This window comes from Dipteris shenzhenensis, chromosome 1, assembly GCF_047967505.1.
Source record: "Dipteris shenzhenensis isolate YYH24624 ecotype China chromosome 1, Dip_SZ_1.0, whole genome shotgun sequence".
NCBI lineage: Eukaryota > Viridiplantae > Streptophyta > Polypodiopsida > Gleicheniales > Dipteridaceae > Dipteris > Dipteris shenzhenensis.
This window is the reverse complement of record NC_141596.1, coordinates 39,654,064-39,798,242: the sequence shown is the minus strand read 5'-3', so window position 1 is coordinate 39,798,242 and position 144,179 is coordinate 39,654,064. Positions and strand designations below refer to the sequence as shown.

The 144,179-nt window shown below is 40.7% G+C and overlaps 3 protein-coding genes across 10 annotated transcripts; all 3 read right to left on the bottom strand.

Annotated features, from left to right (window-relative positions):
* Positions 1–26,454: 26,454 nt before the first annotated feature.
* Positions 26,455–57,138, bottom strand: LOC147905821 (uncharacterized). Of its 8 annotated transcripts, none has more exons than XR_015541012.1 (10): positions 56,782–57,138; positions 55,015–56,172; positions 52,367–52,448; positions 51,171–51,228; positions 28,561–28,655; positions 28,281–28,376; positions 28,094–28,164; positions 27,627–27,760; positions 27,350–27,421; positions 26,455–26,741 (listed from the first exon to the last, which is right to left on the bottom strand). XR_015541012.1 is itself a non-coding variant. In XM_087374910.1 (10 exons), the coding sequence occupies exons 3-9, from the start codon at positions 56,166–56,168 to the stop codon at positions 27,634–27,636; spliced, it is 1,683 nt and encodes a 560-aa protein (XP_087231036.1). In that variant the 5' UTR covers positions 56,169–56,172; positions 56,523–56,620; positions 56,782–57,138; the 3' UTR covers positions 26,455–27,421; positions 27,627–27,633. The 8 variants fall into 8 exon arrangements, 6 of the variants coding, with proteins under 6 accessions (XP_087231036.1, XP_087231045.1, XP_087231010.1 ...); XR_015541013.1 differs by having other exon boundaries at positions 27,354–27,421; XM_087374910.1 differs by adding an exon at positions 56,523–56,620 and having other exon boundaries at positions 26,455–27,421.
* Positions 57,139–92,955: 35,817 nt separating this feature from the next.
* LOC147905820 (putative DNA primase large subunit) lies at positions 92,956–99,024 on the bottom strand. The gene is made up of 19 exons (XM_087381866.1): positions 98,817–99,024; positions 98,403–98,464; positions 98,147–98,250; positions 97,962–98,043; positions 97,764–97,823; positions 96,407–96,464; positions 96,253–96,272; positions 95,999–96,082; positions 95,747–95,811; positions 95,162–95,210; positions 94,982–95,029; positions 94,773–94,862; positions 94,460–94,519; positions 94,282–94,341; positions 94,080–94,154; positions 93,874–93,959; positions 93,670–93,763; positions 93,454–93,561; positions 92,956–93,279 (listed from the first exon to the last, which is right to left on the bottom strand). The coding sequence occupies exons 1-19, from the start codon at positions 98,998–99,000 to the stop codon at positions 93,223–93,225; spliced, it is 1,446 nt and encodes a 481-aa protein (XP_087237992.1). The 5' UTR covers positions 99,001–99,024; the 3' UTR covers positions 92,956–93,222.
* Positions 99,025–107,384: 8,360 nt separating this feature from the next.
* Positions 107,385–110,031, bottom strand: LOC147905819 (uncharacterized). Its single transcript, XM_087374858.1, has one exon. It carries the CDS (start codon positions 109,978–109,980, stop codon positions 108,004–108,006), a length of 1,977 nt encoding a protein of 658 aa, XP_087230984.1. The 5' UTR covers positions 109,981–110,031; the 3' UTR covers positions 107,385–108,003.
* Positions 110,032–144,179: the final 34,148 nt, after the last annotated feature.

The window sequence follows — 144,179 nt, the reverse complement described above, 5'->3', positions numbered from 1 at the left end:
GGAGCTCTGTTCCAGCACAATCCCATTTCAAGACTCAGTATGACAACATTTTGGGAAGCTCATCAACCTAAGCTTCACACTCAGCATCAGCTCCTGAGGCGACGAAGCCCAACAAACAATGCCTCGCCACCGAAGACCAACAGTGCATAGCTATGTAGTCTCACCATATCCATGCTCTTGGCTCTGACAACAGCAATAGCCTCATAGCATGCCTTCAATGTTGGCCATCGCCTCCCAGCATCACGGGCAAGGTGGCCTCCAAGCGGCCTTCTCTGCAACAGCATCTACAACTCCCGCGTCGACCACTAGATCTTCAGCACATCCTCACCACATCGTCATCTGTTGAGAGCTTGCATTTCCTTGTGTTTTCTGATAGGACACGTGGTAGATAAGCCACTCAACCACATGACCTTAGATTAGCTTGTGGTTGGGTTAAGCTGCTTGCGTTAGTTTAATCATGGTGATTTGTGTAACCTTGGGTTAACCAAGCTAGGTTAAAAGGTCACCATAGTGCCACCTAAGCACACAGTACCCTGCTAAGCACTGGTTTCTAAGTAGCATGTGACTCTCTGTGCCACCTCATCATGCCCCCTCTTCTCCACAAAATCTTCAACAAGGCATAACTCTCAATCCAGAAAGAATTTGCACACGCTCCAAAAAGGAAAAATAAATAGTATTTTGAGCTTTACGTGCTTGTCAACTCAGACTTTCTGTATGCAATTAGACACTGCCAAATTTGAAAGTATCATCAATTGGTAAGACCTTTGCAATGGCAATCTGCACCCCAACTGTTGAGAAGCTCACTGGGGAAGGATTTCACACATGGTCTACACAAATGAGATATCTCCTAATGCACCAAAAGCTTTGGAAGACTGTAAAAGAAGACATACCCACTACACAAAATGATGCTTGGAAGGAAAAAGATAAAGCAGCACTATCACTCATTGGTTTGCACGTGGGTCCAAACATAATTCATCATATAGACTCTAAGGATCATGCCAAGGATGCATGGGATGAGTTGAACACAGTGTTTGGTGCAAAAGCCAAAAACCAAAAAATCCATCTTAAGATTGAATTCTATGGTATGCACATGGGCTTCAATGAATCCATGGCACAATTTGTCAACAAAATCAAAAGCATTATGACTCAACTAGAGGGCATAAATGCAAAGATAGGAGAGAAAGATGCACTTGCAATTCTCCTTAAAAGCATGCTTGCAGAGTATCATGCATTGACAACCACTTTGAAGAATTTTCCAGATCCAAAGTTTGAGGAATGTGTATCCTCTCTTCTTGAAAAAGAAAGAGAGTTGAAGGCATCAACATCGACATCGCCATCTACACGCAACAGCTATAATGAAGAACAAGCACTATTCAGTAAAACATCAACGAAGTGCTACCATTGCGGAAGGATGGGTCACTATCAAAGTGACTACAGATTGAAGAACAAAACCAAAGTGTCACCATTGCAAGAAGCTGGGACACAAGGAAGAAGATTGCAGATTGAAGAACCAGCAGGTCAACTACGTGGAATCCTCATCAAGCCATGAGCCAAAAGGTGACATCAATGGAACAACCTTGCTTATATGTTTGTAATCAAACCTGACCACCTGAGAGTAGCTATGAAAGCACCCAGGGGAGGTATTAACATGTAAACCACACTTGACCACCTTAAGTAGCAATGCATGCACTAAGGGGAGGTAATGGAATGTAACTCACATCTAACCACCTTGCAGTAGCCAAAGTATCATGGCACCAAGGGGAGGTGTTGAGATATGGTGCCATGAGCACATATATTAAAGGGCTAAGGTATGGTATAGGAAAGAATTAAAGTAGCCACCCTAGGATGTGGACTACAAGATGTGGAGATGTGGATTGAGGATATCCACAAGGAGAGATGTGGATGAGAGGATCCCACATGGTTTGACTATTCTAAAGGCTCTCTCTATATAAGAAGCCTATCATGTATTGTTGAGCATACATATACATTGCAATAGATTGAGTGTTTGCTACCCTATGTCTCTCTCATGGTGCTTTGATCCTCTTGATCCCTCACTTTCACACCATTGGCATGTATAGGGGGTGGATTCGGCGATCGACGTGGGCACTATGGTAGTACTGCCAAAATTGCTCCATTTTGAGGAAGGGTGTGTGGTCTCAGTGGTGACTCATGTGTCGTGGGGATGTTGAAGAGATGCCGATGTAGCCTCCACTCCAAGCTACTCCTCATGAGAGTAATGCAAGGCACGAGCCACCATCTGCAAGTGTCACTCAAGCGGCCTCCAGATTGTTGCAATGTGTTTCCACAAGAGAAATAGGGAATGGGGAGAGGGGAGAAGAGAGGGGATAAGGGAGGGAGAAGGATAAGGAGAAGGGAAGAGGAGAGTGAAGGGGGATGGAGTGGCAAACACAAGGGCACTACAATGGAAACAAGGGAACACCCAAAACACTCTCTTGGAAGAGAAGAGGGAGCTTGTATTCAAACTTGTGCAAAACAATGAAGACCAAAGTCAACCATTTGGCCTTTTATACAAGTCACCTTTTGGAGGGAGGGCCAACACTTTTCCTTTAAGCACTCTCCTTATCTTTATAATAAAAGGCTCTTGGGCCCGTAGGGTGCCAAGGCATATTGCTATTCTTTCCATCTCTCCCTACTAGTGGAAATAGCACTGTGTTAACCATATTAGAGCACTTGGGACAAACCTGGAATTAGGAGGTGTTCCAAACTGATTCTCAAATAGCGCTTGTGTTAGCCTCGCGCCTCCAAGGCTTAGGCTATTTGGGGCTCAAATCCCCTAAGCGCCCTCAAGCCTTAAGCCATTTGTGGTTCAAACCCCATTTATTAGGCTCAAAACCTAGAGTAGCGAGGCTTAACTTCTACAAGACACCACTTAACCACAGCTTGTAGCTGGAACATACAATTGTGGCAACTAGAACATACCACCTGTGCACATTGCCTGCATGCTTTGGCCATGGGGTATTTGGGGCTCAAACTCCTTGAGCTTGTGCTGTACTCCTGAAGTAGATCAGAATGTGCATGTTTCATGCAATCGTTGGCCTTGAGGTGTTAGCTGGAACCTACAATCTGTGCATTTTGCCTAGAATCTTTGGCCTTGGCATATTTGGGGATCAAACTCCTTGAGTTTGTGCTATACTCCTTCCAGGGCTTTTTTTGTTGAAGTAAATCATGAAGCCTAATCACCTCTAATCACTAATTACCCTACATTCGCTATACTCTGTGGATGTTAACAAAGGGAATGCACTAGTGAGGCCGTAGAATGGCATCTGCATCAGTCTGTGGGACTGGAGCATCACGAGCAAGGTTTATCCTCCTCTTGTGTGCTTTGGATGTGCGCATCGCCAGTCGTCGAAAGACTGGGTGATGAATTGTGTGAGGCACCACACCTCTAACATTTCATAGAGGTAGAGGTGGGAGCCCTTGAGTTGGCACTTCCAATGGACCTACATAAGTGCACTATCTAGCAGCTCTTGGAATGACTGCAAGTTAGGGCACCATTGGACATTTTGGGGTGGGGAGGGGGGAGGAGCTTGCGAAGCCTCGTCATCTTCAATGTGCATGGGTTTTGCATCCGCCATTGTGCCTGTTGGCATTGTGTCATTGGCCATCTAGACAAAATTGGTTGCTTTGAGCAACGTGTTGAGAGCTTCTTCAGGGAGGTCGCGATCGGCGGAGCCATAGAGGAGATGGACGGGGAGGTCCCATGCTGTGTGGTGGTGGTGTTAGAGGCATTGGAAGAATATTCGTGTAGTGTTGTGCAAGGAAGGGGAGGTTGGGTGGCTTGCTAGGTGGGTTGGGAGGGATCCAAAGGAGGTGGTTTTGGGATTTTGGTAGGTGGGGCCATAGAATTAAATATTGCAATGGCTTCTTGGCCTTCCTCCTCAGCTAGTTCCTCAGGATATGCTACATGTATTATTTCAAAATTGCTCACCGAGGACTCAAGTGAGTCTTGGAGAGCTTTTAGCACCCAGTTGAAAAGGATTATAATGCCGAGGGAGTCGTAGGTGGTGAACTAGTATGCCGCAAGATACCCTTGAGAATGTATTGTGGAGACTCGGCCATAGGTATACATCGAATTTATCTCGGCTTGTAGACTTTTGGGAGTGTGGACCCACGGGCTGAGTTCCTCGAGCTTTGTGATTTGCATCACATCATCGTCCGTGAGATAATTAGTGGACTCCGTGAGATGATGCGGCACCAGGCTTAGAAATTTAGTACAATGGGATGGGCGGTGAGAGTTTAGAGATCAGAGGGGCAGAGAAGAGAGAAAATAGAGGGCTGAAGCTCTTAGGAAAAATAGGACATGGTGAGAATGGGGCGGCAATGATTGGGGTTATGGTGGCAGAGGATTGTTGGAGGGTGTTAAGAGGGAGTGGGGCTGTGAGATCTAGGTGGAATATAAGGTTTTGTGCATGGAGTGCATCGAAGTGCATTTGGAGTGTATGGGGGATAGTGTGTGGTGTGAGTGTGTAAGTGCCGAGTTGTGTGGAGACCTCCCTTTACATTTTGAACTATTGTTGCTCTCAGTCTTCCAACCCTGAGTCTTTTGGTTGACTGAGGATGCATTATCATTCATTCTACTCTTGAAGGGACACCATCAGTGCCTATTCTTGTGTCAAGAGATCCTATAGTGTTTGGATCTGGCACTTGTAGTTGTCCTGAGTCATGACGTGTTGGGCCTCTACCTGTGCCTTTTGCTCTAATGTTGTTCTAAGAAGGCCGGATTCCACTTTGTCGGCTTGGTCCATGAGTGTTTGTACCAAGGATTTTCTTGTAGAGAGCTCATCCTTGAGCTTTGTGATTGCCAACTTGAGCTCTTTAGGCTTTGTTCTCCTCTACTCTATTTATGGCCATTTGCCCTGGGGCTTGGGTGGTAACCATCATTGTGTGGCTATCGTGCACGGAGAGATGTGCCTGGAGAAGAGTTGTTGAGAGCTTGAGTCCTATTATTGCCTCCTTTGCAAAATTGTTTGTGCCCCTATGGTAGCTACGCCATTGGTTCAAATAAGTTTTACTCCATCTAGTCGACACGTGAGAGCTGCTCGGTTGACATATGGCTATAGCCACTTGGTGCCTAATAGTGGGCCATGCTGCAAAACTATAGAGCCTCTGCGAGGCTTGCCCATGGAGAGGATGAAGGATGTGGTCTCTTGAGGATGGGCCATTGCTAAGGTCGAGACCTAGGGCATAGCAGGAGTTGCTAGTGTGGATTTGGCTGTTGTGGGTGGAGGCCAATGATGATCGTTTCTTGTCACCTAGGAGGTCTTCAATTAAGATGGGCTCCTGTTGAACCCTTTTTCCCTTGTTTAGGGGATCCACTTGTTGGAGTTGTAGTTGATGACCTAGGAATTCTTGCATCCGTCGATCCTTGTATTGCACAAGCAACTACTGGCTTGGGGCCGGTTGCACCAAGAGCTGGCCAGAGTGGCATTGGGCTCTATTCTTGCTCGCCTTCTTCTAGATCTGTCTACTATGCCAATCCCATGGTAGACTTTTCATTCAGCCCTCAATAAGCAGATGCTACTGTAGCATGTGGTAGAGAATCCAATGGAGAGCATTGGGTTGCCAATGACCTCCTTTTGTATTTTGAGGTGATCCCTCATTTGGTTGCTGAAATAATCTACCCAATTCATAACCTGGGGTCTGCCAACCACAATAAGATGTTAAGCATGATGGACTGATGGTGATCCGTGTGCTTTACTTACATCAGCCACCACCACTGCAGGGCCCTTGCCGGTCTTTCCACCTCTGGCTTGATAATTTCGGTGAAGTGGATGCACCCTTTGCTTTTCTTATGGTCATAGTGGCAGACTTTGATGAGGGCCTCTGCCTTCTTCTTTGTTGCATACTTGTCCGCTGCTGCTATTGACGACCGATAGATCGAGGGCGGCTCATACCATGTCTTGATTGAGGTGGTAGTAGTGGGGAGTGCCCGTTGCATCTCATAGGACGCCCACATTGGTATTCAAGTTGTAAGCCTAAAGGAACTCCCCCAATAGCCTCATGTCCAAGTGGCATGGAAGGTGGTCTACGATTCTGCTCTGCTGGCCTGCAATTGTTAGTGCTTCTTGCATTGTTGGCTCCCTTAGTGTCACATAGGTTGTTACTGTGTGGTAGTGGAGGTGCAATCATCACCCTCATAGGCAAAACAAGAGTGAATGGTGCATGCATCTAATTCTTGGAGCTAGGCTTCCTCGAGTGGTGAGGGCATTTGGGAGCGCACGACTTTGTATTCTCCTTTTGTGGGAGTCGAGGTGCACTTTCTTGACCTTGAGGGGGGCGTGCATGCTGCTACTATCGAGCCCTCCTAGGTGGCCTATCATGTAGACATTTCCTCCTCCCCTTGCAAATCTTCGATGGGGAATCCAAAGGGCATGCGGATTGTTGCCGAGGGCATGCTTTGAGAATCGAAGGGGCCGGTGGCCTGTGGAATAGGAGGTCGAGGGTGGAGTCCCTAGCTCCATTTCAAATTCAAATAATTTGTTTTTCGGATCCATGGGGAAGAATGAGGGTAATTGAGTGACGAGAGAATCGATGGAAGAGGAAGAGTTGGACATAAACTGACTGTGTTGGGTGGCTGTGTGGAAGAGGGCAAGGGGCTATGAGAATTTTGATAAAATTTTTGAAAAGTCTGGGGGAAACTGCTATGGCAATGACCCAGCGGGATAGGGCCTCTAAGACTTTATATAGATTTTTGTATCCCCACGGTCGATGGGATCTTCAAATGGCAATGGTCAGCAGCAGATTACGTGGATGGCGACGGTCGACGGAATACGCTGATGGCCGTGATCGATGTGATATGTGGATGGCATCGGTCGATAGAATCTCTAGATGGCGATGGTCAATGGAATATGGTGATAGCCCTAATCGGTGTGATATGTGGATGGTGACGATCATCAAAATCTTTGGATGGCAACAGTCAATGGAATACAGTGATGGCCACGATCGGCTTGATATGTGGATGGCAATGGTCGGCAGGATACATTGACGAGCGATGATCGCCAGAATCTCTGAATAGCGATGATTGGTAGGATACATGGATAGTGATGGTCGGCGAGATCTCTGGATGGCAACGGTCAGTAAGATACATGGACGGTGATGGTGCGTAGGATCTCTGGATGCAACGGTCAGTGAGATACTATCTAAGAACGGAGAGGGAAAGAGGGGGAAAAGTGGGAAGGAGTGGGAAGGTGGGAGAGAGAAGGGAATGGGTGGGGTGTACCGATGAGCAGTGGGATTAATTGTGAGGTCAGCGTGCAAGATTGCAAAAAAATGCAAAAGGGACATACTGACCCTAATCACCTAGTGTTGATCGTGGATGTGTGCATGTATGTGTACAGCAGTGACTTGTGGGCTGAGGGTGCATTTGGTGACATGCTTACTGTAGTGACTCACCTAGACTTGGACTTGACAATCATGAGGAATGCGGTTAGATGGATGCCATGCTACCGCCGCATAGCGTGTTAAAGGCCATGTAGAGCACATTCTAATACATAATGTATTTTAAAAATAATGCCGTGTGTCGTAATTGTAAACATTAAGCATTGAAAAGGTGCTTGCAAAAATGTCCAACTTGTGTCTTACCTCGTATGCCAAAGGTACATTGGCATTATGATTAGTTGTCTCATAGAATGGTCCTTTGTCACAAGAGAAGTGGGTTCTTGTGTGACCACCTTCAGCATAGACATTTGCTCTCGTGAGTCGAAAGGCACCGTTGGAGATTGAATGATCGCAACTACCCTTGAGGGTTCACCTTTGGATTTGGAGGGAGGCTCTTGTGTAACATCCTGCATTGTAGGGGTCGGTTCTTGTGTTGCTCCTTTGCTGCCTTGGGCGATTTTCATGTTGAGTTGGACGATTCGTGGCAATAGAGCACGTTCAAGATTCTGGGGTTGGAATGTTGCGGTCGGTTCGTCGGTAGGTTAGTATGGCATTGACTTCCTATGTATGATCATGAATTCACTAGTTAGGATTGCTATTGTTTCATTGAGGAAATGAGTTCCTCGATCGTTGCTACTGACTTAGTCTAAGACATCTGAACCCGGTGATAATTTGTTCATATAACAATTTGGTGGTGGATCTCGCATCTGCCTTCACAGTGGCTCTCCCTTCTACCCACTTGGTGAAGTAATCTGTGGGCCAAGATGATGTATCTGGCCCCGGTACCTTTAGCTCCTAGACTTATGGGTCCAATAAAATCGATGCCCCATTTCTTGAAAGGTTGATCGGTTAAGATTTCAATTAAGGGCATCATCTCCACCTTGTGTGGGATTTGGACATGCTCGCAAGGGTCGCACCGCTTTATGAATTTGACTACATCTCAGAAGAGAGTCGGCCACCAAAGGCCAGCTTGGAGCACCTTATGTGTTGTAACCTCAGTGAAAAAGTAACCTCCTGCAATTCTTGAGTGGGCTTCCTCGAGCACATCCATGTATTCATGCTCACACACACATCTTCATGAGATGCCATCCTTGCCCATGCGGTATAGTTAGCCTGCAATTAGCTGATACAGTGATGTCTCCTTAATGAGTTTGCGGGCTCTATCTTTCTTGAGAGCTTGGCCAAGGGGTAGGCCATTGGCCAGGTAGTGACCAATCTCAGCGGCCCATTCAGGTATGATGTCGATGAAGAAGAGGGGAGCATCAGGGAGGTCATCTTTAACTCCTAATGGGGCTTTGCACTTTGGGATTCTCGACAAGTGGTCAGCTAGGACATGGGTTTTTCCCTTATGCACAGCAACTGTGAAGTTGAATTCCAAGAGGATTAGCATCCACCTGGTGATGCGTCCTATCATGCATGGCTTGTTGACCAAGTATAACAATGCTTGGTGGTCCACAAAGAAGACAAACTTGTTAGCTAACAAGTAGTGCCTGAACTTCTTGAGTGCATAGACCATGGCCAGACCTTCCCTCTCAATTGTTATGTAGTTAGCCTCGGCCTCATTTAGTTGGGGGCTCACAAAGTACACCAGGTAGTCCAAGTTATGCTCCCCTGGTTTAGCTAGCACACATACTCGATAGCAAAGTTAGAAGCATCGATATGGACATAGAATATTAGATTCGAGTCAGGTACTCTCAACACTGGTGCGGTGGCTAGGGCTAGTTTGAGGGTTTTGAAGTATTTTTGGCATTCCTCAATCCACTCAAAGGATACTAGTAGTTTGTATAATGGGCGGGCTATGTTGGCATAGAACAAGATGAACCCTCTATAGTAGCCCATGTGACTAGTAAATCATTGGACTCCCTTGGCATTAGTGGGGGGTGGTAGTTCCAAGATGAGTTTGATTTGTTGTGGTCCATTGAGATTCCATTCTAGGACACTATGTGGCCAAGAGTTACACCATGTTTGACCCAAAATTGGCACTTAAGAGGGTTCAGGATATGTGGTATAGGTGGCACTTCAAGTCTAAGGTATTTCAAGTGATCATCCCACGTTGAGTTCATGCATATGTCATCCAAGAAGACTTCCACAAAATCTCTTAGGTACTCCTTGAATACCGTGATCACCATCTGTTGGAAGGTGGCAGGTGCATTGGTCAACCTGAATATCATTACTCTAGCTGCATACACACCACCGATTGCAAAGGCTGTTTTATGTTGATCCTGGGGAAATTCCATCTAGGAAGCTATAGGCTTCCTTTCTCGCTACCCTTTCTAAGACATGTTCTGTGAATGGCAAGGGGTAGTGGTCACTTCTAGTGGTAGTGTTACTTTTTTCAAATCCACGCATACTCTAATTTTTCCATTTTTCTTCAGGACTATCATGATGGGTGACACCCAGTCCATATGCTCAATCTCATAGATGAATCTGGCATCTATGAGTTTCTAGATTTCCTCCCTCACTATGAGTGCATACTTGGGATTCGTAGGGTAGGAATGTTGGCATACCAGCTTTTGTCTAGCATGGGGATCATGTGCTGCACTACGTCAGCAAACACCTTTCATATCGGTGTATCTCTAGGCCATGTAATCCTTGTATTATCATAGGAGAGCTATCAAAGCACTCTCCTCATTGGGGGTGAGATTGTCAGCAAAATGAATATAGGTTGGGGGTCCTCCCCTTCCGAAGCTAGGTTTACGTCCTTGATCGGGGCTGGCTCATCATATCCTTGGGAGCACCCATCTTCTCGAGGTCTCTTGGCCCATTGGTATAAGATCTTGCGATCCTCAATCGTGTGGGGCTTGTAGTGGGCTAGTACCTATCATAGATCTTCCTTTTCTTCAACCTCCTCATCTATTTCTACAAGAGAAGTGGCCCTTTTGGCCTTAGCTGAGCTTTTGGATAAAGGGAGTTTAGAACATGAAGGGGGCTCTTTCATTGCACTTATAGAGCCAATGGGGGAGGTTATTAAGATAACCCTGGCTCCCTAATTGGAAGAGAACTCATGGTGAGCAATCGTAGCACCTACGTATGATAGCCAGTGGAGATCTGATTTGACCCGTATTGTTCCTTTATTCACATCTTGGGGTTTGAGCATGTTAAACATTCTAAGGGGGAGACCATCGGGGTCAGACCCTCGATCTCAGGGGTAGTGATCCGGAACCCTATTCTCTTTAGGACATCAATGTTGGCTAAGATGTGCATCCAATTCTGAGAGAATTTCAGCTCGGGAAGAAATGCATACCAGAATTCATCAGACTCCTTTTCATCCTCTTCCTTTTCATAGGGTTGGAATAGCTTCAAGGATGTGGTCCGGGCGGTTGTGTCGAATTTCGCAACAGCAAAAAGGTGTCCTAACAATGGGTGGGCCTTGTAGGTGTGCAAGTCCACTCGCATGATTTGTTCCTCATTCTACAAATAGATGTTATCAGTACACTAGTCATGTATGAGCCTTGGACATTCATAAGAAGGGTCTGCCTAGGATAGCCTCATATCCCAACTAATGGGTGAAGTCCATGACTACAAACCTAACAGGGCACAAGAATCTGAATACTTTAATGTTAATTCCGGTAAGGACTCCCAAGGGTTCTGTAGTTCCACCATCGGCCAACTTCACTACCAGATGGGTTTGCTCGAGTGTAGGTTTTCCTCACTTTACCCAGCATTCCTTGGTACAGACACTCCCCATCTAGGATGGCATCAACCTTTTGGTACTGATAGATTATGGGGATAGTGGCATTCATGTCATCACCCTCGAAATATCTGAAATTCAAAACAAAAAATACAAGCCTTTTAGACATAGGCTTAAAAGATTAACCTATGCTCAAAATAAATTAACCTATGTATAAACAAACTCAATTAGCCTCCATGGGCCAAAACAAATGTGAGGAATAACTTGAGCCCTTATATCAACTATCTTTAGTAAATGATTAATTATCTTGATTCAACAAATTTCTTCCATTTTTTTGTTTGTGTGACTTGTAACCCGCATGCTTCTATATGCTTGTGTGGTAACTTTGGAGTTTCTAAAATGTATATGTTTCCCCACAAGGCTTGAGCATTGTACTATTAGCATACAAAAGGAAAATAAAAATTATGCATTCTCAAGGAAGGTGTGGTTTTTTAAAAAACTATCATCAAATGGTCACTTTTGTGATCAGCTACACCACCAAACTAGTTAGAAAATAGTAGAAAATATGTTTTGGAAATGTAAACAATTTAAAAGATGGCAAAAATTGCAAGTACGATCTCCAAGTTGGAGCTGCATCTAGTTCTCCTAAATTTTATGTAGACCTTCCAATGACACTTTGTTTGTGCACCTTCATGGTGACACGATACATTTTTGTGGCCTTTAACCTTGTGCTCTACTTGTAACATCTGAACTTTATTGCCAACACTGCATCCGCATGCACTACAATAGGTAGTGCATCATAATAATTGCTTTTTCACAAAGGGACTTTTTATAATATATTCCAAACACCATTTCATCTCTGATGTTAAACAGATTTCCCCCATTGATCCTTCACTTTGCTCTAAGAGTACTTGCAAAATGGTCACCCATCTCACACATGTTATCTAGCTAGACCTTTATCCTAATCTAGGATTATATTATTATCCTAATCTAGGTCTGTTGCATTTTGTCCCATTAAATATATTATCCTAGTCTAGGTCTATTGTAGTTTTTCCATTGATGGGCTCTAGCTTGTGCAAGGTCTTGTTGAGAGTTGTGGTGCCATGAGCACATGTAGAGCAAAGGTATGAGTAAAGGGCAAGCTACCACATGGCATGGAGGAGATATCCCACATGTGAGCAAGCATATGGATGTGAATACCCTCACCTATAAAAGGGAGGTTCATTTTTATATCAATCAAGCACTTTGCACTATCTCAAGATTCTCTTTATGAGTCCAAGCTAATCTATCTTGGAACCTAATTGACTTGAGGTACATGTCATGAGCACTCTCTTCATCATGTTTGCACTTAGGTTGCATCCTCCTTAGATTAGTGTTGTATTAGGATGTTTTCTTAGTGACTAGGAGAGCTTGATCCCCCGATTTGACATGGTATCAAAGCTTAGGTCTAGTTCTCCTAGGTTAGTTTTAGATTGAGGTTGAGTGTTCTCTTTTAGTGTTCATTCTTTCATTCTCCCGTTGAAAGATTTCCGCTCTTTTCCATTTGCACTATCTCAAGATTCTCTTTATGAGTCCAAGCTAATCTATCTTGGAACCTAATTGACTTGAGGTACATGTCATGAGCACTCTCTTCATCATTTTTGCACTTAGGTTGCATCCTCCTTAGATTAGTGTTGTATTAGGATGTTTTCTTAGTGACTAGGAGAGCTTGATCCCCCGATTTGACAAGGTCCACACACCTACACCAGATAAATTAGTGTACTTATCCTATGTTTCATGCATGCAAAATGAGAAAAATCAAGATAAACCTCTAGATAGGGTTTGTGTAAGGTCTTTTGGATTGAAACCCAAGAAGCAATGTGTTGAGTGAGTTCCTTTGATGGTCTAGCAACTCTGTGCATCAAACCTATCAACATTGCCTGCTTTTACTTCCATGAAGATCCTTTGCTTCACATCATCTCATATCTTTCAAGTCAACAATTCCATAACCTCGTATGCAGTCTAAAGCTTTCCACCATTTGCATCCATTTGCTCGATGGTTGATGCATGCTTTATCACTGCACTGGCATTGTCATGTTCTCCCTTGCCATGACTATTACCAAAAAAGTTCCACATTGTTCCAATGCCAATCAAAGAGCCAATCAAAGAGCAATACATAGCACAACCACAAGATAAAAAGTATATTATACAACACTTTAAACATGCAACTGTGGGGGTTAAAGGTCACTGTGCCTTTACCTCGGTTATGTACAATACTCAAACACATATATAAATGAATGAAAAAGAAGATTAGGGTGGTTCTGTACCCACCAAAACTTGTGTGGCTCTCTATTTCTCTCTCTCCCTCTTTCATTCTTGCTTCCGTTGAGAGCACTCTCAACTGGTATCAGAGCCCGTGTGATCTAGCTGAGCATGCGTGAATGCTTGAGCTCAGTAGCTCTGTGGGAGGAAGGAGAAGCTCTATGGGAAGCTTTGTGGGTGACTTTACTTGCATCCGAGTGTATAGAGACCTTGGAGGAACCTTTGGAAAAGTCACTTTGGTATTGCAAAGTGGTTTTGAGAGCCTGCTAAGTGTTTTCAAAGAAAAAGTCGTGTTTTGATCTTTTCCCTATTCTGTTCGATGACAGAGACTCCGTATTGACTTGTAGAGGCAACTATTGCTTGCTTTTGGTGTCCACTTCACTTCAGAATCTTGGAAACACCTTCATCCTTGAATCTGGGATCATTTCATTGGATTTCTGACTCACTGTGTCAGTTTTTGCGTTTTTCTGCCCAGGTGTTGGAACTCAAGTTTGCAACAACCATTTGCAGATCTGTCAGTTCCGGTGGACTCAAGAGGTCCTAAAACTTCTATGTTGCTCATCATTCGCACTCCGATGGAGTTTACAAACAGCTCTGTTTCCAAAAACATTTTTCAGCCCGTGTGTTGGACCCAGTGATTGAGACCATGGTTTCCAAAACCGTCTGTCCCATTGCGTTCGAGACGCTCGAAAACCCCTACCTATCAGTTCTTGCACGATTCGGTGGAGTATTTTTAGAGTTATAGATCTCTGTGTATTCGATTTCGTCTCTCTGTTATGCATTTTTCATTCTAAGGTTTTGAAACCTTAGATTTATGCCACATGGCAGTGGATAAGTATTGACTCCCATTTCTCACTCATCGGTAGGGATTTTGGAGTTCCGGCAGAAGAGAGATATTTGCAAATTTTCTTGCTGAGTCCGATTATCAATGGTGCCCATGTTTTGAGGCATCTTAGGTCCTATTTTTAGTAGCGGTCATTACCGTGAGACCATGATTTGTTGAGCATACCTTATGCAGATCACTCTAGTTGCAGTTTGAGCAGTGTGCGCTCATTCGTGGTGTGCATTGGGTTACAGTGGATGATTTATAGGCCATCTGGATGCATTGCGGTCCTTATTGGATGCGCTGATAGGCCCAAATTGCCTTGTGGGATGCTATTTTTATGGACGCTTTGCACATGGATGCTATTTTATGCTGAGGGACAACTTTGACACATTGCAGGTGATGCACTGATAGTGCTATGCTCTCTTGGATGAGATATTATTGATGCATATGCCAGTGGACGGTGTTTATGCTTGAGTCATTTGGCACTTATTGGCATTTTGGATTACCATTGCAGTTGGCATTTTCTTTTGGGCCAGATTTGCTCATATGGATGCATAGTACATGCACATGAGTCAGCTGCATCTTTTGATGCTTTGAGCTTTGAGCTTTGGTGATATTTCACTCTATTGTGGCATATACATTTGGGTGCACCTGGTATTTGGTGTGATTCTCTCTTATAGGCACTAGCATTTGGGATTTTGCTTTATTTGCATTATGGCATCCTCTTCCATGTCTACAAGGGAGTTTTTCAGCATTAAATAGTTTGATGGGACAAACTTTTCTTTGTGGAAAGAACAAATAAGGGATGTGCTTATTCAAAAGAAGCAGATTAAACCCTTGGCAGGGATCGAAGCTAAGCCTGCAAATATGTCTAAGGATGATTGGAATGAGTTGGATGCATTAGCAAAATCTACTATTAGACTTCATCTTGCAGAGTCAGTTTATTTCACAGTAGTAAATGAGCAGACTGTGGAAGAAACTGTGTGCCACTTATGAAAAGGAAACTGCCTCTAATAAAGTTTACCTCATGAAGAGTTTGTTTGAGCTACAGATGAAGGAAGGGGTCTCCATTGCTTCTCACTTGAATGAATTCAATATTATTTTCAGCCAAATTCAGGCTCAGAAGATGAATTTTAATGCAGAGAATAAGGCAATATTTCTCTTATGTTCATTGCCATCCTCATGGGATACCTTCCGTACAGCTATCAATAACTCTGCACCTGGTGGAGTACTGAAATTTGATGATGTTGTGGGTAGCTTGTTGGCCGAGGAGATTAGATGCAAGTCTATGGACGGCAACAAGCAAGATGTAGCCTTAAATGTGCAAAGGGGCAGATCACAGTTCAGGGGGAAGTCCCAAGAAAGAGGGAAGTCTTGTAGTAAATCTAGGGCATGGAACATTGAGTGTTACCACTGTGGCAAGAAGGGCCATATGCAAAAGGATTGCTACAAGCTGAAAAGAGAGAAAAAGGATAAGAAAAAGAATGCAAATTGGGGTGCAAATCAAAAGGAAGAGAGTCCAAGGGAGAACAAAGGAAAAGTGAAGATCGAGGAGATCAATGCAGTCACACATGATAGTGACAATGACGTTCTCTTCATGTCTAGTTTATCTGCAGAGTTGCTTACCACTTCAGATGATGCATGTTCCCAAGATTGGATTTTGGATTCTGGTGCTTCATTCCATGTTACTCCCCATAGGGAATGGTTCTCCACTTATGACAGTGGAAAGACAGGTTGTGTGCATCTTGGAAATGACTATGCATGTGACATAGTCGGAGCAGGTGTGACATAAAGTTTTCTTTTGCAAATGGGTCTGCATTTATCTTGAAACATGTGAGACATGTGCCTAAGTTGACCAAGAGTCTTATTTTAGTGGGTCAGCTAGATGATGCTGGTTTTCACACCACTTTTGGCTTTCAGAGTTGGAAATTTCAGAAGGGCTCTATGCTTTTGGCCAGGGGTGACAAGTGTGGGACTTTTTATCCCTTACATGTATCAGGGGTATTTGATCATGTTGTTGCAATAACCGAGCAGCCAAGCACTTCTTTGTGGCATTGCAGGTTGGGGCACATGAGCCAGAATGGAATGAAACTCTTATGCCGTTTGGGTTATGTACTGCATTTGAGTTTCTCTGATTTTGAATTTTGTGAGCACTGTCTCTATGGGAAGCAGACTAAATCAGCCCATAAAAGAAGGGGAAAGAAAGAGTTTGAAAAGCTTGATTTGGTGCATTCAGACGTATGTGGTCCCATGCCTACACGGTCATTAGGCGCGGTTGAATACTATGTGACATTCATTGATGATGCAACTAGGAAAGTGTGGGCTTATGCTATAGCTCGGAAGAGTGATGTGTTCCAGGTATTTCAGAAATGGCTGGCCTTGGTTGAGAATCAGTCAGGTAGAATGCTTAAATGCCTACGGACTGACAATGGTGGAGAGTATCTCTCTCATGACTTTCAGCATTTCTGTGATACACGTGGGATTAAGAGGGAGCTCACATCCCCTCGTACTCCAGAGCAAAATCCAGTTGTAGAAAAGATGAATCATATCATTCAAGAAAGGTTGCAATGCATGCTTTCCAATGCAAGTCTTTCTGGTGTTTTTTGGGCTGAGGCAATGAAGACTGCAGTGCATGTGATCAATAGATCACCTAGTAAGAGTTTGGATGGTGGTATTCTTGAAGAGGCATGGAGTGGCAAGAAGCCCTCTTACTCTCATTTGCATATATTTGGGTGTGAGGCATATGCACATGTGCCAAAAGAGCTTCGAAAGAAGCTAGATCCTAAGTCTAGGAAATGCATCTTTCTGGGTTATGGTGAAAGTGGAGAGATGGGCTATCGTCTCTGGGATCCAGAAGTAAAGAAGATCATACACAGCCATGATGTAGTCTTCAATGAGAAGAAGATGCATAAGACACCCATGAGGGATGTGGAAATGAGGAGAATCACTTTCCAAGATGTGAATCCACCTGCATATGTTGATAGACAGCAAGCTGTCCATGCACCAAATGTGCAAGAAATGGTACCACCAAGTACTCCCACAGGTATACAATCAAGGGTAGATGATGGATCATCTATTGGTGGAAATGATGAGCCAAATGTGGCTGATATGCAGGTGGGACAGCAAGCTTAAATGCCCTTGAGAAGATCATCTAGAGTGTCTAGACTGCCTGATAGGTTTGTTCCAGGGGTAGACTATGTGATGCTTACTGATTGCGGGGAGCCTTCTTGCTACAAAGAGGCTATGATGCGCGAGGATCAACGCAAGTGGGAGTATGCTATGCAATCAGAGATGAGTTCACTTATGAAGAATAAGACTTGGTACTTGGTTTCTTTGCCACATGGAAAGAAAGCATTGGCATGTAAATGGGTCTACAAGATGAAGGTCACAGGTGATGATGTGCCTAGGTACAAGGCCCGTTTGGTCGCTAAAGGGTTCAAGCAAGAGAAGGGTGTGGACTTTGATGAGATATTCTCTCCAGTTGTGAAGATGACCACACTTAGATGCATGCTTAGACTAGTGGCAGCAGAAGATATGGAGCTTATGCAGATGGATGTCAAGACAGCTCTCTTGCATGGGGATTTGCATGAGGAAATTTACATGGTGCAGTCGGAAGGCTTTGAAGAAAAGGGAAAAGAGCATTTAGTTTGCAATTTGAAGAAGAGTCTCTATGGTCTTATGCAAGCGCCTAGAGAATGGTATCAGAAGTTTGATGCTTTCATTCAGTCCCAAGGTCTTAGAAGGAGTGAAATTGATCACTGCCTCTACACTAAAAGGGCTAAGGATAATAGCCTGATAATCCTGGCACTATATGTGGATGATATGCTATTGGCTAGCAAAAATACTTATGAGCTAGATGCATTAAAGGCCAAGTTGCATGAGCCCCTTGATATGAAGGATTTGGGACTTGCAGGTCATATTCTTGGTATGCGCATCACGCATGATCGGAGTAGGAAACTCCTTTGGCTTTCACAGAAGGAGTATGTTACAAAAGTATTGCAGCATTTCAATATGGAGGGGGGGAAGGCAGTGAGTACTCCATTGCCTCCATATGTGAAAATGAGTCATACAGATAGTCCCAAATCAGATGAGGAGAGGGCCATGATGGCCAAGGTTCCTTATGCATCAGCGGTTGGGAGTCTTATGTATGCTATGATAGCTACTAGACCAGACATTGCATTTGCAATGGGAGTTGTTAGCCGGTATATGGCTAATCCAGGAAAGAGGCATTGGGAGGCAGTTAAGTGCATCATGAGGTACATGAAGGGTACCAAAGAGATGTGCATCTGCTTTGGTAGAGGAGACATGCGTGTACTTGGGTACACAGATTCAGACTATGCAGGGCATGTGGATAGTAGGAGATCCACTTCTGGTTATGTGTTCACCTTTGCAGGTGGTGCAGTGTTGTGGATGTCTCGCGCACAGAAGTGTGTTGCTTTGTCTACCACAGAGGTTGAGTATGTTGCAGCCACATAGGGTTGCGAGGAGGCTATATGGCTTGATCAGCTAGTGGGAGATTTGGGGATTCATACAAGTGTACCGACATTGCATAGTGATTCCATGAGTGCTATTCAGCTAGCACGCACGGAATCCGGTCTTTCATGCAAAGACCAAACACATTGAGGTCAGGTACCATTTCATCAGGGAGGTACTTGAGGACAAGCGCATAGAGCTTGTCAAGGTTCATACAGATGATAACCCTGCAGATATGCTGACGAAGAGTCTACCTAGTCAGCAGTTTGAGTATTATCGTGTATTGATGGGCATTGGATAGTATGCTCACTGGTTGTTCTCCCTTAAAGGCACATTGTCCTTTATGTGGGAGGTTGTGGGGGTTAAAGGTCACTGTGCCTTTACCGCGGTTATGTACAATACTCAAACACATATATAAATGAATGAAAAAGAAGATTAGGGTGGTTCTGCACCCACCAAAACTTGTGTGGCTCTCTATTTCTCTCTCTCCCTCTTCCGTTCTTGCTTCCGTTGAGAGCACTCTCAACAACATCTTCACAATGGTATATAAATAATAAGGGAGCAACACATGCCTTACTTTGCAATGAAGTAAAATGGGTGTGTTGCCTTGAGCTGAGATGCCTCCCCATTTGACCAAAAGCAACATCTTTGACGATTTAGGCTTTTAGACACTAGCCATTGGTAGTGAAGCTTAAAGCAATGCTACATGAATAGTGTTTCACGTTGTTTGTCATTCAAAATACAAAAGATGGATTGCTTTTTTGTGCCTCCCATCTCCCAACAATAGAAAAAATGAATCGTGATGGTACATTCATAAATGCATCCATTGGACTTCATTCTACACTTTGAATGCATTTGTGAAGTCAATAAGTGAAACCACCGCATCATTTGGAAAATTTTCAATGCAATCTTTAAATTGAGAGTGCTACACTTGCAAATAGCATAGGTACAATTTAGAAGATGCGACAACTTATAGTAGAGAATATGCAGGAGGTAGAAGAGCACATGAAGGAGATTTTGTGGGGTACCACAAGCTCAAATACAAAAATGGAGGGGGGAAATTTTAGACCAAAGAAAAGGAAGAGAAATGAGGGGGATATGATTGAGGTCATAGCAAGAGTATTCTAGAGAGTATCTCATCCAAAGAGGTCCATATGGTATTGAGGAGAGGAGATAGTTGCAAGTGGGAGGGGTCTTGGGGAGGGTCAAGCATGGGTTAAGGGGGAAAGGAGATGGGTTGGGCATTCCCTTATGTAAGAGGAGAAACAAATGGGAACTCTCTTCATGAATTCCTATGTGCCACCTCAACATGGCATTAGCCCTTAGAAAGAAGTTCTCCCATTGGTCCACTTCAAATCACTCTTTAATACCTCAAGACTAGTAAACACTAATTTTTGGCATTTTTGAGACTTCAAATCTCCCCTAATAAAATGTGTGGTCTGAGCCATGATGAAGCAATGTGCCAAAGATGTCAAAGATTAAGCCTATAAAAAGGTGATGATAATAACATATTAGGAATAGCCAAAAGGGTTTACAAGGCTGATGTTTGTGTGCACAAATCAATGCCGAAAAATTGGCAACAATTTGAATTTAAGAGGATGGAATGTGGAGTGCAAAATAAGTGTCCAACTATCATGAATCCAAAAGAGAGATCACTTTATCAAGTGTATCAATAATGTGATCAACCACCTAGTACCAAAGTATGGAGATGGTATGCCAAACGTATGAATGTGAACACTGATGATAGATCTAAGGGGAATGATTTTGCTAGGAACTAATCAAGTGTTTCATGTAATGGTTCACTTGCATTTGTGGAGTTGGATCTCCTCTAAGGTTGTGCTAGTCTATAACTATATTACACATCACTACCAAAAATGTAGAAAAAGATTTTATCTTTGTGCTTTTTATGTGCTGGTTTGAAGAGGCTACAATGCATCAGGAGGTGGTGCATTATTTGAGACTTCTCAAAACTATAGGAGATATTCAATTGACAACATGTTTGATATGGTTTACAAAGTGTGCAATGTTGCATTAGAATTACACGTTCACATTCAACGGCATGCTCCATAAGTTTTTAAATTTTGTGGGCAACTAGAAACATTACACGAAATTGGCTCCACATTTATGGAAGTACTACATGATGGTGGTCTTTAAATATTTATTTTTGGTGAATCTTGATTCACCCTAGAATGGATTTAATAGGAAATATTAAATGAATATATGTGTAATGCTCTTTGAATAATCCCAATATTATTTGTTATTTTACATTGCTTCCTTTTTCATGCACTTCCTTGCAATGGGGTTCTTAGAACATCTCAAAGATGTCAGCATTTCATAATCCACAACAGCAAACCTGCTAGTATGCCATTATGACTTTTCTTCTTTTAACATCTTACACCTCATGACACTTACTCTACTTGAGGGTCATTAGGAAGTTGTTAACATCCACGGAGTACAATCGCGGAATGCAGGGTAATTAGTGACTAGAAGTGATTAGGCTTCATGATTTACTTCAACGATTGCAGCCATGGAAGGAGTTCAGTACAAGCTCAGGGAGTTTAAGCCCCAAATACCCCAAAGTCAAAGATTACATGCTACGGGCACAAGTTGCAGGTTCTAGATCATAAGTTGCAGGTTCCAACTCACAACTTGCAGGTTCCATCTCACAAGTTATAGATTCCAGCTGCAAGCTGTGGTTAAGTGTCTCACGGGAGTTAAGCCTCGCCACTCCAAGTTTTGAGCCTCGTACAGGGGGTTTGAAACCCAAATAGATTAGGACTTGGAGGCATGAGGCTAACACAAGCACTATTTGGGAGCCGGTTAGGAACACCTCATAATGCCAAGCTTGTGGGTACTTGTGCATCTTCATGAAATTATGTGCATGCATTAATTTGACTTCATCATAAAACATACTAATAGTATGATACTGTATTTTTGCAAGCAATACATACACTCTATCGTGCTTTTACCCAAAAGATATATTTTGAAGTATATACCCTATCATGCTTTTACCCAAAAGATATATTTTAAAGAATGGGTATTTGCTTCTTTCATTTTGACATGATAGTGTATAAAAACCTGCGTATCACTTGAACCTTTTTCCATGTGCATACCATGGCTCAATGGAAAATGTGATAATTTTTTTATAATTTTTTAAATTTATAAAACTCAAAACTCATTTTTTGTGTTTTTCTGAAGACGCTAGGAATCCATGAACTTTCCTAAAATGACACTTTTTAGTTGTATGAAAAACAATATTTCATTTAGTTCTTGTTTTTGTGAAATAGTTCTCCTTTCATTTGCAATAGTGTTCAAGGCAACTAATGTCCCCATGCTAAGGAATGATATGAAAGGGAATGTTTCATCTAGTTATTGTTTTTGTGCAATAGTTCTCACTTCATCCACAATAGTGTTCAAGACGAAACTAATGCTAAAATGTCCCCATGCTAAGGAATGATATGCTAAAGTGGTGGTGATAACTAAATCCAAGTTTGATGCACTGTGGCATAACTAAATTGATGCTGAAATATCTTAAGGGCGATACCTTTAAGAGATGAACGGGCCTCATACTAAGGACTACTTGATGAAAAGGTGGAGTTTGGTCCACGCAAACATGTAATGGTCGTGCATCACTAAAAAAATCAAACTCTACTGATCCAATGTTACACAAAGGTGATCATTTTTTTGCTAGGTACTTCAAATGGGGACGAAATAAACAAAGAAATAATCAGCTCAACAAGCTGCACAATGCTATGACATTTTTGAAACTCAAATGATGATAGTGCATCTCGTTATATGATCATATCATTGAAACTAACTCATTGGAGTGAGCTTGGATCAAATTTCACCAATACTATTTGCATAGATGAGCAAGCTAATTGAACACAAGTGAATGTGATGAAAAGAAGTGCATGATTAATCTGCATATACACAATGCAAATGGCACATAATAAAAGAGATATAACTCCACTACTACCATAAGTATGTGACGATGAAATAAAAATGTAAGAACCCATAGATTATCTTGTTCTTGTTACTGATAGTCCATCCTTCATGATTCCTCTTAATATCTCTCATTAGAAAAATATACTCCACTTCATTATTACTTGCCAATATTTAGCAATCACAACAATCTTTCTACTCTAGCAAACCTATGCTAATCAACCCATAGAAATAGGTGTCAGTGTGCCCAAAACAATGATATTGGAGATTTAGTGCAAACATGCCATTAAAGACTTCACATCATACTTCTTGTGTTCCACAATACAAGTCATATCTAGCATTTTCTTTTCATCTAATCAATAAAGATGCTACTTAACAACCTTCAGCCTTCAATTTAGAATGCATGCCACATACTAATGATGTTGTAAGCGTGAAGGTAGCTTTGCTATTTCCCAAAGTACTCTCTTATATGTACAAGGTTATTCTAGCTCATCGATGGCCATTATATGACAAAATGTAGGATATTAGCATATCATTTTCACTATTTAGAGATTATTTGGTATACACTTCGCTAGCTCGAGTTTATGCTTTTAGTTTAAGATGCACTATAATATGATATAATAATCTTGACAGCAACTTGTAAATGTACAATTTGATGAAAAGTTGGTTCATGTCCCATTACAAAGTAGGACCATAGTCATTTCATCCATTATTTAGATCTTATTGAATAGACAATTGCATAACTTGTGCTTGAACTTTTTTTTAAATAGTAGTTGATTTATTATTCTAAAAATGTAAGAGAATATTTTACATGTTCTTTAGAAGATGAAAAAATCAATAACCTACACAATGTCCTTAATAAACAAGGTTAATTATTACAAATCATTCATAAGGCCTTCCCTAGATTCAAAATAGCAATGAAGATGTGCAATGCAAAAAAGAGGACGGAGATGATGAATTGAAAGCTCATGTGTGTGAGAGAGAGAGAGAGAGAGAGATAGATAGATAGATAGATAGATAGTTTTTTAACGTCGTAGGAACAATCCCAAGGAGCCAGTTCTGACTCATCCGACGTCGACCACGGGGATCGAACACACACACCCAACGGCATGAGCCAGAGCCTCAACCACCAAGACCCACGTGGGTTTTATTAAACTTGGTGGGGAGAGCGAGAGAGAGAGAGGGAGGGGGGCGGGGAGGGCAAGGAGGGGCCTAAAAATAAGGGGATCTTAAAATCATTTCAATTTTTTTTAAATTAAAAATGGCTATTTTCACTCAGTTGTAAATCGCCTTCACTTAGTCCTTCCTTTGGGCAGGCCAAAAATTATTTCAGATTTTTTGAAAATTGTAAATGGCTATTTTCGCTTTGTTGTGAATCGCCTTCATTTAGTCCTTCCTTTGGGCAAGCCAAAAAAGAGTTGTTAGCTAACCTATTCATTACTATGTGTCGAAAAGTTGTTGATTTATCTCATCTCAAAAGTTTAAAGTATCTAGAAATTACTACATAGCCTTTGGAAGACCATACAAAGTAATTACATAAGGGAGGAGAACAACTTCCACAATCAAAATACCATATTTAGCATTCTAAAACATATCGCTAGTTCAAATTAAATTGTTCCAAATATCATAATATTGTTCTCCGATTCCTTCTTTCAACCCTAAAATTTTATAAGGGTGATATATGTAAGGGGATTTAACGTTTGATTTAAAAATCTCTGCCACCAAGTCTTGGTCCTACTACCACAAAGTCATTCACTTGGTTTAGTGAATTTCAATTTGCTGCAGTATTCTCCTTCTCAAAACCACAAACAAAACACAATTGAGTGGTCAATGATAGTGTTATCTTTCCTTTCTTGGGGCCACAAACCTTGGAAGGGCGGGGGCTCTCGGATATACATTAAAATTTAAAAATAATATTTATGAAAGTCACTTTCTTTAGTTAGCATTTCAACCGATGACTTTTTTTAAAAATTTGGGTGCAAAAGTGGTCATAGATTCTATATCATCAAACCAATACAAAACTCCACATTTTCTTGGTATGAATACAATGCGCTTCTAAACTCGAAACTGTCCAACAAGACTTCAGGGATAAAAGATGTCTTTAATTATTCTTGCACCTGTGCAATAACCCCTAGAATAAAATATTCACGTGGCTGAAAACCAGGGTTTAATCCTCGTGAAACTAGAACTGAGCAACCATATGCTGAAATAGAAGTTAAAGTTTAACCAGATCGCATTAAAAGTCTCTTTCAAAATTTCCTTCACCCTTAAAAGGGCAGCTACACTTGTAAGAACGGAAATGACACACGTACAACACACCATGAATACTTGTGCTCAATACTTATCAAAGTATTTGAGAGCTCAAGTCAACTGAAATGATTCCAAATTACTTAACAGGAATTTACAAAACTACTTCAAAATTCTTAGTAGTGGTTTCATAGCTCAATTTGCATGCGCATAGATCCTAGAGTAAGCATCCTTCTTCAATCACTTCTTTGAACATATTTCAAAGTAGCAAATCAAATGCAAATCTCTCTTAATATACATGACCAGGTAGATCATGGGTGGAGCAAATGTGCATGAACAAAAGCAAATGCCCACAAAAAGCAAATACCCCAATTCATATTAGGTAGTGTTGGAAGGTCAATTTGGAAACAGAACTATTTCGGAGTCTAAAATAACAGTTTCGTAGCTCAGTTTCAAGGCGCACTGATCCTAAAATAAGCACACTTATATCGCTTCTTTGATCAAATTAGCAATTCAAAAGCAAATGCCATCCATCTTAATTATACATGACCAAATAGATCATGGGTGGAGCAAATGTGCATGAACAAAAGCAAATGCGCAGCTTTCATAGAGATCATCAATTCCAACACGCATAGCAGCAGCAGGTAGAGCCTGCAATGAACATAAGCCCTCACACATGCAAATCCAGCCCAGCCACACCTAAATGAGCACACATTTATTCCAACCTTAGTTTCTGTGAGGTCCCTGGAGGTCATAAGCAGAAGTGAGATTGGTATTGTTTCTGTCTCATCTTCATTTCACCCAGAAGCTTGCTCTACAAGCCACTATCAGCAACCCTTAAATGCATATGGCAGTACATGTACAGCAGTTGCTGCTTGTACACAGAGACTGCTTCAAATCTCTTATTTTAAAGGTGTAAAAGCTGGCTTGATACCGTTCCATCAAATCAGACTGAGATGTAAATAATTCATAATATTCTAAGAATCACTGATAATACAACAGCCACAATATAAACAGACTTTCAAATAAACCCTGCTTTTGCTTCAAAATTCCCTTTTGATCCTATAGGTCATACTCAACCATAAACAATAAGAAACACTGCTACTTCTGTTCATTTTTCTTTTTCATGATATCATTGAAAGTGAACTTTGACCTACACACCATTTGAAACCTGTACAGCCGCACTTGCAGCACTGCACTTCACGGCTTAGAAACTCAAAATAGAAACCTCACTCCAAGGAGTATTCTTGTCTTATAAAGTTTCCACTTTCTAATTAAACGCTTGGTACAAGGTCAAGAAAGATAAGAGTTGTTTGACCCCTTCTTTGCCTATCATGCAGCTTAACATAACAACACACCAACACAAGAACCAATGTCAGATACAACTGCCACACTTCATACGAATGAAGAGTTGTTTGGCCCCTTCTATGCCTATCATGCAGCTTAACATAACAACACAAGAACCCATGTCCGATACAACTGCCACACTTCATACAAATGACCCTTTAAAGTCTGCATCATTCAAGCCTTCTTCACATAGAATGAGCACATTAATCCTTCCCTGAAACCAAAACATCCTTTAAAACTGGACAAACTCTCCTGGGTGCAATTATCAAAAGGACCAAAAAGAAGCCACTGAGAAAACGCATGTTTCTTTTAAGTACAGTTAGTCAAAAGCTTGGAGGACAAGATTGACGTGACCTGTCTTAAATCACTTGGCTGTTTCCCCACTCATGGACCAAAGCCTTCCACATTTCACCAAAATAAGGGAAGACTCGGATACGGATTCCAAGCTTGTAAGCAACTTCCACAGAAAAGGAAAGGGCAAGGGAGACAACCAAAATTAGCCAGTATCATGAACTTGTGCGAAAGAACCACGCGACACTAAGAGCTATAATACATATTGATTGTGCAGTCCACATCCTGCATCACCATCAAAACTGAGATATTAGATGCAGATAAAATTGAGCTTCCCTACTCATCTTGTATGACTTAAACACTGTACCCTATGCAGCATTCATAGATTCTCTATAGAGAAACATCTGGTCATCTCTTAACCAGGTTATCATCATATTCTTCAATCTCTAACTTCCTCCAATGATATGGTAACTTTCATTAAATAGAATCCATGTATTAAATTGCGAAGTTAGTCAGGTAGTGCATAATGTTGAGATTGCATGACACTCAGCCATAGTCCTAAATGCACGTGAAGGGTCATATCACTGGCAATGAATGGACAGCAAGTCAGGTAGCACATAACACTCAGCCTAAGTCCTAATGTGCGTGAAGGGTCCTATCAGTGGCAATGAACAGACAGCAAATCAAAACAGACTTCAAATTACTTCAATCTGTCAGATTTTTCAATAGAACACAAACAGTAGCTCAATTTTAAACGATGGTGCTAAATTAATTTAACTATTGTTCCACCTTATTGGGATTTCACATCCAAAATCTCAACTCCTGTATCTTGCAAGAATTCCCATATTTGCACGCCCTCTACCATTGCAAGAAAGAATCTGAACTAGAAATACCTGCCTTTTTCTTGCAAAAACTATTCAATTTCAAGGGTCCAGCACAATCCATGAGTCCCCTGCATTAGCGCACTGCAAAAAATTCCAGAGGTATACAAATTATATGAGATGTCAAAGGTCGAATTTTCTTAAATAATGATACACCTCTCTTTGAGGATCTATTAAAGATCCTTGACACCCCTGGGGCAAGACTACAAAAGATTATCCAAGAAAAGTATGTGTATTAATACTATATTGATGCCTCCAAAAAGTATAACTCTAATTATGATAGCCTTACCCACACATTATAGCCAACTCGGTCCTGTTACTTTAGGTTGAAGCTCATTGGAAGATGGTTGTTCTCCCATTTTCATTAGGGAGCGATATTGTAGCTTGACACTCTCCCCGTTATCCAAAGTTCTAACAACATACCTTCGATAAACAGCATTTCACAAAAGAAGTCAGTTTTGTGGTCTAAATCTTATGCCTATGGAGCACAAAAGAAGAGCACTAATTTCCAATGAATCACGTGCTTCGAAAAGCATCAGTGATTTGACATCTTAATCATCAATTTTCCCTAAAGCGATTTAAAAAACTGCTTTGATACGGCACCAGAGCAACTTGTTTAGCAGAAGCAAGCTAAATTATGTGAAAACGATGTGAAAACTCTTAATGCCCCAAATTTGAAGTGTGACTAAGTGCAAACCTTATGAGCAATCTTTTGCAATGTTAAATAGGCATAATTCTCTAATGCATCAGGCTTACCATCCATTCAGACATTGAGTAGTTATAACAGCATTCCGCCCCACAAATCTCTCTGGAGTTCGCTTATTTCCCTGCATGCAACGAGGATTCAAGCCCTATCTTCACCACACAAAGGTCATATGCAGGCTAACAAGAGTAATTTGACTGTAAAAAAATATTTAACCAAGAGTAACAAAAAGGGTTAGACCTTTATTAAGACTCTGTCATTAACTTTATATGGGAACTGAACACCTCTGTATCTTGAAACATCCAACGAGGTAAACTCACTGGAATGGTGTCTATCCTGCACAGAATCACAAGAACTTTCACCCTACAAACACAAATTCTCTGCCAAATAGATATATGCAACCCATTAGTGCATTCAAAAAACACTCTTAACAACTCACTCACACATACCCACGAGTAGTAAATTTCACTTAGAATTATTTAACTGCTGAAGGGCACCTAAAAAACAAAGGCTCTCTTACCTGATCTGGCCGCTCTCTCCTCCTCTTCAGTGACTTTGAACTGTCTTTCCAGTTGTCCTCTTCTCGCCTGAACACTTGTACAACTGATCGCAAAGCTGCCAATCAACCAAAATATATACCTTCATAAGAATGGAACATATCCAATCTTACAGACTAGATTTGTTTCTGCAAGGAACAAGAAAAGAAGGGGGAAGAGACTCGGTGGGGGGGGACATGAAACAAAGCAAAGAGAGAGGAAAAATAAAAAACACTTGGTAAGCAAAACTGTGCTTATGTTGTCATCAGTTACCAAGCATAGGAATGGAGGGCTGTTATGAAGAGAAGGTAGCAGGGCTTCTAAAACATATGACATGCCTCTAGCTTGCTTCTAAGACCTGCTGTGAACATGCTTTGTTGCATTGACAAGATGCTGTGCATGTTTACAGAAAGTGCTTCAGCGCTTTATACATCATGTCAATTCCCCAAACAGTCTCTCCACCAAACAAAACCAGGGTACATTTCCCAACTGCGTTCACTCAAAGGAAAGTCAAGAATCCGAGAAAAAGGGGAGACAAGCAGGACTTACATGATCATTTGTTTCAGAGTCTAGTCAAGAGCAACTTCAAAAGATGCACAATGAGAGCTTACATTCTTCACCCTAATAAGGAAAGGTGGTATTGTTATTCTAAACCGGAACTGTATCATGGCCATGCTTACTACATGCACACCTTCTGAAAAACTTTCTATTACCTGACCTATTAGCGGATGATTTTGACAGCATGAGGCATTTGTCCTTCTCCACAAGAAAATCTAACCACCTAGCAATTATTGTCATTTGAAGCATGAGTGCAAGCAAAGCAAGGAGAAGATATATATCTAGATGAATCCAGGAACATGCCCTCACTCATCCTCTAAAAATACAATAGCAGGGACTAGCTACTATGACATTCCCACTGACATCATCTGTGCCCAACAGTCATTTGCTTCTTTACTGCTTTCCTACCTCTTTAATGTTGTTGATCGCAATAAGGCACATGGAGATTTACCGATCATGGCACTGACCAAGCACTTGTATCGTACTGATTGATTGCTACCGTTGAGCAAGGTAGGGGCGAAGCATGAAAGCGCATAGCGCCTTACCCCACCTTCTCGAGAAGGAAGGTGCTTGGGAGAAAGCACTTACCCTTCCCTTGCTTCCTCGGTATCTATTCCCATTCAAAATTCAGAACAGGTCGTTCAAAACGCCCAGCAAGAGAGGGCATGAGGTACCAAATGATGATCTTCATGAAGTATGAATTCTTCAAAAAGAACCCACAATTTCAGCATCTCTTCCTACAGAGAAATCTACCAAACAGGTATTTCCCCCAAGAAAGCATTCTTCTAGCCCCTCACCAACTTCTTCAACAAGATCATCCAGGAGAAGCCATAAATCCCAGCATAGAGGGAGAAGTATGATACCGAGAACTAGATCTTCAAGCCCCAAGCACGGGAGGCAGAATGACTTCCAGCAACGGTTCAAGTTCAACCTCATCCTCTTCCTCCAACTCTTCAAGCAGTAGGCATCGAGGCAGAGTAAGAAGCCCTCCAGGGCCAAGGAATTCAAGGGGAGAGGTAAAACTGGCCGTTTTGTAACTTATGATGCGGCATATGGCAGACAGAGAAGGCTACGCAGCTTATATGTCAGTTTGACAGATACGGAAAATTTATCAAGAATCATCCAAACCCCGGATGGTGAGTCCCCACCTTATAGGTACACCTATCACTTGGGGGACTGCCAAGCTGGTAGATGGGCCTGCTCTCAAGTCGTGGAAGAAGTTTAAAAAGTATTTCTATCAACAGTTTCTCCCAAACCAATTTGTAAAATTAAGGCCATATTGCATGGGATGGCCTTCACATGAAGTGAGGGAGGACGCAGGGTTTTCAATCAAAGATTTTGGGATGCATACTCACAGGTAACCCCGTTCAAAAAGATTTCAGCTAAGGCACAGCTTCGGAAGCTTCAAAAGTATCGAGCAAGATTGCCGCCAAATGTTAAGCCTTTTTAAATACAATGCCTCATGCAGAGATTCAGGCCTCATGCATTCAGCTTCAGTTGCATTTATGATGAATGTGAAGGATTCATCTTCGTTTCAAAAGGAGAAGGAAGATGTCCTAAAAAAGACCAAGTATATATCAAAAAGGAAGGATTTCCAGCCACTTCAATTTGAAAAGGTTGGATTGATGAGGGGCACCGAGAGAAGAGCTTTCCCTTCTTTCACTGTACAGTTAGAAATGCCCGGAGGTTTCAGCTCAGCAATAGAGATCGGAGGCCCTCCAGAGCGCCACATTGGGATAGTTTTCAGATTTCCGCAGTTGTGCGGAAGAACTTTTGGCGTAAGCTCTAGAAATCCCTCAGGAATAGAAAGATCACCCTTTTTATTTTGGCTTTCTATTCATGGAGGGATTGCAGTGAACCTGTGTAGATCCAGGTTCGGGGCTGACCCTACTTGTCCTCGTTGTCACATGGCAATTGAGTCAGTACAACATTGCCTTGGGGAGTGCATACAGGCGAGGACGATCTGGAAAGGTGTTGCTAGGATTTTCAGCATCTTTCATACAGCACCTTTCTATATGACCTGGGGTTCACTCGCTTGGTTATCTCTTACTGGCCCACGTGTGTTTGTGGAGAGACATGATCCAGATCCCCCTTCTAGCTTTCATTGTACGGCGACATTCAATGGAGTCTTGTTCCCTCCAGGATGTTCCCCTCACTCCTTTCAGAGCTGCTCATGCCTCAGTAGACACGTCTTGGGAGATTTTGGCTAGCATTGCAACTTGGCATATTTGGAGAGCCAGGTGTACAGAGGCGATGGAGGGTATCCAGGTTCACCCTTCCCAGACTATGGCCAATAAAGAACCAAGGCAGAGGCTGAAAATGCCATCTCAACCCTGAAGAAACTCAGAGAAGAAAGGAGATCCCCTCCAAACTCTGAAAAAAGTAACTCTCCTGGCAGTGGTTGCTCTGGAGGATCCCTGCATGCTCGCTCAAATGGCCATCAGAGAGTGTACTGTGTTAGTCCAAATACTAGCTCACTTTGAGCTGTTTTTTCCTCGTGCATTGCATGATGTACTCCCGCATTTGAGCTTGCTCTCACGGTTTTCATTCATACTTAATGAAGTAATTTTCTTGACCAAAAAAAAAGAATGGGTTTCAACCTCACAAGCCAAGGGGAAAACCACAATCAAGACCAAAACCAAAGGCCCTATAAGGGGCTTTACGCTAAGCAGATTGAGACTTTTGGAAGGAAGGGAGATGTTTTTGATGTGGAAAAAAAGGACATGTGGCTGCCCAATGCCTCGAAAATTCTTTGGGACTGAGTGAGCAAAAAAGATCTCAAAAACCGCCCAAGGCTATGGCAGGAGGTATCCCCGATGTTTTGGGGAAAGTGGCCAAGAGGCCAGAGAAGTTTGCCCCTCTGTGGGGCGAATTGCATGATCATAACGTGTTGATCCTTTTTGACCCAAGAGCTATGAATAATTTCATTTTCGAAGAGTTAGCCTTGCAAGTGGAATCAAAACCAAGGAGCCTTGGATGCGGATCAAATGTTCCATGGAAATTTTGTTCTTGTCACTCCTATCATTGCAGGATTATGTTGACCAGGAGGACTTTTTCATCTCACCCTAGAAGCCTCATGATGTGGTGCTTGGTATTATTCCCTGGTTTCATAAGGAGGTGAAGCTTTTGATGCCTCAAAGAGAGCTATGAAAATCTTCAGCATATTGACATCAAGAGCAACACAGAGCAACACAGAGCAGATATCAAGAGCAACACAGGCTGGGAAGTGATACAATCTTCAGCATATTGACATCAAGAGCAGATATCATTAGATTCGCATACATACACGGGACATTCTCGGGGGAGAAAAAGGATCGCAAGAAAGAGGTTGTGGATACCTGGCTGCATAAATGGCAGGTCCACTTCAATTTTCACCCCTACCCACAAGACAAGCGCATCCAGTTAGCGGTTGGATATCTAGCCGAGAAGGCTCTACTCTGGTGGAAGGAATTGTGGCCTCAGCCATCCACCTGGGCAGACTTCAAAGACGCCTTTAGAACTGAGTTTCTAAAAAAGGAAGATGATTATGACATCGTGGCCAAGTTTAAGGCCTTGGATATGACCAAACAGAGCCTCCCTTTTGAGACCTATATCCAAAAATTCCGTGACCTTCAAACCCACGCTACAAAGATGGATCATGTGACCCTTTTGGGTTTCTTTGTGGCCCGCTTGCTCGATTCCTATAGGTTGCAGGTAAAGAACAATAAGAGCTCAACCCTGAAGGAGGCCATACATTTAGCGCGCATTTATGATGATACGATGGCCTCCACCAAGAAGTTGACTACACCCGAAACCTAGGGGAAGAACAAGAGAAAGTTCTTCAATGCAGCTACTAGCACTCGAGATGTGAGATCTTCTAATCTTCCTTCTCAGAAGAATTATAAATCCACCAAGAATAGCAAGGAGCACTTCCTCCGTTCGCTTCGGCTTCAAAAGGAAGGGCAATGCTTCATTTGTGAGGAGCAAGGGCATACTCCGGTTGATTGTCCGAAGAGGCCCGAAGCCTCACAAGGACCTACACCAAAGATCAAAGGACAACCAACGAAGTCAAAGACAGTCGCTCTGACTACTTTGACAAGTATATGTGTCAATGTTCTCACCAAGCCTCATTCTAGTGATTGTTCTTTTACTAATTCACTGTTCCCATGATCTCTACCAGGCTTATGGTGAGATCCAGGGGACCCGGATTCACATTCTTTTTTACCCAAGTAGTTCTCACAACTTTGTTAACCACAAACTTGTGCAGAAGCTACAACTAATTACAACGCCTAGTGATCACACCTACGAGGAGCAGCTTCCAAAAGCAAAGAAGTTTAGGGATCGCAAGGTGGATCGACTTTCCGTCCGGATTCAAGCCTATGATGATATTTTGGAGTGCTATGTTTTGCACTTGGATCATGTAGACTTATTGTTGGGCATTGAATGGTTTAAAACACATCATGTCCAATTTGATTGGGAAGCTCATACCCTTTCTCTTTTGTACGGGGTCACCCAACTTTTGATACAGTGTGATGAATACATCCCTCCGAGGGACCTCTTGTAAATGCGATTGAAGTTCGAAATATATTACAAACAACTTTGTGTGATGTATTTCAATGTGTTTTAATTCCATTTTCTTCATTTGTTGTATCTGCGTCTGATGCAAATGATTAAGTGTCGTTAAACATATTGAATTAAAGAAGTTGTTGAATGATTTTAGTGAAGTAGTACCCGAACAACTGCCGGTAGGCTTGCCTCCAGACGGGCAGTAGACCATCCCATAGATTTAGTCCCTGGTTCTCAGCCTATAAGTATACCACCTTATAGGATGAGCCCGTTAGAGGAGGACGAATTAGCTCAGCAACTTCAAGAATACTTGAAGTTGGGGTATATACGACCAAGCAGATCACCCTAGGGTGCTCCCGTTCTTCTGAGGAAGAAGAAGGATGGAACTTGAAGAATGTGTGCGGATTATAAATGATTGAATAAAATCACGGTTAAGAATAAGTATCCTCTCCCTCGTGCTAATGACTTAATAGACAGATTAGCTAGAGCGAGGCATTTCACTAAGATTGACTTACAGACAAACAACCATCAGACTTAGATTGAATAAAATCACGGTTAAGAATAAGTATCCTCTCCCTCGTGCTAATGACTTAATAGACAGATAAGCTAGAGCGAGGCATTTCACTAAGATTGACTTATGGACAGGCAACCATCAGATTCGTATTTATGTAAAACATATTGAAAGGACAACCTTTTGGACTAGGAATGGTCATTACGAGTTTCTTGTATTACCTTTTGGATTGACCAATGCTCCCGTGACTTTCCAACAGATAATGAATGACTTCTTCTGAGTTCTTGAGCAAGTTTGATGTTGTGTTCTTGGATGATATCTCAGTTTACAGCAAGACTCAAGAGGATCATATTGCTCATCTTAGGATTGTCTTAATTCTATTAAGACAGAATAAGCTGTATGCTAAGGTTAGTAAATGTGATTTCTTCATGAAACATATCATTTACTTAGGACACAAGATTATGTAGGCCATTCTCTGGTGGTTCTAGTGATGCCCTATAGGCCATGGTATGTGCCTTGTAGGCATAAATAAAGACACTTATAGTGTTAGTGTCTTTTAGGCCACATAGGACACTTAGTCCTATGTGACACCTAGGACACTTAGTCCTAGGTCTAGGTACTTGTACCTTGTACTCCTTTGTTTTTTATTATCTAATCCAAGTTTAACGTGACGGTAAGGCTTGTTCTTCGTTTTGCTATCTATACTCTCTCTCTCTCTCAATCGATCCTACAGTGGTATCAGAACCACGTTCGACTCGTCTTCTACCCCCGGATTTGCATATGCTCCCTATACCTTTATCCGTATAGTCCGTACGACTGTACGGACGTCCGTACAGATCCTGCCTCAGAATCCGTACGTTCTCCACCCGTGGCTTCCGTACTCACTTGCGTCGTACAATCTACATTAGACGTCCGTACATTGGACACTCGCCGTACGGAACATCCCGTACCTGCTCCGTACTGTCGTCGTGCACCTTCCGTGCTCACAGCCTGCTCCGTACCTACATCATCGTACAGTCGTACTTGCTTCATCGTATAACCGTACATATTCGAATATGCATCGCCATACATCGCACACCGTATAGTCGTACTCCGTACAGTTTGGTACCTGCATTTGGTACACCATACAGCTACGTACTTGAGCAGTTGTACAGATCCGTACCTACACTACGTATCTGTTCGTACAAGGTACTGTACTGCTCTCCGTACATGTATTCCGTACAATCAACATACATGTCCGTACTGTATTTCCGTACACTGTACTACATAGTACATGCATCCGTACAACCGTACATTGGATTTCGTGCTGATATCCGTATGATTCCGTACATCAATTCAATACCCGCACTGTACGTTGTACTTGCATTATACTTGCTCCGGGATTTGGTGCACTTTTGCAGACAATTTGTGGACAGCACTCCTAATTTTGCAGTTGCAAGCCTTGAGGCTATTTTCTTTGGGATTTGGTTTGCAATTTCTTGTTTGTTTGCAGTACATTGGGTCAGATTGCAGGACATTGAGTCACTTTTGCAGGACATTGAGTCACTTTTGCAGGACATTGGCTCAGATTACAATACATTGTCTCACGTTTGCAAAATCTCAGGAAAATTTGGGGCTTTTCTACATTTGCCCTCTTTTTGGCCTATTTGCCCTCATTAAATTTGGGGTTTTTGCCATATTTGCTGTTTTTGCAATGAACATTGCCTGCCACAGTCACATTTGGATCAGATTCGCATTTGCCCTTTGATTTGGGTTGAAAAATTGCAGATATTTGCTGTCATTTTTAGACAACCAGCTTTTTGCAGTGATAGCCTTGAGGCTTTTGGGTTTTCAAGTCTTTTTCAAGGTATCACATTTGCTACGGCTGGGAACAATCAAGATTTACTTGGAGTTCTTCGTGAAGATGATAAGTTGGATGGCACCAACTATCCGATGTGGTCTTATCTCATGAAACATATTCTTGTTGCAAAGCATTTGTGGAATATTGTTTCTGGGGCTGGTCTGAGGCCAGCCAATGCTACAGTGGTTGCCTCTACTGCTGGTCCTTCTGCAGGGGGTACTACTCCTGATGCCTCTTCCTCTAGCACACCTGTTGCTGCTCTTCCAACTCAAGAACAGTCAAGATGGGATGCAAGAGATGCAAATGCACATTCATGCATTGCTTTATCATGCAAGAGAATCATTATTCCACACATCCGGTCTTGTAGGACAGCAAAGGATGCTTGGGATATCTCTATTAGATTTGCAATGAAGCTCGTGTTGCATATTTGAGAAGGCAATTACAAGAAGTCAGTATGAATGAAGGTGAGTCTATGGATGCATACCTGACAAAGGTCAAGGACCTCATGGAACAGCTTGCCAACATTGATGCGGTGGTGCCAAATTCACAGCTTGTCAGTACCACATTGAATGGACTGCCAGATACATACCAAGGGTTTGCTACAACCCTTCGATTAGTGGCCATGGGTAATCCAGACCACTATTCTTTTGATCAGCTAGTGACTTTGCTTTTGCAGGAAGAGCAAAGTAGAGCTAATAGACAAGCCATTATTCCTGATCATGCATTTGCTTCACAGCTGACATGAAGAGGCAAGGCTTCCAAGCCTATGGGCAAGCCAAAATCTGCACACAGCAGCTGCAATTCCTCCCATGCATCTAAAAATACAGCAGATAAGTCAAAGAAGAAAAGATGCAACTATTGTCGCAAGCCTGGACATGACATTTCAGAATGCAGAAAGCGCATTGCTTCGGAGAAAAAGAAAGCAGGATTGACAATTACTGCCTCACATGCTATTGAATCCCATGAGCCAGAAGATGCTTCACATGCACATGCTCTTCAGGATGATTGGGCATGGGCTGTCCATTGCTCATTTGATCCCTCCAAAGCTGATGCATTCTAGCTGATGCACCTCGAGGGGGGACTGTCACGTGTGCTAATAATGCTTCATATGCTGTTAAAGGAATTGGAGATGTGCAGCCCACATCCATTTCAAGCCATCCTGTTACTCTGACAAATGTTCTTTTTGTGCCTAGAATTGAAGTCAACTTGATTTCAATTTCAGCAATTGCCACTTCAGGTTTCAGAGTTATTTTTGATGGCTATAGATGCCTAGTTTATGATCTTCGTGATCACAATGCCATAGTTCTCACTAGCACTTTGCAAAAGGGGCTTTATCACCTTGATCATCACTCAACTGCACTTTCTATTGAAGCATTTGCAATTTCAGATTCACAGCTTGCTCAAACTCATCTTTGGCATGAGAGAATGGGCCATCTCAATTATAGAGCTCTTGCAAAGATACATTCACAGCAGATGGCAAATGATGTACCTCAGACTCACACAGTTTCCAAACATGTGTGTGAGGGTTGTCTTTTGGGTAAGATGCATCGATTTCCTTTTCAAAAAAATTGCCCAAAACTCTCACAAGGAAATTGCAGCTAGTACACAGTGATGTCTGTGGCCCAATGAGGACAAATGCCATTGGGGGATATAAGTATTTCATGACTCTCATTGATGATTTCACAAGATATTGCTGGGTATATCCTTTAAAAGCCAAATCTGAAGTTTTCTTATGCTTTTAGAGATGGCTGAATATGGTTGAGAATGAATCAGGATGCAAGCGTGTCACCCTCAACACAGACAGGGGGGGAGAGTATATGTCAAAGGAGTTTGATGCATTTCTATCTTCACACGGCATTATTCACTCATGCACTACTCCTTACACTCCTCAGCAGAATCCTGTTTCTGAAAGGAAAAACAGGTCCACAATGGAGATGGCCAGATGCATGCTTGAGGCCAAGTCTTTGCCCAATAAATTTTGGCTTGATGCAGTAATGTGTGCCAACTATGTGCTGAATAGATCACCTACACGGGCATTGAAGACTGTTACACCTTATGAAGCATGGAAAGGCAAGAAGCCTTCACTTTCACACATAAGAGTTTTTGGGTCTCTTGCATATGTTCATGTACCATCTCAACTGAGACATAAGCTTGATGACAAGACAATCAAATGCATATTTATTGGTTACAGCCAGGAGAGCAGAGGGTATCGGTTATATCAACCAAATACTGGGAAGATTATTGTCAGTAGAGATGTAATCTTTGCTAACATTCAGCTTCTCCTCTTGTGGACTGCAAGGCAAAGCCAGATGTTGACATGTTTGATGCCTTTGAATCTTGGTTACCTCTGCCATCATCAGAAGAGGATTTTGACCAGCAACATGAGCCTCCTGCAGGCCCTCCACTAAGCAATAATCAGCCACAACCTCATGCTGATTTGCAAGTGATTTGCAAGTTCCTCTTCCGGCACAAAATGATCCCACTATTCATGATGCAGTCATTGAAGAAAGAGCTGTCAATAGACAGCAAAGGCAAGTTCCCAGATGGCTTCTTGATACATTGAGGGACAGCAAACAAGATCAGCCTTTTGCCAACATGGTCACTTTCTTGAGTTTGCACTCCTTCCTACAGCTTGCAATGAAGAGCCTCTATGCCATAAAGATGCTTTTGACAGCAAAGAGTGGATGGATGCAATGAGAGCTCAGTTACAATCTATTGCCAAAAATGACACATGGGAATTAGTAGATCTCCCTCCCGGCAAGCATGCCATTGGAACGCGGTGGGTCTACAAATTAAAAGGGAAATCTGATGGCAGCATAGATCGATACAAAGCCCGTCTTGTTGCAAAAGGGTATGCCCAACAACAAGGCATTGACATTGAGGATACATTCGCTCCCACATCCAGGATTACTACCATTAGATGTGTCATTGCCATTGCAGTCCATCATCATTGGCAAGTGCACCAGCTTGACATCAAAACTGATTTTCTTCATGGGGATCTGCAGGAGAGTGTCTATGTCACACAACCTCCTGGCTTTGAGGTTGTTAATTCTGAAAATAAGGTATGCCGTCTTAGAAAAGCCCTTTATGGTTTGAAGCAGGCACCCAAGGCATGGTATGCCAAAATTCATGCACACTTACTATCCCTTGGTTTTCAGAATAGTCCCACAGAACCCACTCTTTATGTCCGTGGGAGAGGATCTGATTTTTTAGTGCTGATTTTATATGTGGATGATATGCTCATCACGGGCCCAGATACTCAACAAATTGCAGCTTTCAAGGCTGATTTGCAGCAGATTTTTGACATGTCAGACATGGGACGGCTCCATTATTATTTGGGCATTCAGTTTGCTCATGTTGAGGGGGGTATCATGATGTCTCGGTCCAAGTATATTGGACAGCTCCTTGATCATTTTCAGTTTAAGGATTGCAAGCCAATCTCTACTCCAGTGGACCCTAGCTTCAAATTATCAGCTCATGATGGAAGCCCACCATGCGATATCACTCTTTATCAGCAAGTTGTTGGATGCCTTATTTATTTATGTCACACCAGACCTGACTTGCAGTATGCAATATCTCAGCTCAGAAGATTCATGCACATGCCCAGTTCACAGCATTGGCAAGCAGTGAAGAGAGTCTTCAAATATCTCAGAGGCACTCAGGATTTAGCCCTCTTCTATGGTGATCAGGGTTCACTTACCAATGCATGCTTACACGGATAGTGACTGGGCAGGATGTTCTGACACCAGAGTGTCACATACTGGCAATTGTTTTTTGCTTGGCAATTCATGTATCTCTTGGCTCAGCAAGAAGCAACCAACAGTTGCCACGTCTAGCTGTGAGGCTGAGTACAGGGCAGCTTTCACCACTACAGTAGAGTGTGTTTGGCTTTGACAGTTACTTACAGATCTTGGTATTCGCCAGACATCCTCCACTATTGTCTACACTGACAGCCAGAGTGCTTTGGCCATTGCGCGTAACCCAGTGTTTCATGCACGTACAAAGCATATTGAAGTTCACTATCATTATGTTCGGGAGCGGTTGTCAGCAGGAGACATAGAGTTGTCCTATCTTCCCACAGAGGACAACATAGCAGATATGTTTACAAAGGCACTTCCTCATACCAAGTTCGAAGTCTTTCGACAGGCTTTACCTTTGTTTTTGATTATCTAATCCAAGTTTAACGTGACGGCTAAGGCTTGTGCTTCGTTTTGCTATCTGTACTCTCTCTCTCTCTCAATCGATCCTACAAATTACTCGTGAGGGTGTTAGCATTGATGAAGACCATATTCAAAAGATTTTGACTTGGCCTATACCTCAGAGAGTGAAACAATTTCGTTCTTTCCTAGGATTTACTGTCTTTTTAAGAAAATCAATTCGTGATTATTCTAAAATCAAGGCCCCCTTAACCAACGTATTGAAGGGTCGTGGCCGTAGGCCTACACAACCTATTACTTGGAATGAAGAGTTGAACAAGGCTTTCGATACTTTGAAAATTGGTATCAAGAGTGCACATGTTCTAGCATTGCTCAATCCTACCTAGCCTTATGTATTGGAGGCCGATGCAAGTGACTATGCCATCGGGGTAGCATTATTCCAAGAGGACCAACCTGTAGCTTTTGAGAGAGAAAAGCTCGATAATACTCAATATCGTTGGCCTACCATGGAAAAGGAACTTTATACAGTTGTTTATGCTCTCAAGGTTCGGAGGCATTACCTGTATGGTTCTAGATTTGTCGTGTTGACTAATCATCGATCAATCCGATATGTATATTGAGGGGATGATTTGAGGGGCAAGAAGGCTCGATGGGCTGAGTTGATGCAGGATATTGATTTTGAGATTCAGTATAGGAAAGGCTCTTTCAACAGTGTTACTGATGCCCTAAGTCGGATTAAGATGGTGAATGCTTTGTCATTTACTGAGATATCCTCTTACCTATTTCAATCCTTGAGAGGGCTTTGTGCAACTGATAGTCATTTCAATCATTATTGGCAGAAGGTCCAGGATAGTACCGATATGATTGATCAGGACTCAGGGATTGTGCCACCTATGGTTCAAGCGACGGGAGGTCAGTGTGGATGATTCGGAATGGCTTACTGTTTTGAAATGAAAAAATTTATGTACCAGATGTGTCGGATCTGAGTCTTCGGGAGTGTCATGATGCACCTAGTGCGGGACATCCTAGAGTATACAAGACTCTGTCTCTCGTGAAACATAGTTTTTGGCCTAAGATGAGAGAATTTGTTCATGACTATTTTGTAGGTTGCCATACTTGTCAAGTGACCAAAGCAGAACGACTTAGAAGTGCAGGGTTACTACAACCTTTGGACATTCCTCGTAATAAGTGGGAAGCATAGATTTTTTCCATACATTACCATACACATACGTCATACGAGTATGGAAGTATGATTGGAGTATGGTTCAGCCCCTAGGGTTGAAACATACGTGACCCTAATTTTACTCAAAAACATTTAGAAAGATATACATTGTACACATTACATTGACATAGACCTACAAACTTTCTCCGGAGACCAGAGTCATTTGGAATTTGGATTCTGATACATAGTGTCAATGATAGATCAATACTACACCAAACATCATATACCTAGATGAATCCAGGAACATTCCCAAACTCATCCTCTAAAAACACAACATAGTGCAGTTTCAATCTCATGATAGTCACTCACAAGGTTCCATCATGCATAGCAGGGACTAGCTACTATGACATCCCCACTGACGTCATCAGCGCCCAACAGTGGGTGTAGACCATAGTATAAAAATATGCTCTCACACATACAAATCCACACACCCACACATACTTGAGCATCCATTCATACAAAGTCTTCGTACTAAGTTTCTGTCGGCACTCCGGAGATGAAGGGCAGACTCAGCCATGATGAAGGCTAGCACTAAAGGAGAAGGCTAATCAAAAGGTAGTCCAAAATCTCTTCATTCAAGCTACAACTGCTTGTGAAGTCTAAACATTTTCATTTTAGTCTACACCAAACATCATGATCAAAGGTAGTAGGTAGTAGAAACTTGGAAGTAGGTACTACACCAAAACATCAAAGGTAGTCTGATGGTCAGCCGAAAGTTGTGAACCAACTTCTAGAGGATATGCTTCGAGCATATGTTTCCAAGAGGCATCACCATGGGAAGACTACTTACCCATGGTTGAATTTGCTTATAACAGAGCAAAGCATTCTAGTACTGGTTATGCTTATCTATGGGCTTCAACCTAAATCTCCAATAATGGTCGGATTAAAGGGAATCAAGAATGATGCTACAAAAACATTCTTGCAAGATATGCAAGAGATGTTGCAGTTTGCCAAGGAGTCTATTAGAAGTGCCCAAGACAGGGACAGATTCTATGCTAATAGACATAGTTCACCTAGAGAGTTTTATATTGGAACGATGGTATACTTGTTCTCAGTACTGGACACGTAAGGGAGTTATCCCCCAGATACTATGGTCCATTCAAGGTTATCCGAAGAATTGGCCAAGTTCATGCATATGAACAAGATTTGCCTCCTCATGCAAGGATTCATCCAGTCTTCCATGTCAGTAGACTGAAAGAAGTGTTGGGTGCTGAGGATCGCGTAGTTACTCCACTTAATTTAACCTTTATACCACACGAGCCTGAGAGTATTCTTGGCTTTCATGAACGTCAAGTTAGAAATAGGATAGCTCTTCCTTGCTAGTCTGGATCCTGGATCGCGTTACGGACACGCACCTGCTTTCTAGCGTAGGCCGGATTCCTAGCGCAATCCTAAGGCCCTATGGACGCCTTCTAGTGGTATGGGACGCCAAGAGGTTGTGGACTGGTTGGATGTAGATGTTCGTGCACCCAACCCAACCTATGGCTCGGGGGGATGCCTGGACCCATGAGCATCATGGTTGGATGGTGAGCATGCCTGCGCCGTTCTTTGTGGTTCTATGATCGTTGGTTTGAGCTTGTGTGCAGGTAAGAGCGATCGTGGTCATGTCACATTTGAAGCTTCTTCTCAACAAATTTCTTAATTTGGAGGCTTGTGCTTGGTGTTTGATGCCATTTCGAGCTTGCTGCTGCCATCCGAAGACCTCTCCTTGAGCCCGTTGCCTCTCATTTGCTGTCCCTTTGCCTCGCGCTGCGAGATTCTCTCCATTGGATCCTTCTCAACTCATTTCGAAGTGCTCTCCTCCTCGTGGGAGCACATTTTCTTTCTGTAATTCTCATTTCCAGCCAGCTCATTGCCATTTGCTGTCCATTTCACCTCTCCTCCAAGGGTGACTATCAGTGGCACATTTGGAGCATTTTCTCTGCTGCATTTTTAGGCTACATCATTGGGTAATCCTCTATTGCATTGGTTCCTTCTAATTTCTGCAAAACAGTCCTTTCTTTGCTCCATTGGCATTGTGGAAAGGCCTCATGTTGCCTTTTGCGAATCCTTTTGCAGCAGGTACACCTTGAGACAACCATGCATTTGCAGTGAAAAAACTTTGAAGCTTGAGCATAAATTTGCCTTTTGGTTTTAAGAGGTTGCCCTCCTCTCATTTGCATTGTCAGTTGGTGCTTTTGCCTTAAATTTCAGCACTATCGCTCGCAGTAAGGAGGATTTGTTTGGGATCCTTGGGGCTGAGGACAAGCTTGATGGCACAAATTACCCCATGTGGGCCTATATGATGGGGCATGTTTTGGTAGCCAAGAATCTGTGGAATATTGTTTCAGGCACTGAGGTCAGGCCTACTCGACCTGTTGATTTTGGTAATGCCTCTGGTACATCTGGTACTGCCTCGGGCTCATCTGGTGATGGGTCTAATGCTACTTCTGGCGCAACTGCATCTTCCACTACGAGTACTTTGCCTCCTACTCAGGAGCGAATTCGGTGGGATGGATATCAAGCATGGGATCAGGCTTCAGCTTGCATCTTTATATCATTTGCGGAATGAGGCGAGGGTTGCCTATCTCCGCAAGCAGTTGAAGGCCTTGAAGCTTGAAGAGAGTGTAAATAGAAATGGTTGCTCTGTTACTACAGGAGGAACAAGCCGTGCAAATAGAAATGCTTCTATGGCTAGTGATCAAGCATAAGGGCGAAGGCAAGGTTTCAGTTGGTAAGCCCCCTCATACACATGCTGGTCACTCCCACGATGCCTCTTCTTCTAGAGAGAAGAAGAAGAAAAAGAGATGCAACTATTGCAAGAAACGTGGGCATGATATCTCAGAATGCAAGGAGAGAATTGAATCTGAAAAGAAGAGAAACAGTCTAATCTTGCAGTATCTGGTTCTCCTAGTCCAGATGATCGACATAAGTCAGCTAATTTTGCACATGACCAGCATTGGGCTTTTCTTGTTACTTGTCAGTATAATCCTGATGTTCATGATGCCTCCACGACAGTTTTTGATGTTTCTAATGCATGGTTCTTTGATAGTAATGCTAGCAAACACATCACTTCCTGCCGAAAATTATTCAGCTCACTTGAGCATGCATCCAAGGGGGGGACAGTTACATGTGCAAATAATGCATCATATACAATGAAACGCATTGGGCAAGTTGCCATTACTTCTCTTTCTGGTGATCTAGTCACTCTAGACAATGTGATGTATGTTCCAAGCATACGCAAGAACCTCATCCCTATTTCAGCCATAGCTACTTGTGGCTATCACATTCTGTTCGGTGTGCAGTCTATGATGCTACACATGCCTTTACCAAGGTAATGACTGGCACATTGACTAGAGGGCTCTACAGACTTGATGCCTATGACAGATGCTTGGATAATGCTAGGCTTGCAAATACAGATGCCTATGCTGTTGATACTTTTACCATGGCAGATACTCATTTGTAGCATGAGAGGTTTGGACACCTCAACTTTGGGGCTCTGGTGAAGTTACATAAGCATGGTATGGTTGTTGATCTTCCTAAAATGCATATGCCTTCAAAGCATGTCTGTGAAGCTTGCTTGCTTGGTAAGATGCACCATGGTCCGTTCTGCATTTCCCACGGATGAGAGAGTTGGTGCATCTTGCAAGCTGTATTTGATTCATAGTGATGTTTGTGGACCCATGCAGGTTGCAACTCTTGGGGAATTTTGTTATTTTGTCACATTCATTGATGACTTCACCAGATATACTTGGATTTTTGCCTTGAAATCTAAATCTTAGTTTTTGCATGCTTTAGACATTTCATTGCCTTGGTAGAGAAGTAAAAGAGGGCTCAAAATTACCCACATTAATACAGACAAGGGAGGTGATATATGTCAAAGGAATTTGCTGATTTTTTGGCCTCACGTGGCATACATCATCAATGCCTTGTGTCTTACACTCCTCAACAGGAATCCTGTGGCTGAGACAAAGAATAGATCAGTCATGGAGATGGCTAGGTGTATGTTGAAAGGCAAGCACTTGCCCAACAAGTTGTGGTTGGATGCTGTTATGTGTGCAAATTACATTTTGAGCGCATGTCCACAAGGACATTGAAGACCATCACACCTTATGAGGCTTGGAAAGGTCATAAGCCCGGGATTTCTTACATGAGGACTTTTGGATGATTGGCATATGCACATGTGCCTTCTCAAACACGCACAAAGTTGGATGATAAAGCTGTCAAATGCATTTTTATTGGGTATAGCTCAAAGAGCAAGGGCTACAAGCTCTACCAGCCCCGCACGGGCAAGGTTTTTGTCAGTAGGGATGTTGTGTTCAATGAATCTTCCTCTATGCCTTTGCTGGACTGTCAAAAACAGCCCATTGTTGATGTCCTAGATCTCTTTGACAGCTTGATGCCATTGTTTTTGTCAGACTCTCATGATAATGTCACATCTGAGGTTGCTCATCCTTCTATTGGTCATTTGCAGCCACATGTGGCATGTGAAATTCAGCATGATCTATAGCCTGATATGCCTTAGCTTGATCAGGATATTGTGCACAGGGATCTTGACCAAGAGAGAGCTGAAATACAGGAGCCCAAAAAGGTCCCCCATTGGCTCCTTGACACTCTAAAAGACAGCAAACAAGATGCTCCTATTGTTGGAGATATCATAGCCAAAGAGTGTGATGATGTCATGTGTTAGTGTGAAGTACTACGTGATCTAGTACTAGTCTACATGAGCGAGTCTTGTGTGAGTGCCACGTGTCATCATGGGACTTATCCCATATGCACTAGGTGCTAGTGTGTGAGTAAGTAGCCTATATAAGGCTTGTACTTCACTTGCCTTGTTATACTTGATGAATGAATGAAAGCCTTTGTCATGTCTTCATTTGAGCATCATTTCCTCACACCCTAACCCTCTCTCTCTCTCTCTCTCTCTCTCTCTCCACCATGTTTCTAACATGGTATCAGAGCAGGTTAGCCCTGCCATAGCTGCCCTGCCACGTCATCATCTCAGCCCTAACCATAACCCTAACTCTGCTCAAGCTCTTTTCCCTCTTGCAGCCGCCTCAGTTCAGCCTCTTTCCTTCTGCAGCCGCCTCATCTCTTCTTCATTTTGCCTCCTTCCCTTGCAGCCCTTTGCACTCCTACCTACCCACCTAGAATCTCCATAGCCACCTCTTCTTGCAGCCCTTTTCGCATCCATTTCTGCCCGTCTAACCTCTCCACAGCCTTGCTGGTCAGCTTGTTTTCAAGAGGCGTGTGCACACGTGCTGCTGGTTGGCATCTCCTTCAAGTGGCGCTTGTATACGTGCTGATTCGGAGCATTTCCATTCCCATTTTTAGGGTTTCCAGGCCGCTGCAACAGAGCTGTCCATCTACACGCATTGGTTGCAGACTTTCGGGCCTTTTGGAGGCATTTTCGACCAGTTTTGGAGCTGTTGCTTGCATTTTCGAGTGGCCCTAGGGTTGCTGCTGCAGAACCGCCTACACCAGAAGCATTTTTGGGACTGCTTCTAGCTTCCAGCATATCTACATCAGCCATTTTTCACTGTGGTGACCTACTGCAGCACTTCGGAGCTGCCTTGCTGAGCCGCCTTGCAAGTTTTCAGACCTGCTTTCGCATTTGGAGCACCTACAGCTACCGCCTTGCACATTTCAGACCTGCGTGTGCATTTTGGAGTAGCCCATGCTCTCCCTTCCTCCTCCCCCAGTTTTCTCTCATTCACTATCCCTAACTTCGGAAAGTCTCGGAAACTAGACGGGACCAACTACCCGATCTGGAAGGTGAAAATCCGGAGCCATTTAGTGGCTCGGAAGTTGTGGAAGCTGACAACGGGAGTGGAGACGAAGCCGGAGGACATGGTGGATAGGCAAGGAAAGATACTCATGGCAGTAAACAAAGAGGAGCTCGAAGCAGACTCTGTGCTTCCAAATATCCACATGGCCAAGACGTCAATAGAGGCGTGGGTCACTCTGAAGGATCTATACGAGACGGACAACACCTCCCGGATTTTGCTTCTTCAACATCAACTCTACAATCTTGATATGGAAGAAGGAGATATGGTACATAGCCACTTGACGAAGGTCAAGGTGGTGAGGGATCAACTGGCAACAGTTGGTCAAAAAGACAGACTCATGTCATTTGGCCTTGATGGTACTGAGGAGGCTACCTCGGAGTTTCAAGAGCTTTGTTACGACCGTGACAGCAGAACAAAGGACCAAACCTCTGAGGTTGGAGGAGTTGGGTCCATTACTGCTACAGAAGGAAGCTCGAGAGAAGCTCTACAACGACGGCAAAGACCACAATGCGCTGCTGGCGGAGGATTACGCTAACGGTGGCAAGTCCAAGAAAGACGACTCTGATGACAAGGAGACTTCTAAGAGGAAGCAGAAGAAGAAGTGCTTCTGCTGTGATACGCCAGGACATTTTGTAAAGGACTACAGAAAGAAAAAGGCGGATCGGAAAAACAAAAGGAAGGAGTCCGACACAAATTCAAAGGAAGAGGCCAAAGCAAATGTGGTAATCGAAGAGTTGTTCTTGGTGACATCACCGAGTGTTACTGAGGTCAAATATGTTGACCAAGAAATCACAGTGAGGATGTCTGACATAGAGATGTGGATCGACGAGGAGTCAGATGCCTTTGTGAAGGTGAAAGACAGCATGGAGCCCTTGGTACCTTCCAGGTGTGTGGCTGTCGACACTGACACGAGGGTGGATTCCATGGAGGGCCCTGGGGTCTCATGGTCAAATGGATGTTGTACTTCAAAAGGGGACAGTACAGAATTACACATGCTTTTGGTAGGTGCCTCGATGAGGTGCAAGGTTTGCTTTCAGAGGAAACACACAGGTATGTACTTGATATTCTGCATTTGAGCCTTTATAGCATGCTGTGGAGAGACTCTGCTCTTCATTTGTCTCAGGTGATACAAGATTGGAAGGAATGGGCCTTCTTCGAAGGCAGAAGGGGAAGTATTGGTGCTTCTTAAAATCTCAAACGAAGATTGTTAGAAGGTGCTGGACAAAGAGTACTGAAGCCAGAAGAATACCTGCTTGAGAACTCAACGAGAGTTCATGGTCCAGGTTATCTGGAAATGTTCATTGGTTGCAGACCTTACCAAAGGAAGGACGGGTTGAAACAGACCCTCAGAGCATGGTGCCTGGAAAACTCCAGGTTGTTCACTCATTATGAGGGGGACAACTAGAAGATCGTGACGGCTGGACTGCTCGATTTCAAAGGCAGGAACGTGACTAAAGATGGTGGTGCCAGGAGGTGCTACCAAAGATGGACCTGTGTACCAGGACGGTGTGCGGAAGCGGAACCGGACCTACTGGAGTAAGAGCCACTGGATGAAAAGCTAGGAAAAGATTTCGACATCAAAAAGTTTTAGAGGACTACGACCCGGGAGTCACTAGAGCATCATCATCGACGTGTTGGCATTGGGCGACCTGGAAATATTGGGGCTGCCACATGGGCAGCACATGAGCTGCCATGTGGGCAGCTGTCAAGGCAAAGGGCAGTCCATGGACCTGCAATTGGAGGTGCAAAATGGCGACCTGTTTGGGGGGGCTTGTGCACAAGGGTATTGCCTGCAGCAGGTCCGCAGCAGGGCGCAGACCTGTACGGCTGCAGTACGACTGCATGGCGGGGGTCTATGGGCAGGCATAAGGCCTGCAAACAGGCCTGCAATAGGCACAGGAATGGGCAAAGGCAGCAGTCCAAAAGGGGCTGCCAAAGGCCCTTATATAGGGCTGGTTGGACCAGCCAACCAGGTCGGCCAGCAAGCAGACAGGTCGGCCAGTCTGGTTGGCCAGGATGAGGCTGGCTGGTCGGTCCGATCAAGGGGGCCTTGAGCCCTATAAAAGGAGGGCTTCCATGCCCTCATTCATCATCACTTGGAGCAGCCCTCAACCAGCAGATAGGAGCAGCAGCAGGACCTACCTTGGGCCTACATTCAGGAGGTGAAGGTGACCCAGAACAAGCTGCAGACTAAGCTAGAGGTGCTGCCCACCTAGGCTGGCTTCCGGACAGTAAGGTGGAAGGGATCTAGACAGAGAGTCTACATATGCTCGAGGTGGAGCATGGGGCTCAGAGATCTAAAAGTGCTTGGCATCTAGTAGAATGGACGGACGGAAATATAAAGAGTTGCTTCTATATTTGTCCCTGAGCATTGTCTATTTACTGGCTTGCACATCTATGCACATAAGTTAAGAAGTTTGTGATTCCACACCCCACACAAACACTATGTGAGCTCCTGGGCATTACTATCAGTCTTCCGCGCTCCTGGGCATTACTATCAGTCTTCCGCTGTGCGTACCCTCTGTTGGGTCATTTCTAACAGTTCAAAGTAAGGGGGGATGACGAGTGATGGTTTGCCCTTGCTGGTTACAAGTTTACTGAGAAGTCACTATCACACAGGAGGTGTTGGATAGTTGGACTTGCTCTTTGCAGTATTGCGGTGGAGGGGGAATCAGTCTACTATTTGTGTGTTGGGTCTCACACTCTTTGCTCTGAAGGGGGATGTTGGAGATATCATAGCCAAAGAGTGGTGATGTGGTGTGTTAGTGAGAAGTACTAGGTGATCTAGTACTAGTCTATGTGAGTGAGTCTTGTGTGAGTGCCATGTGTCATCATGGGACTTATCCCATAGGCACTAGGTGCTAGTGTGTGAGTGAGTAGCCTATATAAGGCTTGTTACTTCACTTGTCTTGTTATACTTGATGAATGAATGAAAGCCTTTGTCATGTCTTCATTTGAGCATCATTTCCTCACACCCTAACCTTCTCTATGTGTGTGTGTGTGTATCTAGATGAATCCAAGAACATGCCCAAACTCATCCTCTAAAAGCACAACACAATGTGCACTTTCAATTTCATGATAGTCACTCACAAGGTTGAAACCATAAATCCATCACACATTGCAGGGACTATCTACTATGACATCCCCACCAACATCATCAGCGCGAGGTGTCTTGCTTCATGCACACAACTGAGTAAAGTAACGCTCTCTTTCAATGTCCAATGTGGCTAACTCCTCCCATGGCCTTTAAGGCCTTTCCTAAAAGGACTTGCTTATGGCTGACAACTTCACTTGACACAAATTTCAAGAGAAATCCAAGATAGCTTCAAGCCTGATGAGCAAAAATTCAACTGAGGAAGATAGTAGGGTGTACAACATACACAAATCTCAAGCACACTATTCAATCCTCTATGGCAACCTGAAATGTGATACATGACAAAATAGTGAGACCTTGTGAGTGACTATCATGAGATTGAAACTGCACTATGTTGTGTTTTTAGAGGATGAGTTTGGGAATGTTCCTGGATTCATCTCGGTATACACAACACTAAGATAGGCTAATTGTACTCCAACGTTATTTTTATGTTCTGCCCTGTGAGCTATGTGCACAATTTTGAAGAGTAACAAATTGCTCAGTGGAGTAAGGTAACAATCACAAGCACACATTTATACATGAGTCCGGTGAACTATGTAAATCCTCTGTAATCACTATTTGCACCATTGAAGCAAATCATATAGAGTAAGGGATTGTTGAAGTAAAGAAATGTACCCATCACAAATTGAAGTGTTTCATCCAGGACACTAGACACTTGGTTTCAACTCCAGTAAGGGGCCCAATTAAGTTTTTATTTTACACAATAATAAGCATAAAGCGCAAAAGCTTTTGCAACTTTAGGTTATAATCCGCTGTTAACATAGCAGTTCTATATTTCTTTAACACAAAGAAGCTTTAATAAATTTCAATGTCTATAGCAAAATAGCACTTTATCTTACCGTAATTTGGAGTCATATCCTCCCTCTTGGCTGCTACTCCACACGATATGCATGCATTCTGTTAAAAAGATCACATTCATTATCTGACACTCATCAGAAAGTGAAGTCGGCGCTTCTTGTGAACAAGCGTGATGTGACTCTTTGCTACTCCACACGATATGCATGCATTCTGTTTAAAAAAATCACATTCATTATCTGACACTCATCAGAAAGTGAAGTCGGCGCTTCTTGAACAAGCGTAATGTGACTCTTCAAAAGTCCAAACTCCAATAAGATATATTCAAAACAATATGATGTTGATGAAACACCAGTAAGAGCATCAATAGAGGAGTGTAAACATGTCACTCCAAATTATGCAGAGAACACTGCCAAGATCTGTCAAACTTGAGAATTACTTTTGAAATTTCATAATTCTGTATTTAATCAGCTTAACGAATGCATTGCAAAGTTGAAAGCAGGGCCCCAAAAGACCTCAAGTAGCTGAATTTTTAGATTGCTTTCTAGGAGTAAAAAAGCTCACCACTATCATCAGGAGACACTTTGATATTACCAAATTAGCTCTCATTTTTCTCTAATTTCCATAAGAAACACATGTGCACATGCACATTCGAGCATGCAAACAAATCAGCTGGAAAAGTCTAAGCATACTACTCTTACACCTCTAATCACGGTGCATTAAAATCGCATATCTCACCACAGTAAAATTGCAAATACCACAAACAAAGGAGACGCCAAAATGTACTTTATCCAAAAGCTTGTATCCAAAAACTAGAAAGGACAATATCCTATATCGGGCGTCAAAACTCAAGATAAAATACATGCCATCCTGAAAGCCATGAAAGTCCATTCACAAGGCTTCAAACTGAAATAATTACATGGCATGACATCCCTATTCATGTGATCAACACGACCGTGCCAATTGTACCCACGACAATGTGCCCTTCACTTATCAGAAACGTATCAAATACGAATATTCAGTTTTCTATCATTTTGCAAGAGTTTCAAGGGCAGAGTCAGCAAAGATTGACATTAAGAAAAGAGAGCAGAGTCAGCAAAGATTAACATTAAGAAAAGAGAGCAAAGCTATTTAAATATAGACCATTTGTCCTTTCTCTCATTCAATTACAACCATACTTCAGTATGCTCAAAACTTAATGAATATGCTTGGCTGGGCAAAAGACAGGAATATCACTTACAGTTGCAAGAACTCGTTGGAGACCATCACTTCCAAAAGAGTGCCCACATGAAAGTATGGTGGCATCGTCCATTAAAGCACCCCTGACAACAATAAAATCCAATGGCTCAGGCCAGATGATGGGAGCATAAATCAGTAAAATCCTGATATTACAGTGGCCACAAGGCCAATATTCGTACTCAGAAAGAGGCATGCTCGAAAAAGTCCTATTATACATACTTTCAAACATAACTGAACAAACTGGAAAGCAACAATGTAATCGTCATCCTAGCTAGTTAGCGTACAAGCTATGAATTCCTTGTACCACACACTACAAATACTGATACAGATCACATGTTATCTTCAATATTTCTCATTTACAGTAGACTAAAAATACTTGATACCAATCACTTGTCGCCATTTAGTATGTGTGATTTATTACCAGTTTGAATGAAATACGAAAATTCACAAAGACAAAACTTGAAAGAAGAAGAGAGAAGCTCTTCTAATACTATCCTAGGCCAATACGCAGACCACTCGTCACCACTAAAATTTCCATGATACAAAGTTAGCTGGTGAGGACTAGCACAGCCACTTGAATAGTCCAATCAGAGAGTCAATGCCAGGACAAGAAATACAAATTCACTAATGCTGATAGATGTAACAGGTGACATCGAAAGAGTGTGAGTATACCAATGTTACCACATATATTATTTTAACTTCCACTACACTTCATCCACCATGTCTTAGATCATTCAAATCCTACCGTACCTTTTCCTCCAGGAAGACAAAAAATTCACCCTTCTCTATACATTAAAAATATAAACCAATATCCCTTCGCTAACGTACTTATAGTTTCAAAGGCAGTCACAGTTTCTAAACTGTCTGAAAGGGATATAATTAACAGTCATGTCTGCAGAGAAGTATGTTCATTGTTAGCATTCCATGCATGATGGGAAAATTGAAATCCACAAGCCCAACCTCTATTTTCCCAGCCTATGTCAGCATAGAAGAGCACACAAAGTCTCTTATATGTATATACGTTCAGAAGATAAGACCAATTCCAAAATTTTCTTAATTCTACCATAGAGAGGTAGCAATGGCAATCTAAAAGTCTCCAATTCTCTAAGTCAATGGCTGGGGAATGGCATGTCAGTGTTAGAAGTTCTTACGGCTTCATTCCCAGCTTCAGAGTCGGCTTCAGATTAAACTGTGTATGCAGTTTAGTATCAAACCTGGCACGCATGACAATGCAAAGGCATTCCTCAGTTTAGTGCTGACTTCAGCTTAAACTGTCTGTATGCAGTAATACACAGTTATTTGGTGCAGCCAATAAGAGCTAATTTTCTGTAAGGTACGGATTTATTGTATGGTAATTACAGCTTATTTATGCCGTTTGGTATAGTATTTCATTCACGTTCTTAGCAAAGCACTCAACGACAACAAGTGCACTCTTTACTTCGGAAAGAAGGCACTAGGGGTGCACTTTTGGTATTTTCTTTAGGAAATTATTTTGCTTTGACTCACAACTGGGTTCTCTTACCAAGAACTTTTGGTTCGCACAAGAACATCTTGAGGGACGATTAGTTCAGGAGATGAGGGAAGGCCATGGACTACCCTTACAAAAAGTAGCAAGGCTTCTTCTGCATCTCTTGCTCTTACAGATGAGCAAAAAAAATTTGGCAGGGGGGAATACACACAAGCTTTTTCCTTCAGTCATAATTGCAATCAAAGCATTTGGTCGCAAGGCAAAACCAAGCCTCAAGTTTACGGGTCAGTTGGGCAAGGCACATAAAAAGAGGGCAAATCCTTTTTTTTGGTCTGCTTGAATAGTCTGCCCTACGCAAAAGATAAGTACAAAAGAGAACACAAAACCTATACCACATGGTGCTAGATGTGAGGCCACAAAGTGATGCGCAACTCCTACTCACTCCTGCTGCTGCATGCCTCTCAAGCGCGGTCTTCAGTGACTTAGGGAGGAGCCACAAAACGCCCATGTACCTGCCAAAAGCTGCCTCTAAATGCCTGGGAATGCACTCTGAAGGGATCAAAAGTTGTTTATCTGCCTGTAGGCCTAGTAGCTCTTTCCTCTGGCTGACTGGCCTGCTCTACAGATCCTCCTACTGTCATTTGCCGACCATCAGGGCAACGAGGTGCTGGACGACCTGGATCTAGTGGCTGCTGACTGACCCTGCCTACCTGGCTCACCAGGGCAGGGAGTGAGGCCTATATAACCCCTTTGCCTGGCAATTTCTTACTGGGCCATCTGCTGGAAATAATCCCAGACGTCTATATACTGCCCATGTAGCAGCCTGTTCATCCCTCATCATTCAGCTAGCCACACACCACATAAGTTCCATATGGGCCAACTATGCAACGAATTGTATACTGGCACTACAGACCTGGCATATTATCAAGATATGCCTTAGGTGTGGGTTAATACCTCAGATTTGAAATATACAATGGTGCACTCAATAGACACATAGGTGAGGCCGGAGAGTCTTACAAAACACGTCACAGAAGGTAGAGTTATAGAATTCATAGAGACATGCACGTATGCTGTCATGACAAACAAAACAGTGTTCTTCAGCATCTTGATCAGTTGCAACAATTAATATGTATACTATGGACAAGTTTCGAATATAGGTATTAAAGAGTGTCAGAAATTACGTAAGGGGGTCAGTCAAGGCAGACCGAAGAGCCATTTCCATTGTATCATGGATTTTCCTGTGGCTGTATGCAACAATCTGATTCCCTGGGTCCTTCTGAGAAATTGCCGCAGAAGTTTGTATAAGGGCTGTGTAATAATTTTCCGCTTCTGATGTTACTGCTCCAACTGGTACTGCTTCATGTGGTGATGAGTTGTGAGCAGCTCTGCCTTGTTCCAGAAGGAAATTTTGTCGCTCCTTCACATATGTATCCCTCGAGTCTTTTACAGTGCCGTCTCTGTAGTAAGCAGATGGGGTACTGAGCCCACTGGCCGCTACCATCGTCCCATTTTGAGTTGAATTACCTTCTGCATGGCCTAGCATAGGTCCTACACATGGTGAAGAAGGAAAAGAATTCAGGAAAGGGATAGTTGATGAAGGGGATAAAAACATTCCCGGTGATGGGACCGATGATGTAGAAGATTGTGATACTCTTTCCCTGTCAAACTTTGGTTTCAGAAGAGCTTCAGAAGTCTGCAAACCTGCCAAAGACTCACGCCTGCCCTCCGTCGAGCCAATTTGCGCATGAGCAAGACCTTCGTAGCCTTTTTGTCCACGATCCACCATCCTAGCATCTGCACTATCGTCAGCTTCCCCATCAATATTTCCATCGTCTTCATCATCTTCCTCTGAACCTTCACTCTGGGATCCACTACTGGCTCCACCTCTTTCTTCCAAATCTCTGTAGTCTGCTTCAGCTGCCATCCCTCCAGTTCTCTCACTTCCTACCCAGTCTGACACTCTTGCAGACGTGTTTACCAAGTTGCTTACATGAGAACCTCCATTACCAATCCTTTGCCCCTCCCCATCAACCGATGATTCTTCTCTTTCAACTGAGCTCAATATCCCACTAGTCCCACTATTGAAATCTCTCTCTGATCTTTGCATAAAATGTTCCCTCTCAGCACCAAATGACTTGTTGTCTCCGATGCCTGGGGTTGCCTCAGATCTGAATTTTCTGGCAGAATCACCTCTGCAGGGGCCCCCTGGAGAACCACCGTGATATGCACGGGACAGATGCTCTTGATGCATCAATCTGGCTGACAGAGCGTTGAAACCAACATCTATTCTTTGTGACGAAACTCCTCCCAGCATATTCGAATCTTCAGCTCCCATACCTCTGTCTTATGGGAAATGATAACAAAGTACTATCAGAATCAACACCTCTCTCTCTCTCTCTCTCTCTCTAGAAAAGATTCTATTGAATTCGCTGTAAAAGTGAAATGTAAGGCAGATTGGGCATCGCATGCATGAATCTTTGATTGGGTACACATAAGCCCGTGTTCGTAATAACTCAATCTTTCAAAAAAAACCGCTCTATCACTGTTGGCGAACATGAAACGATAGAAGAAGCTGAAGCTGAGCTGACGTGACATGTGACGATGCACGTTGAAACGAAACCCCGGCAACGATCAAAAACAGATGCCAAACACCGTTTCGACGCTGCAAAAGCGCTCCTGAAAGCCCTACCTCCAATCCGCGCCCTGTGTGAGCGCGGGACACAAAACCCACAACTTGTGCTTCGAAAACGTGCTAGGCGCCAGCAAGCAGCAACACCCAATTTCCCCCTAGCAAGCGATCGCGCAGATTTTGGGTTCAGCAGGAACCCATGACGGAAGACTAGAACAAAGCCAAGATGCAAGACTAGGGATCAAATGAAGGCAGAGAAACAAGCACAACAGGGAAAAGGGCTTTGGATTCCAGCGCTCGCCAAGGGAAGGATGCATACCTGGGGGGTCTAGACATAGCGAGCTCGAACCCCTGCTGCTGCTCTGCTAATAAGTCTCACTCACTGGTTTGAACTTTGCTTAAGTGCTGTGTTTCTGTATACAGTAGAAAGTAATGATGATACAACAACGGTAGAATAAGCAGACAGCATCGAAAGCACAAAAGGAAGAAGAAGAAGTTCCCAAGCTCAAGTTACCTCAGATCGCACCATTACTTTGAACTCCTTTCTTTGTTCCTCCCTTGATGTTTGCAGCAAGCAAATGAATTAATTTAGCAGGCAGAGGCAGATGAATTAATTTGGGCTCTCAAAATTAAAATCTCTGAGAGCAATTGCCTCCTCGTACCATTCGCCCTTTCACACCCTTTTCTTTACTCTTTTCTTCTATGCAAAGTTTCCATCATGTCACATCTTTCACTTTCCCAACTACACTCTAGTCAGCATTCATTTTCTTCTAGGTTTCAGGTGGTATAGCATTCTGCGTCCACATCCCCCTTCAAATCCTCAAGGTGCTCGTGAGTCGTGTGTCATCTAGTAAACTCCCATGACTACCTTTAGGCCAGCCAACCTTGCACCCCCGCCCGCCTTACCTTTCCTTGGGCACTTCGGATCACATGAGTAAGCAAGCACATGGGTGGTAATAAGCAAGTGTGCAAGTTTTTTTTTCTCTCTCCAGTAGTACGCTTAGTATAATTTAAAGATCACTCTTATGACATTTCCTTTTTTTAAGTAAAATCAAAAGGTCAAGGGCTCGTGTGCTCTTTAAAGAGATTAGTTATTGATGTGATCTCTTTCTCTCTCTCTCTCTCTCTCTCTCTCTCTCACACACACATATAAAAGTATGATGACCTTTGACACTAGTGAGTTCTCTTTGTATGTGTTCAACTTGTCGACCATTTTAGCATTTTCACGTGGTGCAAAGGCAAAATATAACTCTACTTTTATTGCACTTGCATCTACAAGGTCATTCTTAGAGCTCAATTACTCTTTTTATGAACTACCTTGGCCATCCAAACAAGACCCAAGTCTCCATGAGACATATGCATTTTACTAAGTACCTTGGCCATCCAAAGAAGATAGTGCACATTCTTGAAGGCTAGGGCTGACAGACATTACCATTCTTGTGGTACATGTGTGTGTGCATTCCCCATTTCCAAAAACTGCCTTGAAAGAATTGCAAATGAAAAAGGAAGGAGGTTTTCGAATTCTAACTTTAGTAGGGATTCCCCACTCATGACGCACATGTGTCACGGGTAATAAAAATCTCTCACACAATAATGTTTGCATATTTTATACTCTAAGTACCTCACCAAAGCGTGAAATGCCCCTTCCTAATTACACAAAGGGACATATCATGGTTAGGTAATATACTATCCAAACCCTTCCTATTCTGGAGTCCCTTTCTGACTTGGTTATGCCCACAATCTACACTACTTGCATCGTTCCTATTTTGTTTTGGTACTTGGCTAGAAATGCGAATGGATGAATATAAACAGTGATGCATGATCTGCCTTAGCTTCCTTGTATTGGCAATGTTTTCTTTTTAAGCTCAAGTGGTGCTTCATTTGCATGTGTTTTTCGTAGTGATTCAATACAAGTTTCTCGTGGAGTACCTTCATTAGTTCTGATGCTCTAGATCTCAAAATACTTGCTTGCTAATTAAATGATCTGTAGCATAACATGATATTATCCTAGTATAATCAATGGGTTTTTGTGATTCTCCTTCTAAATAACCAAGGTATGCTTTATGTTTCATGCCCTACATAACACCAACTAATAGTGAGTATGCTTTATGATCCATGTCCCTATATTTTGCATTTTTTGCTATTGAATTCGTTGTACAGACTTTTCTCTTATAACATGTCTTAGCTAACATATAGCAATGTGATGACCTCTTTTTCCTCTCGCCTTCACTCGAGTATAACAATAACTGATAACATAGGACGGTATGTTCTTGTGTGCTCAAATTTCGGTATAATCTTTGAATAAATATTCCTCTTAGAAGATCATTTTCATCGCATATACAGTGCCATGCAACATTTTGTGAGATATTGTGGACTTGTAATCTTTCTTTTTTGTTTTAGTTGGTAAAGCAATCAACCAAAAATGAAATCATGGTACTTTCTCTTCTCTACACGTGTCGATTCTCTTTTTTAGGAAGCAATAATTTTTAAATAGGTCTTTTCATAAACATTTAGTTACTCTATTGAATGGTCATAAAGCTCAATATCATAAATATTTGGCTTGATTTTTGACTTTCCCTTTTCTATACTTCTATGTCTTACAAATTAGTAATTTATAAAGCTCAACATGATAAATATTCGGCCTAACTTTTTTATTTCATTTTTCTATACTTCTGTGTCCTACAAAATAATAGTTCATAAAGCTCAACATGATAAATATTTGGCTCGAATTTTGGCTTTCACTTTTTTATAATTCTGTGCCCTGCCAAAAAATAGTGGATTCTTGCAAAAGATTATTTTAAAGACCTTTTCTTTTAAAAATTAGTGGTGGTAGACTAACCTTGGTAATTTGATCTCAATTAGTATGGTAGTATGCTGATCTGGTCAATACCAGGCACTAGGAATGATATTAGTTTACTTATATTTCGGGTTAACTATATAAATCATTTTTTACCACATGCTTTTACAGAGTAAACATATTTCTAATTTATTTGATTCAAGATTGATCAAACTTACACTCATGTACTTATTTAGGGAAACTCTCCATGAATGGAATATGATCATACTTACCTTCCAAGTTTGAGAAAGGCCTATGACATGAGAATATACCTTGGTAAAACTAATAATTCCTAAACCATGCTTATATGACTCCTTTTTAAAGTTTCCTTAAATCTATAACTTAAATGATAGAATATTATAGGCAGTACATGTAAATGCTACACTTCCTACAAGTCATTAATTTTTTAATAAAAAGGTTATGCCTTTTGCACCATGTATATACTTTTGAGTATATCCTGCATGATCGTGAATAGCTGTCTGGATATTTCAATGTGGCTAGAATGACAGTGGTACATGAAACAAAAATGGCATCATTTATGTTTGTGTACTACATTAGATTCCTAAGAATTACTCACACCCTGCCCATGACTGTGTGCCAGGTAAAGCTCCTCTTAACTGTTGATCAATCTAGATACCAAAAATTCTTCTTTCTATACTACCTATAGTGTATTTATTCTGACTTAAAGGTTCCTTTCAACACAGCACCAACAAATACTTGTTTATGTAGAACAACATGCTTCACACATGGGTGTTCCTCCCTCCCTCCCTACCTCTCTCTCTCTCTCTCTCTCTCTCTCTCTCTCTCTCTCTCTCTCTCTCTCACACACACACACACACACACATACACTTACTATTCTCCTTTTTCTTTTACATCCACTTAATTTCTTAATTCTCCCTTTTCCTATTTTTTCTAATCCTTTTTCCTTTATCTCACAAACACTCCCTAATTTTTCGTATTTTCTCCTAATTTTTTTTCAATTTCTTTCTTAAAGCTCTAAATTTTTCTCTCACCCTCCCCCTCGCGCATCTTTAAACAATTTTCTCCTATTTTCTTCCCTATTTTTTCCTCTTCCTTCCCCATAATTTCCCCTAATTTCACTTGATTCCCCCCAATTATTTTTATTAACTTTTTAAAACTAACTTTTTAAATCCTTTATCCTTTTTTTCAAATTCTCTCTAGGCCCCTTTTTTAACACCTTTAAAGTCTACATTGAGCTGTTTAAGTCTATGTTTAAGCCACTATTTTATTGTGACCCTGATGTTTATGACACCTGTCTTCCCAATTAAAGTTAAGCTGGTTCTTACCATGTTTTCTTGTTGGATGGTGGCAGGTATGTAGACTCTCCTCTTTCAATAAAAGAGATGCTTATCAAAACTTCACCAAGCTCCAATTTTTTTTCACCAAAACATTATTGTCATTTCTTATCAAAGCTCTTATATACTTTTTATGCAATTTTGTAGGTGCTTTACCTACATACTCAAACTCTTACTTAAGTCTATAATGTTCTCTTTCTATCCTTTATCCTAACTATTTTGCCTTTTCACTATGCAAAAGGGGTTGTTGTCTTGTCTTCCACACACATGTCCTTTCCCCTGCAACTCTGGACGATTGCACATAGTACACTTAAGTCATTAAGGCCTTTTTTGGCTTCTTGACTCCCTTCTGTAACTTGTGTCTTGTTTTCCTTTCAGAAATTTTCATGGGATGTTTCACTCCAATCAAAAGCTCTCAACAACCCTCTTTCGGCTCCTTCTCCCTCATCCCATCATCTTTGGATGGTTGCACTTATTACATTTAAGTCATCGTGGTGTTTCCTTTTGACTCACTTTATTGCTCGCGGAGCAATTTTCTCTTTCTTTTGGTTTTTTCTTCTTTCTAAGCAGTCTTCCACCCCAAACAATTCCCGTATTAACCCAATCCATCCATGTTATGACTATCATATAAACTCTTTTTTCCCCTAGTTACTTGCAAAACCAACAACTCCCGTTGCTCCAAAATCGCATGTCTCACTCAAGCATGTCTCTTACTCTTTCGGTGCTCAACAAGGCTATTGTAGGATGCTTCTTGCTACTGCAACTAGCCATAGGACTACCCAATGAGAAAGTATACCCACTAGTGGATTGTCCATCCATAATGTTGCTATCCGAATCTACATGGGTGTATCCATACGTGCACATGCTTCCTCCTTTTGCATAAAATATCCCATAGCTTGTAGTAGCCTTCACATACTATAAAATCTATATAAGGACATCAAGATGAATCCTACATGGCTATTGCATAAACTAACTTATCACACCAACAACATAACTCAAATCTAATTGAATAATGGTTATGTATATGAGACTCCCCACCATGTTCTAATGCATAGTCACATCCTAGACATATCTCCTATCATCAAACATCTTGACATTCTAGTCAAGTGGTGTATCTACTGGCTTGCATGCCATCATGCCATACTTCTACATTTCAAGGGTTTGTACCATCTATATCCCTATAGGTGTGTCAATGACCTCAATGCCTAAGGAGTACCTGAGATCTCCTAGGTCCTTCATGTCAAAATCCGTGTGCATAGTCTCTACTTATTGTGATGGTCCATCATCCTACTGGGAAGACTAGCATGCTGAATTTCAGCCCTCATCCTGTCCCTCATATGCATCCTCAACCGTAATCAGTTTGGGTTGATACCAAGACTCATGCTCGCTAAAGTGAGCATCCTGACTAATGCAAGTTTTGCCTCATATGTAGGTCATAGCACCTGTATCCTTTCTTTTCCACAAGATAGCTAAGAAAAACACGTTCATTGCCCTTAGCTCTATCTTTCTGTTCACTTTATTGAGTACATGCACATAACATAAATAGCCAAACACTTTACTGAGTACATCCATCTTTCTGCTCACTTTATTGAGTACGCACATAACATATATAGCCAAACACTTTCATGTAAGCCATTCATTGGCGTAATCCCATAAACTTCTCATATGGTGATATCTCATGTGTAACTCTCCTGGATATCCTATTCATGATGTCAAAATCCGTATGCATAGTCTCTACTTAGTAGCTCAACAACATGTACATTTAATTCATCATTGCAAGAGCAATTTTAGCAATGATCCTATTCTTCCTCTCCACCACTCTCTTTTACCTACATGTAGCTTGTCTCTATATTCCTTGCTTACACAAGCATGCATCAAACTCTCCTAAGAGATATCTGTGTGCAGACACTTTATGTAACACTCAAGTTCCTTCTCAACCATCATTTTGTACTTGCAAAATTCTTCAAACGCCTTACTTTCAACCTTCAAAAAATATAACCAAGTTATAGAGCTATAAAATGCGATATATTATTGTGAGCTTGACAGTCTCACATTCTTGCATGGTCCCCAAATATTTGAACGAAGGATATTGACTAATTCTCCAACTCATTGTAAATGGGAGGAGGGATTGCTTCCCAAACTGACATGCCTCACATACATGCTCAAAGTTCAAGTGAGCACATTAGGGTAGCCCACGCACACTCTCTCTCAACTACATAGATTCAACCCTTGCAAATTAGCATGACCAATTCTATTATGCCACAGTTCTACTACAGCATCATACCCATGTCCTTTCTTAACATACATGCCTTGCTACACATATGGCTTTCTAGCATCCAAGGTAAAGAACCTTCCTTTCTCACATCACTTGCATGTAATCTCCCTTGTTGGCCATTATGGAATTACTGGACAAAGCACCCAAAACTATTGAAGCAAACTTGAAATCTTTGTTCAGCCATTTGTAAGGTTGATGCAAGGTTCTTTGAGATATTAGGCACAGATAATACATCACCTAACACATTTTGCATGCCATCCTTATCTAGTGGAGTCATAGTCCCTATGTGAGTAATCGTATGCATGGTGTCATCTCTAGTAGCCACAAACTCATATGTTTGCATATCATCTTGCAGTCAAACCATTCCCTGTGATATGTGATGTGGTTTGTAACTCTCAAGTCAAATAACTAGTCATCAATTTGTCATCCTTCCAAGTCAAGAAACTAGTTATCAATATGCTATGGCTTTGTCATACTTCCAAGTACATGCTTCATGACAAAAAGATGATTGCTATACCTGCTTTCAAATTTGTTCCCTTTATATCCTAAACCATCTTCATGCCCACATAGACACCATCAACCTCCACTACTTCTAAATTTTCTTGAGATGCCAATCTTGCTTGAAGTGTCTATATTTTACACAAAAGTGGCATACTCCATCATGCTTCATAGTCCCTATGTGGCCTCTTTCATGGGATTGTGCTCTCCCCTTTCCGCTATGCATGTAGTCACCTCCTCTTGGCACAAAATTACCTATACACACATGGTATCCGCGGGCATAGGCCTCATGTCCATGGCCTTTATTACAGCCACCATGACCTCTATAGCCTCCACATTTATTCTGATTTCGATAAAATACTTGATCTTTATGGGATTCACTACTAGATGCACCTAAGCCTAGCAATATTTCCTTAGTCATACACAGCTCCACTAGTTCTTCAAAATCAAGCATAGTCACTCACACAAAGTGCATTCCTTGTAAACTTTCACTTGCTTCGATGGATCCTCCTTAGGCAACTTAGGATACATATCCTCATGTGTGATTAATTCCCAATAACCTTTTCCCATGATGAAATTCTCCATTGTATAGGACCAAACACTAAATTTGTCTTTTGTAAGCTTTTCACTGTCTGCTGTGACAATCTGCGTGACCTGTGATCTCTCACCCATAATGCTATATCCAGCTAAATGCATAAATTGACCAAACAACAATATGCCACCACAATGTCTATGTCATGCGACACAAGTATCACACCATAGGCATGCACATCCAACCAAAAATGCAATTTTAGCAATAGCTTCAAGGCATTAAAATGCTTTCATTGATTTCCATTGCATAGAAACAATCAATTGCACTTTGGGTCAACTTTCTTTATGAGATATGACGTGTTTTAGTAACTTGCATCCATGGTTCTAAACCTATATTTCTATCATACATTAGCGTATTGCACATCACCATGACCTTAATGATTTGCCAAAACTTGATTAAATGCATTATAAGTGCTTCTAATGTGCTCATACCTGATCATTTTGCACTCTTCAAGCATGCAACCTCAAATCTAGACAGAAAATTCAATCTTTGTAATCTGTAATTTCTTTTGGTTTGCACTCTAATTTGGAGAATGAATTTTTTAATAACGTCATAGAGCTTGAAGTCATCTTTCCAAAACTTCAACCTATTTTTTATTTCAAACAAAAGTTATGGCCAAAATAATGCATGCCTATTTAGTTATCTATTTGTGATCGTGGTGTGAAGACACCCTTGTGTAAAATAGAGGGTGACAAGATAAGGCATGAGAAATACTAGAGGATCATTGTATTTGATTAAAGAAATGAGAAATGAAGAGGCTTGTAAAGAAGGGGTCCATGGTTGAAGGTATACATGTTTTGCCTATAACTCTACACACCACACACATACTAATAACATTCCAAAAAAAGGTTATGTATATAAGCTTATATCCCACATATTCAAATAGAAGTGCAGATCTATGCTAGGTCCTTCCCTCTCCCTCCATCCTATCCTTTCCCACTTTAACACTCTTCTCAACATAGTGTTAGAGCTTACGATCCTCTCTATTATGTCTTTCTCCCTTGCGTAGTTCAAGAAGTATTGTTGGAGATGACGACCTCCACATCATTCTATTTTAATAGTGTGTGTAAACTAGAGAGTGATCAAGAGGCAGGGGATAAGAGATGAAGACCCTAATTCTAAAACTAAGGGGTTCCATGTATATAACAGCATTTCTCTTCACCTTTCAGTAAAGATCTACACTCTAGGGTCATGTAGCAAACTCTCTTCCTCTCTCCTCTCTACATTTTACATGATGTAAGTGCCTCTCATTTTAGAAGAGACATTGTGTGCTGCTTCCATCGAAGAATTTGAGCACTCCATGTCTTCTAATTTGAATTTTGTTGAAAGTTGAAAGGTGTAGACTTTATGATAGTGTTGCTTTGCAATGGTGTAGTCCATTTTGTATTTGCTTATATTTTCTATCATCCAATGAGGTGTTCTACTCTTGAATCTAACATCTTATGTTTTGATTCTTAATAACCAGGGTTTGAAGTGCATGTAAATCTTGCATCCTAATTCGTGAACCTTAACTAGATCCACATGACTTTATGAATTATCATGTACATGTGAGGAAATAAACTCATTATAAGACCATTTCCTTAAACAAGTGTTTGCAATCATGATCACACATATGTTCTTGCTATATGCATGTGGGTAGGGTATGATTTACAAGTGAAAATGGCAATGCTTCCATGTACATATTATTAATTGAAGCACATGAATTACCCTTTTTGTGAAGAGAGATCTCACGAATGAAATTGAATTGAAAATGGTTAAAAGAAAAACTCACAAATTGTATGCAACCATAATAATTGATGATGGCACATGATATGGGACCTAATAGAGAACCCCACCCCAAGGAGACTTTACTAGGTTGCCAAGGATACATTTCCTTCAAGCCCTTGATCAATGGATCAAGGCACTACTTGACTTCCTTAAACATTTCCCGGATCAAGGCACTACTTGACATCCTTAAACATGTGTCCTTATCATCCCAAGATCTTGAAAATGCTATCCCATAAGTGATCTCCATGCTTCTTACAAACAAAATAGATAAAGAAAATAATGAAGCTCTAGAATGTTTCTAACATCATCTAGTATTCAATATTGAAGTAAGAAAAGCTTCAACATGCAAAACATAAAAACAATGCGTAAAATTCAAGCAAACACCAATTTCTTTAGGTGAATCTCTATATTAAGAGCTATTATCCATCAACCAACCAACCTGATCATAGGGAAACAATGCAAGTTCACCTTAGGAATTGAGAAAAAAATCAAAGAAGAGATGTCTAGCATCATCCATGTAGTATTTTTGTGAAAAAAAGGCATGGAGAGAAGAAGGAAAGAGGGCGCCTACAAGAGAACGTTAGAGGAGCACGATGATGTAGGAGGACCATGGAATAAATGCATGGAGGAGAAGATCCTAATAGAGACTATTTTAGTGGTGCCCACTAGTATATGTGCCTCACATAGAACTAGTACTTCCTTCCTAGTTTTGGTAGGAGCCCATCAGTTTGGAGCACAATTTTGGTCCAAAGATGGGGGACGACATGGTTTTTCACATGTGGTTTAATAACCCATGGTTTTGTGAAACCATTAGGGGAGAAATTAGTGAGGGATTTGAGGTGTAGCAATTAGAGGGCTCTTTTCAAAGGTGCAATGCCATGTTGAGATGGAGGGTGGGTAGTCGTGCAGATAGCCCATATTTGTTGTTCTTACACTAGGGACAACCCAAACCATCCTCAGCCCCCTTAACCCATTCTTGAACCTCCCATGTGCATCTGCCCTAGATCAGACTTTTGTGGGACCTTTCGGGTGAGCTTCTCTTCTCATTTGGTCTATTACATGCATGCCTCCTCTTTCTTTGTGCCTCTATTCAATTGTTTTCTCCCTCCACTTTTCAAAATTCTGATTGTAGTACCTGGCAACTATTCAGCCTCCTACTACACTGTCCCCTCTTGCTTTGCCCCTTCATTCTCTTTCCCCTCTTACTCTACCCTCTCTTACTCTGGCCTAACTATTTCTCCCTCCATTTTTTGATTTTGTGGCTATAGCACCCTATAGCACCTTTTGTAGCTACCTTGCTATCCCCTCTAGCTCTGGGTTGCACACTCTATACCCATCCTCTCTCTACCTTTGTATGTGTCTCTCCCTCTCATCTACCTCTATTGGAGCTACTCTCTCTCTCTCTCTCTCTCTCTCTCTCTCTCTCTCTCTCTCTCTCTCTCTCTCTCTCTCTCTCTCTCTCTCTATCTATCTCTCTCCCCCCAAGATCCACCCTATTCACTGACCTTGTATTAGAGGTCCGTTATTGCTATTGTGACCTCTATTACTACCTTCTCTCTATTACAAGCTCTCCATTTCCGTGCAAGCATGGCGAGGAACAATACTACATGACCATGCAATATGGTGACTTGTTTTATGTTCCACAACACCCAAAATGCATTGGATGAGTGGATCACTTGCACCTACATTTGGAATGACTAGATAGTCACATGAAAGGATCTTCATATAAGCATCCCTATAGATAAGGAAGAGGAGATTCTTTGGGTGCTTAATAAGACTTTAGATCTCTAGGCACATATATGGTATTCAAGTGAGTTAAAAGAACTCATCAAGTACATGTAGGACTACAGTAGGTTTTTTGCATATCCACTTGATGAGTTTGCAAAAGGATGGAATCCAATAGATTATGAGGAAACCAAGTTTGTGAATTGCCTATGTTGTTTGTGCTAATCTTATGAATGATGGATGTAGATACCAATGTCCTCAAGGATAATCGCATATTCTCTACTATAAGTTGTCGCATCTTCTAAATTGTACCTATGCTATTTGCAAATGCAGCACTCTCAATTTAAAGATTGCATTGAAAACTTTCCAAATGATGCGGTGGTTTCACTTATTGACTTTGCAAATGCATTCAAAGTGTAGAATGAAGTCCAATGGATGCATTTATGAATGTACCATCACGATTCATTTTTTCTATTGTTGGGAGATGGGAGGCACAAAAAAGCAATCCATCTTTTGTATTTTGAATGACAAACAACATGAAACACTATTCATGTAGCATTGCTTTAAGCTTCACTACCAATGGCTAGTGTCTAAAAGCCTAAATCTTAAAAGATGCCTAAGTGTAAACACGATGAAGAGAGTGCTCATGACATGTACCTCAAGTCAATTAGGTTCCAAGATAGATTAGCTTGGACTCATGAAGAGAATCTTGAGATAGTGCAAAGTGCTTGATTGATATTAAAATGAACCTCCCTTTTATAGGTGAGGGTACTTACATCCATATGCTTGCTCACATATGGGATATCTCCTCCATGCCATGTGGCAGCTTGCCCTTTACTCATACCTTTGCTCTACATGTGCTCATGGCACCACAACTCTCAACACCTCCCCTTGGTGCCATGATCCTTTGGCTACTGCAAGGTGGTCAGATGTGAGTTACAAGATCAAATCCTCCCCTGGGTGCTTTCATAGCTACTCTCAGGTGGTCAGGTTTGATTACAAAATATAGGCAAGGTTGGCAAGGTTTTTGTTTCTCAATACATTCCATTGATGTCATGTTTTGGCTCATGGCTTGATGATGATGCTGTGTAGTTGACCTGCTGGTTCTTCATCTTCTTCCTTGTGTAGCTTCATGCATGATGCTTTGTTCTTCCATGTGCCTTGATGCTTTATGTGTGGATGCCATGCTTCGAGCTATGGTCATCTCATGCACTTGTGCTTTTGGCATGCTTATGACAATGATGTGTGCATTCATGCTTTGATTTGTCATTTGTTGCAAAGGTCTTACCATTAGCTTTGTTTTGCTTCAATGGCAGTGTCTAATTGCTAACAATGATTTTGATCTAATAGGCCATAGAGCTCGAAAAGATGATCACTTTCTCTTTTTGGAGCATGTCCAAATTCTTCCTGGATTGGAAGTTACGCCTTGTTGAAGTTTTTGTGAAGAAGAGGGGGCTTGATGATGTGGCATAGGGATTCATATGCTGCTTGCAAACTGTGCTTGGCAAGGGGTTACTATGCTGAGGTGGTGCTGCTGTGACATGTGGCAGTCTTCTTAAGAAAACTTAACTATGGTCCAATCACTCAACCTAACCCTACTAACTTAACCATGGTTAGGATGTTCTTGACCATTGACTAAGGTTTAGTGTTATCTGCCACGTGTCTTTTTTATTTGCTATCACATGTACCAAGGTTACACCTTAGAAAACAAGGAAATGCAAGCTCTCTGTAGACGGTGAGGACGCGGTGAAGATCTCGTGGTCGGCGCGAGAGCATAGATGCTATTGCAGGCGCACGATGAGGAGGCTCGCAACTCGAGGCAGCATATGGATTTTGAGGAAGCTACCTTTCGTTTGGGCTACAACCACAGAGCCAGGAGTCGGGAGGGCCACAGAGGTGTAGATGAGGGCTGGAGAGCAGCTTTGGTGATGGAGTGTAGTTATGGCTCGTTGGAGCTATTGGCTGTCATAGTCCATGAGTGACCCAAGTTGGTGTCATTGCTTATTCTGTCGGTTGAAGGAGACATTTGTGCATCGTGCTATTCGTGACCTTTGTTGGAGCATCATGCTCCTGAGCATAACCTTTGTTGGAGCATTGTGGGCGCTGCTGCAGGTCGTGGACCTTGGAGTCGAGAGGCTTGGCTGTGTGTCTTTGTACTATTGTAGTTCATCAGCGCTAGGTAGACGCTATTGTGAGAAGCTGCTGGAGCTTGGAGGAGATGCGTTGCTATGAGCTAGGAGGCATTTCAATTCGCTATAGGATGCTGAAGCCTGGCCTTGTATAGTGTGTTGCTACTTGCTTCTGTGTCACGACCGCCAAGCTATTGCTACTACTGGAGAGCCATTTACATGAATGATTCCTCTGTAGATTCTACCTTAGTTGACTGGTGTGAAGCCTTAGGAGCTCTTGCTATAGGTATAGGAGTCACAGGAAACCTCACAAATCTCTCTTTCTCTCAAAACCAGTAGAGCTTCGGGCTCTCTCTCTGAAACAATAGGATCTCTCCCTATCTATCTCTCACAAGGACACACATGCAGATTCTCTCTTACTCACGGAATTTTCTAAGAACCTCCAAAGATATCTCTCTCTCACAAACTCAATTAATCATGAACGGAATGAACAAATGGAAAAGACTGGAAATCTTTCAATGGGAAAATGAAAGAATGAACACTAAAAGAGAACACTCAACCTCAATCTTAAACTAATCTAGGAGAACTAGACCTAAGCTCTGATACCATGTAAAATGGGGGGATCGAGCTCTCCTAGTCACTGAGAAAACATCCTAATACAACACTAATCTAAGGAGGATGCAACCTAAGTGCAAACATGATGAAGAGAGTGCTCATGACATGTACCTCAAGTCAATTAGGTTCCAAGATAGATTAGCTTGGACTCATAAAGAGAATCTTGAGATAGTGCAAAGTGCTTGATTGATATTAAAATGAACCTCCCTTTTATAGGTGAGGGTACTTACATCCATATGCTTGCTCACATGTGGGATATCTCCTCCATGCCATGTGGCAGCTTGCCCTTTACTTGCCCTCTTTACTCATACCTTTGCTCTACATGTGCTCATGGAACCACAACTCTCAATAAGACCTTGCACAGGCTAGAGCCCATCAATGGAAAAACTGCAATAGACCTAGACTAGGATAATATATTTAATGGGACAAAATGCAACAGACCTAGATTAGGATAATAACATAATCCTAGATTAGGATAAAGGTCTAGCTAGATAACATGTGTGAGATGGGTGACCATTTTGCAGTACTCTTAGAGCAAAGTGAAGGATCAGTGGGGAAAATCGGTTTAACATCAGAGATGAAATGGTGTTTGGAATATATTATGAAAAGTCCCTCTGGGAAAAAGCAATTATTATGATGCACTACCTACTGTTGTGCATGCTGATGTAGTGTTGGCAATAAAGTTCAGATGTTACAAGTAGAGCACAAGGTTAAAGGTCGCAAAAGTGTATCGTGTCACCATGAAGGTGCACAAACAAAGTGTCATTGGAAGGTCTGCATAAAATTCAGGAGAACTAGATGCAGCTCCAACTTGGAGATCATGCTTCCAATTTTTGCCATCTTTTAAATTGTTTACATTTCCAAAACATATTTTCTACTATTTTCTAACAACTAGGCATAGATCATGCTATTATTTTGAATTGTTAACACTAGTTTGGTGGTGTAGCTGATCACAAAAGTGACCATTTGATGATAGTTTTTTAAAAAACCACACCTTCCTTGAGAATTCATAATTTTTATTTTCCTTTTGTATGCTAATAGTACAATGCTCAAGCTTTGTGGGGAAATATATACATTTTAGAAACTCCAAAGTTACCACACAAGCATATAGAAGCATGGGGGGTACAAGTCACACAAACAAAACAATGGAAGAAATTTGTTGAATCAAGATAATTAATCATTTACTAAAGATAGTTGATATAAGGGCTCAAGTTATTCCTCTTTATTGACCTTGAAGATGTGGGGTAAATTCCCTCCCTTGCTGGCAATCTTTTTCTAGCATCGTTTCCAAGCCACCATTATATCAGACTCATAAACTTGCTTGTCCATTGCATTGCACTTGGTGTCGATGAAGTAAAGCTTTCCTTCTTTGTGTATCTTCTTGGGACGTTCAATCTTCATCACGGATAAGAGGGTCTTACCACTTGTCATTGCAACAAGGGAAGTGTCTACTCTTGTACAACGGTAGCGTCTAGAGTTAGTTTTAATTTTGAGGCCATTGCTCAGCAGCTTAAGGTTAAGCATTTAGTACCTTCCCCATTTTGGATCTGCATGGTAGATCAATGCCCGACTAAATTCAAAGGTATGCTTCAAGATGTTGTAATTACTATTGATGGATTTCATTATACCATTAGTCTATTGGTTATGTCTATGGAAGAAAATTCCTATCCTATTTTCTTGGGATGACCATGGCTTAAAATCACCAAAGTCATGCATGATTAGAAATCTAACATAATAACCATAAGGATGGGGGACACTAAAGTTTAAATATCCACCAATCCAAGCAACGTCCCAAGTAGCTATTGACCAAAAGACTTGGAGATCAAAGATTAGTTCCCATGAGATGTGGAATCACGGCTGATGGAATTGCAAATATTGTCTATTTATGAAATTGATGTGTTCCAAGTTGCCATTGATCTCATGGATCAAAGGCACAATGATGTTGCATATGTCATCTCTCTCACCCATCCGCACAAGGATATCTTCTATGTCTTCCATAGGTGGAGGGGGATTTGCTAGTTTAATCCAGCCTTTGAAACTCTCCAAGAGGTTGGGACAATTTCGTAATAGGATTCCAATGGGAATTGACATAGGGCAACTTAGAATGCTAGAGAGTGCAGCTCCTTCAGTTGGAGTGGTAGTACATTATATTGTGGATTTTGTTGTTGGAACAGAGGCTCGAGTACAGTATCAATACTCGGTGGGGTCAAGTCAGGGATTGGATCTTGTGCTTGCTTCTCAGCCTCAAATTGAGCTTGTTCCTTTTGTACCCATTGCTGAAGTGCCTGAAATTGAGCCTTCTCCACTTTCGCATTAGGGTATGGAGCTTCTTTTATTTGAGGCTCGGGAGCTGATGTGGATGAGCTTGGCTACTCATTGTCGCTTTCTTTGGAAGAGGTCTCCTTGATTGAATTGGAATATTAGGGTCCTTGGTGGCCTCTTTTTGCTAGCGTGTAATTACATTCATAGGTTGTGATATTATGCTTGTCGGCCCTAGACTTTGATGGTCCACCCTAATAATGCTGATTGGGACATCAGGCTTAGCCTCAGTTTGTTGTGGGATGTTATTTTTCATGGGACAATCCATACAGGCATGGCCAATGCCACAATCTCTGCAGAGTGGTTGGAAAGTAGCGGGGCTACTAGCACTCTGCGATCTGGTGATTCTCTCCACAACGGTAGCGCTTGATTGGTGCTCGATATGTGTTGGGTCAAACTTGATTCACATAGACTGGTATTAAACCTTCTGTGCCTTCCACATAGTACACTGGGCACTCAGCTTCATACTCGAATGGCAAATCCACTTCCTCGGCTTGAAGTCGTTGTATTGGAATTGCCGGAGGAGCTGGATTTGGAGCTCTTGGATATGGTCGTGGATTTGTATTCCTGAGAATTTCACAAGTGGCAGTGTCCCAATAGCAATGCCAAGACCACTAAGAGAATCTGAAGTTCAAGAAACCGATAGCATTGGAGAAACTCCAATCTATGAGGGACCGGCAAAAACATGCACAATAAACCTTGCCCTTGAAGGGAAGGAAGAAAAATTGGTTTTCATTGGGAAACAGCTTTGACAAGAAGATGAAACCAAAATCAAAGCACTTCTAATGGAATACTGTGACTACCTAGCATGGTCATACAAAGAGATGAAAGGAATTTCACCAGACGTGGCTGTACACATGATACCTATAAGGGAAGGTGCTCACCCTAAGGTATGTGGACCTTATCGCACAAATCCTAAGTATGGCACCATGGTAACTCCTAGATGTCGGATTCATCTATGAGATAGAGCACACTGATTGGGTTTCACCCATCATGGTAGATGACATGAACCCGGTGATGTGGCGAATGATGTGGTGGCAGACTGTGCTGACATGGCACCTGTGATTGGACTACTGACATGGCAGGCGAGTAGCTAAAGGATCAAGAGCGGCTAGAGGTTGAGAAGATTGGGGAGCAAGAGTGCACATGTTGCATGTCTAGCACAAGGCATCTAATTGGGTAATCCTTAATAAAATGCCCTCTTCTATAGCAAAAAGGGACATTGATTTGGAAACCACTCATTGTATGTGACCTTGTGTTGAACCTAGAATCCATCACCTAGGAAATAAGTAATCACAATGGGAAGAGATTGTGGCAATCGTCAAGTGAAGTAAGCCTAACCCTAGTGATAGCTATACTAGTAAGTAGTGGCTGGGCAGCCTCACACACTTGCCATTGTAGGAATAACTATGCCTGCAATGTTGTCTATATGCTCCACCACCTGCAACACAAACGGATATCATTTAGTAATCCAAGGAAGAGCATCAAAAAGTAATCTACCTTGGGTTACGTGCGGAGGTAACAAAGTGTTTCATCTAAGGCCACATATGAATGTTTCTATCCTTTGATACTATTGCGGTAAGCTCATGAGTACTCTCTGTGCTTGCTCAATGGTTTGTAACCCAAATGAGAAATAACCAAGAATAACAACATAAAAACTATGACAATGACACCCAATGCTACCATGTTGGTGTACAACCAATCTTGGAGATGTTGATCTCTACCTAGCAGGAAATACATAAGGTGACTCAATATAAAGTCCTCCTCTGCTATACCTATCAACTGTATTATGTTTTGAGGGAATGTAAAAAGGACATTGATCCCCTCAAGTTAATTGATGGGAGGTGCATGAATGTCAGTCTCAACTTACATTATCCTCAAGGTGAGACAAAAGAAAGAGAGGATGGGATGCAAAGCCATAAACACAGTTCTCACAAAAGTCCAAATCAACCTGCTTCAAACCTAGCAATAGCTTTCTTGAGTGAAGAATCTAAATCCCCTTCTCACTCATGTGTCCAAGCCTATGATGCCATAGAGTTGTATCTACTCCTATAGAAGCTAAAGCAATAGAACAATAAGCATTATTGGTACATACATACAACATACGTACCTTGGGTCCTTTTGCTTTACCATTGACCCTTTAGTGACCTTCCACAAATCTCGTACAAAATTTGTGGTTGTGTAGCCTTAATCATCCAATTGTCCTACTGAAATTAAGTGTCTTCCTAAATCAAGAACATGCCTTACCTCTTTCAACAACCATCGGTTTCCATTTTGCAATTTTATCACAGCACCTTGCCCTTTCCAATAACCTTCAATGCTTCATTATTACCTAAATAAACTTCTCCAAAATCACCTTGAACATAGTCTTGAAAATATTTCCTATGAGGTGTAGCATGAAATGAAGCCCTTGAGTCCACAACCCATGCATCAATGATATTGTCCAATGAAAAAATTAAGGCATCTTGTAACACAGTACTTGCTACATTTTCTTCTTTCATATTCTCTTGTTATCCGTCTTCCTTTTTCTTTGCAACTAACATATGTCCTTTCTTCCCACAATGCCAGCACTCCAAGTTCCCTTTGGATTTGGATCTACTTCTTCTTGACTTGTTGCGATCTCGTGGGCTCTTTCCTCTCTCCCTTTGTCTTTACCTATTCTCAAGAGTCAAAGAATTACCTGATGTTTCACCTATTCTTTTTGTCACATTTCCTTGCTAAGGAGAACACCTACAACATCATCAAACTTTAAAGTGTCTGACCTAGGAGCAAAGTTACAACCATGATCAAGCCATCCCAACTTTTTGGCAATGAGCATAAAATGAGGAGAGCTTGAACCTCATCATCAAAGTTTACTCCTATAGACCTTAGTTGGCTTGTATTTGTATTGAACTGATTCAAATGATTAACTACAGACCCACCTTATGACATCTTTAGATTGATGAGATGCTTCATAAGAAATACCTTGTTTAGAAGCTGATGTTTTTTCATACAATGTATCTAGTGTGGTCATCAAGTCCTTTGTTGTCTTCTATTCAAGAACATTGAAATCCATTAACACTACCAAACATAGTCATATCATTCCTAGCACCTTGCTATCGAGGTATGGTTATTGTGAGAAGAATCCTCCCTTTTCCAGAGTAATCCTTAAAAGGTCAGATTTGACTCTAAAAGAGCCTTTTATAAACTCACATAATTGGCTTGTCATTTCCTTACGGCATAATGCTTCTTGTATTCCTCTTCTAGCATTAGCTAGACTTAGGCTTAACTCTAATCTGAGCTGTATGGCTCTCACATGAGCTTAATATCAAAGCATGGGTGTAATGACCATACCACACCATAGTGTGTGATTTATATACTTAGTGATGATTAGAGAGTTTATTTTTACTTTCATGTTTCCTTGGAGGCTAATGTGGCTATCCCTTACTAGTGCTTAGTTAAATCTTGGCTTAGTAGCTATTCTAAGATTTATAGCTCTCTCTATGAGCATAATAGAGCTCCATTAAGGGTCTAATAGTATAAATTCTACTCTTTATAGGTTCTTTCTTGGCTCAAGAATTTTGTATAGTAGGCCTTCATAGGTTTGTGCTAGATTTAGTCACATACAACATCCATTGGATTTTCTTTGTGTGACTAATAATCATAGATTTGTGCTTGCTTTAGTCACATATGACATCCATTAGATTTTCTTTGTGTGACTAATAATCATAAGTTCTTGGGATCATTAAATACCAAGGTCATTCATCAAATCCTCATGCCAACACATTGTACTAATAATTATTGCAGATACCTATTCTAGCAATGGCTAGGGTTTCATAAGTTATGACTATAGGGTTCAAGGTAAAATTAAAATGCTTCAAAATATCAAGCATTTGCACATTACTATATTTCTTCTAGCCATGACATAAATCTCATGGTGTACGAATAAATTCTGATTTATTCAAAACTATAATGTCTCTCCCACAAATTCAAGCATTAAAGATGATGATGATTTTTAAGATAAAAAATACGTCATTTTTCATATATCGTGCCCATGACAGCATCTTTATTTAATAGAAATTATCTTGAATTTTTTGCTATATTACCTTGTAAATATTTCTTTTTCTATGTCTATCTATGTGAATTTGATGCATTTCATGATTTTCCATGAAGAAATGTAGACTTTATAGGGGTAGATGAAGAAATCTAACCATAGTGCAAAGGATAAAGTTCATAAGGATGGAAACTTCTATTTGAAGACACCAAAGTATTCCATGGCACAAATTTGGCCATTTAGAGGGTGTCCAAAACTTGCCATGGCACAAATTTAGCCATTTGGACGCCCTCTAAATGGCCAAATTCATGCCATGGTAGGTTTTGGTGTCTTCAAATAGAATGCCATCTCGATGAACTTGTCTTCTATATTGCAGTCGAATTCCCTCTAAGTTTGTCAAAAATGATCATTAGGGTGGCCAAGTTAGCCAAGAGAATTTTAGATGAAAAATAGAGAAAGAAAGATGATAAATTGACAAGTTGTTTGACAAGAGGTCCTATTCCCTTGCCATATTCCTACCTTTCCTTTGTCTCCTTCTCCAATAGCCTTCCTATGCTTTAGCTTGCACTCAACACTTTTGCTCCTAGACCATTCTAGGCCTTGGTTGTCTGTCTATTCCAGTGTGTCCATTTTGCTTAGAAGACAACATGACTATCTTCTAGTCCTACTTGCCCTATTAGTGTGAGCATTCCAAGGTTTTTCATTTTCACCTTTGATTGCTACACATTGTCTAACAAACATCCTCAACTTTCTTTGGGAGCTCGCTTTTGGTGCGACCTATTGTTGGGGTCTCTATAGAGCCATTTTGTGTCAAAGATAGCCTTAAAGCACTAGCCTTAAAGCTTAGTTTTTCATGATATTTCATCCGTGTCAATTGTAGCATGTGCAGCTAGCTAGGTCTCTCATTTATTTGCTAGTTTTTTGCAAATATGTTCATTTGCTTTAGTTCTTAAGTTTGAGGTAGCATAGGTGCACACTTTGGGGTAGTAGATTATGCTTCAGGTTGATGCTACACATTTGTTTCAGGGAAGCACTTGTTCTTCTCAATATGCTTTTAAAGATGACATTTTCTAAGGATACCTATGCATGAGGTAGATCACAATTGATCTTATCAAGTTAATGGCAATTGTGGTTATCACAACCAAGTAGGACTGGGGTGACATATATCACATCATCTTCTAGGAAAATCAGCAAGGAACTAAGAAAATGACTCTTGAATACATCGATTGGGGAGAGGAATGTGAGCAGGGAAAAAGTAACGGGAAAGAGAAGAAAAACTCAGACCTATATGTCACAATACCTGCAAGAGAGGCTATGGATTGCAATTGAGATGCCAATTCAAAAGCATACAAGATGCTCCTTGCACCAGATACTAGCAGGCCTCCAACAAGACAAACAAACTATTCACATAGCAAATCCAAAAGAAGAAATGCTCGTATTTATGTCTTTCACCTCTTAGGGAAACTCTAACCCTAAACATTTAATTTAGGGAGTACTTGGGTTCACATCAATGTTCACAGAAAACATTTCTCTCATCAAAATAGATTTTAAAGCCAGAGCATAATTGAATTGCCCGAAACTTTGTAGACTTTATAAAATTGAGAAAATAGTTTTTGTAGGTAAAAATAAAAATGTTCTAGGTTTGTATATAGTTTGTAGGTTTTTCTATCAATACTAGTTCACACCACCTGCCCGGCCCTAGAGGAGGAAATAGAATTGGAGGATGGCTGCCAGGTGTGGTCATTCACACCACCCGACAATCATCAGGCTACTACATTACATCACCAATGTGTGATTAGTGTGGCAGGTGGAGGAGATGGATGAGCCAATCATGTAGTAGTTAGAGCAGCTAGCCATGGAGGAGTGGACAGCCTTCATGGGATGGACACAAATCTTTTGTATCAATGTTTGGGCCCATCTCTCCTATTGGACCAACTAGGATGGTAGCCCTTTACACTACCTTTTTGTGAGTGGTGTGAATGTAGCCTAAGAAGAGCTAGTCCCCATGCAACAAATATCTAGGGACCTCGAATGATAATCAACATGCATCGAATTCAGTTGCAATAGTGTATTTGTAGGCCCTATGGAGGGGTTGAACAACCTTGCAGGATACACGAATCATGAATGGCAAGAAAAGTCATAGGCGGAGGATGATGGAGTATGTGAGAAGGTTGCACAATTCATAGGTGGCAAGCAAATTGATAGGTCAAGGAAGATAGATTTAGTAGCTAGAGGCTAATCTTGGCCACCCTTAGAGAGTCGTTGTTGATCTTCGGTGCAGTGGCTCTAGAAATCTCACATCTGGTTCTCAATGGGTTGCATGGGGACTGGTTATCTAGTGAAGATAGTCAGAAGAGTTGGAGAGTATCGGTCTATGGGGACCAGCTCGAACAAAATTTTTGCCAAGTTTTTCAAAGGGAGTTCACACAAAAAGGAGCTTTCTATGACCAAATTTTGTGGAAAAAAAAAAAAAGGTTACTAGCAAAAAAATTACCTTGCTCACTAGGCTAGAGAAGCTCACCACTAACATCAAGAATTCAGCCAAAGTTAGATGCAGTAATAGGATGCTCGCAATTTTGTCCTCACTTAGCCAATGGTGAAGGTTGTTTACACCAAAACATTTCTAGACAGCAGCTTCATAATCACAGAAGAAGATGTATTCTGGCGCCTCAATTTCCTTTGTATCTCTGGGGCGACACAAGATTGCTCTCTTAGGAGGGAATCTACCTCTTTTGGTATGTCCATTTCTAGCTCCCATTTTAGGAAGATTTATGGAGCGTGATTCAGTGCTTGAAAAAAATTAACTTATTGTATTTTGCACCTGTTAAAGTCTATAAAAATTGATAGAAGTTGTGAGAGAAAGGTAATTATTGAGGGTTAAATGTTTGTGCAAGCTTGATTTTAAGGTTTATTGAAAGGTTAGACTTTAAAATACCAACAAGTTTATAGAAATATCTTTAAAATAACGGAGAGTATTGGGTTATGGCTTCATAAATTAATGATTAAAAAATATTAATGTTAAGGCTATATAAAACCTATTACAATTTGCTGCAACTTTTGTTGTGCAATGTGGATCGTGGATGTGCATTGAAGCTAAGATCACCCGACACGATTGCTCTTAGGGTCTAGTTAGTAGGGATAATATTTGACTTCTAACAGTGAGTCATCTTCTCAAAGTTCTTGTGACCTCCCTGCCATCCTCTTTGAGAATCTTGAACTTTGTGGAGGTGAACTCGAGCCTTCAGGTTAATGTCAAACTGAACAGTGTAGAGTCCAAACTTCAGAGTCCATATGCATAGCTTTAGCCTTCCACATCTATCACGGCCAAAACACATCATTATAGCTTCACATTCCAACTTCTAAGGTATGTACTTACTACTCAATCATCCCTTTCGATGCAAGCAATCGGTGTGATGAATCAACTTTTCTAAGCCGAGATGCTGTGTATTGTGGAATCAATATCTGAAAGTTCAATAGCAGCTGTCAGCATTTCTCTTGACAAACTCTTGTAATGAATGAATGAAACACTTGAGTCTCTATTATCTAGATTTATAAGATTCAAGATACTATTAGAGTTTCAATCCACAATAGAGATACTCAATGTGAATACAAAGTCATCCTTTCTTGTTGGCCCTATTTGTCTATAAATGATCAAACTTCATGCCTTTCAAGGTCCCTGCCATGGCCGTAGGATCATCTAGGTGATGAACGGATGTGTCGATGAATGAGAAGGTAGCAGTTTGTTTAGAAACTTGAGTTACTAATGTGGCATTTTTTATACAATTCTTTCTCTTGCACATTGCATTTGTAGACTGGGATCAATTGTGACATATTTCCAAACAAGATCATCTTTTGTTCTAAAAATGGTTGTAAAATTATTTTTGTAAGTTTTGCATAATTTTCTGATGCTTGTGTTCAATATTTGCATGTCATGATTGAGGTTTCATCAATTGTGATTATTTTTGTGTTTGTAATTCTAGGTATCACTCGCTTGCTACTGTTATTGCTCAAAATATATTGGGCCCCTTTGGTAAAGCAAATTGATGATGGATAGTAGTTGCTAATACACTAAGCCTCAATGTGGCGGATCCTTCTATTGCTACTAGAAAAATGGATTTTCCTTGTTTTACATAATTATTGTTAATGATAGTGTAAATTGCAATATCCACATAGGGCATAGGGGTAAACCCTAACCCTAACCCTAAGGGGTTCACATGTATATCTTCATGTTCATTGTTAATACACTTAGTGTACAGGTAGCTATATCGTGTGCACTCCTCTCTCGCTCCCTCTCTCACTTCCGCTATCATGGTATCAGAGCTGGTGGTGTTCCCACTCCCTTCATGAGTGTCAAGCCCTCCTTTTGATGTGTGACATCTTCCATTGAGAGAGATTTTCGTCGGAGAGAGTCAAGCCCTTGCTTCCATCAAGGCGACAAGCCCTCCATTTGAGGCATCTTCTTCTCTTGTAGTGTTTAGCTTGTAGAGCTCCTCTTGCCCCTTCGATTTGCTTTAGAAAGCTCAAGAATCCGCTTCTTGGGGCTTGAGATATCTCATCTTGAGTGATATGTGGTTCACTTCATGATTTTGTTCATTTTAGAGAGATTGCTAAGGTTCTCTTGGGAGAAAGATTAAGGTTTGTTGTTTCTCTAGGGCAATTGGCCTGAGCTGGCTGTAGTACATTAGAGTGGAATTCTGAGATGAAGATGAAAGAAGGGAAGGAGCACCCATGACTTGTGCTAAGGCAGAGCTTCGACCACTCTATTTAAGCTTCAAAGCCCACGGGAATGCAGCTAACCTCCATTCTTGAGCTTCTCCAATTCAAAGACTCCATGCTTCAATGAGTCCTTCCATGCCTCCAAACATGCTTCTCGGCTCCTTCTACTCCATAACAAACTGCAACGACTATCCTTAGGCAAGCGGCTACTACAATAGTGATGCTCCTACCATGGGCTCCTTCTGCGACTCAATGCTAACCAGTAGCCGACTCCTCATGTCAATCCCTCGACTCTAGCAAGGCAAACTTGGGCTGCTCCAACAACACTACGAGCACCACCTCCAAAGCATTAGTTTAGTGGCACAATGACCTCCACAAATCGATGAGCCTCACACAGCAAGCTTCTCCAACAAAAGCATGACCCGTCTTAGTAAAGGTTGCGACCCAGCAGCAAATGACTTTTGCCCACAGTCAACCTTGGAACGCTAAGAGATCTAGGCGCCCACGATGCAACGAACCTTCAATGGGCCAAATAGTCTCCTCCACTGACTCCATGGAAGCTACGACATGCTTCAATGGCTCCTCGAGCACATCCATGGCCAGAGCCTTCAAGTCCTCTACCACGGGCAGCGGCTCCACGACCAGCCAAGACAAATGACGCTCACGCAACATGACGGCTCCAACGAGGAGCTCTCTTGCAAAGAGACTCTCCTCTTCATAATGTCTCCCACAACCTATAGTATGGCAGCTCCATGATCGGTAAAAGCTCCATGCTCCCTGGCTCAAGCTTCAAGCCTGCCCACAGACAGACGTTGGTCCGTCAATGGAATCAAAGACGATTCCGTCAGAATCTTAGTGATACCACCTCCCTTATCTATCTGCCATGTGGTAGATAGGCCTAATCCCATGGATAGGTCAAGTTGACCTAGGTTTAGAGAGTGGTCAAGGGTTGGCCATGTGGCAAACCCCACACATTATTCGGGTTACTTAACCACTGTTACTCTAACTGGACCCCCACTTGCCACATCATCAAAGCTGCCACCTCACTTGTAGCCCAGTCATCAGTGCACAATCACATAGGTGCCATATCAGTAGGCAGTGCCAACTCACTGTGCAACCTCAGCATCAGTGCTCAATAGGCACAGTCCCCTCCATAGGCACACAGTGCATTACTACATGTGACCTCCACAAGCCACATCATCATTTTTGGACCCCCTCCTTGGATCAAACTTTGGCCATCCTTCCAGTAACTCCTCAGTGCGAGGCACTCACATCTTTTGTCGCATGCAAAGATACATGCCATAGCGCACTCAGCTCCTCATGTGATACCATTCCAGCATCCATCACTAATGCTTTCACCTCTTACATAGAGCATACCTTGGGCTCAGTTCCCTTTAGCAGTACAGATCAGCACATCAGTCTTTAGGACATCTCAACATTGGCTCAGTCATGCCACATTGCACCACCCTTGGATCCAGTGATCACCACCTCTTTCGATCATCAGATCATTCCTCAGCACGAGGATACCTACGCATCAGTGCAATCCTACCCCAATGCAGTGGACATCTTTAGGTCCACCAGCCATAGCGCAACCTGGGGAGACTCAGTGTTTCATCATGTACTTATGGCTGTCGTATACAGTCTTACATGATGCAGATTAGTGGTTGGATCCACGACTTCAGATCGGTCCCTTATTCATCAGCATTCGGCACCACATATGCCTCAGGGACATCTTATGCATTCACAGTTGTACTTTAGGCTTCTAGGCCTTTATACTGTTAGCTCCTTCTTGATGAGTCTTTGATAAATGCTACAACTTGTGCCAATGGTTGTTTAGCTATGCACACACAAGAGAACCTTCAACTCATGACAATTGAGCATACAGGTTTGACAGGTTTCCATACCTTGTTAGTTCTATGGGCCTCTTATTCAACAGAGTAGTGTATCATACCTGCACCTTCGGCCCCATATTTTTAGCCCTTGGATCACTCTGTCCACATCGACTATGCGGTCTTCTTTGACCCTGCATCATTCGACAAAGATCACAGTTCTACTGTAGCATACCTTTACCATTGCTATCACTTCTTTTGGGTTGGTGACACCCTCGTATGTCACAACCTACCGGATCATATCACCATAGCTACATCAACTAGCCTCACATCCGGATGCCTCTTCCTCAGAGCAGCTACATAGTCCATAGTGACTTATAACATGTTCAGCCTTGACATGTTTAGCACACAGCCATACACACAGTTCTCCATGCAGTCATCTTTTGATCGACCAGTCTTTGATCCAGGTGGACTTTACTTCTGCATATTTTCTTCCTCTTCCTTTCGACCTATCTTTTGGGTTTTATTCTTAAAGGCGAAGGATGGCCCACAACTTAAGAGGGGGAAATCCACACCTTGTATAGGACCACATAAGTTGTACTCATTGTACATGCTTTCGCAATGTAGTCGTGTGCTCACATACGCACATACTACTCTGATTTCTTTTAGTTTTCTTTTCTAGTTTTGGATGCTATCTATCATATGCACCAAACGAAATCCACAAATAGGTCTTGTACATGCACCCTCTACTTACCCCCAATGCAATTTAAGAGGGGGTGTTAAAGATAGTGTAAATTGCACTATCCACATAGGGCACAGGGGAAAACCCTAACCCTAAGGGGTTCACATGTATATCTTCATGTTCATTATCAATACACTTAGTGTACAAGTATCTATATCATGTGCACTCCTCTCTCTCTCCCTCTCTTACTTTCGCTATCAATTATAAGTGATGTAATTGATCTTAAAAAATGATCTATTACCCTTGTTATAAACTTCTTGCTGTTGGTGAAATGATAAAGTAGCAATTTTAAGTCCTTGAAATTTTCCCATCATTTGAAGAATTTTAATTCGAGTAATTTAGGTGCTAGGCATGCTGGAAATCTTCATCGGGTTTGTTGATTCCATGCAAGCATTCTCAAGTACATCTAAGGGGCTCTTTTGGAGAATCTTATCTATTAGCTGGTGTCAATTTTGATCAACTAGCATGTGCACCTTGCAATAATGATCAATATTGAGAGGTATTACGTCTTCTTTTAGTTGATGTACAAGCCCTCAAATTCCAAGAAGTAAGAATTTGAATGGCAATCATTTTCAATTATAACGATTCTAGATTATCTAGTCTGAGAAGCCTTTTTTTGTTGGGTTCAATTTCACATGTTGCATGGGCTAAGTTTTCATAACATACTTTAAAAGATAGTATGATAGGTCTATGTCAATTATTTTTAGAATATCCATATGTGCTTGCCATAAGAGTAATATCTCAGCATGATATGAAACTATGACACAATGGTTAAGAGATGGGTGAAAGTAGATACATATCTGCATGAGAGGATATAAGGTAGGCTTAGTCTAAAAAAGGATAGGAGATTAAAATTTGTATTTGCATTTGTGCAGAGTGCTCGAGTCAAATAGATTGCACAATGGCCTATATGTGTAGATTTGTTTTCACTTTACCATACAGTGAAGCTTCTTTCATAATGAATACTCATGCGTTCTACCAAATCATTCATTTGTGAGATGTATGCATCAATCTCATTTATATGATTTCAAGGTCTTGACCGTCGATCCATAACACTATTGTGTATCAAGTGAAAATTGCTGTGATTACCCACTTTTAATTTTCCCATGAAGTAATACAAAATCTTGCCTAAATTTTAAAATTTGTACCTATCTATGAAAAAAGATAGCAATTTTATGAAAAATATTTTCATGAGATTATTTTACACATCCTCATATTAAAAATACCATGCTTTTATACATTAGATCTTTAAAAAGAAATAAATAATTTTAAAATCTTTTATGATTTCAAGACCATGAATTTTGATAAAATGTAATGTGAGATGCATATTTGTTAGCTATAAATTAATATTTATGATTGTAAGTACATGGTAGTTCTTTACTTGAGAATGTTTTTTTTCATGGAATTCATGACCTACTATACAAGCTAGGAAAAACACTTCAATGAATATAGAAGGTTGGCAGCTAAGGTAAGAGCCAATATATAGATAGTTTCAAAGTGAGGCACTCAATGTCCCTACATTGACATTCATTATATTTATAGCTCATTACTTTCATCTATTTTCCCTCATCAAAGTAAGCTTCTATAGGTGGAAATATCATGTATTTGCATTGATCACATACTCCTTTTTGTTTCAATTATGAATATCATGAGAAAAACCAAATTTATTTTTTAAAACAAAAAAAAATAAAAATTATATATACACGTGTTGGCATGTCGTATACTCACTGACATTTTCATTTTGAAATAAAGGTTATAAATTAAAATGTTATATCATGAACTCTATAAAATTAATAACTTAACCTTCACTCAATTACATGTATTAATTTTGAGTTCTAAACGTTGATATATCAAACCAAGTTACACTTTTTAAATAAGAAACCTCCTACTTAAGCAACTATTAATTTGCAAAAATGAATATAACAACATGATATGAAAGTACAAAGATATCAATGGATAAAAGTTCTTCTATTTTATTAATTTCAAAATTTAGAAGTATAGATTAAAATAAATTAAAGTTGACTCACTTCATATATTAATAATAAACACTCAAATTCTGTATTATTAGGAATAAATTAAAAAAATCAAGTATTATTAAAAATTAATTATAATGACACATGAAAGAAAGAAAGGGGAACACATATTGTTCAAATGTATATAAAGTGAACACATCAGAGATAAGAGCATATGCAACTCTAAATATTTAGAAGTTACTAACCTTCAGAAAGCTTATCTTCATTTTAGGGGGGGACTAGCTACTTTGTGGCACTATGGACTCTTCCAGCTCTACAAACTTTGATTCCTCATCTTTATAAGTAGGCTAGGGCTCTCCAGAAGCTAGTTATATCTAATCATTATATGAGTTGAGCTTCACTCCCACCTCCTCACTAGCATCTGGTAGGCCATCGATAACATATACCTGATGTAGGATGATTGCATAGGATCTTTTTCAAATGTCGATCTTTCTATAAAGCGTAGATTGTGATTGTCTCCATCCTAGCAAAAAATCATCGACCCAATCATCCTCAAGAGTGAAAAGATCCAACAACTCATTGATAAGACGATGTGGCATTCGATATGAAAATTATTAATTTATTATTACTTTTTCCATATCAAATGAAGCTTCTATGTCACTATGCTGGAAAATTTAAAACATTATTAACATTTCTTCTATTACAATGCATAACTATTTTGGCCTTCTCCACTAACAATAAAAACTTGACACGCATAAATATTTTGGCCTTCTCTACTAACATTATTTACATTTCTTCTATTATAATGCATAACTATTTTGGCCTTCTCCACTAACAATAAGTACTTGACATGCATCATCGTCTTTACCTATAACAAATTAATAAAAATAAAGATTAGAATATATCTAAAGGTGTCAATACAACATCCAACATACATTTAAGATGAGAGGAAAAGTTACTATTAACTTACCATATCATGCTTTCCAATGCATGGCTGTGGTCCATCAACACTCTCATCATAGAAGCAGCTTAGGCAATGGAGTGAAACATTACAAATGTTTAATCAAGTGCCAGGTTGTGTGCTTTGAAGGTAGACACCATGGTATCTTTTTTATAACCTATGGAAATATAATTAACGCTCCCTTTCAATCTAAAGTTGTAAGGAATACCAAATCTTGATAGCTTATAATCTTTTGGGGGATATTGGCAGGGAAATCCCTCATATCACAGTAATAAATATCATAGTAGTTCACCCTAAGAGGATTTGAGATAGGGTAAATCTCTTATCATCACTATGTGTAATCTATAGCCCCTCTCTTCTCTCCTTCTCTAGCCTAATACTCTCAATATGAGCTTAAATTTTTCAGGGAACTCTAGGGTGGTTGATTTTGCTCTTGTTTCTTGCATAAAAAATAATACACATATTAGAATAGATTTATTTTAAATTTTTATAATGTTCTCAAACACAAAATTTGATAATACACTTAAAATATTTTGAATGCAATGAAAGATGGCTTCAAAGACTAATATGCACCAGAAATGGGATACTCTACAACAATATGATCCCATGTCTATACATTGAGCATAACCATCATTTGTTCTTGCATTCTCATCTTTGTTTTATGGTTGTAAAGAAAAGAACACATAGAACTACTTCTATACATCTTATACATTTAAAAAAAATGTACACAAAATATAAATTATTTAATAGTGAGGGAACAAGACTTACTCTTCAAAAGACTGGGACATCTCTTCCAAGCTCAGTTCTCTTGCTTTAACCCAAGACAAGGTAGAGAGTATGAACTTTTCATCCTTAATCCCTTACTTAGACCTCCAAAAAGTGATCCATCTCATCGGACAATGTCTTCAAGGCCACATCTAATTTTTTTCTCGTCCCTTTCAAAAGGATGTTTGAATTATCATGTGCCTTGAGTTGTTTTCAACGCTTGACTTCACCTCTTTCCCAAATTGAAAAATTTTCCTCTCAAAGATCCTAGATTGGTCTTGATCTAAATGCAAGCTAGAAGAATTGATCATACCTTCTTAAGGTAATTGAGCTCTTAGTTTCATAAAAAACCAATCTAGTCTCTCTACAAAACTAGATCCTAAATGCCAATGTAACTTCATCTCAATACTCCTAAATATTCTTTTTGAAAAAATATAATCTTTTGAATAGTGGACATTCCTTGCTGGCAATTGTTCTCATTAGTATGATCCTAGGCTAAGATCCTAGGCTAAGAGGGTAGCTTCTTCTTTTGTGAGGCCTTCATAAATCTTACATGGAGCTATCTTGAAGTGCACAAAGTCAAGATACTTTCTGCACAGTTGCCTTCTTGCCTCTACACTATGACATCCTCCTATGAAAACATAATCGTAGGAGTTCTTCTTTGTAATATCAAAGATGCCCTGTGACATCGTCCTATGACAAAATAGTCATAGGAGTTGGTCTTTGCAATATCAAACTCCCCTTATCTAGGCAAATAGATGGATCAACCATAACCAGAACTGGGACCACATTAGCAAAGGGATTGATTTTCAAATTGACCCTCAAATTGGAACATGCGAGCAATGTGGATCCCTCACTTTTAGGGGTCTCATCCGAGGAGCTAAATCAATAAGGGACCTATGAAGTCTTTTCACTTACAGCTCAAATAAGTGCTCAAAAGTTTTGACATCCACAAGCTTTTTAAGGTGAATCTTGTCTCTCAAAACATTTTGCTAAGAGATCACCATCTCAAAGGTCGATAAAATACCTAGAGTCTCAACATCCACACCCTCAAGGTCACTTGAAGAAGGGGAGGAGCCAGCTTCCACATGCGGTACTTATTTCTTTGAGCCCTCCATGCTTTCCTCTAGTGTCCCCTTCATTGAGCCATCTCCGCTACCAAGCTTTCTCATCTCTTTGCAATCTTAGGATATTTTTGAACTTCTGATTCCTTCGAGACATCCTATAGATATAACTAGTCATAAACTTGGCAATAAATTTAAATTAGTACTAATGGACTTCTATATCTCTACCTTGAGGTTTAAAGGCTTTATCATGTCAAAATCACAATTTACATATATAATAATGATCTAATTTTTAGGAGAATTTGGCTTGGACACAGAGAAATAATAGAGGAAGCATCATCCTCATTGTATGTTAAAGCTCTCAATGTACCACAACACTTGAAATTTCCCTCCTTAGCTATCAAAATGGATCCCCTTACCAAATAAAACAAGATATTCTTGTCTACATACTCTAGGGGTACCATCTATTCCCGGGCTATTATTGTGTTGGAAGACACTGTACTTGGTATCCCTCTTAGTTGGTTTGAAGAAAAGAAACCTTCATCTCCAAAAGAATTCTAAGGATCTTGTCAATGAGCCTAGTAAATGTCCAACCCCAAATCATAAGACTAGATCCTCTATGAAGTGAGAATATTATACTTTTGTTGGTCTTCTATTTTTTGAATGACACGAAATGTAAAAATAATTTTATCTACAGTCTCCTCTTATTGTTTTCTAATACTTACTCATGTATTGAGATTTGTGTGTACGTCATTGTTACTTATAGGTGATACTCAAAATGTCATGCCTTGAAAGAAGTTACTTATATTTGGTATGAACAACATCTTGGTGAAGACGTGGTGGAAGAATACTCCTAAAATGACACAAGGGGGTGACATTCACAAATTGGGCTACCATATTAACTCTTTTTAGCCTAGTTTGATGGTATTCTTGAAAGCTTTATGGACCAGCTTTGAGGTAACTATGTGTAGTACCATGACCTTCAAGAATGAAGAGCCCTAAGTTCAAACTTTCATAGGATGAATGGCATATAATGAAGGAATCCACCATATACATGAACAGAGGACATGTGTTAGCTAAATCCCTTCAAGTCATCTCCTTCTATGGCATTGAATTTGATCCCATGCATTAGTGTTGATGAATGACACACCTGTAAAAGGCAATACCGAATCTAATTGGGACTTGCACACTCCTTTTCCTATGAAGGAGGTCCGAATGATGAGGAGTTGTCAATTCACTTGCTTCCATACTTGATAAATTTAGTAGACTTTAGAGAGAAACCATTCTTGTGCTTACTTTAATGTACCCATATAAAGGCCATGCCATCAAATCATTAGTATCTAATTGTGTTGAGGATCCATTAAAATTTTTCCTTGAAGACTTTTCTGCAAACTACACTAAAATGGATGATGTCAATTCTATCATTATCTTTGTAAGTGCAGATAGAGCTTGCAAACTAGGAGGCTATCTAGCAAAAGGATTATAGAGCTACTAGATGACATGTTACAACAAGTGCTTTCATAAAGCCTTATGCTAAATAATATTCACCGCTCTTTTTTCCTTGAAGGAATCTTGTAAATAGCTTGGCTATATGATTCCAATTGGGGCATGGGGTTCCTCAACTAGGACCTACTCTATCGCTAAGATCCTAAGAGAAGGCAATAGAGGATTAATGAAACCTCTTTGTTGTCCACCGAATACAAGAACCTTCTTACTTGACTTTGATGGGAACTCTGCTCTTCTTAGGTGGCTTAGGGGTGATTTTAGGAGATGACAAAAGAGGATCAGTCTTAGAAGCACTCCCCTTCTTATGCAATTTCGAGCTTTATAGGCTTGCATACACAAAATAGTGATCATTTAGTATAGGAAAAAGGAATCCATTTGTATTTAAAAAACCCTCAAATTCCATTTGTAAAAGGTAAGATAAACAACAAAGAACATAACAAAAAGGCTTTTCCTAGCTATAAGAAAATGTCTTTTTACACAATAATATTTTAAAAATTGGGGAGAAAAAGGAAAAATTCATTAAGGAAAAATAAAAAATTTGGACATGAAATTACCCCACAGACAAATCCGATCCCCTGGATCATATTTTTGTTGATGTCAACATAAATCCAAATAGGAGGAATGATTTTTTAAGAAAGGACGAGCAACCATCAAGTTTGCTAGAGATTTATAGCAAATCCAACCCCTAGGATTTGATTTCCAAGAGGCTTCGAGGAAATTTGATCCCAAGGTTTGGATTCACATGAAGTCTCTTGCAAATATGATCCCTAAGAAAATGATCCATGGAAATTTGAACCTAGGGGTTAAGTTTTCATGAAGTGACTGGATTAGTGTGTAACCTTAAACTAATCCGATCCCAACGATTAAATTATCTTGACACTACACAAAAATTTGATCCTTATGATTGAATTTGCATCTAGTATAAGGCTCTACCTACACAATATATTAGGTTTGCTATGGGGTGATCAAATGACCAATCTAGGCAATTAAAATTGGAGATTGTCTTATTATTTTTTCTCAATTTTTGATGTTGAAAAATGGTTTTAATGAATTTACATTAACAATCAAACCATGTAAATCCTTATTTGGGGACCGAGAATAGGCTACCCTAGCAAACTATTATAAATGTATGGACTATGCCTTATTGTGAAAAGAGCCTTTTGTGCTTATTAGCATGGACTTTGATAACAACTATGACAGTGTCCAATGGTGTATTTTGTTGGGTTTTTCAATGGAATGGTATTTTAGGATTTTGAGAATGCTGAGAGCTTAGCTTAGTAATGTTTTGGTGCATGAATATATATTGGATTGACATAATGAAACTGCAATGGACTCATATGTGTTATACATGTTTGAAGAGTATCCGCCTTGGGAGCATACACTCCCAAGAAGAGTTACTATTCAACCTAAATCCATACATGCACATGTTTGGATGTTGATTTTAAATGTCCTATGTGTAAAATTCACGTAATTTAACTACATTGGACTTGTTTTTGTGCGCTAAGTTACACATTTGGAGAAGATCAACCTCTTTAAGATCGGTTATCTAAATATCTTGTGTTGTGAAAACAAGGGTGTGTTCAATCATTTATGTCACCCTTTAGGTGTATCCTAAAAGAGAGACCTTGATGGATTTCAAACAAAATTGAAAAACATTTGGCGCACTAAGCAACATAACACCACCTCCTTTTTTAAGCACACACTTGACGCTATACTATATATATGAAAATTCGACAATCTCATGTATGCTATATTGTAAATATGCATTCTTTGGCAATTTGATATAGTTTCGTAGTCTAACATATGGGAATTATCTTGAATTTCATTTAGATTGATTTATAACCAAAAAAAAACAAGATCCACCCCATCTTTGATGTTTAGGACCATAGTTATGTTATGCAAATGGCTCGCATACTTGTTTTCTTTAGAGTTGCCATGGGTGTATGTAGATAACAACAAAAGAATCAAATTGCTAAAGGACTCAAATTGACTGAAAGACATCGATAAGGCATTGATGGATGAGACAATGTCTTCCTCAATGATGATCCAAGAAATGGTAGTTGGACTTGATGAGCCAAGGTTTGGAATTGGAGGCATCTTTTATGGAAATCACAAATCGTGTGGATAATAGGAAGAATCCAATCATAGCAAATGGGACATCAAAGGTTTACATCAAGAGGTTTATGTCAAGCATTGTGTGTTGTAGTAAAACATAGGATTGGTGCACATGCAACCCTCAAAGCATGGCTACTTGCACCATAGCATTCTCAAATGAGATCCATGATTTAAATGTTAATGATGATCTAAGGCGAAGGTGGTGTTGTGGGTGGCAAATGATGGCTATGCACTCAAAATCATAAGCTTGACTCAAGAAAACAATCATGGTTCAATAAGGTAGATATGAAGACAAGCTAGAAACAACAAGCCACAAAACGAATCTCACAAGGCCTAACCAAAACGCAAAAAATTAAGCTCACTTAAAAATTGGAACCAAGCATGGAGGGCCCTTCGGGAGGCGGAGAGGATCCCGGAGCGGGTCCGACGAAAACGGAGGGCCCTTCGGGAGGGCGGGGAGGATCCCTGATCGGGTCCGACGGAAGCAAGGGGCCCTTCCTCTAAAGCTAGCCCGCAGCCTAAGGAAGAGGGCCGGGCTGCTGGCCCCTCTTCTTCCTTTGGAGAAGCGGGACCTTTTCCTGAAGAGAAATTGGTGGAAGAGGGAAAAGACATGTATAAATACACTAGAAAAGGCACCATGAGCGGTTTTTGAAAGCTAAAAAATGGTAGGAAAAGTTCAAAAAAAAAAAAGGCTATGGAAAAAACAAATTAGAACCATTTATGCCCAAATGGGAGGCTAAGTCCAAGAATGAAACTTGCAACTTAATCTAAGATGTACCTCATACAACCTTCCTTGCAAAAATGGGAAGCAAGGTTGATGGGATAGGCAGCTGCGGTAACATATCTGTTCCATGTTGCCTCCATACGACTGTACATTGGTCTGGAGGGAACCATTGATCCTCACGTTGGATGTAGATATAAGATTTGAATATAGTGGCCTCCATATTGCATCAGAATGGACTTCGGAAAGAGCCTTCAACCTCCTTAAACTTGTTTGGAAGTGACTGGAGGATTTGAGGAACCACCCGCCGCTGGAGTGGCCTACTCAAGCGTTCCCCACAGGCAAGCAATGGTAAACTCCAGTCAGAAGGATGGGAAAAGGCCAATGATATGAGATCTATTTAAAATGAGCATGCAGGGCCTATATACGCAAGTTCTAACATCACTTCTACTTCTGCCAATCTTGGTCCTGATCTAATGAGAAAGCCAGTATACCTTAGCTTGCTTAACCTTTTGACTCTGTTCAAAGTACTGGTTTGGGTGATTGATGCCTACATCAGGAGGACACCCATGTACAGCCTCAAATGTGAGGGCACACGCCAGCTGTAATAAGAGTTTCCTTCAAGAATGAGCATCGTACACAATCACTTCCAAATAACACATCAATACTTGAAATTAACCAATTAGTAGGAGGCAGCCATACGATGATACCTGATAGTGGCGGTTGCGAACTTTGTCCATGATGTCATCTGACGTCCTTCCACCAATTCGTAAGCTTCCAAGAGCTGCCCTTAAGTTTTCTTCACTGTCATAAGAGAAAGTAAAGTGAATTTTAATCCGTTGCCTCCCATGAAACAATCTCTCTGAATGAGCTCTCATTTTGGCGTTCAGACAGAGACCAGTTGAAAGAAAGACCTGAAGTGGCGGTAAGGGCAACCATGATGATCTCCAACTCCAGGAGTTGATAAAATTATTTTGTTACAGGAAAATGGTGTATAATCCTGCAGCATAAAATTAAGTCACCTCCAGCTTTGAAAAAAGAACACCTTTTCATTCAAGTACACTACGACCTCCTTTTTAATTTAAGCATACTTTGCCTTAGCTGGGACGGAAAAACTTACAGTTCGTTTGCCCTCTTTGCCATAATTGTGCCTTACATTGTAGGCATACTCTTTGTCAAATCTTTCTACACCCACCTATTTAAGAATATGCCCATTCAGACCAATCGGATGAAAATAGCCGAAAATAGTTGAAACCTTGACATGCAAGCAAGCTATTGAAGATAATGATTAAGTTTAGGTTAGAAATATTGCAGGCGTCAACCTTCTGTGCAAATTCCGACCGCCAGAAGGCCAAGGCATCATCCAACTTCAATCCAACACCCTAGAATTGAAAGGATAAAGCCCATCATTTCCTTACCATAGAGAGCATTTATTCCCATGCTTGGCGAGCAGAAATCACTAATAAGAGGTAAAGCAAAGAAGGTTGAAAAGAAGATTGCCTTAAGGAACAGCCCCAGTTGCTGTCTGCCTCCATGCTTTATATGATGTTCTTCTCTCAACTACATTAGAAAAGGTCCTTTCAGTAAGCATTAAAAAAACACATTTGATTTTGGCTGGTCAAAAACAGAACTAAGACTGAAATAGAGTGTGCGCGACCCAAAGAGCTACATAGGTAAGGAGCCCAGAACCTTAAACGCTGAATGTAAGCTATCACCAGGAAAGGGAAGGCCAAGAAGTTGTGTTGAGTTCACAGCCACAAGAAACATATTACCAGCTACAAGGTATGAAGGGATATGCTCTTGCTCCACTTGCCTTATAGAATAAATGCCGCATGCAGAGGGGAAAGGATTCTTTAGCAAGGCTGTCTATATCCTGAAGTGCAACTTCTGTTTTTGACTTCGCCTAATTAAAACCAGACAACTTTTTAATATGATGAATATACAGCCTGGAATAAAACATGATAACTGTACATAAAGCCAATTAAGATTGCCAGTAAACTTTGAAAGTTACATGCAGACAACCTGAGAATAATCAGGTCCTAAGTACCGTGAGCTCAGTGCCTCCACAATCTATCAAGATCAGCCAAGCACACCGGTGTTACATTATTTAAGGGATGCAAATTCCTTTGGATGTAGATAACTGAATTTACAGCTACTGAAGAGATTAGTAAACTTGAAGAGCCACAGCATGCAGCAGCAAACCGGAGTCAAACGGTCTTTCTCTTCATCAGCAATCATGGCCATCCACTTCCTGCAAGTGGCAGAGCATTGCCAGTAAGAAATTTTTACTCAAGGTCCTCGGAATTTTGGCTAATCTGTTACCTTCCAATCCTGCTTCTAACAGACAACACTGCCATCTCCCATAATCGGAACATCCCATGCCACAAAGTAAGAAACTAAAATGACTAATAAATGTTTAGAGAACGCGCACTCACCTTCCCTGTAAGTTTTTGTAGTCTGATTCAAGTTCTCTTCAGAGAAGCCTTCCAAAAGGCAGTTCATTGTCATGCAACGCTACTAGGTTTTCCATAAAATAAATGGTGTTTCTAACAAGTTTACTACCAAAGGCTCCACACAGTTTTTTATAAAATAACACCAACAACCCAACCCTACATAAGGTTCACTGATACCATGCTAAGTTTGTTAGGTTATCGGCAACAAAAAGAAGAGCATTCTATTTAGTAGTACTTCGTGCAATATCATACGTTTCATTTGAGTGTGCACGAAATACTCAGATCTTAATTACACAATAAGCATAGATAAATTGAAAAGGGAGCAAGGGCTTACCGATTCGTCAAAACAAGGGCTTTAGAGAGTTTACTGCGAAATTGACCTACAACCAGAGAGGCCAACTGGAAACATAAAGACATAAAGGTTGACCATTGCATTAGAGACCTTGTTCTGCAATGATTTTCAGTAATTGCAGTACATTTGTTCTATTCAAAAGCATATTGTCAATTCTTGTTGAAGTTGTTTGTAGAAAGGGAAACAGGAGATCTCGAGGTCTTTATTAGGAGTCCAGTCTGGATAAACTTATACCTGGCTACTGGGAACATATGCCTGACCCTTCTGAATGAAAACTCTGCGACTCGCCACAAGCTCAGGAACCTCTTCAAAAGGAACCTACAAGATACACAGAATCAACCAAGAATCTAAATATGAACCCCAAAAGCTCTGAAATTTTTCAAACAGTTTTATGGATTAGTGTCACCTAAAAGACCTTGATGTATGTATGGGAAGATAAAAGTAATTGATGAGATAGCAGTCCTAATGTGTAGTTATAAGGAAACCACCTTATAGAAAATGCTGTCGACTGCAACAACAAGTGCAAAGACATGTCAGTCAAGATCAAAAGCTCTTTTTGGAGATCTTTTTGTAAATAACAATAAATTGTTCCAAGTTCCATAATGTCGTAACCGTGAATTGCAAATGCAAAGTCAAACTCACCATTTGGTAACGGTTGATTTAATGATCTTGCGACTTGCCCAAGCTTGTCTTTCACTGACTGTCCTGACCAGAATGACATTCTTTGTCAGCTTAAATCATATCATGAGAGCACATTGCAGTCAAATCAAGTTAACATTTATTGTCAAAGTCATTTGCAGTCATCTCATAAGAACCAGCGATGAGCTGCTCTGTATCTTTTGTGCATTCACAAATTGGCACAAAAGGAGACATGGCACTCTCCTTTGCAACAAGAATAACTTAAATAGGAATCATATGCAGAGGAAGGAATGCATCAGCGAGAATTACAGTTGCAAGTTAATTTAGCTAAGACAAGAGTGTAACACAATCAAACTACTCCAAACGAAATGGTATAGAAAAGACACTCATGGCTGACTTCCACTCCACCATAACATGCTGTCCTGCATCAACCCGTTTTCTATTGTACAAGACTTCCTCATTACCCAACCACCCAGCTTGGATCACCCCATCTAGAAAAATGGGACACGTTATGGCCTAGCTTTTAACAGTATTGCCTGCATCCCAAAGAACAGGCAACACCTCCTCACAAGAAGGCCTCACTATAGCCTATGCCTATGAGCACTGTTTAAACACGTATCAGTATGTCCATCCTGTACCTCCCTGAGTGGGCAGCAAATCCTCCAAACGATCTCATAACCATTTCTGGGCCTTCTTCAACTTCAGTCCAGTAGTGACCTTTAAATGCTCAAGCACGACTATCCCCTGGTCCTACTTCAAGCCTAAGAGAATAAAGCATCTCATAGTAGATGTTCATTGTGCTTAGACCTAGTACACAACAGGTTTATAGCAGCTGCATGCCCAGAACTTAAGGTAGTTGCATGCTACATTGTGGGTTAGAACCCCTGCCGAGGGAGCCCAACTGCTTGCCTGAATGAAGAAAACCATGGCAGAAATGAATGCTAGCACGAGGTAGGCGTCGTATGAAGGTGTAACATGACGTCTAGACATTACCATGATGCTCTTACGTCTCTCATGTTTGATGCTACCTTACTCAGCTGAAGCAGATGCACTACTCAATCTAATGTTATTTGGACTAGGAAGAGCTTCGTGGTAACCAATATTCGTTTCTTGCACCCAGCCCTGACTGCTTACTCACTTTGTTCATTGCTGCAGCTTGCAGCCTCCTAGTGGGAGGGGCTGCACAGCTCCCTGGCTCCTCATCATTGGTAGGGACAGTTCTCGGAGGGTGGAGCATGAAAAAACCACGTTTCACATACATTATACTAAAATATATGTCAGGAAGCAATCACAAGTTAAGGACAACCCATGAAATGACTTTTCTCCACTTCATGAATGGTATGAGAGCATAACCAAATACCTCAAACTCTGAGATGCTAATTGCTTTATACGGAAGCTTGCAATGATCCATGAAGTTTCTCTGTAATTTCAACCATGGAAAACCCGTTGATGTTCAGAAAACGCAGATCTCTCAATTTGGTATAGACAATATAGACACTGGCAACTAAAAGCCCTCACAAGGATGCTGGTTTATAACCTTTCAAACTTGAATGAATACCTGAGCTTCTGAACTTTCACTGCGGAATCGATGTCGGAAAAGTGACGATTCCATCCCCAAAAACCACTTCCTTAGATCATCACTGCAAGGAGGTTGATGGCTTAGCATAACATGTTAGTATCGTAATGCCAAGCGACCATCTACATACAAATTTCTCAATTAGCCCAGCATTGCATAAAAGCAACCTGCGGCAGTACACCAGCCTGAGCACAAAGTGGGAAATAACGTCTTTGTCATTTGAATCAGCTGCATTGGGTGTGCGCATATACTTTCTCCACAAATCATTGACCTACTCGCACGGATTTTGTCAGTAAATGCTGTTTTATGTAGTTCAAATTAATTCAAATCCAAATAGAATAGAGCCTTGAAAGAAAATATCTCATTAAAGTTGTCGCGAGATTTCTCGAAGAAGGAAAATAAAGAATATCTACAAAACCATACCAGGACATCTAATTCTTCTCCTCTTTTACCGCGCGACAATGCTTCTTCAAGGCCTTTGAGGACTGCAGAGCATAACCTTGAATTGAGAGGGGCTGGATACGGAACAGCAATACACCTTATGCGGATATGCAGCTGCGTATATTTCCTGAAGACTAATAAATGCAGACGCAAAGAGCTCTGGATAACCCAATCTTATTTTTGGGAAGAGTTAGACAACAATCGGAACCGGGGGTTTCGGAAATTAAAAGAGGCCGAAGCGTCAAATTTCGTTGGCAGATCAGAGGTCAAGGAAAGAGAAGAAGATGCTTGTCGGACGTCTTATCTCTCTCTCTCTCTCTCTCTCTCTCTCTCTCTCTCTCTGTCGTGGGCACGAGTGCGCGAAAACGAAGGGTATAAACGAGATGGAAGGCGTACCTCGTAAACGATCCAAGGCGAATTGCTCGAAATCCTCGAGGGAGACTTCGATGCTAGGAGCTGTTTGGTAGAAGGAAAGCCGCGAAGACGAAGCGAGATCTGCAGCTCCGCCTGCTGCTGCTGCTGCTGAGGCGAGGCCTCCACCCAAGGAAGCACGCCTATTCGAGGCAACGCGGAAATCCATGGCTGTGATGGAGCTTCAGATCGATCCAACCCCGTCTCTTCAAGGCCGAGTATTCTGTCTCATGAGCAAATCAATATACTTTGCGCGGGAAACCCTACGTGGCAAAGTGGTTGTCAGTCCTTTTCGACGTGGACCACAGAGCCATCCTACGCTGCTTCGGCGGACCACGCATGGCTGCAAACCATCGCTAGCGGAAAATGACGAGACGACGTCGGCACCCTTTGGCGTCAACGGTGATATCGCTGTGTGATCATTCCATGGGGGCTCAATTTTGAAGGAAGATCTCTAAACGAGTGGGAGAGAGCCGGCTCGGTTCAAACCACCCGCTCACCCGGTCGGATGTGGTGCTTGACACCAGGTGGTGTCGTCAAGCGAATAATTTATGTCACCAACATGTGATTGGTCTAGCGATTGGAGGAGATGGAATGGGTGAATCATGTAGCAATTTGAGGACTTGGCCATGGAGTGGGCAACCTTCATGGGCCAAACACAAATTTTTGGTATTAGTGTTCGAGCCTCTTTTTGGAGGATGGTCGACAGGTGGTGTAATCCCAGCCTAAGGCTGATGGATCAATCAAGGAAGTAAAAAATTGTGTGGTCTAGAAAGAAAGAGCGGGAACTCTGAGCTTGGTGCATGAGCACAAACCCGCTTCCCAACCAGGGGCGACGAGTCTCGAGGACTCAAGCGAAGCGCTCGAGGTACTATGAGGGACAAGAGGACGACTCTGATACGAACTCAATGTCAGGCGAGAGCGATCCAAGAGGAAAGGAGGTTAGGAGCACGAGCCTAAACGTATTGATGAGACCAGGGCGGCTCTGATGGCAAGAATCCCGAGGAACCTACCCAACTGTCCTGCCTTGACTCCCTACCAAATGCTTTGGAGGTGGTTTCTTTGAGCTCGATGACGAAACAGCCAAGAGACTCTTGGTGGCGGAGTCGGAGCGCAGAGCAAGGGAAACATCGCAAAAGCCCTGGTGCGAGAATGAAAAACCACATGTAGTGGTCTACAGGTTTGAATTCCCAGACGGTCAAGCTGACCAGACTTGCGAAAGGAGGCATCTACTTGCTTTTTACAGGCAAAATCCCCTCTCTACGGGAACTCGAAGAACTCATCACTTTCAAGTTTGATATCCTGCCCCTCCTCCACATGGCCTTGGAACTTCTGCGAAATGAAATGGTTGGTCAGGTGTTCAAGTTTGCGGGTGCGATGGTTCTGGTTATTCCGTGGAGTCCTGAGTTTAGTATTGACAAATTCTTGTTTCACGAGTGCCCGATCTGGATTAATTTCCCCAACCTCCCTTTGATGCTTGGCGAATCGGTGGAAAGGCTAGTGGCTTCGTTGGGAAGAGTGCTCCTGATACCGCCTCTAACTAAATCGATGGCACTACGGAGAGCTTGGATTCTTTGGGATAGGAGCTAAGAGATGCTTGACTTTGTGCGAATCAAACTATCCAGAGGAGTTCCGTTTGCCCAACAAGTCCGATTTGGTGCGTTCTCCCGAATTCTTGTTACATATGTAAAGAAACGTCCCATTTCGCAAGGAACTCCCCCCACCGGGCCGAGAATGTCAGACTGGCTAACGAATCCAAGACGAAGGAGCCCCATGCAAATGAAGCTGATGCTTTGAAGCTACCTCAGAAGGTCTCAAAGCAACTCGACCCCAGGCGTAGACTGAGGAGACAGCTGGTTCTCAGGATGCTGATCAGTGGAAAGTGGTCGGCCACAAAGGCAAAGCAAAAAAGCTCCCAGTTTGGCGAGCCCCCCCAACCAAGGCCTTCGGCCCCAGCCCCCAAGCCTAAAGGTAACTCCAAGAACCAAGTTGCAATACATGCAAAGGACTAGGGTGGTGATGCCCGTCCACCCCTTCAAGAGCTTACAGCAGCAAGACCGACCAAGATCCCCGACAACCCGATGCAGACAGAAGAAGACATGCCTGATGCCTACCACAAGAAGCAAACTCTGGATGAGATCTCTGGATGAGATGGAGGCTGAGCAGACACAAAAGCGAGACAACCTCTCGACGTCTCGCTCGTTGTCCAAAAAAATCAAAGATGCGGCGAGGGCGGCTGGCTAGGGCAAAGAGAACAGATCCCACTTCCTTCGTGATGCATACAAAACCTTGGCAAACTAGCTCGGCCCTCTCGGGAAGCGGGGGCGACCGGACGAGACCTATTTCCATATTGTTGTGAAACATTCGTGGAGTGTGTAGTCCGACTAAAAAGAAGGCTTGCTTCTCAGTAATCTGGAAAATGAAATGCGGTCTGTTAGACCCATTTTGGTACGCGCTTAAGAACCTTGGTTTTGATCTATTCATCAACTGTCCAAGAAGGGGTAGGGGGAGGGTGTGCAATAGCGGGTAGCTCGACGGTGGCGGCAAGAAAGTTGTTATGGCACGAAGAAGGATGGTTTATTGCACCAAGGATCCAATTGGATGGCTTCTCCTTCAATGTTCTCTGTGTTTATGCTCCAAATGATGCAGGTGACAGATCAAGTTGCTAGACCGAGTTAAAAGAGAAGATCTAGGGCAAGAATTGGATACTTGCGGGCGACTGGAGTCTAGAACTTTACCGAGTCTTCAGAAGATAGGATCAATGGCGCTACTTCGTCCCCCACCGCCCTTGACCATGAAGCCTTGGAGGACCTTTCTCTGGAGTTGGGTTTGATGGACTACCTAGAGCTCATTGCTTAGAGCTCAACAGATTGGGACTAGCAAGCTTTTCCTGGTCGAACAAGTGTAAGGGAGAAGATTTCATTGCTCGTAGGCTCGATCAAGTCTATGCATCAGGAGGAGGCTGGTGGATGTGTGTCCCCATGCATGGCCGGTACTTGTCGTCAACTTCGGTGTCGGATCACCTTCCAGTGTGCTGGAGGTTCAGCTCCCTGTTAAAGGCTGGCAGATCGCTGGATTTCCCCTCCCACCTTAACAACAAATGGTTGGAGTCTGACGAGTTCTGTAGTGCCATCAGGCTTGCTTGGGCTCAGAATAGAGTCAGAACGAAGGGTCCATGTGCCAGATGGGACTTGTGCGTTAAGGAAGTGATCAAAGTAGCAAAAGATTGGGCCAAGCAACTCACTAAGCGCAAATGGGATTTCCAATAGTTGATAGAGGTCAAAGAGACTTTGAGATTGGCAATATCAAGCAACCCTCAAGACCATACGGCTTCAACGCTACTGATAAAATTGGAGCTGGAGCTGTAGTGATGCGAGTTGGAAAAAGCCGAGGTGGTGCGAACTCATAGTAGGCAAACCTGGCTCCAACTGGGGATTTCCCCTCGAAGTTTTTCTTCCATTCACTCCATAGGAATGGGGAGATTGTGATCGAATATTGGCATATTGCCCAAGTTTTTCAGAACCACTTCAGCAGTATTGTCGGTGCCCCAGCAGACCAGAATGAGGCATGGAGTCGAAATTTGTCAGAGTCCCTTAGTATACTGGCGCCCAGAGTCCTAGAAGCCCAAAGCAACTTGCTGGCTGTTGACTTTTCGGAAATTGAGCTCCTTGAGGCCCTATGAAGAAAGATAGGATGTCGGGGTCGGATGGATTAACCATAGAATTCTTCATTACATTCTGGGATACCCTCGGTCCAGACTTGGTGGCCATGGTGAACTTGGCTATGTTGAAAGGTTCTCTCTCGGATGATGTCAATACGGGGTTACTGAAGCTGTTCTCTAAAAGATGGAGTAGGATCCTCTTGGCAGATTGGCGTCCGATTACCATGCTCAACACTTCTTATAAGGTAATGGCAAAAGCGCTAGCACTTAGCATCTATAGCTAGGTGGTGGACACCGAACAAATGGGATTTGTAAAAGGTAGAGACATATTTGATAACATTTTGAATGTAAGCATTGCAATTGACTATGCCTGTGCCTCAAATCAGGACTGCATTCTCTTCGGGATTGACTTGGGTAAGGCTTATGATAGGATCCTCTGGGATTTCATTGAAGCCGCTGTGGCTAGGGGACGTTGTGGAGAGGCTCGCGATATCGCTTGGGAAAATACTGCTTATCCCTCCAGTGAGCAAGTCCCTGGTTGGCCGTAAGCGTGTTTTGGATATTGTGGGATAGGCCTTGATCAAGCCTTTCAGCTTTTCTATTCACAACCTTTGTCTGGTTCTCTTGCAAGCCATAATGAGCTGCTCTTACCATTGACACCATGGCAACTATCATGAACCGCCAAAATAGACCACCAAAACATAGCTTGTGAGGCAAGCAAAGAATAGAAGATAATTTACCGGAGTAAAGAAGATAATGCCAAATTAAAACGATGAAGTCACATCGAGCTGTCTCTACATGGTGCAGGTTGCAAGGTGGTAGAAGAAAGATGTACTTTAATATTCAAATAGTTGTAGAGTGGGAGGTGAAAAAATTCAAAAGTGCATGAGGGTAGTGAAATTTTCAGCCGTCATAATTTCCCCCCTCCAGCAATGAACGTCAGCAAAATTGAATTTACCAATTGCCCTCAATCACTTGCAATGTGGCCCAAATTGCTTCAAAATATGAATAGGCCAAAGGGCACGCTATCGGTTTTGGTGATTATATTATCAAATGCAATAACCTTTGATATGCTTATGAGCCATATAGCAAGGAATTGCATGGAAAAAGAACCAATAGGAAATTGTAAATAGTGTTGGATTTATTAAAAGATATTTGCACGTACAAATTGCCCATTTTTAAAATTTTCCATTCTAGGGTGAATCTAGATACCAATATCACCAACTATCAATGTTTTAAGACCACCATGCAATAGTGCCATTAGTTTGTCTTCCATTTTTTAAATCTGTTTTGGTTTTCAACAAATCAAGAAAAAGTTATGAAGCGTGCCCGCAAATGGGTGTCCATAATTTTAGCACAATATTGGAGGCCCGTTAAACCACATCTAATGTTCTCAATTAGGTGTGTCCTTTGGTTGAGGAGAAGCTCACATAGTGTTTTTTTGAATGATTACTTGGTTGCATGTATGTACAAATAAAATTTTGAAGTTTTTGAATAAATTGCTAAATCCTATACTCTTCAAGATACATGCTTCACATGCAACATAGCACTGGTAATGCTTTAACGATCTTGTTTTGAATCTTTATTCTATTTTTTTAGTCTCATGTTCAAGTTTGGAATGTGTATTACAACTTGAAAACTAGTTTTGTCGAATTCCATTGAGCAATGCATAAGTTATAGGTTAGGCAAGATACCTATATATAAAAAATGCCCTAAACCGCAACAAAAATGGCTACACCTAACCAAGCATTGACCCATCATGCATAAGTTGTTTTAAGAAAAAATGCATTAGTGTGATTCTTTCATAAAAGGTATGTTTCTGATGGATATAACACGTTTTAGGGACTTAATGTGATTAATATCCATGTGCTTGCAAAGTTTTAAGCGATTTCGATGTGATTTGCATTATAAGACATGCATATTTCCATGTTCTTTTATCATGCACCATGCATGGGTGTCGAGAAAGATATGCATCGGTGTGCTGAATCTAGCATCAAGGATGTTTGTGAGATGGACATGATACTTTTCACAGGCCTTATTATGAGTAAGATGCATGTGATCATAAATTTTTATCTGATTCTAATACCATTTGCATCGTAAAACATGTTTTTTTTATGTTTTTTATCGTGCACCACACACGTGTGAAGAAAATATGCATCAATGTGCTTCTACTAGCATGTGTAAGTGTTTGGTGGGTGTGATACTTTGCAAAGTCCTTAATATGAGAATATCCATGTGCTCAAATTTTTGATGTGATGACGATATCAATAACATCATCAAATATGCTTCGTGGTTTGTTTATCATGCACCATGCATAACTGTAAAAAAAATAATACATCGTTGTGTTTCTATCATAAAAAGTATGTGTTGATGGGTATGATACTTTGCATGGACCTTAATGTGAGAAAATCCATGCGAATTTTGATTTTATTCCCACATGGTAAAGCATGCATACATTTGTGATTTTTATCATGCACCATGCGTAAGTATTTAGAAAATATGGCAACAATAAGATCCATGGAAAGTTTGGATCCAATTTGATATTAGGATATGCGGCAACAATTGACCGATGCATATTTTATTACACCTAGCCCTTGCATTGGGCATTTTGGTTGGCCACCCTTCCAATCATTATCTCATGCAAATGAAATTATGCAAGAATATGAATGTGATTATAAGTTATACTTTTGCAAAGTTTGGTACCAATCTGATAGTTGAATATGTGGCAACGATCGACCAATGCATATTTTCCTACACATACACACCTGCATGTAACAAAATTGGGCCTTTTGATTTCCTACCCTTCCAATTGATTCCATATGTACACAAAGCTTTGGAAACTAATGAAATTTTCTATAAATAAGATCCATGCAAATTTTAGTTCCAATCGGTACTCGAACATGTAGCTACGGTTGATCCATGCATGTTTTTTCTACATGGAGACATTCACACGTACAAAAATGGGCCATTTTGATTGCCCACCCTTTCCATTGGTGTTTGATGCATATGAACTTTTCAAGCGCATGTAGCAATTGGAAATAAGATTTGTGCAAAGTCTAGTAGCAATATTTGGACATGTGGTAACGACAGACCTTGTTCCTACATAGAGGCACCCACACGTATAAACATAGGCCAATTTGATTACCCTATCGGATTTCCATGAAACCTTGCAAATACATTCAAATGACTAGAAATAAGAGCTATGCAAAGTTTAATACGTCGATCCACAAGACACTTTGAAGCTTTATGCTTTGGCGGAATCTTTGTTAGTAGCTTTGACAGCTGGCCAATAGTGTCTGATAGTCGAGTCCTTTGTCTTAGTAGCTTTGCTGACTGGGTGATAGTGCTTGATAGTCAGGTCCTTTGTCTTAGAGTCTTTGATATCATGCAACAAGCCCGATAGGGATGAGATTTCATAGTTTAATATTAGAGGGGTTTTTTTACTATCATTTCAATCTTGTTCTATAATAATCAAGAGAGGGAGGGACAATGTTGAAAGCTAGAATAGTTTCATCCATTTCTAACAAATTCATGAAAATGGATACATATGTACACATTTAAAGGCTATAAAATGTTTCCTAAACTTCACACTAGATGGTTAATTTATTCAGATAGGCTCACTTTTTAGAAGAGATGCTTGAATAATTGAGTAAAATTGCAATAACAAAATACACTTAGAATGGATGGCATCAAAATTGAACTCCAACATGAAAACAAGTACACCAAAGAGAGTGACAGTTACTTAATTGGTTGGCTATACTAGGAATTCGCAAGAAGATGATAAAAAACATCTAACAACAGCTTGAAGAAGATGATCATGTCCTTCCATGCTCTTCAATATGGTGGAAAGGATTGAAGTGGTTGATAAAATCTAAAGATTAAGAAATTTCAACAAGTAACAAAATTAATATGCAATCATTCCTTATAGAAAGCATGTGAAGTACTTATAAATAGCATTTGAAGTAGCATTGCACACATCTAAAGGCTATAAAATATTTCCTAGACTTCACACTAGATGGCTAATCTATTTGAATATGGATCACCAATTGAAGAGATGCTTGAATAATTGAACAAAATTGCAATATCAAAATACACTAAGAATGGATGGCATGAGACTTGGAATCCAACCTACTCTAAAGAGAGTGACAATAGCTTAATTTGCTAGCTCTACTAGGAATTTGCAAACTCATTAAAGACTAGTCTATAAAGGAAATTTTTCATACATGCCCTAAAAGTGGTAGCTAGAATTTACTCTAGAAAAAGATCCACTACACCTTTAAGAAATAGATTCTATCCACTACACCTTTAAGAAATAGATTCTGCCTCCATATCCTATGTTCTTATAGTGTAAAGGAAAAGTGATAAGACCAATGGAGGAGATATATCTCACGTTATTGTACATATGAGCATTTTAATAACCATATGAGATTACTATAATTCTCATATGGTTATGAGAATACAATCTTACAATGTGAAGAAAGAGTGACAAGACCAATGGAGGAGATGAATCTCACTTTATTGTAACACATTCTGCATATCACCATTTTAATAACCATATGAGAATACTGCAATGTCATTTAGATCTTGAAATGGCATTTTACTGTTTGTTCTATCAAGTCTTAAAAAGTCCAAAGCAAAATCTTACTTTATTGAATGTAAAACCATGTTATTAATTTATTAAAATGCATGTCACTCTTCCATCAATTTGATTTCCGATAGAATTCAAAAGTCCAAAGCGAAATCTTACTTTATTGAATGTATTAATTTATTAAAATGCATGTCACTCTTCCATCAAATTTTAATTTGGGATTTTTCATAGAATGACTCACCAAACTAGATGCAGGGGCAAGATTATCCAAATTGCCAAGGCGTGCTATCTTTAGCGGATAAAGAGTGAGCTGGGTTATATTAATAAGTCTTAGCAAATTTAGAGACATAAAACTCACCTGTTAGATTGTTGGCATCTCAGAGATTTTGGAACAAATCAGATCACACTGATGAAAGATCGAGTTCTCTTTAGACCTTGTCAAGCTTCAAGCTTAGCCATCCCACCGATTCCCAAGTTCCCAACCCGTTCTGCATGGAGTGCGAAGCTGCAACGAAGCTCTCCTCTACAGGAAACCTCTTTTTGTACAGTATTAGATAGAAAATATATGACTCTTGGTGAAAGATCGCTTACTCTTCAGACCTTGTCAAGCAGCTTCAAGATCAGTCATCCCACCGATTCCCAACCCGTTCTGCATGGCGTGTGAAGCTGTAACAAAGCTGTCCTCGACATGGAGTCATGTGAAGCAGCTGCAACGAAGCTGCCCTCCACAGTAGAACTGCGATTCGAAGATATGGAGAGAAGCGTTTCGGAGAAGATTATTAGTTACAAAATATGAACAGATGCATTTGGAGAAGATGATCGCAATGATCAGGAACATCGACTCGCAGCGATTTGGATCAGAAGATGATACCGCAAAGAGCAGGAAAAAGACCGGAGCAATTTTTCAACAAGGATCGGGGATGTCAAGCTTGCAGTTGGCTGGTTGCGATGCCCATGCGCATTGTGTCACCAAGCAAAATGCCCGCGCTTCCACGCTCTTCGCTATGGTGGAAAGGAATCGACGAAAATTCGCTCTGGGAGACGGACATTATTAGCCCGTCTTGCTCACAACCGATGACAACTTCGCCTCCCTCTGCCGATTCCTCCAATTTCCTTTCAGTGGATTCTCTACGTACCGTGAACAGGTTCTCTGCCGTCGTCTCAGAATTGTGACCATGGCTTGGACCGGATGGTGAAACCGAAACAGGCGGTAGCTTGCTGAAAATCGCAGACTTTGCAGCCTTAATGCCCGCATTCCCCCCTAAATCATTTGGCCCTGAGACTGAAGCAACAGTTTTCTTCGTCCATCCTGCATCTGTAGACAAGGTGCGAGCATTGCCCACAGGATTCGGCCCAGAGGAAGCTAGAATTCCCGAATTCCCACTCGGGTTGGGTCCGGAGGACACAACGCTTTGAGTAGTAGCATCTGTGCTCCTTCTCAGATTTTTACAGTCTTCACCACAATCTAAGGCACTTCGGAGTATCTCTGAGTTGCCTCCTGGATTTGGACCTGCAGAAGTCGAGAGAACATCGGCGTTGCCCCCTGGATTCGGCCCAGAAACCGAAGCATCTACGGCTACGGACTTATCTGTGTTGCCGCTGGCACCAGATTTTGCACCACGAGCAGGCTCGGTCACCATGAGGACGTTGGAGTTACCTCCAGGATTCGGACCTGAACTTGTTGTAAGAATTTGAGAGTTGCCGCCAGGATTAGGCCCTGAAGTTGCTGCAAGGCTCTGAGAGTTGCCGCCAGGATTAGGCCCTGAAGTTGCTGCAAGGTTGCCACCAGGATTAGGCCCTGAAGTTACTGCTGCAAGATTTTGAGCGTTGCCACCGGGATTAGGCCCTGAAGTTACTGCTGCAAGATTTTGAGCGTTGCCACCGGGATTAGGACTCGAAGTTGCCGACAGAATATGAGAGTTGCCACTGGGATTAGGCCCTGAAGTTGCTGCAAGGCTCTGAGAGTTGCCGCCAGGATTAGGCCCTGAAGTTGCTGCAAGGCTCTGAGAGTGGCGATCAGGCCCTGAAGATACTGCTGCAAGATTTTGAGCGTTGCCACCGGGATTAGGTGCTGAAGTTACTACAAGATTTTGAGCGTTGCCGCCGGGATTAGGACTTGAAGTTGCTGACAGAATTTGAGAGTTGCCGCCGGGATTCGGCCCTGAACTTGTCGCAAGCCTCTGAGAGTTGCCACCAGGATTAGGCCCTGAAGTTACCGCAAGATTTTGAGCGTTGCCACCGGGATTAGGACTCGAAGCTGCTGCCAGGATTTGAGAGTTCCCGCTTGGATTAGGGCCTGAAGTTGCTGAGAGAATTTGAGAGTTGTCGCCAGCAATATCTGCATCAAGAACACTGGCCAGGCTTGCGGAGTTGCCACCAGGATTAGGCCCAGAGGAGCTTGCAAGGCTCTCAGAGTCGCGCCCAGGAATGAGGGCTGAACTGGTTGCTAAAATCTGATCGTCACCGGCGGCAGGATGATGATGAGGATAAGCTCCTAAAGGGAGCTGCTCTAGTTGCGGCTGGCGTCGACTGAAATTCGTGCTGGATTGCTCATCATCTGCATCGACCACAGTCGCTGTTGCGACCGTGGACAGATTGGAGTTGTTTGCAGCGTTGACGGTCAGATTTGGGGCTATGGAATGAGGATTCGTGTCCGAGGAAGGAGGGTGGGAGTGGGCGACGACAGGGGAGCTCAAAATGGAAGAAACGAGCTGGTGCTGAGGCTGCTGAGGGTGTGCGTTGGGGGAGCCAGTGACCATGTCATGAGGGTTGGCATCTTGCGAGGTGCGCGTATGATCGAAGGAGCGAGCTCTTACTGATGGAAGGTGAGGGAAGAAGAAGAAGAAGAGCAGGACGAGCAGGATAGTGGCGATGGAAGACCTGCAGAGCTTGGACGCCATAGCCAGAATTACAAGGCCTTTTGTGTCTAGAAAAAAGTAGTGTCTTGGAAGAAAGAGAGACTGCCAGCACCAGAGAAGCTCCTTAGATAATTCATGCAGGGCTCTTTTTTTTTTTTTTTTTGGGGACTAAATGTAGAGGACTCCTCTTCTCCATCAACGGCGGAGGTTGGCGGAGCAGAGATCTCGACCGTCAGATCCAAGAACATCGGGGCCAGCTGGTCATCACGTGCGGAGTCCCAAATCATGTCGTCGTTTCGACAAATGAAAAAATGACACGTGTCTCATTGGCACCGCCTCGCCCCTCTGTTGATGACCGAAAATCGGCATCGGTCATCGATTTCCGGTCGGAAAATCGGGGCAACCGGCTCATGGCCTCCGGCTGATCGCGAGGAATCGGCTCCCGATGCCGATTCCCTAGTCCTTCCATTGGCCCCCCCTCCTTTCTCAAAATTTCTCCCTTCTTGTGGGCCTACAACTCTCAACATTTCAAAGTCACCCCACAAATGGTGGCACTCAAGATAATATAGAGACTCCACCCTAGATTCCCTATCAAACAAGGTGAAAATTTCACTAGGGGTGCCGAAGGCCATGTGACCCTTCGATTATGACAACCCTTAAATCCTCTCTCAAGTTTTTCTTTCAATGATAGCATTCATTAAGGCCCCTCACAATTCTCATAATAAGAGAACCCAAAACAAACATTATGGCTTTGCCTTTGGCATGCCAAAAAAGCCTCTTTCAACACCTAAATTTTGAGCTTACTTTTGACCTTTACATTCAAGCAATGGGTTGAAAGAATGAGCTACTATAAAGGTGTGTGTGCGAGAGAGAGAGAGAGAGAGAGAGAGAGAGATTCAACATCCAAGAGAGAGAGAGAGAGAGAGAGCGAGCGAGAGAGAGAGAGAGAGAGAGAGAGAGAGAGAGAGAGAGAGATTCAACATCCAAAGCATAAGAGGAACAAGACGACCACCTTTAGTGTGTTGACTCACTCAATTACAAAATCTCTATTTGACCTCATACATTTCTTTTTAAAGGTCACAAACCTAATTAGATTTTCTTTTTTTTTTTTAAACGTGGAAATTTGTGTAATCCTATTTAGATTTTTAAAAAAAACTTGAAAATTTGTCTTTAAAACCTAGAAATATGCGAAGGATTTTGAAATTTAGACTTTTATCAACACACATAGTGTCGTACATGATATGACTTCATCCACACTCATTATGCATGGCCTTCCCTTTTCCAACCTTCTCGCATTTAACATCCTTTATTGTCCCCAACTCAAATTTAATGTAGACTAGTGAGTAGTCATGCTCTTATAATTTTTAATATGATTCATTGAATTGATAGCTTAGCATATCATATCCATTCATATTCCTTTTAAAATTGGACCATATTCAATATGGAGATGAATCTCTCCAAGAACCAAAAAATCATGTGTATGGGCCCAAGCATGTATGAGTAATTAAAAAAGTAAAAATTCAAAAACAAAGAAAAAAAGAAGTAAAAATTCATATCAAGAAATGAAAATAAAACGCTAACAGTCATCACCATTAGGCACTCCATGGGCTCCCCTATGACCATTCCTCTTGTAAATATCAAGTATGTTTATTGTCAAGGAAGCGAAGAATTCTTTTTGCAATTCCTATAAACTTTTCTTTTTTCAATTCCCATAAACTTTAAGTATCCACCAACATAATAAGTCATCAGTATGGTATATGATTGGGATTTTTTTGCAATCTCAAGATCTAGTGATGTCCATACAACTCATCACTCTAAGTATCAATTTACTTGCATGTGGGATAATAGGCCCCCCCTAGTGATACAAACTCGCTGTATTAATTAATAGACTCAAAAGTATTGATAGCAGAAGTGTCTAGTTTTTTACTATTCATGAAGAGGGTAGAGGGGGGATTGCAATAGGAGTCTTATCTCGCTATAAAGATTGTGTGTCCAATTTTCAGCAAGATGTAAATCACAGATGGATTTCCCTCAAGTGCAAGATGAAAAGGACAACTTTTACTATGGTTCTAGTCTATGATCCAACTGGAACAATGGCTAGAAGAGCCACTTGGGATGCAATGATGGACGAGTGATGGACATGGTCAGTGATTGTGTGATACTAGGAGACTTTAATATGGTTGAGGGTCAACAAGATAGGTGGTTACAAAAAGGGTCTGTGCTTAGAGGCCCTAAGCTACAAATTTGGCAAGACTTTAAGGAAAACCTACAATTTGTGGACATTGTAGGTACATCTGGCATATATACTTGGTGCAACAAACATATAGGGGAGCTAAGAAGAGAGGCAAGACTAGACAAAGTTTATGTTGCACAATATCTTCTAGATCAAGCCTTGGGAGTCATAACTTTCTCCTCCCTCACTTTATCAGACCGTAGACTCTGCTTGGCTAGATATGGGGAATGGTAGAAAATGCAACTCCTAGTTTAAAGCAGAACCCTCCTTGTTCAAACTTCAGTCCGTATAGAAACAGGTCATTGAAAGATGGAACATGGCTTTTTTCTCTGTGGATTCTTGCTCTTAGAGATGGCAAAATGCTGTGCTAAGTGTACAAACAATTTAAAAAGAAGCTAGAAAAAGCAGAGCTGCTATCAGGGCTAGGATAATGGATAAGTTAAAGGATGAACTGGAACAACTAGAGCATAAAGCAAGGTAACAACCCACTTGTGCTCTAAATTTTGAGCTAGAAAGCTCCCAAAATGGAGTCCTGGTTCAAAAATTATAGTTGTTTTACTATTTATGTACTTCTTATGACAAAATTTGATGATGTTATCGAATTCTATCATAACTTATGACAAAATGCGATGATATCATCAAATTTTTGTCATAACTTATGGTAAAAATCGATGTTGTTATCGAGTTCTATCACAATCATGCCAATTTTTGATGATATCATCGACTTTCATCATAACCTTTGCTACAACTCGATGTTGTCATCGAATTTAGGGTTAGCTTTATAACATGGCATCATTAAATTATGTCATGATTTGCAAATTTTTTTAGGTTGTGTACTTTTTGGGCAAAAAGTGACACGTGAGACCATGTTCAAAAGTAGTTTTTTTGGATGTTTTTCTCTAATCGCATTTGTTTTTCGCAAAGTTTTTCCTTGGTTGCCTCTCTTAGAGAGTCGCCTACAATATTCCAAGCGTGATTTTTTATCTTGTCCACATAGAAATTGCCTATGATCTTCCAAGACACTCTTAGAGAGTCGCTTGTGATCTTCCAATCCTAATTTTTTATCTCAATGACATAAAAGTTGTAGATAATAATGATCAGGTGCATGCATCATCATCAAAAACTCAACCTCCCCTTCATGATGAGGCTGGTGAATTTGTTGATCTAGAGCATGAAACTATTGAGGAAACTAGAATAGGTCCAACTATTGTACAAGAAGGGAGAGATTGCTACCACTATTGATAAGACATGCATATATTGTGTTGATGTTTAGTTAGACATTTAAGTTTTCATATAAATATTGACATATGGGCATATTTTAAGATATTTAAATGATTTGGTTTTCTATTTGTCATATGGATTTCCCATTTGGTACATATTTCACATGTACTTCATTTGGTTTCTTGGTTATAATATAAATAATAATATCTTTCATGTTCATTTGGTTTGAATTACATTTCTATACCATCAATGAGATGATGAAATCTTAGGATGACTTTGTGGATGTAAAATAATTCTTGCAACTTTTAAAATAAATTTCATAATCTAGCATGTGTTTTGAAGATGATATTCATGTGTAGTCAAGTTTGAAAGCCTAAGTATATGTATCTAGCTCATCTTAAAAAGTTGCGTTGCATTAATTTGTGCCCTTTTTGTAGAATTGATTGTTTTTGGAGATGGACCTATGAGAAAATAAAATACTTTTAAAAGGTGGCCAATAATCCTAGGATTTTAAATGGAATCTTTTTTCGAGAAGCCATGCAATGTTCTCACTTCATCTACAATAGTGTTCTCTAAGGATGAGGAACAAGATGGGCAATTGGATTCTTCAGGAACAAAAAAGGGTTTATCAAAGGTAGACATCTGTTAGAGGCAATCATAAACCTTTTGGAGGGATGCACACATGCTAAAGAAACCAAGGAAGATGTATGCTTTATAAAAATTGATTTTGATAAAGCTTATTACAGGATGAACTGGGATTTTCTCTTGCAATTCCTCAAGAATATGCGGCTAGGGGAAAACTTCACATCTTTTGTTGCTTTGCTGCTTTCCAATGCCTCAACAAAAGGCTGTGTAAATGGAGAGATGACTCAAAATTTCTCCTTGAAGAGATCAATAAGACAAGGATGTGCCCTTTAGCCCCTTTGTTATTTTGTATTGCACAGCTGATGCTTTGGGGTGGTTAATAAAAGACCAAGTGTTCATGAACTTAGTTAGAGGAATTGAACTTCCCTCAAGAAAACATTTAGTTAATCAACAATTTGCATATGATATAACATTAACTATTAGCAGAAACATAGATGTAGACATTCAAGGAGCAATGGAGTGTATGGATATATTTTGTTTGGCATCAAGATCTAAGATAAATCATGCCAAAACATGTTATGCCTTGCTCTTAGGTGGCTCTCTGATGCTTTTGGACCAGATGGGATGCAAAAAAATCCAAAATGGACAAATTTTCAGGTTGCTGGGCATTCCTATGGGATTTAAAGTTAAAATGAGGGACAGATGGGAGTGGTTTTTAGACAAATTTAGGAAGAAAATAGACAAACTCAAAGGGCTACAGGCCAACCTTATAGGGAGAAGAGTTGTCTTAAATCATTGTCTCTGCCCAATTTTCATTTTCTACCTCTCTTCTTGGTGCCCTTCTAAAATAGGTTTAGAAAAATTCATCAAAATTTGCAAGACTTTCCTATGGGGGGGGGAAGTGATACAAAAAGGAGAATTTCAAAGGTCAGATGGTCCTTTTGCATCGGTGTTAACATCCACAGAGTACAGTCATAGAATGCAGGGTAATGAGTGATTAGAGGTGATTAGGCTTCATGATTTACTTCAATGGTTGCAACCATGGAGGAAGTACAGTGCAGGCTCCATAGGGTTTGAGCCACAAATAACCGAAGTGGTTCCAGGCCTCACAGGTTTTGAGCCACAAATAGCTCAAGATCGGCCTCGCCACTCCAGGTTTTGAGCCTCAAATGGCTTAGGACTCGAAGGTGCGAGGCTAACACAAGCGCTATTTGGTGCTCTTATATGGTTAACACAAGTGATATTTTTGACACACAAGAGTGGAACAATAGCGGAGAGATGGAAAGGATAGTAAATATGCCTTGGCCCCCTAGGGGCCCAAGAGCCTTATGATTGTAAAGAAAGGGAGAGTGAAAAAATGAAAAGGGTTGGCCCTCCCTTCAAAAGGTGACCTGTATAAAAGGCCAAATGGTTGACTTTGGTTTTCATTGTTGTATGCACAAGTTTGGAATACAAGCTCCCTCTTCTCTTCCAAAAGCGTCTTTGGATGTTCTCTTGTTTCCTTTGTAGTGCCTTTGTGTTTGCTACTCCATCCCCCTTCACTCTCCTCTTCCCTTCTCCTTCTCCCCTCTCTTCTCCCTTCTCCCCGTTCCCTCTTTCTCTCGTGTGGAACCACATTGCAACAATCCAGGAGCCGCTTGAGTGACACATGCAAATGGCTCGTGCCTTGAATTGCTCTCAGAAGGAGTATCTTGGAGTGGAGGTTCCATCGGCATTCCTTCGAGATCCCCACGACATGTGAGTCACCGTTGAGACTACACATTTTTAGCGCCACTACTGGGGGGGTTCAAGGTATGCTTTTGCATTGCATTTGCTCTCTTTCGTAATCTACCCATTGCACATTGCTTCAATCTTAACTTGGAGCTTTGTTAGTGGAGTTTTAAGAGAGGAATGAGGAAGGAAGTGTGAGTTGGGATGGAAAAGAGAAGGGAAACTGTCATTTTCTATTGGTAAGCATTTTTGAGTATGGGAAGCTTGTTTTTGAGGTTTGTTAGTGTTTTGAAATGATAGGAAAGTAGGTTCTAAGATTTCTAAGGAGTGTATCATGTCAAAACTCACAAAAAACAACCAAGAATGATGAATCATGCTGAAAATTGAAGTGGTTTTGAGTGTTGACAGGAGGTTGACAGTCACCTCTTCAAGAAATCTCTCATTTTGCATTCAAATGCTATTTTTCTATCTTGTTTTTTGCATTGAGTAGGTAGATACATACTCTAGCATCCCCCCCATCACAAAAAAACTTGAACATAAGCTCCAAAATTGTCAAGAATCATCAAAAACCAATCAGTGAGACTATGCATTCCTACCCCCACGGGTCGTCACCTTAGCGCTATCCCCATGGTTGGCACCATAGCACTATCCCACTAGTCAAACTTGTGTTGACCCATGGCCTTAGCCCTTATCCCCACGACCTAACTTCTGATCGTTGTCTAACCCGCCACCCTAATTAATACGTGTCCAAATTAGGGATCTCACCGGTCTAGCCGTCGTTGACTAGTGGCCTTGACCTCATGCCCACGACCATTGCCATACTATCAACCCCATGCCCGTTACCATACTTGTAACCCATTGAACGGTGCCTAAAGCTCATACCCACAACTGTTGTCATACTGTATCCCACTGATCTAGATATCCCGCCGATCGATGCCTAAAGCTCATCCCTGTGACCGTTGTCATACTATCAACCCTACGCCCTAGTCACCATACCATTATCCCACTGACCTTATTATCCTTCCGCTCGTAGCCTTAGCTCCAACCCCACAATAGTGGGGATACCACCGGCATCCTATCCCATCAACACGTGTCACTTTCCATCACTATGACCGTCGCCTTAGCTTCATCCCCACGATCGTCACCATAGTCCTATCCCCATGCCCGTCAGGATACCTCTGGGGTAGTCCAAAAAATACATATTTAAAGCTTCATCCAGAGTGTGCTCTTTTAGAAGACTTATACATGCACTTGAGGTTTGGAAGGATTTTGTCCAAGGAACCCGTGCCTGAGGAGAGCGCTTCGAGCTACACTGAGCCCACCTTTTGCCCCAGTTGGGGATCGGTCCAACCAGGAAGCTCAGTTCCCAGCTCTCACTCAGTAATTGGCCCCCGACAAGAGGATCCATCTAGCTCTGATGAGATAGAGAGCTTGAATGAGGAGATGCAAGACCCTGTGGGTCCGAGGGCTTCCAAAGCCCCCTTCACTAGTTTGGATCCCCCCAACTCTCCTGCTCCTTTTGTAGCATCCAGGTTAAGAGGTACAATCACTGACATGTTTGGACATTTAGGCTAGATGGATTCGGTAGACATGGAGAACCCCTTAGCCAGTATGTCTGTGGGAAGGGAAGGTCAGCCAACCAGCTCTCGAACCATAGACAGGGACTAAAACCACCTTTGTGGACACGGGGCCCACTGCTTTTGCAAGGCACTCCATTGCAGAATAGGATGTACACACTAAGTATATCTAAGCCATAGAATGCCCACACTATTCCATTACAGAATAGAATGTACACACTAGAGTATCTTAATATTGCAGAACGAAACATACATACTAATTTGAATGCACACATTGCGTGAAAAGTTAGTTTAAAGATCACGCCATGCAAAATGGTATAAAATTATAGTACTTTCTCCACTCATGTTTTTGTAAGAGTGAACTAGGTATTGCATTCTAAATCTCAGGAGAAAAGTTTAATAACGGGGCTCTATCTTAAGTCAGTTCAAAGAGATAAATAAAGTTAGATGCTTTTCAAGAATAAAATGAAAGCTCAAAGGAAAAGGTCATGCCATGCAAAATGGCATAAAGTTAAAGTTGTGAATAAGGTTGACATAATGGTAATTTTGCAGGATCCAAAGAAGAAGAAGATGAAGTCACATGTGCTAAATGAGTTATTGAAGGACGTACCACAACTCATAGATCCAAATGAACTCCATTATGCTTGTGATTTGGCAAGTATCAGTTGCCAAGGGTATAAGGCCATTTTTCAAATTGTGAAAATAAGATTATTAGAAGAGGGCATATCAAACGCATTTCTTCCCCATCCTTTCAGTATAAAGCTATCTCGATAGCACAACAATGAGTGTGTCAGGACTTTCATTGGAGAATATTCTCACATTGTTGATACGATGGCGTTTAAAAAGAAAAAGGAATCTTTGTCACTTGAATGCAATGCATTTAATAACATATTTGTTGATTTGATCCAGTTGCAATGTGCAATGGTCAAATTTTACATGATGACCCTTGAAGGTACGGCTTGAAAATATTGAATATTTTATTATTAGTGGGAAAGTGAGGGCACATTAGCATTTGTTTTGAATTGAACCTTTTAGCATGACCTTTGTACATACTTTTTATTTTTGCAGAAAGTGAGGGCACACTAGCATTTGTCTTGAAGCTAGATGAAAGCGAAATAGTAAAAGGATGCAAATTGGAGAGGGTGAGTGTGAATCTCATGAACAAAGCAATGTAGTATGCTTTTGATGAAACAAAGAAACTTGACTTTAGTGTGCAATCTGAGAAGGAGGTTTGGTGGTTGGCAGCATTTGAGTTGCCAAAAGAGTCACACGAGACATTGAGATGGTTTTTTGAGAGAACTCCTTTCATAGATGTGATTATGCAATAGCAAAATGGTCAATTGCTTCATGTTCCAAATGTAGGGGTGTTCAATGTAGAATGGGATTTGGGAGGATATCTTAAAACCGTAAAGTGCATTCTAGGTCATGACCTTGGAGCTTGCTCGATTATTCCATGTTCGATGTGCATGAAAAAGTTGTAGTTACAATTCAAGGTGAGGATTGTGGCAAATGGCTTAGTGGGGAGTGTTGAGTTGTGATCAGAATAGACCACCAAGTAGGAATAAAGAAGACAAGGCATGGAAGCCTATTTTTCCCATCCCTTTGTCAAGAGTGCATTTTTGCACACTTCATTGTCAAATGAACATTATTGACAAGCTCATGGACTTGCATATCCGATACGCATACAACATGTGTCCCAAAGCAAGGTCTAAAAAATGGCTTCTAGAAGTACAAGACCTTCTCAATGGTTTGGGGGTACATGGAGCCAACATTAATATAAAAAAGGATGAAAAAAGATCTGTAAATACATAGGACATTCCTTGCAAGGTATCTATGAGTGGCGGAAAGTCAAGGACGTTCCTTGAGAACCCCGCTAAAAAGGCTACAACACAAAAGTGGGAACTATAATGTAAGGACCTATGTAAATGCACTACAGATCAAGAGCAAGATCTGGTTGTACGAAATCAACAAGCCAAGGTGTGGAATGCTTTTAGCAAAGTTTCATGCTTTATGATCCTAAGTAGTACAACCAGTGAAGATCGTGAGAATTTGGAAATGCAATTCAAGAGTTCACAAAGGCATTTGTGCAAGCTTGGGGTGAGACAGACATAACACATTACATGGTATGTTGCACTATTTGGTTTCATCATTACGTTGCATTCACTTTTAACCATTCTATTTTAATTTGTGTTAGATCTTGTGCTTTTAGCATATTCTTTATGTGCATGGGCCATTTTATATGCAACAATATGGATCCCTCAGCATGTGGAGCATGCAAGGAATGGAGAAATCTTAGTACCAAGCAAGAGGTGCTTACTTTAAGAATACTCGTCATCAGGGCGGTGGATCCACATGTAGTAATGCCTTGCAAGAAATGTTTGATTGGTTTTATAGATGTACAATCATCAGGACTCGCATGAAAGAAATAGAAGAGAAATCTCAAATTGCAGCAGCAGTGTGCAGTATACAAAAAAGAATAAAACAAGAGAATTGGAAAAGGGGAGTGGGACACTCAAAACATGCAACTTGGCATCTCACAAAACTACGTCAAGGATGTCGATTGTGGGTATCTGCATGATACCACATCACTTTGTAAAATTTCCATTGCAATGACTAATATGAATTTTGGTTTTAAGGATTTGTGAAGTTTAATTTTAAGACATTAAGCAATTCACTTGAATAAACTCAAAAATCTCAAATAGCAATACACAAGACAAAAAAAACAATAAAGTGGCAAAAAAGGAACCAACAAATCTAAACATGTGGCTTGACACATCATAAGAAGTCATGAAGGAACATATTTGGTATCAGGATGATTGCATATTATGTTTGTAAGATATGAATGGTCAAAAGAAGAGTTTTTTGCATTTTAATGTAAGGTCAAAGTACAACATAGAGGACTAAATTTTCCAAGGGTTATATATAGGGAGGATTGGCCTCATTTCCTTTGTCTAGTTGCTCACTATGACTTTTCCCTATCTCTTCACATGCACTTTTTTCCTTCCATATGCTATGCCCAGGTTGAAGTTCACAGCTAGGCTTAAGAAAAAATGAAAATTTACCCCACCACCTGAATCTTCCTCCTCTAGCATGCTAGCACGGAGGATTCCTCCACGCAATCCAAAACTGAATCTTTCTCCTCCTCCAGCCAACTTGACTGCCACTCCCCTCCCCACCCTGAGCCCCTGAGCCCTAGCTTGAGCCCGAGCCTGAGCCCGAGTGAGCTCGAGGCCCAACCCCAGCCCAAAAGGCCAAAACTAACAGCCCGAAAGACCATCGTGGTGCTAAAAGCACTGGCTCAGGCACCACCATGGGGAGGTCAAGCCATTGTAGCATTTCTTGGCACTTAGCAGCAGCAGCAAGCAAGAGCCATGGGTTCAGGTAGTGGATGGGGCACCCCGAGGCACCGGTAGTATGAGCGGTAGAGGCACCGCCAGTAGTGGCACTATGGCAAAGGCACCACCAGCCCCAACGGCCAAGGCTACATCATGGGGAGCACCTATTGCACCTGGCAAGGGACAACACGGAGGGAAGAGGCTCCCTACTCATCTTAGACATGGAGGAGGGCCACCTGGTGGTGGAGGACTTGGTGGTGGAGTTGGCAGCCATGGTGGACCAAAAGGCTGGGTTCCTTAGAAGTGGCAGTGAAGGCCTAGTTTGTTGCCCTGAGAGAGATCTAGAAGTACTAGACCTCCGTGGATCTCCTCATCAAAAGGCCAGGACCATCCATGAGGCTTGTTAAAGAGATCATACAAAGTTATTCGTTTAACGAGGATTTTTGTGGCTGCTCTGGAGGCCTTGAAGGAAGCAGCTGAAGCCTATCTTGCGCGGTTGTTTGAGGACACCAATCTATGTACTATTCATGCAAAACGTGTAATGATAACCTAACAATAATGACCAAGGACATTGTGCTGGCAAGGCGTATCAGAGAGTTTTGAATCTCCAAATCTATTGTTACAGTACCCTTTTTCCAATATAAATACAAGTTCTTATTTGTCTGTGTATCAATTTGTCTTTACAAATGGTTCTTTGTCTTTTAATGAAGTTATCATTTCAAAATCCAAGACATGTGCTATGTTGGAGGGTTAAGGAGGGGCCAGGAATGCATAAATGCATACACAAAATTTCTTTTCTTGTAACACAAGTTTATGATTTTCTTTGAGTGTGAAAACACTATTTCCATGCTATGTTGCTTAAGGGGGCCCTGGGAAGGCCAAAAAAGGCCTGGCTGCCATGCTGTAACTAGAGGCCCTATGGCTAGCCTTTTTTGGCCTTCCCAAGGCCCCCTTAAGCCAACGTAGCATGGAAATAGCCTTTTTGAGTACTAAAAAATACAAAACTTGCAATCTCTCTAGAAATTTGATCATCTACGGCACCATGATGCGAGTTAGATACACAGTGACAAATTAAAAAACAAACATTGGATTTATAAAACAAACAATGAATGTACAGTGTTACACACCATGAAACATGATAGAATTTGCATCATGGAAGACAAAAATGAGATTTACATTATATATATATCGTGTTACAAGAGTTCTTGGCTTCATTCATTTGATTTGCTCCTTTGCACACTTTCTCTGTCTCTTTGAACCAATAAGCTCATTGCTAACCACACTAGCTGATATTTGTTGTACATCATCTATATCTAGAGATTGTGCCACACCAATCGATGCCAAAATATGCCCTCTAAAGCAGTGTCTGGCTAACTCTCTCTTGACCAAAATGACCCTATCTACATTTCTTGATGTGGAAATTAAATAGAGAGTTTTAGACAAAGCTTTTAGCAATGTCAATTGTGCATTGTCATTGGGAGTATACAAGGCATGCATTACAAGAATTTCTCTGAGAGGTATTTGGTCCAAGTAGTTGGCCAAGGAAGCGTCCTTTCCTGCTGCTCTTCGATGACCTCCATTGCATGCTGCAAAGTGGTCAATATCCATGATTTTCTAAAGCATTATAAAATTTGTATCAGTAACTTTCATATAAAAAATAAAAAAACGCAATGCACATTTAAAAAGAATACATTTTAGATCCAAAAAGACATTGCTAAGCTCCACGTACTCAAAGGTGCTTGGTCCTTGCTTTGCCCCTGTGGTAGCATGTCCACCTTTCTTTTTGATACGTTGGCCTTTCATCTTGTTAGTGCCTTCCCACATCATGCTCTTTGACATGTGTAAAAATCAACCTAACATATCTTCGAGAACAGAGTTTATTTTCCTCTTGTTTTCTTTCTTGCATTTCTAACATATACTAGTCTTGGCAGCAATGGATTCTTTATACCGTGACCTCAAAGCACATTTACAATATATGTATAGCTAAGTACCATTGGCTACTAATGCCAACAACATCACATGCATGGAGAATTCTCTATTTCCTATACTTTTACCACACAAAATGATTGTGAGGTGCTTCTCTTCCAACAACCTCTTTCATGAAATTCCTACAAAAAGTATGGATGAGATTGGAAAAATACACAATTACTTGGTTGTATGAAATGCTTCACATTTATAGAATAGTCCAAAGATACATATCATGTAGCTTGCACCCACACTAGGCTTGCTCCACCACCATATGCCAAGCTTTCCATTCGTTGCACAACCTTGATCCTATGCTTGTAACCAAGAGGAGTTCTTTTATTCTCTCCAATTTTTAAGTCAATGTAGGAAGTTGATATTAGAGGGACCTAGTCTCGTGGGCCTAATCTCTTTCAATAATTTTGTCATGTCATCAATTAATCTTGTAATTGCCTCTTGTGATCTTTCTTTTACATCAATATATTTTCGATCTCAATTTTAGAATCTGCAAGTTTTTTATTAAGAGTCAAATTTACTATTTGTTCTTGGGTTAGCTATTCATGGAGAGTGTGCATGGAGAACCTTTTCCTAAGTAGGGGGCCCCTCCAAGTGGGAGAGGACCCGTGGGAGAGGACCCGATGCACTTTTTAGGATCAACTCTTAGCCTGAGATGCACTTTTTTTGGACTCATATGGGGGTGAAGGGACCCTCTATAGGCCTTGTTAGTTCTTAATCCAATTTGCTAATTTACTCCTTATGAGAACCTTTTTAAGTCCACAATTCCCCTAGTAACTTCAACAAATAGCTACCTTTTTTCTATACATCAATGAATCCACTATCATCTTCTCTTTCCTTTGAATCTTCATGAAAGTCATCACCCTCACTAATAGGCTAGAAATAGGAAGGGTCCTCCTCTAACTCATCCTTGTTGTCACCACTACCTTCCTTGCACCACTGCTATCCATGTATTCCAACCTTTGTTTGTATATGTGAAGGTCAACCTCATTAGTCTACAATGTACATATCCAAGACACTTGAAAGCCATGTATTTAGATCTTGCATAAATTGGAGTTTGATTTTAAGGTTCAAGAGTTTCTTACATTAAAGTATACATTTTGGAAATCTTCATCTCTATCCTACAACCTTTGGAAGAGAGCAGTCGTACCATTGTCATATGCATACTTATATTCGGTAGAGGTGTAGTCCTAGTCTGTCACATGCTTTAGTATACATGAATTAACTATGTTCGGTAGTTATATTCTATAGGGGTGTAGTCCTAGTTTGTCACATGAGCTATAGTATACATGAATATTATATGGGAAGCACATGAGGTAGATATGTAAGAAAATAAAAGTATATGAAAATTTAAGGAAAAAGAAGGAAAGATATTATATGCCATAAAACTAGCTTTGGCCTTTTTATTGCTTCATCCTTCCTCGGGGGGTCCACCTTACATAAGCTAGCTATACAACGTGCATTCGAAAGGTATTTAAAAAACCCCTTTGTAACCACATGTTATCTATTTATATACCCCTACTATGAATTTTTGGATCAATAATTATATCCCTTCAATAAATTTAAAATTTGAGAAGCCTATATTTTTTGCCCTCCTCTTGTACATTTCAGTGTAAGTTGAAACAGATGCTACTTTTGAGAAATTGTATTGTATAATTGAATAAAGCCATTTAAATTGTATGTTGCCGAGATGCATGCTTTACATCCATACTAGTACCTAATAGAACATATTTTCAACTTTTGATCTTTTAATTCTCAAATTCTCATGTATTTACTCCACCTTATCCAATTTTATTTCCCTTGCATGCTCCCAAACTATCACTACCTACTAGAGATTTGCATGAAGTAACTTGAATTGAAATATGAATAAAATGGCACAAACTTATAAGAAGATTGCTTGAACTTTAACCTTGTGTTAATCTAATGGGAGTTTTTATATTAAATATGATGGATGTAGTAGCAATATGTTGATGTAATGCAAGTGTTTATATTCAATATGATGCATGCACTAGCATCATGTTGCCTATATGCCACACTCTATATTAGGAAAAGATAGTGTTTATCATCTCATCATAAAGGCATGCAACTTAATCATGTTAAGTGCACAAAGTTATTAAGCTCATTATCACTCAATCCGTATCTTTTTCTCAATTTATGTCGCTTTACTTTTCTTTAAGTTACATGCTTTCATATTTATGTATTTGCATCACTTTTTTCTAAATTTTTGAATATCCTAACTTCCAAACCATATGCTAGATGCATATGATATAAAAGAAAAATTTGTAGAATGATGAAATATTATAGCTTCTTTATTGATGAGCAATACAACAAAATGACAAGAAAGTATGCAGTCCGTATAAGCCTCCTTACTGATGAAATTTTTCTTCAAGGTGTAGGTTGGATGGTGATGAATCCATAATCGCCAAATTTTGAAAAAGAAAACTACCTTGGCTGCAAACACCACACGCTCCTTCAAGATCAAATATGGTGACAAGAAAATATCAATATAATCAGCAACAATCATCAAATAGGCCTCAGTCCCCTTCATACTTCTTTCTTTTTTTTGAAGTTTTCTCAAACATTTCTGTACTTGTCTACTTGCAATCCTTTGAGTTGCTCCCCAATTTTGTCAATCATTTCTTTGAATATCTCCATCTCGTAGCTTGTGCTCCTCAATTGAAAAAGAATTGTAAATAATAGATACATGATTTAGTGTGATCCAAACACATCCAATTGCTAGTTGTCGAGTAGGACTATCAAGTGGGCTTGTAAGTTTCTTTCCACAGTGTACAAAGTCTTGATCATGAAGGCCATACACATTTCCTCCTACAATTTTTGCTCTCAAATTCCATCCACACCAATTGATAGCAAAAGGTTGTTCGCTTTTCTCCAAATAGTCTTCAAGCATCAACTTTCATCTTCTACTATCTCCATCTGAAGCATGTCCAATTATGGGTCCAACTTTATCTTTCAGGTTTGCATTCCACATGGTCTCCAAAAGATTCCATTGGTTCCTTACAAAATCAATACCAAAACGATTGCATGTGCAATGCACAATCAAAGCCAATCGTGGAAGAAGATCATGAAGAGGATTAACAATCATTGAAATCTAGCATAATGACCTATGATATGATTTTGAAAGGCATCTATAATATTCGAGTATCCTTGTGAGCCTTCACCAACAACAATGGAGTCATTTGATGAGCATTGATGATATTCTCCTTTCTTTCCACAAAACCCAATAAGAGTGTCATCTTTTGCATTCCATCTACACAACACGATTATAGAGTTTAATAACTTCCTCATCTTTTTGAGAGATTTCCAAACATAGCAATTATAAATATCTTGATGATATAGATAAAAGTAGAATGCATACAGAGCTAAAATTACCTTATTCGATGCTTAATGGTTGTCTCATCTTCCACTATGATAACTGGAACTATAGAAATGACTCCATATCTTTTTTTTGCATCCATATAGATCTTCCCAACAGCATTGAATATGTATTCGTGCTCACCACAAATAAATTCAATTGCTTTTCTTCCTTGCCTTTTGGTGGTAGACAAAGATGGACCTCCAAGGTTTATACTCAAGAAGTCATGTAGACGTGGACCACCCCATAGCTTAATAACTTCATATATGGTTTTTGTAGAGTCACTAAACCTGTGTCCTTACTTTGACCGTAACATGTTTTGTGCCACTTCTTGAAAAAACTCCCACAAGGCTGATTTTCCACCAAACTTTCCTTGTCTATGAGCTTCAATTATGTTGTTACAAAAGCATTGAACATCTTTCCTATTTATACATTCAAAACTTGATTCTTTCAAAGTTTTGACTCTGACTGACAGCATTACAATTTTTGATGTTGCCCACCACAGCCTTCTTTTTTCTTCATTCAAACTTTTCCTACACTCAAAAGTGGCATTTTTTAGCTCTTCAATTGTCAGGTAGTCTACCTGCCTTCCTTTGTCTCTTTTCCTGGTTCCTCTCTTCTAAACGGCAAGATTCTCCCTATATAATCTCATACAAAAATCAGAACAACCTAAAATTTTCTTACAGTGTTCACATGAGAAACCTTGAAATGGATCTCCAATGATTGATATACGAAGACAATTTATGTGCCTGAAGCATCCATCTATCTTGTATTCCATATTCCCACCATGTAAAGTGGCCTTTGTATATGGTTCACAAAACCATTCATGCCCCATCTTTTGATCCATAAAAAATGACTTAATATTAATTTCACAACCATTGACATGAACATGAGCTTGCCATAATCCCCAGCATAACAAATTTATATTTGATGATGAAGATAAGAATGACTCAGTCAAGGAATCAGAAAGAGGTTCTGTCTCACCACATTTTGGTTGCAACACTTTAAACTCCTTTATTTGTACAAGGAACCTTCCTAATGATATTTGTCATGGATCTTTATCAAAATGCTTCCTAGGTCGCCCAACAACCCTTGATAATACTGGACATGGCTCCATTGATTTCTTACTGGAAGAAGTGATGTGAGCTTTTCCTTTGATATGTTTTGATAAAATTGTTTGTAGATCTGAACCTCGAGGGCACAAAAACAACCATTATCCATCATATCCACATGCCACTCTTATAGCATTTTTATCCTTGTAGTCATTCAAAGTTGCTTCAACTATCTCAAACTTTGCTCCTGCAACATACTCGATAATGAAAAATTTCAGAAGAATATTTTTTTGACCCATATTTATGAAAATTCTAACAAAAGAAAGACTCTTGTCATCTCTAAATGCTTCTAGTGGAGATTACCTTCATGAGAATTATTGAAACTGTGCATTTCCTCAATAGCATCAAGAATTATTGTTGCATCATCAGCATCATCCTGAGTGTCCTTCATGCTATCTTTTCGAAGAGATGCTTCTTTAGTGATAAATCCTCGATTGGCAGCATATCTTTTTTGATATTTCTGGCTTTCTAGAATATGGGTTCTTAGAAAATTAGACAAGCAAGTGTAAGCTGATTGCTTGCCTTCAATGGACCCTAATCCATATGGCATTCCACATTCTTCACACCAAATTCAAACTTTAGGCTTTCCATTAAGATCCTCTATGAGGAGCTCAAATTTATCATCTCTAGGTGTCTTATGCTGCCTCAATTTTTTGCGAACTTTTTCACAAGGCCTATCCCAATATTCAAAAATAGACGTTGCTAAAAGTTTACTTTTGTGCATGTTTAAACCATGATTACAAGAAACATGCTCACCTCCTTCATCAACATTTACAATATCAACTTCTTTATGAATATTATCTGATGTTCTGCAAACACAGTTTTGATGGTGTGATCTCATCGACAATCGTACTTAGAGCCCTCTTTATACCAACACACCTATCCTCTTCAACATTCCAACGTTCTTCTTGTGTTGTATTTAGTATGCAACCTTCATCATCATTGTCATCTTTGATAACAAAATGAAAAGGAACATTAATGATTCCATCTTGCATAATCTCCTTACATATCATGCTATAGGTAGAGTCGCCAAGCACTCTAACACATCCCAAAAGCTTCTTCTCAGATGATCCATAGTCAAACACCTTTATGTGAGTCTTTGAAGCCATGATATGATCAATAGTATACCTAATCAAAATAAGAGAAAAATATAAATAAACTCATAACTTTTAAATTCTAAATGGTATGCCATAGTCTAAATCACTAATGAAAAAAGAGATGGATATTGAGTGCCCACTATGTCAAAACCATGGCCAAACAAATTAATGAGCTAATTGCATTTATTGAAGATCAATATTCAAGCTCAAGAAGAGAGAAAAATAAAGTATTTCACAAATACTATATCAAAACAAATAACTATAGACCTTCTAATTCTTGCTTGTATCAACACAAATATTACATAAACATTATTAACGAGTCATTTGAAAGAATAAATTGAAAAAGTTGACATGTTTTTTATATACATAAATAGATCATGTACTAGAAAGAAAACCATCAATCTTTGGAATATTATTTAGAAACTATAGTGCTACAAAAGGTTACAATGCATCATGTTGTAATGCACTTTCACATGTGACTTTGAATATAACTTCAAATGTATGAGTAACATCTGTTGCAGTAGGTCTAGCTTTAGGAATAGGATTTCTCATTTCCTCTATTCTCTTCCACCAATGCTTTAAGTGATTCAACTTGGTTGGATCTTGAATGTGAACAAAGTACTTGTAAGCTAGCTGATACAACTTTTCCAATGAAAAGGTTGTAGCATAAATATCAGTTTCCTTGGAAATCTTTGCATATGGAAAAGTATACAACTCAGGAGCCAACCACTTTCTTCGCATGCATTGCTCTTTGAATTGAGGGTCACATTGATCCTTGCCATTATTGACATATTTATCACTCTTGTTTAATCCGCAATCGATAATTCCTATGAAGACCTTATCAGACTCACTATCAAAGTGAAGCATAATGTTCGAAGGATGCAAGTCATTATGCAAACGATCTTTTCCATGCATGTATTTTAACGTCCCCATCAAAGTACCAGCTAGATTTACGGCATGAGTACAGACACAAAATAAATGGTCTAGCTCCTCTCCCACATAGACTGAGTTCATAGCATTTAACCTCGACCATTTGTCCAATGTCTCCCCATTCCAATACTGGTATACCAATCTTGGAGGATTTATCACACGAGCAATCGTGCGAACAAGTCCTCTATGAGGTAATTGGGCTTGCGTTGTTTCCATATTTGCCATTAACTCTCTCATGGACCTTCTCTCTTCCCTTTCACTTGGCTTTTGAGATACCTTAAGTTTCTTAATGGCAAAGGTCTCTTTTGGATCAAAGCAGTCTACACCAATGATGTTACCTTTCACCACTCTTCCATATGAGCCTTCACCTAGCACATAATCTTTCTCTTATACATGAATTTGTTGCTTCTTAAAAAAAAAAAAAAAGCCATCTTCAATCTTGTGGGATTGACACATTCTTTTGAAGAACTAGCATTGAATGCTTCCCTCTTTGAACTCATAACTACCTTCCACTTTAAGGAAAACCAATCAATCAACTCTTCTTTATTATTTGTATCTCTGGGATTGAATGTGCTTGTTCGCTTTTCATAGACACTTTTAACTCTCCCTAGTTCTATGCGAATACTCACACAAAAATTATCTTGAAATTCATATTGCATATTCCATTGTGGATCTTCATTCTTCATCATGGTAACGACATCAGAGGAAAGATCCACACAAAGCTTATCCATCCCTCTTTCCCCTAAGTCAAAATACTTTTCCAAATCTTCTTGCGTTTTTGATAACAAGCTCATGCAAACACTTCGAGAATATTTTTCGCATTCCTTCCTTGAATCTATATTCATATAACACACATTTTTTATGACTCTTCATCTTGTCCATGTTACCTTCTGCACATAAAATAAAATTAGTTGCTTTTGTGAGATTCACCTCTCTCTCTCTCTCTCTCTCTCTCTCTCTCTCTCTCTCTCTCTCTCTCTCTCTTTATCCCTTCCTCTCTCTCTCACACACAACTAAACGGTTTGATTCTTGTGAGCATGTAGATGTATTTCCAATTATTGACTTGATTTTCTAAGCATTCTTCCAAGGGAATTGCAGACCATGTCAAGAGACCAAAGTGCTCTCGAGGCTAGATTGCTTAAATATTATACATTGCATGACTTGATTCTCTAAGCATTCTACCAGGGGAATTGTAGACCATGTCAACAGACCGGAGTGCTCCCAAGGCTAGATTGCTTACATACTATACATTGCACGACTTGATTCTCTAAGCATCTTGCCAGGGGAATTGTAGACCGTGTCAAGAGATCGAAGTGCTCCCGAGACTAGATCACTTACATACTATACATTGCACGACTTGATTCTATAAGCATTCTACCAGGGGAATAGCAAACCGTGTCAAGAGACCGGAGTGCTCTCGAGGCTAGATTGCTTACAGACTATACATTGCATGACTTGATTCTGTAAGCATTCTACCAAGGGAATTGCAGACCGTGTCAAGAGATCGGAGTGCTCCCGAGGTTAGATTGCTTACATACTATACATTACATGACTTGATTCTATAAGCATTCTGCCAGGGGAATTGCAGACCATGTTAAGAGACCGGAGTGCTCCCGAGGCTAGATTGCTTACAGACCATACATTGCATGACTTGATTCTGTAAGAATTCTACCAGGGGAATTGCAGACCATGTCAAGAGACTGGAGTGCTCCCGAGGCTAGATTGCTTACATACTATACATTGCATGACTTGATTGCTTAATACATACTAAGACAAATATTAAAGCATAAAGCATAAATAGCATAGAAGCATAGACTAAAGAAGCATAGGCATATAGAAACATGATATTATTTGTTGCATGCTATATGCTCCAACAATCATCCTCATCTTCCAAAAGATGAGGTGGTAGCTTAAGTCATCATTGCATTTGAAAAGAGGGAGGGTCTTGGAGGAGGCCCTCCAAGCTTCTGGAGGACCTTCCTACTCTCTTGCATATCAAATTTATAGAAGCTTAGTGACCGTAACATGTGTTTTGTTACCTTAGTTATTTATAAAAGCTTAGTGACCGTAACATGTTTAGTTAGTTCTTATAGGAGAAGAAGGATCCTTAGTGTTTCAGTTGTGGCTAGCCTTCTTAGAGCCCACGGACAATGCCAAAGTTTCTCTGGCCTTACCAAAATCCCCAGCTTTCTCAAAAGTAGGGGGATACAACAAAAATCTGAGGACAAATAAACTAAGGAACAAAGGAGGAATTCCTGATATGTTCAGAGAGGGTAGACCAAGGGGGGGAACCCACTCAACAATTTGCAGCTTTCCAAGCAAGATGGCTGAAGAGTAGGTAAAGAAAATTTATACTTGGTTTGCACATAAGAAGTATAGCTTAGTACAATAGGCTCTTTCCCATCTGTTATGTCAGAAACCTGAGCTCAAAGGAGCCTTAAATAGAGATGAGCGACTGTGGAGGTCTCAGATCAGCACTTCAAGCATGGAAGCATGCCTTAATCCACCTCTTTTGTATTTGAGCATGGCTTGTCATCCTTCCTAATTTGACTAATCCAATTTTTGACGTGCTGCACCCAAGCTCAGGGGCTGCTAGCTCTCCAAATCCAAATGTGGAGGTACAAAGGAAAAAGAAAAATCTGAACAAATTGGGTAGGACAGGAGGTAAAGGAATAAAGATGGCAAGGTAGAGTAGCTCTCAAGGGAAAAAAACTCACGGTTTACAAAGCCGACATAGAGGAAACATATTTCATTGTCCCAAAAAGCCGCATATATTTGAGCTTCTCAATATTATTGCTGTTGCAAATACCTACGCAAACATCTACAGTGGCCTATCATGTATGGAGAGTAAGATGAAAGCAAATTGAAGGAGAGAAGAAAATCATGCACGGTTTTGCATGCCAAATATTCATCGTTGTGCAAGAAGGCCAGGGAAATGTGGCTAGGAGGAAATGGAAAGTGCCAAATCTCCATAGTTGCAAGGGAAGAGAGAGGCTGCTAGATGTTTTCATTACTATGATGTAAAAATAGTGACCAAGTACCTCCAATATCAAGTCTTGGACTTCTAAAGCAAGCTTGCTGCCTCACGAGTCATCGCCAGTCTCCATTGCTCCAGGCACCAGAGTTCATTGGGCACTGTTCCACCATTCAACTTTAGTCTTTCAACCTGCACACAGCATCCATCACCCGCTTCTCTGCAAGCAGCAAGAAATGATTGAATCATTGTAATATATGATTCAAGCCTCAAGGCTCAAGCTTGCCAATCGTGCAAGAAAGACTCGCCACCAACAGATAGCCAAACGACTATTCAAGCATCAATTATAAATGACCTATAGTAGCAGCAGCTCAACTCAAGCAGTTTATAAGGCCCAAACTACACGACAGTCAACCTGACACTCAACATCACACAAGACAAGCCTGCAATAGAGCCCCAAGAGGAAACGACTCTAGAAACAAATAACAAGACTACATCTAGCAGACTGCAGTCGACCCTAACACAAGTGAAGAAATGCAGCAACGATGCTCTCGACAGCCATCTGACCCAGGTAACCGACACAGATCTCATAGGCAATGGCTTAATTGAAATGATTGAACAAACATAGCCTCCAACGACTCTGCCAAAAACAAAGAAATCCAAACAAATACAACGGCTTACTCGTGCTATCGAGAGGATGGTAGGCATAAGCCAGCCACAAAGACATGATGGACTACAACGATAGGAGTAGGGACAGAGGAGCAACCCTCACATAATTCAGATAGGTAGACATTAGGCTGGATGGTAGAGATTCAAAGGTGTTTTCACCTTCATGCGGTGTTGTCCTGCACCGATCTCGACTCTCGACTTCCTCCATCTGCCAGTAGCTATAGCCACAAGTGCCAAGGAGCACTTCAAAGTTCAAGTCTCGATGGACCACAAGTCTTGAGATCTTGATTTTTGAGACTTCACATTGATGGATGGAAAGGGAAGAGCAAGGAACTGAGGGAGGAGTTGGAGAGGACGATGGAGGCAGAGGAGCTAGGGAGGGAGTTAGAATTTGTCCCAGATATTTCTAAAGATGAGGAGGTATATGGTGTTGGAATGCTAACTATGCCAACTTCCAAATGCTCAAGCAGGGCCCCTTTCGGTGGTTTAGGAGCTTGAGGTTTGAGCTACAAGCTCTCGATGGGACTAATAATGCTTTGGACGTCAGCTCTATCGATAGATTTTACAACCTCGAGTCCGGTTTCAGTTAAGCGATGGCTGATGTCAACTAGAATGCATAGAGCTGAAGGCGCCCCCCCTCCAGATGAAGCTGTGGAATTGTCTATTGTTGGGCCAGATCCCACAATATCGAAAGAAACAATAGATGCGGAGGCCTCTGTTGCATTTGCGTCATGGCACCTCCAGTGTGGGTACTTTTTGCTTCTGATGCGCCCGGCCGTGCACTGAAGAAGAAACCTTTTGTAGTTGTAAGACTTGATTGTGACTTGGTGCCTTTCAAACTCGAATAACTACATTTCTTTGAAGAAAAAGCATTGGCACCGAACCCTCGAATTGGATCGTCAAATGACTTTTCGTACCACTTAGGACAAATTCGAGAACTCACAAAAGTTAAGCCACGAGCACAAGTAACATGCAAGGAGAGTCGAGAGTAGAGAACTCAGAGCTAAAAGGAAATGCATGCAAGGAGAGTTGAAAGGAGAGAGGACCTCAGGAGAGAGTCGAGAGTAGAGAACTCACAAAAGTGAGAAGGAGGAGGAAGAAAAGTGAGAAGAGGGAGGAAGAGAGCCTCAGAAGTCAGGGCTGAGGAGGATCCAAGGCGAGGAGGAGGATCCAAGGTGAGGAGGAAGTCCTAAGAGATAATGTTATGAGAAATTAGGATAATAATAAGATTTATTAGAAGGTCCATTGGACCCTCAGCCTTGGATAATAATTTGGATAATAATATGATTTATTACAAGGACCATTGGACCCTTAGCCCTTCTTTTGATAATCTCATGATTTAGTCACTCTTCTTGCCATGAAGTGTTAAATTGAAGATCCCTCTTCTTTTGATAGCTAAATTTTTTTACACTCCTTCTCTGAAGGGCAAAATGGGCTCAGAAGGGTCTTAAAGGCTTCAAATTTGAGGCCTGGTTCACACACATGAAAGACCAAACATCAACACTCCCTCATCACTCAATGGTGTACATCATACAAAGAAAGTTTCAATGTTCTCACAAGGCAAGGGTTTTAGGATACGTCTAGTGTGTTCTCCAAGAAATAGTTTACAATCCCAATTCCATAATGTTTTGATGTTGAATCCTTGGGTTCTTTCCAATGTAATGGAAATTTGATCATAAAAAAATATCATCATGGGATCATCCTCAGACTACTCTAAGATCTAGCATGAAATCTGTATACTCCAAGATTTGTCACAAACCATCTCATCCATGTAGCCTCACGTCCAATTTCAAAAATCTTGAATACTACACTATCACCTTCAACAACCTCCATCTGAAACTTTGTAGCATTAAATGCCATTGATTTGAGTATCTAGATCCTTTAGGATTTGATCAAGCAATTTGAACATCAAATCTCTTAATTCTTGGTAGTATAACCCTTTCTCAAAGTGTGAATTTCGTTCAATAACATTATTCCATCCATTCTTTAAAAGATGATTTGTCATATGCTTGACAATAGTGCACTTTAGATGGAGTAAAACTAGCATGCTCATCAATATTTTGAACCTCATCACTTACCACAAAATCTTGTCTCCTATATCAAGAGCATTGCTCAATGTATTATGGTGAACTTTGTATGCTACATCTTTGCTTAAACTTTGAAGGATCACCAACATCACAATCGCTTGAAGGATCACAACAAAATCACAAATTTCAAGAGCATCGCACAACACATCATGGTGAACTTGATATGTTGCATCTTTGATTGAAGGATCATAAACATGACAATCACTTGATGGAACTAGTGTGATATGTTCCCAACATGAAAGGGGTGCTTTGTTAGAACACATCTTCTACATACCTTGAAAGCATACATTATAGTAGCATGATCTAAGTGGTGCTAAGTGTTGAAGAGTACCCATAACACACTATTCAAAATTTTTGGACTTTCTCTCTTGGTTTGGACTTTTTTTTGGAGCATATCCTTTCCACTCAACTTCACTTAGTGAGCTAAAAAATTGGGTTTTTTGAGCACTTAATGGGTCACTTATATACAAATATGGCCTTATTAAGCTAGTAAAAAGTCAAGTGGTAACCTCTAATTTTAAAAAAAATGGCTCGCTGAAGCTATAATTCCCAAACTCATGCATGGTGCCTCCATCCAATAGCTATAATAATAATAATAGTAGTCTCCTAACTCAAGTTCAATTTTAACACTATGAAGTGAAAATATGACACCATATGAAAAGAGTTTGTTGAATTCAACATATAAGTGGTGTATAGATACACCATTAAAAAAAAAAAAAAGAGTTTGTTGAATTCAATACATAAGTGGTGTATAGATACACCCTTTTTTAAAAAACAAACCATACAATAAATTATCTTATTGGTGGTGTATAGATACACCATTTGTATGGAAAAAAGCATACAAAACATTATCTTATGCATCTGAATCTCGTTATTGGTGGTGTATAGATACACCATTTGTATGGAAAAAAGCATACAAAACATTATCTTATGCATCTGAATCTCGTTCAGAGTCATCAGACTCATGTAATGTATTTGAGCTTGATGGGTCAAGTCTTGCCAAATGATGTTTAATATGGACACGACTTGGATCAAGGATTGTGATACATTTTTCAACATTGTATCCATGCTTCTTTTTAAAACTTCGTGTCCTCGATTTCCAGCAATGAATAATGCTACTGACTTCCACCTCTGTTAATCCCTCATTATTTGGAACCCATTCACGTTTCTTTTGCAAGCATCCCTCATAGAGTTGTTTTATTGTATATCTTCTCGGGAGATTTTTTAATGGCTTTGGTTCATACCATAAAGCTGTAAATGTTATAGGAGTTTCCTTGTCATCCCTTTCTATCTTAGTAACCTTTGCAACCCAAATTGGGCCACCTTGGTCATCCAACTCTGAACCCGGATCACATGCCCAAACTGCAACAAATAGACCCTCTTCAATCTCATTACATGGTATAAACTCTGGTAAGGGTTTGTCTCCCTTCCTGCCACAATATTTTCGAGGTAAAAGGCATTCCTCTGCTTCCTCCATATCTACTAACATATTTATATCCAAAGGAAAACTTGGTGACCTAGCTTGTTCCGGCCAAAAGGATTCAGAGTATTCAATGCTCATTAAGTTTTCTTGTCTTTCTAAAGATTGGATAAGTGCTTTAGTTGATTTAATTGTCTCCAAATTCTTAGTTGATTGCTCAGGATATTTCTGCATCATACTTTGAAGATGTTTAATGAAGGCTTTCAAGCCTTTCATTTCATCTATGTCAAGTGATTTGTTTTTTGCAAGAACAAATCTAGTTTCCTCCAATGGAATTATTCGTTGTAACAAAGCATATGACTCACTCCATAAATGATCTCCATCTACTGAGTAGTGCTTCCATTGCATCACTGGAATATTGTTATGCATGTAAAACCGAAAGTAGTGTGGATTTGTGTGTCCTATTAGGGCATCATCTCCTGTTTGTAAATGTGGCTCTATAAATGCTCTCCAATCTACCATCCTCTCTAAGATAGCCACTTCTGATTCTTCCTTACGAGAACCTCCAATTTTTTTCCCAATTCGAAATAGCATATCCTCCATTGTCAAAACATCCATTGCCTTCAACTCACCAGAGATAACACTGAAGATTTGATCTATGTCTTCATGTGTATGGCCGACAAGAAGAAAGCCAACTTCCACTTCTTCAAATATTTTCAGACCAACCAACATAGAGCATAAAGCAAATATATATTTATTCTTGTTCTCTCTCCAACAATTATCAGCTTGTATTCGCAATGTGTTAGGCAAACATCTGCGAGCATCTCTGACCTTTCTTATTGCTTTCATGATTGATGTAACAACCTGGTTACTATCATGGTCATGCAAACTATCAATCCATACATCACAAAAGATTCGGTATCCATGTACTAATACTCCACACAAGTGTGTTTTTAGTCCACGTTTGCCCTCCAATGCCGGTGGGATACGTCTATATCATGGCAAAGTGGTTGTATTCTGGTCCATGCCATCAATGGTGATGCACATGGACTTATTGACATGTGAAATAGCTTCCTCTCTCCAAGAAGCATACAACTTTCGAGCATCCTACACATGACGTAAATGGATTGATCGCCATTTAATATATCTTCCTCGCTGCTGCTCACATTTACTATGTTCAATGGCATTTTTTAATTCATCACATGTCTTACATTTTGACATCCTTTGCTTTGATGGTGTCTTGACATGGCAAAAATCTCTACGCCAAATTTTGTACAAGGTTGATCGTGAAATCATGCTCTCGTCTCTGTCTTGTAAAGTTTTATTGACAGTCTCTAGGACGACCTTCTTTGTCATTCCCAAAGGAAGATGTTGTTGGCATTCGACACATCCATCTAGCATTGTTTGTTGAAGATGAGGCTGCGGTAATGCATGGTCTTCGAGAACTTGCTTTAATGTTGCGGTTGCATTTATAGTGCTTCCATGGCATTTAAGCTTGTACGTATTTCCATGAATTGTATGAATAACTTTTTCTTTCACCTCTGCCTAGATGGTCCAATATGTGCCATGTGATAGTCCAGTTAACCATTGATATCCTCGATTGCAAATGGGTCTCCCATTAACCATGGGTTTCAATCTAGGTTTACAGTGTCCTGTGCTCAAATCTTGATTAGTGCCTTGATGAAGAAAGCATGAAAACTCTTGAAGAAGATAGTTATGTCTATTAGGCGCTGTCTTACTCCAAATACCAAGGCGTATGGCTGCACAATCATCTTTCCCAACTTTTCTAATGCAAAGTCTCTTGCAACAAACTTGCATAAGCATCCTTTCCATATTCTCCTCGGATAGCATCACATGTCTCTTTGGTTCTGGAATTGATGCCATGATTCTTCGCCTCTTCACACTCACATACTTTCTTTTTGTAAATAGTGTCTTGCGTTTTCTAGTTGTAAGACCATCAAACCTCGAATCCATTTCCCTTGAATCTTCATCTTTATAATCAAATGCTGTGTAGGCTTGAGAATTATTTGATACCTTATAATATCTTGGAAATGGCAATCTGGTCGACATGTTCATTGATGTCAATTTGTTGCTAATGCCTCTTGAATTTTGTGGTTGAACTGTTTCTCCTTCGTAACTCAAGATTCTCCCATCTATATTCTCTGGCATGCTAGCAACAATATTCTCAGATTCTCTGCCCCTTTTGCCTTGTATTCGAGTGGTAACATCATGATCATTGTCACTAATATCATCAATTCCTGTTATTGCATCACTTATCCCATTGATCTTTGCGTGTATTTTTCTTTGTGGTCCCATCTTATTATTTTCAACACATCTTCTGTCTTTTATATCAATAAGCATGTTTGAGTCACTTGCAGCACAAGACAAGTCTTCTATACCAGTGAGCCTGTTTGAGTCACTTGCAACACAGGATAAATCTTCTATACCAGTGAGCCTGTTCGAGTCACTTGCAACACATGACAAGTCTTCTATACCAGTGAGCCTGTTCGAGTCACTTGCAACACAAGACAAGTCTTCTATACCAGTGAGTATATTTGAGTCACTTGCAACACAAGAAACCTTTTCTGCATCAACATCTGTTACTATAATGTCCTCGATACCTGTGAGCATGCCACTATGATACTCTTGATTACTACTATAGCTTCTTATCAATTTGGATCCCATTTGTGTTATAGTCTTTTTCTTCTGATAATATTCTATTGTGTCTTCCATGACATTGAAGGAAACTGTCTTGGGCAAACTTGATTTCAAGAAAGCTAACCCCCATTTACAAGTACTATGAACTTGTAGTTGAGACGTAGTATTATGGACGTCTAATTGTGAAGTACTATCCATTGCATTTTGAATGACACCTGCACTAGTCAACTTAATTATCTCCACTATACAGAGAAAACTCTGAGCATAGCCCTTAAAGTTGCCAATTGCTAAAACTTCTCCGAAGCGAGATAACATCTGTACTTTTTCCCCCTGGATATAAGTTTTCTTGATATCTTGAAAGTATGTCTTTGGAACAATTTCGTCTTGGTCCCAGAGTGTTCTGTGTGCTTGCATATCAAATATATCACATTGTAAGATATCTCCCAATGTTTCAAAGTCTCCATGTGGATATTTTAAATGTACTTCAGGATTTACAACATTGGTGATTATCACTACACATCTTCTCTCACCACAACGTTGAAAATGACACACATTCATAGGATCAAGACTATGAATTCGTCCAAAAGCCACCACTTCATTCTTCTCATATAACACCACATCCATACCCTCTGTTAGGGTGAATACCTGTTTTATGTATAAAAGTAAATTAGCAACTCAAAATGAACATTTAATAAATAATCATTGAGCTTATTATTACTTAATAACTTCTATATCAAAACTAGGAGAGAAGGCATTAACCTAAACCCTACATCCTAAACTTTAAATAATTAATACCAAAACATCTTAACCACCGTAAATCCTAAACTTTAAACATTTAATTCTTAAACCCTAAATCCTAAACACTAAAAATATAATCATAAACACTAAACCCTAAACACTAAATCTTAAATCCTAAGCCCTAAATCCTTAACCCTAAATACTAAACCCTAAACCCTAACCCTAAAATACAATCAAAATTTTATGATTTTTCTCGATTTGTGCAACATGTTAGATATACCCCCAACTCAAGCAACACGTTGGGGGGTATATCCGACCTGTTGCACAAATCTAGAATTTTCTCGATTTGTGCAACAGGTCGGATATACCCCCCAACCTGTTGCTCAAGCAACAGGTTGGGGGATATACCCGCAACCTGTTGCTTAAGCAACAGGTTGGGGGGTATATCCAACCTGTTGCACAAATCGAGAATTTTCTCGATTTGTGCAACAGGTTGGATATACCCCCAACCTTGTTGCTCAAGGTTGGGGGTATATCCTACCTGTTGCACAAATCGAGAATTTTTTCGATTTGTGCAACAGGTTGGATATACCCCCCAACCTGTTGCTCAAGCAACAGGTTGGGGGATATACCCGCAACCTGTTGCTTAAGCAACAGGTTGGGGGGTATATCCAACCTGTTGCACAAATCGAGAATTTTCTCGATTTGTGCAACAGGTTGGATATACCCCCAACCTTGTTGCTCAAGGTTGGGGGGTATATCCTACCTGTTGCACAAATCGAGAATTTTCTCGATTTGTGCAACAGGTTGGATATACCCCCCAACCTGTTGCTTGAGCAACAGGTTGGGGTATATCCAACCTGTTGCATGAATCAAGTTGGATATACTCCAACATGTTGCACAAATCGAGAATTTTCTTGATTTGTGCAACAGGTTGGATATACCCCCAACCTGTTGCACAAATCAAGAAAATTCTCGATTTGTGCAACATGTTGGAGTTACTCCCCAACCTGTTGCTTGAGCAACAGGTTGGGGGGTATATCCGACCTGTTGCACAAATCAAGAATTTTTTGGATTTGTGCAACATGTTGGATATACCCCCCAACCTGTTGCTTGAGCAACAGGTTGCGGGTATATCCCCCAACCTGTTGCTTGAGCAATAGGTTGGGGGGTATATCCGACCTGTTGCATAAATCGAGAAAATTTTCGATTTGTGCAACAGGTCGGATATACCCCCAACCTGTTGCTTAAGCAACAGGTTGGGGTATATCTAACATGTTGCACAAATCGAGAAAAATCATAAAATTTTGATTGTATTTTAGGGTTAGGGTTTAGGGTTTAGTATTTAGGGTTAAGGATTTAGGGCTTAGGATTTAAGATTTAGTGTTTAGGGTTTAGTGTTTATGATTATATTTTTAGGGTTTAGGGTTTAGGATTTAGGGTTAAAAATATAGGGTTTAGGGTTTAGCTTTTAGGGTTTATGATTATTGTTTTAGGGTTTAGGATTTAGGTTTTAAGGTTTAGTATATAAGATCATGAGCTTAGAGTGTAGAATCTAGGGTTTAGAATTGAGAATTAGGTTTTAGAATTTAAGTTATAGGGATTAGGATTTAAGGTTTAGGAATTATAACTATTATATAAGTTTAAGAGCTTAGATTATATAACCTAAGATTTAGGAAACTTTAGGATTTAAGATTTAGGGTGTAAGATTTAAGATATATAGACTATATAAAATATGCATTCTAAAGTATTTAGTTTAGATATATATAGACTATATGTTATATGCTTTCCAAAGTGTTTTGTTTATAGGTATGATACATTGCAAAGGCTTTACTTTAAGTAAGTATAAGTCTACCTAGTCAAAGTAGGATCAAAGTATCCTACTGATTAGGGACAAGCACATAGGCTAAAAGCACACCGATTCATATTTTTTTACATTCATGCTGCATGGTGTATCAAAAGGTACGATCCTTTGCAAAGGCTTTACTTTAAGTAGTTACAAGCCTACCTACTCAAAGCATCCTACTGATTAGTAACAAGTACATAGGCTAAAAGCACACCGATTCGAAGAAGTGATGTATGCACACTGATTAGGAAGAAGTGCATGGTGTATGAGAAGAAATGAAAAAGTATTTGATAAGAAATATTCGAAGAAATATATATTCCATATCATGGACATTCTAAGAAATATGTATTCCATATCATGGATACCATGGATATCTGGTGCTTGCTAAAGTAAAAAAAAATGATATGGATGCAATGATACTGTAGTCTTCTAGATTCTATGGTTTTAAATACCTACCTTACAAATACATTATCTAATTTTGCATTCTTTCGACTAACCAACAAGTATTATACACATGGAATCATGGATATCTGATGGTTACTAAAGTAAAAAAATGATATGGATGCAATGATAGTGTAGTCTTCTAGATTCTATGGTTTTAAATAACTACCTTACAAATACATTATCTAATTTTTCATTTTTTGACTAACTAACAAGTATTATACATATGGAATAAAAGCATACATGCTAAAAGTAAGTGTGTAAATTTTAATATTTTCTAAATTTTAAAATTAATTTAATTCTTTTATTGACTACTTTTTAAAATTGAAAGGTTATTAGTATATAATCTACATAATTTTAAATGTTATTAATGTATAATATTAATTATTTATATATTTATTTAAATTTATATAATAATTAATTTATATTTATATTAGTTTTTAAGTTAATAATGTATAGAAGAGCAATATATTCACTAATTCTTCATTGTTTTAAGACTAAGTATTATATAAAGCACATATGCTAGAAGATCTCCTTTCAATTTTTTTCTTAAATTAATGTATTTATATATTTATTTATATAATAATTATATAATATTTATATTAATTTATAGATTAATAATATATATTTTTAGTAAAATTATATTTTAACATTAGTTAATAAAAATTTAATTTATTATATTATGGGGTAAAAATATTATAAATGGATTTCTTATATTAATAAAGTGTAGTGAGAAGAGTTTTTTGAAAAGATTTATGATTGAATTTTGTTTTGAAGTTGTTGCGTACGCAATAGGTAGGACATTTGAGTGGTTTTGAGATTGATAGAGATATTTGTAATAACGTGTAGTGAGAAGAGTTTTTTGGAGGATTTGTGGTAAAATTTTGTTTTGAAGTTGTTGCGTACGCAATAGGTAGGGAGGTTTGAGTGCTTTTGAGGTTGAGAGAGAAATGTGTTATAGATTTTTTTTTTTTTAAAAGGAGTTTTTTGGAGAGATTTATGATTGAATTTTGTTTTGGAGTTGTTGCGTACGCAATAGGTAGGGAGGTTTGAGTGGCTTTGAGGTTGAGAGAGAAATTTATAATAGATTTTTTTTTTTGGTTGATGAGTTTTTTTGAGAGATTTATGATTAAATTTTGTTTTGAAGTTGTTGCGTACGCAATAGGTAGGGTTTGAGTGTTAAATTTTGTTTTGAAGTTATTGCGTATGCAATAGGTAGGGAGGGGTTGTGAGAGTTTGAGTTAAAGAGAAAAATTTATGGAAAAAAAGATTTAATGCTAAAATGGTTTTTTAAGTTGTTGCGTACACAAGTTTTTTAGAAAAAGATCGGATTTGAAAAAAAATTCAAATTTATAAAAACTTGATTCTTAGAACTTCTTGCGTACGCAACAACTCACCTCTTGCATCATTTTGAAAATTTTTGCGAATCCTGCAACAGGTTGATGAGAGGAGAGAAGCGTGGAGTGTAAACGAATGATCTTTGAATGAAAGAGAGAATGAAGAATGTTCTACTTATAGTGAACCTAAAAGAACTAAAAAAACCTTAAAAACTAAAAAAAACTGACTTGACCTAAAAGCTATCCATTTCCTATAAAACTCTACTTCTCCTCATTCTGTCTCACAACTCTCTTATTCTCTTTCACAACTCTCTCCTGGAGCTCCACCACCTCTCCACTCAGGTACTCCCTCCCTCCCTCTTCTCCAACTTCCTCTCTCCCCTCCCCTTCCCGTCCCTTCCCCTCTCCTCCCGCTTCTCCCCTCCCTTCCCTTCCCCCTTCTCCTCTCCTCCCTCCCCAAGGCCCCTTCCCTTCCCCTTGCCTGCTCCCTCCTCCTTCCGTCCCCTTCCTTCCCTTCCCCTGTCGTCGCTACCCCGCTCCCACCCCCCTCCGCCCCCCTTCCCTCTTCTCCGCCCTTCCCACTCCCCTCCCTCCCTCCGTCTCGCCCTCCGCCGCACCCCCCTCCTGCCCTGTCATTGACCCTCTGCCCCCCCTTCCCTTCGCCCTCCCCTCCGTCCCTCCGTCCCTGCCGCCCTCCCCCCCTCCCCCCCTCCGCCTCCCCCTTTCCTCCCCTCCGCCCCCAAGCCCCCCCTTCCCTTCGCCCTCACCCCCATCCCTCCCTCCCTGCCGCCCGCCCACCCTCCCCCCCTCCGCCTCCCCCTTTCCTCCCTCCGCCCCCAACCCCCTGCCCCCTCCCGCCCTCCCCATGCCCCCCCCGCCGGCGAGCCCGCCCCCTTCCGTCGTCGGAAGGGGACGGGCGCA

Bases quoted from the DNA above. Each gene is read 5' to 3' on its own strand.
- LOC147905821 (XM_087374867.1), bottom strand. The intron at 52,449-55,014 runs GTAATTTCTGAC...TATTGTTGTCAG, and splicing joins GCCTTGACTGACCCCCTTAC to GGGTGCTTTAATGGACGATG. The intron at 28,165-28,280 runs GTCTAACCCTTT...CGTTGCATGCAG, and splicing joins ATGACAGAGTCTTAATAAAG to GGAAATAAGCGAACTCCAGA.
- LOC147905820 (XM_087381866.1), bottom strand. From the start codon at position 99,000: ATGGATTTCCGCGTTGCCTCGAATAGGCGTGCTTCCTTGGGTGGAGGC. The intron at 98,465-98,816 runs GTACGCCTTCCA...TATGCTCTGCAG, and splicing joins CGCCTTGGATCGTTTACGAG to TCCTCAAAGGCCTTGAAGAA. The intron at 94,155-94,281 runs GTTGACGCCTGC...ATTCTTAAATAG, and splicing joins GGTCGGAATTTGCACAGAAG to GTGGGTGTAGAAAGATTTGA.
- LOC147905819 (XM_087374858.1), bottom strand. From the start codon at position 109,980: ATGGCGTCCAAGCTCTGCAGGTCTTCCATCGCCACTATCCTGCTCGTC.